The 144,179-nt window shown below is 40.2% G+C and overlaps 1 protein-coding gene across 2 annotated transcripts; it reads right to left on the bottom strand.

The window, feature by feature from the left end:
- Positions 1-47,221: 47,221 nt before the first annotated feature.
- Positions 47,222-119,639, bottom strand: TTC39B (tetratricopeptide repeat domain 39B). Of its 2 annotated transcripts, XM_086770780.1 has the most exons (19): positions 119,561-119,639; positions 96,806-96,840; positions 74,118-74,222; positions 71,841-71,972; positions 71,200-71,276; positions 70,012-70,079; positions 68,089-68,153; positions 67,821-67,926; positions 66,345-66,410; positions 64,632-64,740; positions 63,711-63,778; positions 63,564-63,623; positions 63,079-63,240; positions 61,902-61,993; positions 61,479-61,599; positions 59,287-59,398; positions 55,697-55,814; positions 52,182-52,298; positions 47,222-51,124 (listed from the first exon to the last, which is right to left on the bottom strand). In XM_086770780.1, the coding sequence occupies exons 1-19, from the start codon at positions 119,603-119,605 to the stop codon at positions 51,028-51,030; spliced, it is 1,755 nt and encodes a 584-aa protein (XP_086626906.1). In that variant the 5' UTR covers positions 119,606-119,639; the 3' UTR covers positions 47,222-51,027. The 2 variants fall into 2 exon arrangements, with proteins under 2 accessions (XP_086626906.1, XP_086626907.1); XM_086770781.1 differs by lacking the exons at positions 74,118-74,222; positions 96,806-96,840; positions 119,561-119,639 and adding an exon at positions 72,526-72,630.
- Positions 119,640-144,179: the final 24,540 nt, after the last annotated feature.

Genomic DNA, 144,179 nt, shown 5'->3' on the forward strand with positions numbered 1-144,179 from the left:
TTCTCAAAATTCTTCATAGCTTCGTCTGGACCCTCAGGTGTTGCAAAGGAACAGTGAACGGACATCTTTAAGGACTTCAACATCTCTGCAGCCCCTCCAGTTCTTGGCCTGAATACACCTAAAGCGCATCACCACTTCTAAATTTTCATTAAATTATGCAGCCGTAAGGATCAGCATACATACTGCAAATCACAAAAAAAAAAAAATTCTTCATAGCCATTACTTTTCTTTTCAGATATGCGAGAGGGATTAGGCATAGATGGCCACACAGCAGCAGAACCCTCTCTCCATGCCCTCCAGAGTGGCCTCACTGCAGGACACATGACCACTGGGGCTGTGTGACTGTGTGATTGTCAGAGGCGGCATGTCCCTTGTTGGATCAGGATAGTAGAGGTGTATAACAACGGGGTAGGAAGAGAGACTCCGGCTACCACTGTTCTTGCAGAGCATCTTCTCAATGTTAAAAGGCACGCTTACGTGTTGAAGCTTCATCACAGGATTTCAGTTCTAGAAACTGGGGTTATAAATATTTCTACTTGTGCTTCCCGCATCTATAAAGGTATTGATTCTTCCCATTTCCCTTCAAGCTGCTGCTGTACACCGCTTATCTAAGGTAAAAATATAGAGACTGGGTTTTTCAAATCTTCAGATAGCATAGTAGAAAATGATTGGCAGCAGCTAAGACAACCATCAGCATTTCTAGCTTTTGAGAGTTGGGACAGTCTGTGTGGGGACACAGGAAGAACCCTTTTCTGTCCCTTCCTGAGAAAAACAGTGTGCTCATGGAGGTCACAGACATCTTGAGCACCACAGAATTTAATGAATTTGGCACAACTGGAGACAGGAACTTAATGAAGGCACTGGAGGAACAGCAATGTCCCCATAATAGAGGAAATAATTAGATCCCAGCTTGTGAAGAGCTGGACTGTTCTTTAATGTACCTAACAATGCTTAGAAAAGGCAAATTTTTTTCACATCAAGAAGGCAGGAAAGAAAGAGTAAAGACTACGTGTTCAAAATGTAGTCAGACACCACAGGCTGAAAAAACCCAAGCTACATGAAGGACTGCTGCATGCTGGCAGTTTGCCCACTCCTTGTAACAATGCTCACAACTAGGCTTCAAAATGTGTGTTCCAAATGCCCACGTTTGCCCTCCCTTTCTCCCAAGTCTGTTTTTCCTGCTTCAATCATTACAGAAAAAAAACGCAGACCATGTGGCCCCATTAGTGCAGATAGGGAAAAGGCTTTTAGGAATACTACATTATTGCCACTAAAATAATATCAGTGCACTCAGAAAAAAAGTTCCTTAGTTGTTTTAATTGAGATGAATCAAAGTGAACTTAATGAGGCCTGAAAATTTTTACCCAGAGTCTTTGAAAACTGAGCCTTCTGGGGGGCAGTGCCTTTATTTTTGCTTACATGCATTTAGACCACAGATGGGACAAGTTGATTTTCATCTCAGTTAATGCTTCTAAAGTTTCGCTGACTTTCCTTGTTTAGTTCACACTGCCACTGACTATGAAAGATCTACCAAAAAAAAGTTTTCCAAACAATATAATACATTTTATTGCAATTTCTGCAGAAAGAATTATGCTTCATGGAAGCATAATTAAGTAGGACTAACACATAACTGATACCACTCCTAACCTCAACCAGTAGCTCCAGTAAACCTATGTATTTTAAAATACCGAAATAATTTTCTGCTTATTCTTGCACATGCTGCACACAGCATCCAGACTGAAAATGACAAATGGTGATCTTCATAAAGAGTTTCCCTTCCTTCTGAAGTCTACATTTTTACTTACAGCAATGTTTTAATAAGTATGACTACATATTCTGAAACCATTGCATTCCCTAACTGTATGGAAGGTATGCTGAAGTCTTTAAGCACAGGATGGTGCTTTAATCTGCTATAATCCTCTAAAAAGATTATTTTCTGAAGAATTTTCGTATCTGGGCATTTGGCCAAGGTATTAAGATGAGAATTTAATTACAGAACATTGAAAGAGCCTTCTGAGATGTAAGAAAAGAAATCCCACTTGTATGCATCTTGTGAGGGCTTGGGGAAAGGTAGGAAGGTGTGTTATTTTAGTTATAACAGATCTAATCTTCGCTTTTGATGAATGAAATTATCACTGGAAAACTGAAGTTCAGACTTCTGCAGAAAATCCACACTGCACATGTGAGTATTCATGTGATCTTTCTACTCTAGCACCAAAGCCCAGTTGTGGCCCAAGCAGTGTTCGCTGTTGTCTGGGCAGATACAGACTTAAGGATGGGAAGTATGCAGAAAGGTGAGAGAGAATGGGCAGCCTGGGAGGTTTGAAAGATAAAGCCAAAAAGAGAAGAAGAGGAGTGCAGAATGAGGACTACATTAGAAAAGCAGAACCTGAAACCCAGACTCGGTGTATGGCCTGCAGCTCTATCTCGTACAGCCGAAGGCACACCTTTATTTTGGTATTCTTACTAAATAACATGGTGTTAAGCTACGATCTGTTGAGGCCAAATAAATACTTCCCCAGCCTGACACAGATGTACAGATTTTATAAGAAACTACACAAGTAATGCAATTAAGTCAGGTCAGTGGAAGCAAGGAATGATTCTGCTGTTTAGAGCAGCTCTTAGTATGATGGTAGATAATACGAGGAGAAGGAGAAATTTCTCAAGCAAGAACTTCTGAAAGCCTGAGAAAGAGTCTTAAATAAGTGTTTTGAGTTGTGTTGACTTCAAGATCTTCCATCTCTAGAAAAGGAAATTGTAAAACAGACACACAACACCTGGACAAGTTACCAAGAGACAGACATTTCTAAAATATCAGCATGCAGTCACAACTATAGCTGGTAACATTTATATTTTTTTTAAATAAAGCTAATTCTTCCTTCTCTTCCTCTTTCATTGCTTTTTTTCAAGTCTTTGTTTTTCCAAGTCTTTAAATGACTATATGTAGCTCCATTTCAGTCTCTCCTGGAAGTGCATAGTTTTTATTCTCAGTGCCTTGAGCCATTCCTAGATTTCTACTTTGTAACTTTAAGCGGGAATAATGAACTGAGGCATTACACTAACACTCACTGAGAGCTGCAGTGGCATCCATTTGTCCCCCCACCTCCCAGTAGCTTGTGACCACTCTTGTGCAGAGATCACTGGCCCTGAAGCAGAGTCAGCAGAGGATGTGGCCTTGGCGCTTCTCAGCAACTTCAGCACAAGAACTGAGCTAGCCACCAGCCTGTTTTCAGGATGCAGCCAAAACAGCTGAAACCAGCATGATTTGAACTTTTATTCAAAGCAGGCAGCTCTAGTCTAATCCACAAAAACAAGGCTTTGATCTGACATCATTAAAATATTTACCAAAAAAAAAAAAAGAAGGCTATATTGTGAGCATATGCAGAATTTTCCAATAGTTGATTGTTGGTTCATTTCCAGAAGGATTTGCTCTTTAGCTATCCAGACAAAAGACAGTGCCCAGTGAAATGGAAGTTCTGCATAATTGAACTTTTTGAAGGTTTTGAGGAAAGAGAATCCTGTCCTCTACAGAGGTCAGAATTGACAACTCTTGCTTCCTAACAGTTTAGCCTATCATCACCCATAGCAACATCATTGGATATCTAAGGAGATTTCAAAAACTGAAAAAAAAAGACATTTTGTTAAATACTCTTTTGACTTTTACTATCACAAAGGTATAAATGAAGGTTAAAAAAAAGATATAAAGCCTTTTAATGTCACAAAGGTGTATGTTGCCCTTAAAATTGTTTGGGAAGAGCAGAAATTTAAACATGCATCATAGGATCACCATTATAAAGTGTACCAAGCTCCTCTTCACTAATATTCAAAGTCTGAACCAAGACAAGTGTCGTGGTTTTGTTTAGTAGGGGGGGGCCTAAGGTGGTAGCTTCTGTAGGAAACTGTTAGAAGTCGCTCCCCTTTGTTCAGGGGACTTGGCCAGGCCTGGGGCGGACCCACTGCTGGCCAAGGCCGAGCCGATTGGTAGCAGAATGTCCCGTGATAATGCCTCTGCGATAACGTATTTAAGAATGGGAAAACAGAAAAAAAAGAGAGAGAAGAGAAGATGTGAAGAAGCTGAGCGGGGGCAGAGGTGCAGAGGGGGAGGCGCAGGCCTCATGGGCCTTGCAGGCCTCACCCTCTGGCCTCTCGCCAGGCAGCCGACTGGGCCCGACTCAGCCCGGCCCAGCTACAAGAAGTGGAAAGGAGATGAGAAGTGAATAAGATGTAAAAAAAGATCCTGAGAGACATCTACCAGCCTGTTGTGAGGAACGGCTGCAGACACCAAGGTCAGTTCAGAAGGAGGGGGAGGAGTAATGCGGCTCCTGGCCAAGATTCCCCTGCAGCCTGTGGTGACGACCATGGTGGAGCAGGTTGTCCCCCTGCAGCCCATGGAGGTCCACGGAGGAGCAGAGATCCACTTGGAGCCCATGAAGGACCCCGTACCGGGGGAGGTGGATGCCTGAAGGCAGCTGTGGCCCGTGGAGGGCCCGCTGGGACAGCTGTTCTGGAGGGACTGCACCCGTGGAAGAGATGACCCACGCCAGAGCAGTTCCACGAAGGACTGTGGCCCGTGGGAGGGACCCCACGATGGAGAAGGGGAGGAATGTGAGGAGTTCTTCCCCCGACCATGAAGCAGCGGTGTGAAACAACATATGATGAACTGACTGCAACCCCCATTCCCTCTTCCCCCCTGTGCTGCTCAGAGGGGGGAAGGTAGTAGAGATAATGTTAAGCTTGGGAAGAGGGAGGGGTGGAGGGAGGTTATCTTGTTCTCTGTCTCATTATCCTGCTGTTTGTAGTAATAAATGAATAGTTTTTCCCAAGTCGAGTCTGTTTTGCCCGTGACGGTAACTTTAAGGATTTCTCCCTGTCCTTATCTCAAACCTCGAGCCGTTTTTCCTTATATTTTCTCTCCCTGTTCTCTTGGAGGGTGGGGGGAGTGAGAGAGACACTGCGTAGTCTGGTCCTGATCAGGGCTGAACTACGACAACAAGCCATAAGCCTCACCGGTGAAATCTACTGAACTATTCAGTCTTGCAGTAAGTAGCTTTATTAAAACAAACCAAAGCAGACAACAACAAAAACCCTATTAAGAGCCTAGGCAAAACGTGTAGTTTGATACTTTTAAATCACAGACTCAGGTAACGTATGTAATTACACTGAAGGAAATTACACAGGCAGTATTAAAGGGCTCTTACCTGTGGTGATGGACATGATCTTGGCTCATGGTCTTTATAACATACTGAATTTCACTGCTTTGAGGCTCTTGTATTCTGCTAATTGCTCTTTCATCCTAAGAAAAGATAGAAAGAATGGTTTCTAAAAAAAAAAAGTAATTGAAGTAAATGAGGTTGAAAGCATAACCCAAGAGAATTTTACCCTTTTTTTCCGTTTTTTTTTTTTTTTAAAAAAAAAAACCCTCTTTTCTATATTTCCATGTATAGAGATTTCAGCCTGGCTACTGTGTTGAGGGGAGGGGGAGATATGCTCATGAATGAGGAGATTTCCCACTTGGAGCCATTTAAATGGGAACTAAGTTTACAGGAAAAGCCTTCCAAACATTACTCAGGCATCCTTCTCTTACTGACTGTTTAGACCAAATGCAGGCATCTGTGGTGTAAGTTTCCCTAGCATTGACTTCAGAAAGAAGTAGCACTGGTGAGTCCCGTTGTTGGAAAACACTTTATACACTGTGTATGTCCTGGAAGAGGCCAGGTCATGGCTGCTAGGGCAGCACTCCACTCGTGCAAACCAGCATCGGTCAGACTGCATTGACCCCAAACCATGTGGCCATACACTACTACAGTGGGAGCCTCCAGACCTTGACTTGGGTGCACAGGGAGCTGAAGCCCAGTGCTAAATATGAACATGGTAGGAGCTGGCTGGGACCTCAGGGAGCTGGAGGCTGAGAAGCAGGCTGCCAGCAGGAGCCCCAGCCTTAGCAGACCTGGCCTCTGTGAATGTCTGCAAACAGCTCTCCTTCCTCAGGCACAACCTGGGTTGGTCTGGCTTCCGAATATGAGAGGAAACCAGTTTCCTGTGAACTGATAAGTATGACTGGGGCGAGGGAGGAGGATGAGGAAACAGCTGTCAGTGCATGTTTCTTTCCTTTTACCAAGCCTGCTCCCTTCATAGCCTGCAGCCCTACTATAGCACTTTTACAGGGAATTAAGGTGTTGGCTAAACCTCCTCCTTCAAACACTCAACTCAGACGCACAAGCAGGCACACAGAGTTTTGCTTGTGGCTGAAGAAGACAATGATTTACATATGCTGTTACCATGTTGTGCATCTGGTCTGAAAAACATAATGTATAACTGTGTGGCACGTAGAACAAAAAAAAACTATTGCAGGGAGAGGGGGGTCATTAATACACACAAGGGAAGCAACAGTAACCTGGTAATTACTGTACATTAGCAAACTTTTAACAGTTTCAGTATTTTTAGCAAAAATGCATCCTTTACAGCCTTGATCACTCTACACTGTATCTCCTCAACATAGCTGACTTCCTCCCCAAAAGGGGGCTTGCAAAGCAGAGAACTGCTTAGCCAAATTTTTCTATCCTTCAGGAAACCGCAGCCGATTACGTTTATAAGCCTCATCTAAAGTTTAAGGGCAAGTTCTTAACCAGATCTTGATGATCAATGTAAACTAAATGTCTACTTTAGTATTCAATATAAGCTAAAGTTCTATAGAAAATCCTTCTCACTTCCCTCACCTGCCTTTCCCTTTTTATCCAACACTATGTGGGATAATGACCAACAAGGTAACAGACAAAAGAAATTGTCTCTCTGAGTGAAAATGATAATTTTTTTTTTTAATCTTTAGTACTGTGCCTTTATTTCCAAACTTGGGTTGGCTTACATGCAGGACAGCTGAAACTCTCAACTGGAATGTTATAAACACGGATGCAGGTAAGCTGCAAAACTGCAGACTTTTGGCCAGGTTTGGTGTGGAAGACCATCTCCACTAAAGACAATGAGAACTGTGACTGCAGTATTAGTGATTTTACCATTTAGGACTAGGCTTTGCCCATTAGGATTCATAGATTTTGATTGAAACAGAGGAGACAATCATACCAAACAGATGAAAGATCCTTTAGCTGTGTTTTTTTTTTAAACCTGTGTATAAACCAAAAGCCTCAACAGAAACACATTTTAAACTTCTATTTACAGAGTTTTTATTTTGAGTAGCCCAAACAGGTTGTACCAATAACAGAAAGTTAGTGTATTTCAAGCAAAAAGGAGAGAAAGTCTCACTGAAGTTATAATAAGAAAAATTCTTGACTGAAACTGATGCCTTGTCTCTTCTGTACTACGATGTTCAGCCCATGTTTTCTCATTCCCAGTCTTCACACAAGTCATAAATGGATTCCTCTGGAGTCTTATTTCTATCAATTCTGAACCATCTCATGACAATTTTTAGCACCTTCCTCTTCACAGGAGTCTCACACAGGGAATCTCTCTCAGTCTTGTCAGTACCAGACAGGGCCATGAAAATCCCATATACAGCAATGTGCAGTCCTGCAGTTGGATGTCATAGAATCATAGAATCATAGAATCACATGGTTGGATGGGACCTATAAGATCATCTAGTCCAACCGTCTTCCCACTACCACTGCTGCCACAGCTACTAAACCATATCTTGTAGCTCCTCATCAAGCCGCCTCTTGAACACTGCCAGGGACAGCAACTCCACCACCTCCCTGGGCAGGCCATTCCAGTGTCTGACCACTCTTTGGGAGAAAAAGGTTTTCCTCACGTCCAATCTAAACCTCCTCTGGTACAACTTGTGGCCATTTCCTCGGGTCCTGCTTGTTGCCTGGGAGAAGAGGCCAAACCCCTGCTCATCACAACCTGCCTTCAGGAAGCTATAGAGTGCAGTGAGATCTCCCCTGAGCCTCCTCTTCTCCAGACTAAACAATCCCAACTCTTTCAGCCGCTCCTCATAAGACTTGTGCTCCAGACCCCTCACCAGCTTTGTTGCCCTTCTCTGGACACGTTCCAGGGCTTCAATGTCTTTCTTGTAGTGAGGGGCCCAAAACTGAACACAATACTCAAGGTGCAGCCTCACCAGCGCCAAATACAGGGGGATGATTACCTCCCTGCTCCTGCTGGCCACACTATTTCTAATGCAGGCCAGGATGCCGTTGTCCCTCTTGGCCACCTGGGCACACTGTCGGCTCATGTTCAGCTGAGCATCAACCAACACCCCCAGGTCCCTTTCCTCTTCACAGTCCTCCAGCCACTCAGCTCCGAGCCTATAGCGCTGCATGGGGTTATTGCGGCCAAAGTGCAGGACCCGACACTTGGCCTTGTTGAACCTTATCCCATTCAGCTGTGCCCAGCGGTCCAGCCTATCCAGATCCCTCTGAAGGGCCTCCCTACCCTCAGGCAGATCAACACCACCACCCAACTTGGTGTCATCTGCAAACTTACTGAGGGTACACTCAATCCCCTCGTCTAGGTCATCAATAAAGATATTGAACAAGATGGGCCCAAGTACCGACCCCTGGGGGACACCACTTGTAACAGGCTGCCAGCTGGACTTGACTCCATTAACCACCACCCGCTGGGCACAGCTCCCTAGCCAGTTCTTTATCCAAAGAAGGGTATACCTACCCAGTCCACGGGCAGCCAGTTTCCCTAGGAGAATACTGTGAGAAATACTGTCATCATAAGGTACTCTGATTTGCAGAGGTGCTGAGCATCTGGCATCTTCAAACTGCTGATGCTAGGTGTTAAGGGTTTCAGGTGCCAATGTCACACCAACAGAGACGTGACAACAAGATGAGAGTGAGTATTCTAACCCTCAGTACATTTGAAAAGGTCTACTGGCAATGTGCATTGGAATGAAAATATTTCTGTACAGAAAACTTAGTTACCTTCATTTTAAACACTAGTCGAACAGCTGCCTATCCTGCGGGCCAAGTATCCAACCTGTAGTCCTGCAATGAGTTACTGTTGTTGAGGCAGGTCTTTGCACTCACATGGAGCCTCATTGAAACAAATGGTGGAACACTGGCACAGGTTGCCCAGAGAGGTGGTGGATGCCCCATTCCTGGAAACATTCAAGGCCAGGCTGGACTGGGCTCTGAGCAACCTGATCTAGTTGAAGACATCCCTGTTTTTTGCAGGGGGGTTGGACTAGATGACCTTTAGAGGTCCCTTCCAGCCCAAACTGTTCTATGATTCTATGATTCTAAATCTAGTTCTGCCCATTCCAGGTTTATCAGAGCATCCAAGCCTCATAATTTATCGACAATTCAGTAGAAACATTACTAGCAGTACCTTGTTTTGCAAGCAAAGCAGAAACCCTACCAGTGCCACAAGCCCTGCCAAATTAGTTGTTAATTGCATTTAAAAATTAGGTGCAACTGCACAGTACTGTCAAGAAGAAATGCCTACTGTCATTTTGCACCACATGTTGAGGGATCCCCGCTGTGCTATCCAGCTTTCAGGCAGGACCCAACAACACAACGGTGTTCCCATTGCTCTCTCATTTTGCTAGGCTGAACTCAGGCAGGCAAGAACTAGAAAGCAGAAAGGTCATCCCTTTCTGAGTCTGTTTTCCAACAGATGGTTACGATCAGCTTTTACTGGTAAGCACAAATGAACAGTGATGTTTAAATTCTTAGCATCCTCTAGATAACATCTCGTGTAAACAGAAGTAAATTGCATATAAGAAATAGCTTTAAATTTATTTAAAGGGACCACCTCTATTTCAGTATTCCTCTCTGAAACTGAGAACATGACTTCTCGAGAATCCACAGTTCAAGGGGCCCCAAGTTTGCATCCTGCTGGATTAACCAAACCCCTTCTTGCTAAGAGCACTGCCAGATGCTGGAGATGACAGGATGTGGAGCGTGTGTGTCACCCTCCATAAACAGAGGAACTGCCAGAGTAACTATTCCTGCTGGCTTTGCACAATGTATTTTTATTTTATAATACGAAAAATTTCTCTTCACTCCCTGTAGCAAATGTATTCATAAGATTAGGAGGCCTATGTTACCATCCATATGACTAATTAGCATGCTATTCTTAGCCTTGCTAAAACAAGATATTAGTATACTGAAAAGTGTGTTTCTGAAAGATGAGGGGGTGGGAGAAGCAGGACAGGAAAGTTCCCTAAAAAACCAAACTGTTGATAAGTGCAAGTGTCAACAGAGTTGACATCTGCTCCATCATTTACAGTTTAACAGCAAAGAAAAAAAAAAGTATTGTTTAGGAAATTAAATTTAACATTACTTACTGCAAAGAAACACATTTCTTTCACTAAAGTGGCTTCATAACTCTTTGCTGGTTATGCTGCTGAAGCATTTGCTTGCTTTGGAAGAAGTTTACCCCTTCCCCATATGAAAAATATTTCCCATAATTTTTGTCATAAGCAGAGGGAGCTCAGGGGTCAGGGGCCAGCTCAGAGTATTTTTTTGCAGGAATGCCAAAGTAGTACTTTGTTAGCTTGCACTTTTGTTTTCCCTGCTTCTTTGTTCTTGTCCTTCAACTCCCATTTCTTACAGAGGAATGTGAAAAAAAAAAAAAGAAAAAGAATAGGAAGTTAATTTTTTTAAAAATTTCCTTTAAAGTATTCTGTGAAGATATACGTGTACAAGAGAGACAGAAACTGGGGATGAAAGAGGTGTACTGCAGCAGAATCTCTTTTTCCTCTTTGGTCAGAACATCAGCTCTTGGCTGCTACAAATTGCTTTTAGGTATACAGGGAACTGGCAAAATTATTTTCTCACCACAGTCAAGAAACAGAAAACCTAGGCAAAAGAGGTATTAAAAACAAACTTTTGGAAAATTTTCAGGTTTTTTTTTTTAGCTTTTGTTAACAGCTTTTCTTTTATTTATTTGTAGTAATGGTTTGGCTAACACTGAAATGTCTTTCTGTCAATCAAAGAATGCATGCTGACAACACACATGGGAGCCCTCTCGTGGGCCAGGAAATCCTTCACCAAAGCAAGCACAGGGCAGAGCAACTACTCCTGATGCTTCTTAAGAAAGAAAACAAGCAAAGAGACTCTTAAAAACAGAGAGGTGGGCTGAGAAGAAGAGCTCAGCTCTTTTTGAAAGCCGGGAAAGCTGAAAAATAAATTAAAAAGCTGATTTGAAAACTCTTTTGTGGGTTGTATTTCAGCACACCACAAAACAATGTAATAATGATAGTATCAAAGCTTTTGTTTCTGATGCAAAACAATTTAATGTTTACTGCTCAGATTTCACTGCATGAACTCCTTTCAGTGCATGGCTGCTTATGAATACATAAAAACTCACTTGACTGGAAGATGTTTGTTTTGGAGCAGGAGGAATGCAGGTTGATAAAGTGACATGTTCATAATCCTCCTTTGTACTCCGGAGCACTGGATGGATCTTTTCTGCCATGGAATAGGAAGGACAGTTCTATTAATTCAGCACAGATGCATACTATCCTCTTGACAAGAAAGCACTTGTTAATAGGATATCCAGTTAATGTTTCACGTAGACTAATCATCTGAACCGTATTCTGCCTTTAAACAAACGTTCAACAAAGAACCTTCATGGTTTTGTCTCCTTTTTCAACATCAGTAGTAGATTTTTTCCTCAGAGTTGAAAGAGTCACCAGATTCAGTTCGTTATTTCTACAGTAGCCCTGGAGGTTAGAGCAAAATAAGCAGAGGGACAAACCTAATTGTAGGCAGAAAAGCACATATATTTCACTTGCAGCAATGCTTTTTATCCTTGCATTTTTCTGAATCAGTTTCCTGTGACTGAAACATTAAGTTCCTGTTGTACAAAAAAAGTCCTCCCAGACAGCTAGTGGAGTATAGTTACAGTGTGTCCCAAATTACTCTGAAGTCACAGCTAACCATGAAAAATCAGGCACGTCACCCTTAGATCATATCTTAATAGATTTTGAATGTTTTAGTGAAAAATATCAGTTTCAGTTTTCTCAGCGTGACTGAACGTGCAGGTTCCCAAAGCATCCAGCATATAACTTCCCTCCGTCATTTTTAGCACGCTGCTCCTTCACCATTTTCTGCAAAGGTAGATGAAAAAGCATGCATTCAGAAACAGTGGTAAAGAAACAGTGTTAGGACCTCTGGTGTACCTCTCAGCATACAGAGGCTTAGGAAAGTAAAAAAAAAGAAAAAAATCCTGTGTTTATTCTGACAGGTGCTTAAGCCCCCAAGATAGCTAGAGAACACATCAAGTAAAGGCTGCATTAATCATTTCCAGTGCATTGCACTTTATAAGTTTTGCCCTGGATAAGAATTTAAGTGCTTCAAAAAATTCCATGTTCCTTAGGGCTTAACATTATTCATTCTGAGCTTTGTGCACAGAATAAAGTTAAAATAAGGCTCAACAGGTAAAGTTGAGTAAAGTAAGCCACATTCTGTGCTCTCAGGTAGACATTAAGCAGACAGCATTAGCTTTATCTTTAATCCTGCATTAATGAAATACTGAAAGGAAGGACAAGCCAACAGTGATTAAAATAACTACAGGTAAATATTTGGCAGACTTACAGAGTACAATTAGGGACACATGTGTGTTAATACAAAACAAATATCTGTGTAAACTGTTATTTATTAAAAGTAAGCCACAGGTAACAGAGATAAAGCTGCAACCTAAGAGTTGCCAGAAGCTGCTATTCAATAGGTACTGGATGCCAATGCACATGCTATGCAATACACAGTTAGATCATGTCAGTGCTTAGACACTCTCAGCAAGAGGATTCTTAGCCTCCTTCAGCCTACGTGGATGATTGTGTCTCTTCTCAAACCTCTCTCGCGGTTAAACAGGAGTTGGGTGTAATGGCTAGTGGGTTCTCTCTAAATCCGCTACTATCTCCCTTCTGAAACATTAGCATCTTTAGCATGCACACATAAGGATTATTTTTTTAGTCTTAGGACTTTGCTTCCATGGAAATATCAGAGGCTCCTACCAGTCACAGGTCCAAGTCATGGAGTTCAGATCTGAGTGTGGGCTTGGAGAAAGGCAAAGTTACTGGAGAAATGCAAAGTTCCTCAGGTTTACCACCCAGCAGCCTCTGACCTACAGGCACAGCTTCAGAAGGGCAGCAGAACAGGGAATTAGTTTTCTGCTCTTCTCTCCCTTGGGAGCTTCATATCAATTCCAGAGGCAGCAACAGCTGCTTTCCATGCCAATGGAGAAATCCATTCACATGCAAAGATTTGTTTTTTATCTCCATGCATCACATTTTTAGTCCACTAAAGCTTAAAAGGAGGAGGAAAGAAAAGCAAACACAAGGGCCATGTTCTGCCATCAAAAGCTGCTAAGCTACTTTGCTCTTGTGGCGTCTCATTGTCTTCAGTGGGTCGCGTGTTCAAGGGTTTTATGTAGTACTACATGCAGCTTTTGTCAAATGGTTACAGAAAGTTTCTGCTTGTACTGAAATGCAATTTTATTATTTTTTAAACAAAATAGTTGGGATGTTGACAGAGAGTTTTAGTAGCCTTGTTCATTCTAACCTAGAATTACCTTCTTCTAAAGTGGACAATAACAAATACTATCCATTCAAATACTAAAATTCAGCACTGTTAAAAAATTTGACAAAGGCTTCTCATTAATAACAAAAAATCCTGAGTAAGCACCCTACTACATTCTAGATTTAATGATTCTGAAAGTCATTAAATAAGTCCTGTGAACTGATGCATTTCATTTCTCTTTCCCAGACTTAGAAAAAACAAAACATTAAGAACACTGCAGAGTGAACCCAATATAGTAGTAGTAAATTGTCTTAAAGGGCTGTCTTCTCTTCCCCATTCAGATATATATACTCAGGAGATTTCAAGCATGGACTGCTCAAGAGCACATCAGGTTCACATCGCTGCCCACGGCTTGTCTGGTGCAGTGGTAAAGCAATTTGTTCTGTGTCAGTAACAGCATTCATGGCATTGTACTGATAAGGGGGCCTAGAATGTGATTTATTCATAGAGCAGCTGAAGATGAAATTCCAGCTGTGTTACATTCTCTTCATTAAAATAGCTGTAAGTTACAGCCAGATCCCTGCAATAGGCAGGGAGATACTGAAAAGATGAAAAATTAAAATGTCTCCAGAGCCATAGCACCTCACAAGCTGCAGGGCGCTTGGCAGTTGGCTTGGCTTGGCTAATGGTCTTCCATGTGACAAGGAACATATGGCTTTCACAGTTAAAAATGTTCTCAAAAGAGTATGTCAGAGAAGGGAACATTAAACCTCAGGCAGCTTCATTTGGTGAAGGGCAAAGGGTGGCAAGGGCAATATCTTACCTGGCAACAGCTAAGAAAACACCAGAATTTCTTACTGGATCTGGCAGCTAAAAATTACAGCTAATAGAAAAAAAAATGTTATTGTAGTGGGCCATACGCTCCCATCGATGGAGAAATTCTTCCAGGGTGACATAGCTGACAGAAAGAAAAAAAAAAAACACCACCCCCACAAAGTACCCTTTGGTGGGTTTCCACACCTCCCCAGCCTGTTGAATCTGGGAAAAAAGAACTCCAGAATGTACAATCGTTGTCTGTTTAGAAGTAGGACTTGGCCACATTGCTCTCAACTGTCTATGTTGACAACTGTGCAAACAGGCTGGGGTAGGAACCATTCTCCACTTCCTATCTAATGTTAAAGAGAGAACCAGCACAGGCAATAAGAGAGTTTTAGTTCAAATGCAAATGTCAACGCTAAGGAAACAGACCACTGCAATATAACTCCATACCAGTGTCTGAGCATACTGAAAATTGCCCTCTTTAGTGTTTTTTTTTTCTCAGAGAAACAGATCAACCAGAGCTAAAACAATGCACTTGACCTAAAGTCATAACCAGAAATGGCTAAGACAGAGTGGATAGAGCTCACCACCCTAACAGATCTTTACTCCAACTTAGGTAACATTGAAAATTTCAAACTCAGTGGCTAAAATCCATCAAAGGATTCAGCAAAAGACAAGAAGGTCCTCTTTCAGGCTTACCCTTCCATAAATATTGCTAGCAGATGTGCCTATCACATACCCCTTCATACAAACTCAAAGTTCGGTTTGATCAGTAATGTTTTACACAATGAAATAACTAATCACATACCAACACAGATCCTAATAAAACCAGTTTGCTCTAGACGTACATCTGAGAAGAAAGGTCAGCCCTTAGCATCTTCAGAGCCAGGGGTCCGCAAGCAAAGCTGGCAGATGGGGAATTTGCGGCAAGACCAGGTAGTTATGCTGTGGCGCTCCTTGCCACAGGGCGATATGGACCATAATGTTTTATATAGATTGAAGGGGAGTCCATCCAGGTTAATGGAGAAGAAATTCACTGAGCTACATGCAGTAGTATACAGGAAGTACACAGAAACCACTTCTGGCTCAGCAGGTTGTGAATGGGAAAGGCCAAAGGCTTGGACAGCGTGGAGAGCAGGAAGGGGAACAAAAAGGCTGAAATGTCGTGTAGTCGTCTCTCTGTTTCTACCTTCTTTCCTCAGCATTCACTTTTGACATTGTGGAAGATGGGGCCTTGAATGGAGTCCCTGCACAGATCCAATGCAAATTCATTATATTTTTGCAGTCTTTTGGAAAACATGGTGTTAAAATGAAAATGAGCAGAAAAAGTATTTCCCCATAAAGCCATTAATAACAGTTCCCTTTTTTTATTAGTGCCAGTGTTTACTGTTTTGTAGAAACAGCAGCTTTAGCCAATGCCTTTTCTAAGTAAATCTTTTATTTTTTGTGTGGACATTTTACATCTGTAGATAGCAAAAAAAAAAAAACCCATACAAATAAAACCCAAAGTCGCATAAACATATCATTGTCCAGTTGCAGTAAATTTTCATCACAGTATGCCTTCTCTACTCTCTGAAATTAATAGATTTTTTTTAAAACAGAAAAAAACCCAATTCAAATAAATTGCAGCTGGATTACTTAAAACAGAAAATATAGCTGCTCTTGGCAGTCTTCATCTGATCACCCTCATTCTCAATTTGTTTTTAGAAAGAAACAACAGTTTCTTTCTCCATTTCTTGTTAATCTGCTTGCCTTCATTCTCCAGGTCCTATTTAGGTGATCATAAGAAAAAACAAACTGATAGACAAAAATCACAGCTAAAAGATAACTACAGAAAGTTATGCTTTTACATACCAGCCAGAGTACCATGTATTTTCTCTGCCAATCATGTGACCTCTTTTAGGACATGTACGTCTGCCAGAGCCATGGACATTAGACTAATGCTTCTGCAAGACATGAAGGATGCAGGAAGCAACTGTAAGAGAATATTCCTGGCATGTCAACCACACCACACTCTTGGTCTGTGTTTTGTGGATAGATTCAGACTTTGCTGTAAACAGAGCTCAGTACTAGTTAAGGGTGATGTTTTTCCTATAATAGATTCAAACAACTCTGATTTTTGTAATAAGAAGAAATGTTATTGCCTTAAATATTTCTGAACTTTTCCAGATGGGTATCACAGACCAGGCTGTGAATAACAGTGCAGAAATATCTCCAAAAGTCCAGTCTGAGGCTTGCTCAGAGGCAACCAAGAAATTACCACTGAAAATCCTGTTCTTCTGGAAATTTATGTGTGAAAACTCCCTTATGAAGAAGATAATGTCACATTATCTTCTTAAGTCATCAGTACATAGTGGAAGTATCTGCCATAAAATGGGCACCCATTTGTGACAGACCTTGAAATTGATGTGTTTTACTTGGCTTGTAGATACCATGAATTTTGATAGGCCAAATAACAATTTCTGCAAAAGTTTCTCTGTTGGAAGGCTAAACTGCACTATGCAGCATGGACTTCATCAGCTGAGGAACAAATCCGAACAAGATCACAGTGTAGATGCAGCACTTGTTAGAGGCATGTGGTGAACAAAGTGAGAACTCCCACAGAGAGAGCAGCAATTCCCACCTAACACTGGAATTGAGAAAATGTGTGAGAAAATAACATGTACAAGCTCTAATGAAAGAACAATATCAACAAGACCTCCTCCTCCTCTCTGCGGACCAAAAGGCATTTTATCAGCTAACCAGCAAGGCCTCCAGACAGTGGGATCTGAGGGAGTGAAAGCTGCAAGATGATGTTGCCAGTCTTCCTGCACAACTGAGCTGTGACTGCTTAATAGAAAATGCGATTCTGACAAGCAGAAACTGAAGACTGATGGGTGAACAGGATAAACCCTAGCTAAATACAGGGCTTGGAGGCTGTAAATTTTGTCTTTCATGTCAGATCCCAGGAACTGTTAAGGCAACACAATGGCAGGAGGTCACAAAACTATAAGCAGTCAAACTTTACAAAGTCATTACCTTGCATTTTAACTGTGGCAACTGGTGCATCTTTTTTTCTCCATGGCAAATTTAGAGTAAAATATACTGGCCAAAATCAGGAAGATTAATAATATGGAAACATTTTCTCTCACCAAGGTGCACAGGTTAAAAGCTCCAACAAAGACCTTGTTTATCAAGTGTTAATTTGTGAAACTGCAATTGTGAAGTTCTTTCTTGCAATAACTTCCCAGAACTGAAAGTGAAGCAAGGTCAATCAAATGGGTACCGTATTGCACCAACACAAGTTTTGCAATTTCTCCTGGAAAAAAAAAGATCTTTACAAGTCTGCCTTTTAAGTAGTGACCCCTAATATACCTCTTGTTATAAACATAACATTGACTCTGTTCCTCAGGTGTTTCCATGAATAACTGTATGTATTTTGAAGAAGAACTAATTATAAAATAATTATAACAAGTAGTCTAAATAATCCTAAGAAAAGACACAAGAACTGATGGAGAGAAGTCCCACGAAGGTGAATACCAAAGAATGCAACTCAGCAGTGGAAAACTGAGGGTTTTTTACAGAATGTGTGTTGAACAAGGCTGTTCCAGAGAAATTAAAAACAGTTGTTAGAACAGCTCTTTCCAATGAAGAAATTACTGGCATTCATGAGAATATAAGCATATTTAGTTACATTCTTTCTAAACCAATATAGGATTCCTGATTCCTCTGCAGATTTTCTGCAAAGTATCTTTTTAAGGTCTTTGGAGGAGATAATTCAATAATCAAATCCCTCAGGAACCTAAAAATATTCTTTGCCAGACTTCCAGCTTATAAATGACTGACCAGGTGCCTTATGAATCGTTTCATTACCTGAAAGATGCATCTCTATTACAAATGGATGAAGAGCAGCCAATTGAGCCATGAATAATAACTACAAAGCACAAGAGAAATTACAACCAAACTAGTAATAAGCTGCTTGTAATGACGCTTTCGTGCTTTACATTCCAACAACATAGCCAGATCAGATATCCAAGTGAGAGTGGAAACAGGATGGTGAAATCCCAGGAATGCCACAGCAAAGGACAGGTGGCATACTAAATTTTCATATGGAAAATTGGCAATCAGTTGATTGCTACTCCAAATCTGCAGAGATTGCACAGCTAATAGGAAAACTGAAGGATGAAGATTATTCATTAAAAAAAAAGAAGCATAATAAGCCAAACAGAACATGTCAAAGCTTCTGAAAGACTTCTAAAATAAGAGTATTACTTTGACATATATTCAAAGCAACAGCACAGCTGGTGAAAGGCAGTCACAGGTGAAGGCTTGTGAGAGTAGTAACCTCAATTAATTCTCTCAGTAACACATACTGCAAAGAGGACACTCAAAATACCTGGGATATCACTAAGTCATATATGAAAATACTCAGTATTTGCGTCATAGCCAACATTCAGGTAACAGATGGGGCCACACCAGAGCAGGCCATTGCAATTGACCACTGTGCACCCTCTCCACCCTGACTGTGGGTTTCTAATCCTGCTGCTGCCCCAGGCCTCTCCTCGACACCAAGGCACACTTGGTGCCACACTGGGGTTCTGGTGCCAAAAAGATCACAGCGCAGCAGCAAGATGAACTCACCCAGTTTCAGAATTTAAATCTGTAAGCAGATGGAGTATTAAGCCTGAGCTGAGGTCTCTGCCAGTTAAGTGCTATCAAGACCTTCTTCCAGCCAGCTTTCATTTATGAAGTCTCACTGGCTTTTAGGGGGCGCTGATGACTAAGGGCTTGTACTTTAAATTGGGTTGCTCAGCTCCCTGTGTGCTCTTGTGCTAGATGTTTGATTAAAAAAACATGGCCAGAATTAACTGTTAAAGAGCATGCCTTTGTAAAGTGGTTTTGTGGTTCATGAAAGATATGGAACATACAGGGGAACACACAGAACAGGACTTTGAAACATTTTCTGTAAGACTTAAAGTTATAAAGGCCCAATTTTTTTCTTTTTTTTCTAATGAATTTGCACATACATTGTGCTGAAACAAAACAATTTACAGGCAGTGAAGAAACTTTGCTAAGGATTTTAGCTAAGTGTATAGGCTGTCTCTCTATTTTATGGTAGATACTCCATTCCCCTCACCACATCTGTGAGGGATTATAGCAGCGTTGAGCTCTGACTGAATCTGGAAAGCTGTGTTTTTTGTTGGGCATGGCTCTGAAAGGTTACAGAGCATGTAAATACTACACTGCATGTAGAAGCTGAAAACCCAAGGGCAGCCTGGCTTTGCTAAGCTGGTTAGGTTCAGTCTGGGCTTCTGAGCCCTCTTTTCACTGTAACTGCCCTGTACTCTGCTGTGTGGTGCAGGAATGACTAGAGAGTAGTCATGTCAAGCTGGCTGGTCAGTCCCAGCTCATCTCGTTCCTTCTTGTCCCTCAGCTTCTCCATCTGTGAAATGGGAAGACTAGTATTTTTTACAGCAGTGCTTCACCATCTATAGAAGAAAGAGCAAGCCGTGAAAACTAGGACCTTGCTATCAGCACAGGTTCTTGTAAAGCTCAGTGGTTATCTTTGTCACTAGTTGTGTGTTTTCATCCAGAACTAATGAGAGGGAGGTAGATTTAGATTAGATATTAGGAAAAAAAATTTTACAATGAGAGTTGTAGAGCACTGGAACAGGTTGCCCAGAGAGGTGGTGGATGCCCCATCCCTAGAAACATTCAAGGCCAGGTTGGATGAGGCTCTAAGCGACCCGATCTAGTCGGGCATGTCCCTGCTCCTTGCAGGCAGGTTGGACTAGATGACCTTTGAAGGTCCCTTCCAACCCTAACCATTCTATGATTCTATGATTCTATGAAACTGAGGACATGGAAGAAAGAACATCAGATGAGTCTGCAGTTCATTTTTACTTTGTAAGCAAGTACATTTTCTTACAAAGGTACAGCAGTTCTTTGCCACACTTTCGGCTGATGACTGACTGGCCAGCTGCCTTGAAAATAGTTTCTGCAAGTTAGTGAGACATGGTAATCGACAAGGGGGTCACTTTTTAGAAAATAAGAGTGTAGTTCATTGCACATATCCTTTCATATGGCACATTCCTGTCACTACTGTCCTCTCTTTTAGTCTAAAAATATTTATTGGGGAAGTAAAAAGGTAAAGTTAATCTCCTTGGACTCCCACACCAAGCTTTGATCAGCTGTGTTATCATGCCTCAGGATACCAAAGACAAGGTTTCCAAGTTTCTAGCACTCAAGAATGGCAGTAGAATTAGTCTTGTGAAAGAGGAGAACAAAAATGTGTTTCAATAGAACAGCATTTGGGTTCATTTTTGCAAACGCATATTTCCTTGAAAGGTTTGGAGATTAGAAGGTGTTAGAGAGATTTCCTAGATGAAAGGGAAACATCCAAATCTGAGAGTGGGTGGTGCACATCTGGGATAACCGTATAGAAGCAAATGTCAAAACCACAAGAATGTGAAACTGAGGATTAAAAGCCTGTGAAATGGACACACTGACTGCGGCACGAATCTGAAAGCTGTTCCATGGTCATGACTATCCCTGAAGTGGGGATAAAGTGAAAGGTTTTTGCAGGGCTAAGCCGTTTACACACACTCTGGGAATATTAGAGCATTCAGTCCACACAGTTAATTCCACTGAAAGGCTGCAAGGCTTTGACACATGCAAGTACAGAGCTCTTTTTTTCTATTGCACTAATATCAAGAATTTAAGGCACATTAAAAGTTAGGAAATAAGATATTGCATATAAATTCACATACTACAAAAATGAAGGAACATAATCTGGTTTTATTACTAAAAAGCCATTAATTTCATGTACATACCAAAGGAGAATGACTTAAAGAGCAATGTAGTGATGTAACTCATCAGAAAAAGCCATACTGAAGCAGAAAGAAAATACATTTTGAAGATGAGTCAGAATAATCAGTACCTTGTGGGACTGAAGCCCAAGGAATTATACAAAGTTAAAATCACAACAGTGAACCAAAGAATACAGCAAAGTATTTTAAAACATCTGGAGCCGAGGAGATGGTGCACATCTGACATTCCAGATGCTCCAGAAAAACACATCAGGCAATTTTATGAGAGTTCTGCAAAGAGTGTATTTTAGCTTTTTTCTACTCCTGAGACTAGGATCCTCTTACAAAGCAGATACATCAGTGTTGCTATCAGATATTTTACAGTCCCCAAGGGCTGAAACAGAATGGTCAGGGGGCAAGGATTAGAAGAGGGACAAGTAAAAGCTGAAAAAGCACGTAGCAATTTAGTAGTCAAATCAGAGAAAGACAATGGAAGTTCCCTCAATATTTTTCACCACATTTCAATTTGTTTGTTAACTAGGGAAGGCAATGATATGTGATTGTATTAATCAATGAGCTTTTGGAGAATGAAGGGATAATTAAAAATTAAAGCAGGGAAGTGTTTTGTGCATAAGATTGGCATTATTAATTATGCAGACACAATTGTGTGAAAAAACCCTATGAAACAGGTGCTCAGGCAAGACTGTAGACTCTGCTCAGAAGCTGCTGGCATTGAGGAAAAGCCAATAGCACTGCTGGAGAGCCTTGAAACTGAGGGACATGGTTACATTCAATGCAGCAAAAAGGACAACTGGTGAAGACATGAAATAAAAAGTACAGCAGCGTGGTTAGGGTGAGAGGGGACAAGACGGCAACACTTACAGATGCCAACATGGCCAAAGACAAAACTAGAGTGATCATGATGGTCGTGAAGGAGACATGAATGATATCTGAGGTCCAGTCAGTACTTTGATATGCTGTGGAGCAAAAAAAAAAAGAATGCCAAGGACAAAAAAGCATGAAGTCAGACGCCCTCTCCAGTCTAGCAAGACAAAACATGACAGATTTCTGGGAGCAAAACTGATCTGTCAGAGCAAGTAGAGCCCATGATACAATGGTTTATTTACATGTCTCACTTCACTAACCAACAAGCCACAGACATGCATTGGAAAGGAAAGAAGTGGCTGTTGCTCCTCCTGCCTTTGAGCCACCACTTCTTTTACATAGCTACCAACTTCAGGGGAAGCAAGACAGCTGTGACTTGTACATAGCATTTCAATTTTAGGGTCAGAAACAGAAACCGGAAGATCAAACACAGCAGACAAAGGCTGCAAGATAAGTTGTCAAAGGGAGCAATTAGATGGGAAGAGTGGGGAGCTTTTCTGAAATTGGTTCAGTAGTTTAGAGGGGAGTTCTCAGCAAAGCAGCGTGAGCACGCACTTTCCGCCTCACTGATGCCAAGAGTCAGAGATGTGATCAGAAGGGGTGAAACACCCACTCATTATTACCACAAGGATGGAAAAATTACATGGAGGAAAGAATGATACTATCAAGAATAATTTCAGGAACCTGAGGAGGTATCTAAGTACATAAACCATCTAGGTAATTTTCTACAGATTCCCTTTCTAGTGCATTGAAGGGAGGAACAAATTATTAGAAAAAAAAAAACTAATTCTGGAGGTACAACAGGGGAAAAGAGGATGAGTTAAAGGGTGGGAGCCCACCTTCCTAGGACAATCTTCTTTAGGCGGTCATTCTTGTTACTCTATTACCATAGAGCAAATTGGAAACTGGTCTGTCCTAAGACAATTACTTCACAGCACAAGGGCTTTTTTGCATTCTATATTGGGCAAATTTTTATGAAGGTTTTACACCATGAAAAGAAGAAGAAAGTAACATTTTTTTTGAGAGGAATCAGTGGCTTTGAATAATATACTAGTTCAGTCTGATTTTAATGATGAGCATTTAGGACAGGAGTAGATTTCTAGATGTGGGTATATTTGAAGGAAACCAAGAGAATACGTCTTTAATTCATGTAAAATATTTCAACTAATAACAGGACAGATGGATTACATTTATCCCCACTTAGAGACACACAGGAGTAAAAAGGTCAGCACCGTCTTACTCAAGTTCTAGCAGTGCATAATAGAGAGGTGGAAGACTTCTGTCTCCGATCATCTGTTTTCTAACGTCCAGATTCTTTTGTATCTAGGGTTTTTATTCCAATCCCTAGAATCCCTGCACTTTACTGAATACTAAGCTTTGCACCTGTAAAACAAGCAAGATGGAAAAAATTGGTAGGCAAGACCTATGGATTGGATGGACAGTATCTAAAAATACCAGTGCACCACTTCCGATCTCTGGGAAAAAGCTTCTATGGCTCTTGCCAGAAGCTGCCTTTCATTGGAGAAATGAGATTCTGTGTTCCAGCATCCTCTGCCTCGCTTCCTGAGAACTGACATAAAACTGTGCAGATCATCCAGGGAAAGAGCTACCACAGCTGCTGTTCTTCTAGTGCACCAGAACAACCAAGGGAAATAATCCAAAAATAGTTATGACTCTTACTAGTTAATTTGCATGGTATTTTGTATAGATGCTTATTCTGTAGTGTTTCTTACAGTATGAAGAAAGGGTGAAGAAGACTGGAGAAGGAAACATGAGGAGCAACAGAGAGATTTTAATGTAAGATTTGAAAAGAACTAGAGAGCTTCAGTAGCCAGGAGGACAGTTCAGTTGAAACGATTGTTGCAGATGTTAGGCTTACTTTTAATGATACTGAATTTAGATAAAGAACAAAGCCCCTCTATTCCACAGCAAGCAAGTGCTCTCTGGGAACGTTTCTGTCTGTGAAGGAGAGATTGCTTGCTCATTAGCAAGAAGGAAGCATGTTTGTGGGTGAGGGGAGCTTGAAACCAGTCATACTGGTAAAGTACTGTGGTCTGAACTGGAATTTGCCCTTCTGAGCAGTCATGATGACTACCTGTGCATACAGGGGCAGGTCGTTTCATTACTCTGTGCCTCTGTTTATTTGCACTGCCAACCATGAGGTCCTGAAACAATAATAACAGTTGCTTTAAAATACGACATCTGCTTTTTGAGCTGGAGGGCCCAATCCCACCATGTTTATATAAACTGAGGAAAACATATTGGCTTTCTGTGGGAGATCTCTGTTAATCCTCTCCTCATCCTTGGATCAGGTCTTTGCTTTGCACCTCCCACCCTACTTTGCATTTCATCATCCTCCTGCCTTCATCTTCAGTAAATCTGTTAACATAATCGTGAAGTGTAATTATTTTCACAACACAATAGCCTCTTTCCTAACTCCTCATTTCTGCTATCCTTCTACTCTTGCTCTGCATGTTCCCCATATAACCTTGAGCCTGTCTGAACTTGCATTTGTCTTAATCTTGTTATCCCCTAAGGTTTAAGGTGAGATTTCCTCTCAATACTCTGGCCTTGTTGTATCCTCCTCTTTTTTTACCACATGCTCTCTGCATGCACCCATGTTCTCCTTTTTTCACCTATACCCCCAAATTGTGATGTGCCAGCCATATTTGCTGGGGAAAAAACTGGCTCCTAACAAAGCAGAGGAAAACAGTAGGAGCTCATAGCCTTCCTGAGTAGGCATAGATATCTTTATCTTAGTCCTGTTGTGGCTAAAGTGGGAGACTAAGACTCATTTCAGTAAGTAAAAACAGACAAGGCAAGTCCAGTGTAGCACTGGGAGAAAAATGTGGCTCTCCTAATCAGTAAGAGGGGTGTAAAGCACAGCAATGGAGAGAAGTTTTTGAATTATGATCCTTGAGGTCTGCCTCTGGCTGTCCTTGTAAGAAGAAAGAAAAATGTTGAGCTTTGTAACTTACCAGCTGACGGGAAAATGGAGAGCAAAGATGGTGCCTGCATATCATGGTTTGTCATGTCTGCAAGCATCTGGGATGCCAAACCAGAAGGGAGACTGTGTCCTTTCAGGGTGATCCCTGAACAGGATCCTTCCACAGCCAGCTGTGGAAGAAGAAAGGAGAAAGGGAACCATCTCACTCTGACTGGCTAATGCAGTCAGTTTGCCAGGCAAAATGAAACAGATACTTAAAGGCATGAGGAAATTGGACATCAAAGCCAGTGAGTTGCAAAAAAATGTTAGGGATGAAATTCAGGGAAGGGTGGAAGCAGATTAAGGTGTGTATGCTGAGCTGAGTGCAGAGAAAGAAGCTGGTAAGGAGGCACATCCATTGTGGAGCTCATGCTGAGGAAAATCTTGTCCCTTAGGAATCCAAGCGGTGTCTTGGGAAATAGAAGCATCGTATGGACGGTAGGAGATGGTGGGTATAGTGGGAGGGAGCTTAATGAACATAGCTTAAAATATTTGCCTGCGGGTTTAGCTGAAATATACTTACCTGAACATTGATGTCCAACCAAAACTGCTTGGTTTCTTTCCCTCTCCACTCCTTGCTGGCACAAGCCTCGACCTGGCCCAGGGTCCCTCCGAGACAGTTGAGCCAAGGCCTGTGCTGCCTGGCAGGGCCGAGGGCTACCCAGGCTCAGCCACCATCACCGCCTGTGCCCAGACCAGGCTGCCCATGTGGGTATTGCTGGCCGGGAGCCAGGGCAGGTGCCCAGTGCGGAGACTGCAGCCTCGGCTCCTCGTGGCGTAGCACCGCGGCTGCTGGCGTCATTAGCCCACCCAAGCTGCACCAGCGCTGGAGACCCAGAACCCCTGCCATAAGCAAATATCTGGCTCCAGGGGTTTAAGTCTGCCTCCTCTCACATTGAAGTTGTTTGAGGAACCTTAAAAGTCTAAAAAATGTCAGAGAAAGTAAAAATCCTCTTGGAAGATTATTTTTGTTAAAAGTGGTGTAGTTTCTTCTTGCCTTTCCTTTAGAGAGGATGAATTTTTCTCCATGTGCTACCCCAAGACAGGCAAACAGCCAGTCAGAGGCCAGCTCAGACATCTTTGTGTGGTAACGCAGCCTGGACACCTGTGATCTCTAGCAGCACATATACCATGAGCTTTTAAGAAGTAACCGATTAATGAGTGCATCTTCAGAAAAAAAGGCTTTTAAATATTCCTAAAGGGGCAACACAGTGTCAAAAACATCTCACAATAAACTACACAATAAAAATTTTGAAAACCCAATATGGGTAAATACTTGAGGAAAGTGCAAAGTCCCACTGAGGGACCTTTCATGGGGATATATGGTACCAATGTAAAGGAAAAGAAAACCATAATCTCCTCTACTGGCCAAGACAACCAGTACTTCACAAGGGGCTGACTCATCTGGGCCTCCCATCCCCTGCTGCGCAGGCTTTGGGTTGACTTTTACAGTTAATGTCAACAGCGCGGCTCCTCCACCTCCCCAGCCTGTGCCTGTCGGTGGAACAAATTGAAGCAATCCACACTGCCCTCGTAGGTCAGGATCGCCTTCCTTTGAATCCTGCCCTGGCTAACCCAGCTCATTTGCCAAATGCAAGAAAGTCTGAGAGAAATAGATGGGTGTTTGCTGATGTCCTCTGCAATCTGATGGGCTCCCTCCTGGAGAAAGGAGGATCTCAGCCTGGGCTCCACAGGGGCTGAAGACAAAAATTGCAGGTAGCAGTGCAGTGGAGACTTTCTCTGCCTCTTTGTGGCCACATGGTTTGGGGTGCGTGACATCACAGGCAGTAGAAAAATACTGTAATCCACAATGAGGCTGTGTGATGTTTCTGGATTTTGGCACATGTGTTTTTTCAGAACAGGTAGTCAGGTTAAAAGTACATGTTGTGTTTGTCACATGTGGCTCAGCCTGTGTGGGGAAAATGCAGAGTCCACTAAAATCCACTCCACTTTGCGCCTTTCCTGAAGCTGCATCCCAAATTGTCATTTGTGATTTTCATTGCCTATAACTCTTTACAGTCCTACTGTGATCACCATTTCTGACCTGTATGCCTGGAAATGTTAGAAACAGAACCTGTTAAAGGCAATATCTGTCTTTTCAGTGGAATTATGAAGAATCGAATTATTTACAAATTCATGTTTTGTCACAAAAAGGGAAAATGTGTGTAAAACTACTTCCATTGTTTGACTATCCACTTGGCCTCAAGCTTGCATCTGCTACGCTATTTTATTAGTACATCATTGCAAAAGAGAAAAGACATTAAGCAGATGCAATTGAAATCGGGCTTTGTCTTTTCTTTTAACTGTCATTTTCTCTAATTTTTTATTTACTTATCAAGTCACTTTGGCTTCAAATTGTTCAAAAATATCTAGGATTTGCAATTCCTCCTGGGGATCAGTGATCTGTGTGCATTAAAAAAACTTCTGGAGCAAGACTTGACTCTGGTGTCAGAATGGACAAATGAATTCCTTGCTGACAGGGATCTTTGCGGGATACAACAGTTAAGCAAGGTTGACAAGAATCTTTTCTGAGAGTAAGTGTGAACTCTAACCCGCACTGTCAGCTGTAGCTTTTTCTTGGGATAGCTCACAGGTAGTGATTGCTCTGCTGCGGGGGACGTTACCTGTGAGCTGAAGTTGAGTGCTGGTGGGAGGAAATGTAGTGGTTATCATACCATGATTATTCATTGTTAATTGTGGCAATGTAAAAAAACAAATGTTAAGGTCTAATACCAGCTGTAATTTTGGTGCAATTAAGGTGTCAACACCAGCAAACTGGATAAAATAAGTAAGAAGAGAGTCAAGCTAGGAAAAAGAAATAATGAAGATCACTTGGCCAAGGAGAGCACATTTCACGTTTCTAACTTCTGTCAGCAAAACTTGCTTGTTAGCTTTTTAAAAGCATTGGTTTGGAGGCAGTGGATAGCATAGTAGTCCCACTATCCCCTCACCCTCTTCTTGATGTGCAGCATGAGGGGAATGAAATGGAAAAGATGAAAATAAAAGGCAAAATATTAGTTTCTCCTGCAGTCCTACAAATAAATGAGGGAGAAAAGTCAGCTTACTAAGGTCACTATTGCTACAGTTTCTTTTCAAAAAGCAACCTGTCCTGCTAGCCCTGCAGTTTTGCATAGCACAGCTGAGATGGAAACATAGCTGAAGTTGAAGAATTTTCTTGCTTTTCTGGGCAGAATCATGAATTTTCCAGGAGCTGCATTGAGGGAATGCATTTGAAGACTGTGGACAAATTCTGAGTTTGCAGTGCCCACGAGGTGGCATCTCTCACACTGCTATGCAAAGTACAATGGAAGTTACATAGAGCTTTTTTTCTGAAAGACTCTGAAATCCTCCTGTCAGGCAGGGAATTTTACTGCTACTGAATGCCTGTCTGTGAGATGAAGGTAAACTGCCGATAACTTCTTGTGATTTTTAGCTCATTAGTTCCACCAGTAAGTACATACAGGCATGGCAGGGACAGCAAATCCTGCATGAAAACAAGTGAAAAGACAGAAAAATGAATTTGTTCTGATTAATCTGAAATGCAGAGAAGATTAAAATGAGAAGCTGCACGGTCTAGTCTGTCTTATTCCATCACTAGGGCATTCCCATGAGGACTGTTTTCATAATTGCACCTTCTCTGTCCTCTCTCTTCTGGTAAGAGTCAGACCAACCTACTACAGCCTCTTACGCTTTAAACTGTTTTCTTAATGACCTTGTGCATCAGACATCCTTCCAAATGCCTCTCGAGACATCAGTTCCTCTGTAAAGCCCACTGATGTATAGTAGAAATGCCGCCGGTCCGTGAGTGAAAAGAAAACCTGCTGGGATCCCAAGGCAGATCTTGCTCTCTGTACCGCTCAGCTACTTAATCTGCATCACTACTTCAAATTAGATTATACAGTTGCTGAAACACAGGAGTGATTTTAGTTATATGCTGGAGGGACCTCTTAAGTTTCTTGAAGGTAACACTTGTTTCTATGGTATGAAAAATGCCAAGTGCTCTCCTCACACTTAATAAAGGTCCTAAACAAATGGTAGCACCAGAGGGTATTTATTATACAGAAAGAAATGGCAGTGCTTTTTCTTATTTTACCTGACGATTGTTCTGTGGTATGAACAAACCAGGCCTGTGTTTCATGGATGGAATTGATGTGAGGTGTTTCTTTTTTAAATAGCAAAACGGGCATTTCCCCTGTTGTTTACTCAACAATCTCAAAGAGCATTGCACACAGAAAGTAAATATACCATTGCAGCAGCTATAGCCTTTTCGCAGGTCAGCCCAGAAAAGAAAATTATTGAATTAGGAGCAATAATGGCTCCTTTTTGCAATTGAAAGAAAACAAATATTGTTTGGATGAGGTCCAAGCAAAGCTTTCACAAACGCACCCTATTTTAGTTGATGCATAAAGGCCTGCAAAAAAAAATCCAGCCAGCTACAGCTTGTGAAGTTTGCCACCTACTGAGGAAGCACAAAACAGCAACTCCAGAAAAAGGAAAAAAAAAATAGTGCTGAAGCTGTTATATGATATAGCCGTATTCACTCTTAGCGACTATGGCTTTTGGACACCTCTAGACAGCTGACAATGGATCAGTCAAACAACAGAAATTCTTCTGCTCCTCCTCCCTTATATACAAAGCCTTAGAGAGAGGGTTTTATCCTGAGTCAGTTCTAGATTTCATCTTACAAAGACAGAAATTACTGGAAAAAAAACCAGACTCCCAGATTCTGCAGGGAACCTATTATTTCCTAGAGATCCAAGGTGTTAGGATGCCCTAAGTCAAAAACTGCTAGGTAATAAAAACTCAGACTGTAGCCATTTCTAAAATTATATTCGTAATTTGTATTCAACCCAAAGGCCTATAAGAAGTACTGTTAAGAAACTAAGAGTCTGTCTTTATAACAGGATGCATATGAGAAATACTACCTGTTAAAGTTCAGAAATGTCTGTTACAGTTTAGAAAACTTCTCAGTATGCTTTTGTGTGAAATACATGGCATGTACACAGCCTCAGCGCAAGGTGTAGAATCCTAGACAGGTCATGGAGACATCACCAACCATGGGAGGGCTGGTTTCCTTTCAAATTAACATGGGTAAAATATGTATAAAACTGAAAAAGACATTAAAACCTTTAATGGAGCCACCAAAAAAAATAAAACCTCAGAATGTAAAAGCGTAACAAGACATAGAGCCCAGTCTGGTATTCCTTCACATCTGATCATCAGTGTATCCATAGAGCCTCCTCAAAATAATACTCCCCATCTGCAGATGTGATTGCTGCCTGGGACAGCAGAGAGCAGTAGCTCCACAGTGAAGCAAAGCTTTGGAGCAGAAATCATCAGCCCTGGCTGCTCCTCAGTGGGCATTCATCTGAATTTGGAAAGCCTAAGGACCGTCGGAGCTACCAGGGACATCTTTCACCAAAAGCAATCACACCACATCTCTAGCAGATGAGTACCTCTGTCTGAGCATATGGCAGTGGCCCCATGGCCATCTGAGGGGAAGGATGATCAGACTCCAAGTCAACTGTACTCCCCTGCTGCAATAAACTTCTCTGTGTTAGTGCCTGCACTGCAACTACAGAGCAAGCACTAATGAGGCAGAAGAAGCATTCTCCAAGCAGCCAGAAATTCATAATTCTAAGATTGACGTTGTTATATGAAATTATGCCTAAGTGGAATAAGTATTCATTTATTTTAAATAGATGTTTAAATAACATATATGCATGCATACATATTTATATCTATGTATGTATCTGCATGAACGTGTATATGTATAAACCACAGCAACTGATACCATATAAATACATGTTAATATAGAGATGTACATTAAATATATGTACAACAAAGATGCGGTGCAATGACCCAGATTCTAGTAACTGGGTAATGTCATTCAAAAACATAACCTCTGACAGAAATGGTTCTGCAGACTACCACCCGCATGGACATATATACAAGTATATTGCACCTTACATAGACAGAAAATCTGAGTTTGACTGGCACAACTGAAAAACCAGAAACGTTTATTGGCAATAAATCATGATTATTACTGCAAGGCACTGAGAATAGCATACTCTGCTCTACTTGAATTACCGCACACACAGTGTACTTTTAGCACTGCCCAAAGGCACCGAGTTGGTGTCCACTGCTGTGAACTGCTGTGTCAGCACTGTCAAGAGTCCCCACATCAGCACTCATCAAGGCAGTGCAGAGCCCGCGGGGCCAGCAGTGCCAGGTGCCAGGCAGCTCTGACACATGCAAGGCGGGTGTGCTCTGCTTCCCAGAGCGGCAGTGGAAAACTGCGATCACTGCTCTTCCAGTACACAGGTTGAGAGAGGGACTGGCTGAGCGAGTGGCTTCCTTTTTCAGGAGGTAAACTGAATGCCCTGCTAAGATATTCCTGGTCAGTCAAATTGTAACGCTACAGCAAAGGTGCTATACTCACTTTATGTTGTGATTGAGAGAGCAATGGCTTCCAGCAAACTTGTCCTGAGAAAATCCTGTAACGTTGGCCCCTAATCTAATAGTAATTACTTTTAGAATTATTGTAGTCAATGCAAGATAATGAAATAAATTTGTACACTCTACACTTCTTTGGCTTTCTTCCTGGTGGGCTAAATTAAGTTAAGAGAAAACATTTTGTTTCTAAAGTACATTAACAAACTTCATTTACAATTGGAAGTAATTTGTCTTAGAATGTCCCACAAAACCAGCTGTGTACCTATCTGGTCCTGGTGCTTTATTATCTAATATTTCTTGCGGGTCTTCTTTATTTCTTCCACATCACACAGTTCTGTTAACTCTCTTGGCTCTCGTGCAAGGCAGCAAGCACAGCAAGGCTCTGGAAATAAGGAGATGTAGCCTTTCTGGTTCTCCTGTGTTCCCCTCCACAGTCACTGCACACAGAGCCATTCTCTCAGTACCCTCTCTTTCATATTTCTTTCTCATTGTGAGCACCTCCCTGGTAAGAAAATGACAGATTTTCAAAGTTTTGCAACACTTGCAACACTTGCTCTACCTGTGGGTAGAGCAGGACATCAGTGCATCGGGACCCTAAGCCCAGTGTCAGCATCAGGCTCAATGTCTACCTGCCCACCTCAGTTCTGCTCCTGCTCTGCTCCAAAAATGGACACAGGCTCAAAGAGCCTGTGCTCTTCTGGGGAAACTGCATGAGAGCCAAATAAGGAATGCACAAGACAGTCTGAGAAGTCTGAAAACAATTAAACTCCATATGTCTCAATCAGTCCCTCTGATGTAATTTCAGATACATCACCCTAAATGTCCAAATAAGTTTGTCCAGACCCATATGGCAGCTCTGTACTTTGGATGTGCTAGATACTGTGTTTACAGTGCTACAGATCTTTGTGTCAAAGTGTCCTCTCAGCTGGTATTTTGGCTGTCCCCCATGTCATGTCCTTGTGCATCTGCAGCCAACAGAGATGCACATGTCCTTGTGCATCTGCAGCCAACAAGGCAACGACCAGTATACAGCTGTGGAACCACGAAGCCATGACACCAGTTTTTAAAGATGTTTTAGCTCCATGATACTGATAGGATTTTCACTATGCCTTCAGTCTCTAGAACTTGATTTCTGCTTTTGAGACTGCTGTTTCCTCTGTGAATACCGTTTCTCTATAACCTGCAGTTGTCCTCATTCAGTCCTCCAACTGCTTCTCCAGTGACCACAACATTGTCCTCAGTAACACTGCATGCATTTCTCAGCTTCTGCTAATCTTGTTAGGGCTACAACCATTGCTTTCATATACTGAGAAATAACTCCCACAGCATCTTGTATTCCAAAGTTCAATTAGCTCTTGTAAAGAGCAACCCCCTTTTTTTTTCTCTGCAATTTCAGAATCCTTCTTTGTTGTTTGTGTGGATAAGGGTGAGGATAGACTCTCCCTGGGGAGCAGTGTCTTTCCCTTCTGAAAAGTGCTGATCTGGTCATTTACATTTCTTATTTGGGATAAGGGTAGTAATGGGATGAACCTAGAAGAGGGAAAGAAAAAGCAAATGTGAGAGGCTGTTAACTATGTGATTGGTGTTATTCCAGAGTCCCTGCCCAGGAGCTACTGCTTAGCACTGCAGTTTGGGGCAGCACAATAAGCTTGCAGCTTCGACTGTACTCATGTCACCCTTTTCCCTGCCATGGTCAGGGAGATTGGGGTGTTTTCCCTGGTGTTGGTGAGGGACCCCAGGCAAGGGACCAGCTGTTGGGTACCACCTGGCATTGCCTCTTCCCCAGCATCCTGCAGCAGAAGCATGACTGATGGCTCTTCCAGGAGCTTATTCAGGTTTTGTCTGATTGGTCAGAAAACTGTTCTAAAGCCCCTTTGGATCAAAATATATCCTTCCTTTTAGAATTTTTGTTCATGTGTTTTCTTCTCTCTGACCAATAATGATACACTGCTTTTATAAAGTTTAAAAGAAACTTTCAATAGACTGATTTTTGAAGTTACCGTCCCATGCAAGGTCTAACCTTCAGCAAAGATGCAACCAGCCACCCTCCCATGATAGGAGACAAATCAATCTTCCTGGCCCCTGATTTCTTTCTGGTGACTGGGCAGAAGATAGAGGAGTTTCAATACTAAGATCAAGCATAATTACTAATCAGCCCAATTTCAACGTTTGCACCTGTCACTAGAAAAGTGCCATGTCACCCACATGCCCTACCAGGAATGCTCTCTCACATGTTAACAATAATACTTGCTGTGCGGATTTTTTTTAAGTTGGAAAGTCTAAAGCTGTAATTTTCTTTACATTATCTACCCCATTTAATTTACGTGTTCAATAAGTGTAGGGTGTCATCCATACTGTCTGTATGAAGAATGCCTGCAGCATGTTAAGATGTCTGGAAATGTATGGAAGAGGCTCAAGGCCTTGTTTTTGCACACCCAGTGAGTGTGCTTACGAATTTCACATGAATGGCAGTAAACATCCTGATCACGCCCAGTTCCTCCTGCAAAGCTTGAGCAGGGGTCAGCAGGAAGGGCCATTGTGTCCTTGCTGGTCCTGACCACTCTTTGGGACTGGTACACCCTCAGGCTCTGCTGTTGGATGTCCCTGTTCTGCACACAGAGGTAGGGGACTGTGACTAGGTTATTCTCTCTGGTGGTGGTTCAACAGAAAAGCTGGCTTTCTCTGCTGACCCCCTGGCTGGTTCTGGCCATTCTTTGCCTCAGCAGGCTCAAAATGTCATTTTTGCTACTGCTGTCTCAGTTTAAATGCTCAGAGTGCAAGAGAGGCGGCTAACGCGATGCCTGCTGGCTGAACAACTCATCTCCAGCTGGGTGCCAACACTGCGGTTCAGACCTGAAAAGACTGCAGGCCTGAGGTGCTCTGCTTATTGGAAAGCCTCACCAGAGAAATGACTTGGGTAGCTCCTCCACTTCTCCAGCAGATGTGATGGTGATTGCCCAGCTGCAAGAAGGCTCGCTCCACACTACCTGTGTGCAGCCACCTTCCTGGGAGACCAAGCCCAAGGTCTGGTGAGCCTGAGGTCTCCTGCAAATTTGGTCTCATGACCAAAAGCAGGTCTGTGACAGAGAACATAGAGTTCTTGGGTTTTTTTTTCTTTAGCAGGAGGAGAAGAGAGAAGCTACCTGGGTCTTGCTAAGGGTGGGCAATGGATGTACAGGAGGGAGGCAGGAAATTATGTTTGGGCAAGACCACTACCCGATACCATCCCTCCTAGCTTCTTCCAGATATGAACCCTGGGATGGTCCAGGCCCACAGAAGGCATTGGTCCAAAAGGGAGAGCGAAGTCTACTAGTTATGAAGGGCCTATTGTTCACCACAGAGGTTAGACAAGGTACCTACAGAATAAGATTGAGGAAACAAAACTTTGTTCTGTAACTACTATTTTCCTGCCAGAAACTTCTGTCCCGTGTGCTTTCTGCTCAGATTGAATTGCATAGTGCACAAACCCCTACCTCCAAGCCTCAAAAGAAATGATTTTAAGTGTCACGTATTCAGGGTCAGCTCTCACTAAGATGTCTTCACTTTGTAACTATGTAAGAAACAGTGAACACTCTTCCCCACTGCTGGAAGTCTTATCCTATTTTGTTTAGAACTAATCCCTTTCCTGAGTCTATGAGAGCCAATTTCACTGGTTTTGAAGGAACCCAAATGCATATATCCGAGACTGAAATTTTACCCTTAAAACGCTCAGACAGGGTATCATGATTGTTACCAAACAGCTGTTTTCATAGCTGCTCTGACACAAATCAAGCAATGTAAAATGCAGATTCACCAGTATACTGCTCGTACTCCTAACAGTTCATCTTACTGCTTTGAACTGCTGTGATGGAAGAAAGCAGCAAGGAGTCTCGCATAAGCCAAGTGCACATCAGCTTTCATCATGAGAACAAAGCACAGCCTGTTCTCAGGTGTCCAGCCTCTAGGTTTTGTAATCATGTTCTCCTCGTCTAACACTTTCTAACAACATTGCAATTTACCAAAATGTAGCTTGTGCAAGCTACTAACAACATGAACTGAAAGGAAGTAATATAGCTTAAATTAGCTGAATTTCCAGAACATCAGCAACAAAAAAAAAAAAAGTCATGCTGCAACAAAACAATCCATTTTCTTTCAAGCAAAATAAGGACTTCAATGCCCTTCCATCTGGCTTTCTTCAAAAGCTTATCCTTTGACAAATCAGGCAATTTCTGAGTTAAGAGACTGAACAGACCTTTCAAAAACCCTGAAGTATAAACAAACTTTAGCTCAGATAATCAGGTTCTGTTCAGCTGTCAGCTAGTTTTGTATCATAAAATGTTCTCCTGATTATTTTCCAACATCCAGAAACTGGCATTTCAGAGCAGCTGTGGCTTCATATTTCTTAACTGGAACTGTCCCACAAGGCCTTCTGAACTTGTTCTGAGAAGACAGTTTCATCCAGGCTCCATAACAGAAATGTTCATAGCCCCTTTATGGCTCACAGAAACGTTACATGAAGTGAAGACTTTGATTTCTTGAACCATTTCTAGTTTGTTTATGCTTTAAAAATCTCAGCCTTTTCTGGGTGAAACTGCCTCCGATGTCAGCAGTTGCCAGCTCACCTGGAAGACCAGTTCTCCAGAAAGATTTGAGAGATGTTGGGAGGTTTTTGGGGTTTGTTTTTTAAAAACTCTATTGTTTAAGCTAAACTGATCTAAACAAGCTTTTGCTGATAGTATATCATTTTCTAGTGCCTGAGGTATGTGGTAATAGCCAACATGAGGTGCCTCAAAAATGTTAGGATGATGCTAGTGGGAGAAAGAAAAAAAACATCTCAAGAAACCCTGCTAAATGGCACAGAAGCATGTTGTGAAGCTCCAGAAGATGCTGCTGTGGCACTGGAAACTCCTGGTTTTGTTATCCCAAATCTGAGTTCTTTTACCTGGTGTGCAGTACACCAATCTTACGCATAGAGCAGAGGTATTTATTTATTTCATTTCTGCGCAGAGATGGGTGCTAGGTGGTAAATTCACAAAGCTAGCACACCTGGTTACCATTGCATTATATATTTATACAATTCAGAGCAACAGTTCTGCCTTTGGGTCACACCTACCTAACTACAATTGGTTAGTTCTTTTCTTAAATTAGTTTAAAGATACAATACTTCTTAAATTTACTACGCATGCTCAGCGAGTTGGGGGTCTTTAGCTGAGGAAGGGGTGACTTTAGCACTAGAGCTGTGTTTCATACTATAACGAGAGAGTTCCCTTGGAGGACTTTAATTAGTTGGATTTTGTTGACCACTCACAGCCTTTATCAATGTTATGCACCTGCAAGGATGTACTTGTTCAACGGTGGTTAGACAACCATGCTGCATTTCATTAGACTCGGGGACTGGGAGCAAGGTAGTAGGATTCAAGGTAGAGGTCAAAGAAAGTGTGACATCGTCCTGTTCTTAGAACACAGCTTGATATTTAGCTAAGCTATTCAGGGAAATCCAGTAGTGTCCTTTATTTTCAAGGAGAGACAATATACTGTTTTTTCATGCTTCAGATCCCTCCTTATCTGTTTGGGTGGCCTGCTTTCCTTGAGCCTATCTTGGTGTTTCTTTGTTCTGGCAGATTTACAGCATCACCCTGCTCTTTTCAGGGCCATGTCTGCCATGTTACTCTTTGCTTATCTTGGTTCTCCTTTTCGCATGCAGACCCTTGCTTACTTCATACACCTCAGACAGTCATTCAGCGTTCATACATCATTGCACCTTCTGGGGCAAGATGTTTCCTTTTTTATCAGTCTCTCAGCTTCTCTTCAAGGGTATAATCATTTGCAGGGTATGCATTGTTTATAAAAAGTAACTTGGCTTGCTCAAGCCAGATTCTGTTTCACAAGTTATTCATTGTCCTTGCCTAACGGAACACTTAAAAAAAAACCTCATTCATGTAAATTTCATTAAAGTTTCATTCATATATATGAATTTCTTCACAAGATGTTGCAAGATACTTCTAAAGCCTCTTCAGCAATGTAAACCACACAAGGGTTTTACAGTGTTACAGTAGTAGCTGGCCATAGGACACCAATTAGTACGATCAGATAGTCAAGTCACAGCAAGAACACTGGAATCTATATGGAGGCACTGGGTGGATAATGGTGGATTATTCAGCATGTAAAGTAGGAGTTGCAATGTAAAATCTTTCCTGTGAGAGCCAGCAAGGCTATGGCCCCAGCCTGCTGCCATGCAATTGGGTAGCAGCTGCCAATATTTAGCAGGAGAACAGGACAGTTTAAATGGTACTTCAGCGTTCACCCACAAAGAGCTGGGAGAAAGAGCCAACAGCTACATTTATTGAAGCAACTTATTTTCTGAGAAAATATGTTTTTAACTATAGAATCATAGAATCATAGAATCACAGAATCATAGAATGGTTAGGGTTGGAAGGGACCTTCAAAGGTCATCTAGTCCAACCCCCCTGCAAGGAGCAGGGACATCCCCGACTAGATCAGGTTGCTCAGAGCCTCATCCAGCCTGGCCTTGAACGTTTCCAGGGATGGGGCCTCCACCACCTTTCCGGGCAACCTGTTCCAGTGTTCTATAACTCGCATCGTAAAAAATTTTTTCCTAATTTCTAATCTAAATCTACCCCCCTCTATTTTAAAACCATTACCTCTCGTCCTATTGCAACAGGCCCTACTAAACAGCCTCTCCCCATCTTTCTTGTAGGCCCCCTTGAGGTACTGGAAGACCGCTATCAGGTCTCCCCGGAGCCTCCTCTTCTGCAGGCTGAACAGCCCCAACTCTCTCAGCCTGTCCTCATAAGAGAGGTGCTCCAGCCCTTTTATCATCTTTGTGGCCCTCCTCTGGACCTTCTCCAACTGGTCCACGTCCTTCTTGTGTTGGGGGCTCCAGAACTGGACACAGTACTCCAGGTGGGGTCTCACCAGGGCAGAGTAGAGGGGGAGAATCATCTCCCTTGACCTGCTGGCCACACTCCTCTTGATGCAGCCCAGGATGCGGTTGGCCTTCTGGGCCGCAAAGGCGCATTGCATGCTCATGTTAAGCTTCTCATCCACCAGCACTTCCAAGTCCTTCTCCTCAGGGCTGCTCTCAATCCATTCCCCGCCCAGCCTGTATTTGTGCCTGGGATTGCCATGACCCAGGTGCAGGACCTTGCACTTGGCCTGGTTGAACTTCATGAGGTTGGCATGGGCCCACCTCTCCAGCCTGTCAAGGTCCCTCTGGATGGCATCCCTCCCTTCCAGCGTGTCGACGGCACCACACAACTTGGTGTCGTCGGCGAACTTGCTGAGGGTGCACTCTATCCCACTGTCCATGTCGCCGACAAAGATGTTGAACAGGGCCGGGCCCAGCACGGACCCCTGAGGGATGCCACTTGTGACCGGTCTCCACATGGATACTGAGCCGTTGACCACCACTCTCTGAGTGCGGCCATCCAGCCAACTCCTTATCCACCGAGTGGTCTGTCCATCAAACCCATGTCTCTCTAGTTTAGAGAGAAGGATGTCATGCGGGACAGTGTCAAAAGCTTTGCACAAGTCCAGGTAGATGATGTCAGTTGCTCGTCCCTTGTCCACCGGTGACCGATGCCGTCACCCCGTCATGGAAGGCCACCAAATTGGTCAGGCACGATCTGCCCTTGGTGAAGCCATGTTGGCTGTCACCAACCACCTCCTTGCTCTCCATGTGCCTTAGCATGGTTTCCAGGAGAATCTGCTCCATGACCTTGCCAGGCACACAGGTGAGGCTGACCGGCCTGTAGTTACCTGGGTCTTCCTTATTCCCCTTTTTAAAAATGGGGGTTATGTTCCCTCTCTTCCAGTCATCGGGGACCTCACCAGACCGCCACGACTTCTCAAATACGATAGCCAGTGGCTTGGCAACTTCATCTGCCAGTTCCCTCAGGACCCGCGGATGGATCTCATCAGGTCCCATGGACTTGTGCACCTTTAGGTTCCTCAGATGATCCCGAACCTGCTCTTCGAGTACAATGGGCGGTTCTTCATTCTCGCAGTCCCTGCTTGCACCTTCTACAGCTTGGGTGTGGGACAGGAACTCTTGTTGGTGAAGACTGAGGCAAAAAAGTCATTGAGAACCTCAGCCTTCTCCATGTCCTGGGTAACCAGGACACGAGTTCCCTTCTGGAGCGGGCCTACATTTTCCTTGGACTTTCTTTTGTCCCCTACATACCTATAAAAGCTCTTCTTGTTGCATTTTATATCCCTGGCCAGATTCAGTTCTGCCAGGGCTTTGGCCTTCCTTACCTTATCCCTGGCCACTCGCGCAGCCTCTTTGTAGTCCTCCCAGGCTACCTGTCCCCGCTTCCACCCTCTATAGGCTTCCTTTTTTACTTTCAGTTGGTCCAGGAGCTCCTTGCTCATCCACGCCAGCCTCCTGGCCTTTTTGCCCGACTTGTTTTTCATCGGGATGCACTTCTGCTGAGCTTGGAGGAGGTGCTCCTTGAATATAGACCAACTTTCCTGGGCCCCTCTTCCCTCCAGGGCCGCCTCCCATGGCACTTGGCCCATCCGGTCCCTGAAGAGGCCGAAGTCCACCTTCCTGAAGTCTAGGGCAGAGAGCTTGCCATGCAGTTTCCTTGCTGCCCTGTGGATCTTGAATTCCACCATGTCATGGTCGCTGCAGCCAAGGCTGTCCTTTAGTTTCACATCCCCCACCAACCCCTCCCTGTTGGTGAGCACAAGGTCGAGCATGGCACCCCTCCTTGTCGGCTCCATAATCATTAGCAACTTCTACCTAGCCTCGCTGTATTGCAGCAGTAAAAGGGATTAACAAAGGCTAATATTACTCCTATTAACTTCTCACTCAAAAGTGGATTGGAATGTATTGGAATATAGTTTTTTTTTTCTTTTTTGTATTTGTGAAAACTCATTGAACAGACTTCCACATATAAACATAGAAAGATGTATTATTTGACCTGTCCCTAGCTAAAACAGTATTTAAGTGCTCCATTCATGCAAGTTGCCTTAACTGCATGTTTATGACAACCTGAGGCCAGTATGCAAGTTATGAAATGCACAATGTGGGTGTGCTGGGGGAACAAGACAACAGAATAGGATGTTGGAGACACGCTCGGTTTATGGATGAACATGCGTCACTCTTCAGGTGGTAGATCAGGTCTTCTACCCATCTCTCATTATTGCTTCTGGTTCAGTACAAATATGACATGGCAGACTGGCAGAAATCAAGTAGTCCAGCCCCACTCGGTCTCTTAATAGAAATCATTGGCTCCTTCAATAGTGTCATAGAAACCCATGCCAGCTAAAAAATTGCCCCCAATCACTTATTTCAGTGTTACAATTTAACTGCATGCTTTAAATTGGTTAAAACAATGTTTTCCTATTCCAAGTCAAATCCAGCTTCAGACTTAAGATTTTCCTTGGAGGTCCTATCATCTCTCCCAGGAAATAATCCTCTGTTAACGTAATGTACTTATTCAGATCTCGTGACTGAAAGTTTGAGTTAAAAACTGTGCATGTAAACAGATAGTTCATTAAAGTCTAGTGGATTTAATCATTGCTAAAGATTTTAATCTATTGGCAGAGCTGTCACATCTATGCTGGAAAACAATCTTGTAATTTAAGAAGTTTCAAATGAAAGAGCTAGACTTCTTATGAAAACACCACAAGCTAAAATTAAAACTTAGAACAAGATTAGATGAATGTGCACACATGTTCTTCACAAAAACCTTCAAATTCACAAGGCCATAAGTTACTTCAAGACATCCAGATTTCCTCTTGCCAAGACTCGTCAATTCTATGTCTCTCTCTAGGGCTACCTGTTCAGGGAAACTTTTTTTTTTTTTTGGAAATGCACTGCATTTTAAAACAATCCTGAGGAGTAGGGCCTCAGGAGCGTAATCCTTGAGGCTCCAAACAACTCAAAGAATTGCACAGAAAAAAAAATTAAATATGATTTTTCATGCTGCCTATCAAGTAGCAATTAATTCTGCTCCTTATCAGTGTTTTCTTTATGGTTTTGTTTGAAGAGATCTTGCAAGATAAGACTTTCACATCGCCATTGCACTACTACACCTCGTTTTTATAGTGACTGTTGTTACAAAATTGATCCATTGAATTGATCCAAGAGGCTCTCTTGGAAAGAAATATGTACTTTATTATGTAGCTAATTATTTATTGGATTGGAAAATATATTTCAGAAGTTGAAATTCCGTTAAATTATTCCATACCACAAATGGGCTAACATATGTGAGCTTTCATTAAATGAATAGCAATGAAGAATGGCATTTTCCCATTTGATTGCATGACTTCAGAAATCCCAAAGATACCAATGCAGTAATTTTTCACTTACAAAATGTAACCAGAACATGACGCTAGCTTACTTGGCTCTTTTTCTTCTTTCCTTAAAAGAGGGCAACTTGTTCAATTAGCAGAACCATTATTACCCAACAGCATACAGTATAGCAGTTGCAGATTCGAGTTTTCAGGCAAGACTTGTTTATTTTCTTCTGCTCAAGCTATTAAAATCTTATTCTGAAGAAAAACAGCCATAGTATATTCTGTAAGTTGTTTCACGTTCACTAGATGCTAAAACATATGGATTGTCATTGGCCTCCAGAGCGTATTGCATTTTAAGTAGCATTCTGTTTAACTGTTCATCTTATAAAGAGACCCTGAACTCCCCAAAATGCATTCCACTTTCAGCCCTCTTCCTTTTCTTTCAGCTCACAAGAATATGATTTAAAGCAGCTACCACTTCAAAGATTCATTATGCAACAGACACAATGATTACTTGTATTATTGATTGGAATAAATTAAATAAATTTGTTCCGTGAAATATCGACAGTCTAGTAAAATTCATGTCAAATACAGAAGCATTTTTCATTTAGGTTGTGAAAAGAGTTTGATCTTGAACTTTATGTGTATTATACACAAAACAAGTATAAACTTTTCTTTCAATTTGTCTGCTATCCAAGTACATAGAACAATTAATAGTAGGTGAAAAAATATCTAAATTTTCTCATTGCCAAAATCACAGGAAGTTTTGAATGTTCCTATGTAAAAACTAATGCAAGCTTATTTGAAACAATTATATTCATGTGACTGTAGAGTTTGAAAAGAGATTTAAGGCAAGCATCTTGTCAAAGCCTGAGCATGCACATTATAAACCATACAAAAATTTAAAGTACAGCTGGATTCCTTTGTAGAATATTGCTTAACTAGGTTCATCAAAGCATGCAATACAGAACCTCTTTTAAAAGAAAGATAAAACATCGAATCAAGGTGGATGGGGTGTTTTGGATGGAAGTTTTATACCTATACCTTAGCATATTTAGACAAGATGCTTTGTTGGGACATAAGCTCTACTCCCTCGAGTAAAATTGTATTAAAAATAAAACCATGCTTAAATTCATACTGCCCTCTTTTCTGCATCAAGTTTAATTCTGAAGATCTCCTAATGCTCTGAAACAAGTTAAGCCTAACATAAGCTATATAAGTAGCATTAACCCAATTTTATATATCCCTCCACCCTTATTTTAGATACTGTAGTAACAGCGGGTCATTTAAGCATGTCAAAAAAAAAAGTTATCCTAATATAGCCTTACATCCATTTTACAATACGAAAATTAAGCTTTGAGATCCACATTTACATGATCAAGTATATAAGGATATTAACCTCTTAAGCGGGATTTCAGTAAAGCCTTAAGAGTTTTCCCACGTAGTGGCATGTCATCAACACTGAGTGTTATTCATCCTATGGCTTCAGATGAGGTAGGTATTGAACCTGGTCCACTCAGCGTGGCTGCTTTAACTACAATTTTTATGGTACAAAAGCATGGCACAGACAACAGACAACTCCTGCTGCTAACGGGAGTAGGGACCGGATGGGCCAAGTGCCATGGGAGGCGGCCCTGGAGGGAAGAGGGGCCCAGGAAAGTTGGTCTATATTCAAGGAGCACCTCCTCCAAGCTCAGCAGAAGTGCATCCCGATGAAAAACAAGTCGGGCAAAAAGGCCAGGAGGCCGGCGTGGATGAGCAAGGAGCTCCTGGACCAACTGAAAGTAAAAAAGGAAGCCTATAGAGGGTGGAAGCGGGGACAGGTAGCCTGGGAGGACTACAAAGAGGCTGCGCGAGTGGCCGGGGATAAGGTAAGGAAGGCCAAAGCCCTGGCAGAACTGAATCTGGCCAGGGATATAAAATGTAACCGGAAGAGCTTTTATAGGTACGTAGGGGACAAAAGAAAGTCCAGGGAAAATGTAGGCCCGCTCCAGAAGGGAACTCGTGTCCTGGTTACCCAGGACATGGAGAAGGCTGAGGTTCTCAATGACTTTTTTGCCTCAGTCTTCACCAACAAGAGTTCCTGTCCCACCACCCAAGCTGTAGAAGGTGCAAGCAGGGACTGCGAGAATGAAGAACCGCCCATTGTACTCGGAGAGCAGGTTCGGGATCATCTGAGGAACCTAAAGGTGCACAAGTCCATGGGACCTGATGAGATCCATCCGCGGGTCCTGAGGGAACTGGCGGATGAAGTTGCCAAGACACTGGCTATCGTATTTGAGAAGTCGTGGCGGTCTGGTGAGGTCCCCGATGACTGGAAGAGAGGGAACATACCCCCCATTTTTAAAAAGGGGAATAAGGAAGACCCAGGTAACTACAGGCCGGTCAGCCTCACCTGTGTGCCTGGCAAGGTCATGGAGCAGATTCTCCTGGAAACCATGCTAAGGCACATGGAGAGCAAGGAGGTGGTTGGTGACAGCCAACATGGCTTCACCAAGGGCAGATTGTGCCTGACCAATTTGGTGGCCTTCCATGACGGGGTGACGGCATCGGTCACCGGTGGACAAGGGACGAGCAACTGACATCATCTACCTGGACTTGTGCAAAGCTTTTGACACTGTCCCGCATGATATCCTTCTCCTTCTCTCTAAACTAGAGAGACATGGGTTTGATGGACAGACCACTCGGTGGATAAGGAGTTGGCTGGATGACCACACTCAGAGAGTGGTGGTCAACAGCTCAGTATCCATGTGGAGACCGGTCACGAGTGGCATCCCTCAGGGGTCCGTGCTGGGCCCGGCCCTGTTCAACATCTTTGTCGGCGACATGGACAGTGGGATAGAGTGCACCCTCAGCAAGTTTGCCAACGACACCAAGTTGTGTGGTGCCGTCGACACGCTGGAAGGGAGGGATGCCATCCAGAGGGACCTTGACAGGCTGGAGAGGTGGGCCCATGCCAACCTCATGAAGTTCAACCAGGCCAAGTGCAAGGTCCTGCACCTGGGTCATGGCAACCCCAGGCACAAATACAGGCTGGGCGGGGAATGGACTGAGAGCAGCCCTGAGGAGAAGGACTTGGGAGTGCTGGCGGATGAGAAGCTTAACATGAGCATGCAATGCGCCTTTGCGGCCCAGAAGGCCAACCGCATCCTGGGCTGCATCAAGAGGAGCGTGGCCAGCAGGTCGAGGGAGGTGATTCTCCCCCTCTACTCTGCCCTGGTGAGACCCCACCTGGAGTACTGTGTCCAGTTCTGCAGCCCCCAACACAAGAAGGACATGGACCAGTTGGAGAAGGTCCAGAGGAGGGCCACAAAGATGATAAAAGGGCTGGAGCACCTCTCTTATGAGGACAGGCTGAGAGAGTTGGGGCTGTTCAGCCTGCAGAAGAGGAGGCTCTGGGGAGACCTGATAGCGGTCTTCCAGTACCTCAAGGGGGCCTACAAGAAAGATGGGGAGAGGCTGTTTAGTAGGGCCTGTTGCAATAGGACGAGAGGTAATGGTTTTAAAATAGAGGGGGGTAGATTTAGATAAGAAATTAGGAAAAAATTTTTTACAATGCGAGTTATAGAACACTGGAACAGGTTGCCCAGAAAGGTGGTGGAGGAAACGTTCAAGGCCAGGTTGGATGAGGCTCTGAGCAACCTGATCTAGTCAGGGATGTCCCTGCTCCTTGCAGGGGGGTTGAACTAGATGACCTTTGAAGGTCCCTTCCAACCCTAACCATTCTATGATTCTATGATTCTAATGCATTTAAAGAAGTTAACTCTTTAAATAGGTGACTATATCTAGGAAGGTATTCCTGTCTGTGATTGCTGGCTTACATATGCTTCCCCATAGACTGGAACTGCATGATTATTCTTCTACAGAAAAGAGAGTATCTAATTTTGCATTCATTAAGTATTCAATTTGCTACAGTAACCATAGGCTCTGATTTTTTCGAGAGGCTACTCTTCTAGAAACTGCAAAGTTCAGAGCCACAATGCTTAAATTTCTTTATGAAGCTGTCCTACAGGATTTATTAAAAAAAAAAAAAAAAAAGTAAATGACAAGACCAGATTTAAAACAAACAAAAAGCCCCACAACCACCCAAACTGAGCTAAGGTCCCAGCACCACAGATGCATTTCCCACGGCTGGAATACAGGAAGTCCAAGTGTTGAGCTCATCAGATGACTATAGCTTGGACTTAAAAATGTAACATAACTTCTGCCAAAGGCTTGCATAAATGCAGATGTAGTTCCTGGTTTTGTGGTCATATCTTTCTTCAGTGTTTCTTCTTGACCTTCTTCTATTCACTGTACTTCCTTTATTCAATACTGTGCAAGCACTCTAGCTACAAAGGTTTTACTCTGGACTATAGCATGTCTAATAATTGAGAGTAAATTAGCGTCTTACAGACAGCAACAATTATACAGGAGCTCCTGCATTTTTTTTGCCTTTGTGTGAGCTAAGTTATCGGCTATCCCTGTTCTTATGATAACCATAATCACTATTCTTATGATTCAAACCATGGTAATTAAGTCAACCTATTTGCTGGGAAGCATCAGATAAAATTTCATGCAACTATGGAAACATTTAATAATGCCACATTAAAAAAATAACTTCGAACATTTACTTTTCTGAATGTTATTAAAACCAAGATCTGCACACATGTAAAAAGATCATTTTCTCCCTGTTTTCAATGTTGGGAATTTTAAAAGAATTCTAGGAGTACATTATGTATAGTTCTCACTGAATTTAATCATAGAATCATTAAGGTTGGAAGGGAACTTCAAAGGTCATCTAGTTCAACCCCCCTGCAAGGAGCAGGGACATCTCCAACTAGATCAGGTTGCTCAGGGCCCTGTCCAACCTGGCCTTGAATGCTTCCAGGCATGGGGCACCCACCACCTCTCTGGGCAACCTGTTCCAGTGTTCTACCACCCTCATTGTAAAATTTTTTTTCCTAATTTCTAATCTAAATCTACCTCCCTCTATTTTAAAACCATTACCCCTAGTCCTGTCACAACAGGCCCTGCTGAAGAGTTTCTCCCCATCTTTCCTGTAGGCCCCCTTTAGGTTCTGGAAGGCCTATATTAATGACAGAACTAATAAGAGCTTAAGTTAATTATTAACCACTCCTGTATTTTATACTATTTAAAGGCCTTATTTGATGTCTGATGAGAAATTAAGATTAAAGTAGTTTATTTTATATTTATTATCTACGTTTCAAAAGATCCTTTATTCTCTTCTAGATCTTGATAGCTTTATACAACCTCACAGTCTAGAGAAGTTGTACAAAATAGCTATATGCCCAAGACAGCATGTTTAAACTTGAGATCAAGCCATTTTTGTTGACACTATTTTGACAAATCTCAACTGAAGATTCTTTATGCACAACTAGGATACAGTGCCAAATTCAGCACTCAGTCGTACAAGCATAAAATGTGATTTATTCCTCTGAAGTGAGAATCCGTTCCAGTGCATCACAATGAATATTTCTACATGCTCTTAAAACCAGAACATACTTCATTATCCCTCATCCTCCATTACTCTGACCTTGGTTTTACTCAAGTACCAGATATGAACATGTGCAAACTTCAGTAGTTTAGAATCAAATAAACCGCACCACCAGTGCAAATATAAACTGTCCTCGTTGAACTATACAGCATAAGAATATACAGAAACAAAAGGATATTAAACATTAAGATCAGTAATAAAATAATTGCAAAGTTTAAGTTGGATTTGTTACAAGAAATTACTTCTTTTATACGTTAGTTGGCAAGGTGTTTTAGAAACATAGCAGGGTCTGATTACTGTAAATTCTTCTGGCTGTACGGTGCTAAATACAGCTGCTATCCATGTGTATTAGAACAGATAGAAAACAATCTTTAATCAGTTTTCTTTTAACATTTATTTTCTTTCAATTTTTGTTTTAAAATGGTGAGCTAAGTCTTAGAAACCGTAATACAACAGTCTTTCACCAACAGACTAAACATTCAAATGATATGCACTCAAGTTTTTTGTAGTATTTTCTAAGTAGACAATTCTTAATCAAAGAGAAGCTTTGTCTTATAACCAGGCTACTTTATTATTCCTCAACTTAAAAAAATATACATCTATTATCAGAAAGATCAAAATGACCTTTTGTCAGAACTACGTAAGTTTAGCTTTGCTTGCTTAAACTAAGGACTTAGCTTTGCTTTTGCATATATTATAATTCCTACTATTATCAACAGAGGTGTTATATATATGTGTATATATATTATAATTCCTACTATTATCAATAGAGGTTATAGCATCATAGGTAAATGCTCAATTTCAAAGGTTCACCACATTATTACAAATTCCCATGAGACATGAGCAAGTGAGGTGAAGATTATAAAGAGCAGTAAGACTAAATCAGAGTTGTATTTAAGGCCCAGTACAGTATACAGCAGGTAAAAAAAAAAAAAAAGCAGCCATAGACTTTTCATCCAGACTCTTAGCCACAGATCACTTAGACATAATGTACTAAATAATACTGCATCAACGACACATTGTGTCGGAGAGACATGCGCTTCTTCTGCAGTATTTGGAAGACAAAGCATCTCTACAGCTCTGCTGAGACCTACCTTAAATGAAGTGTTACAGATCACTCTCCCGCATTTATATTTCCACTATTAACAAGTTGGAAAAAAAAATCTAGAATAAAGCTAAGCTTCTTGATCAATCAGACTTTCTAACAAACAAGTCAGGAACAGCAGCATAGAAAAGGAGACAAGGTGTCAAAAGTACTTATGCTGGGGACCTCAGGGCATCAAAACATTACAGAGGGTATTGCAAATCTGTGTTGACATGTCTGTTCTCCTCATGAGTGCAAAAGGGTTGATATCAAAAAAGACAGAGTGTAACATACACAGGGCATTAATATTGACTTTGGAAGGCTGAACTGAAGAAAACAAAGTTCTTTTTCATGTTCTCTGCAGTTGGTATTCATTATCCATGAAGAGTGTGCACTGCTACATGACACTTTGTACTAAACTTTCAAAAAATCAGCTTCTAAGGAAGCTCATTGTTTACTTTTTGTTAATTTGGATTTCTAGCCCAAATCACATATAAATACTAACCGTAAGACTTTCCACAAAAACAGGAGATCAGAGACTACTTCATGCCCCATCCTGAGAGTCTGTAGTCCCAGTTCTAAGTCTTCTGTAGAGTGAATTACTATTTGAAACACAAATTATAAAAATGTTACCAGCAACTGTTTCACCATCCTTCACGAGAAAATGAAGTAGTCCCATTTGATTGCTACAATCCAATAATCAGATTAAACCAAAATAATCCTAAACTGAACATGTAAACACCCAAAGAGTTATTAAAAATATTGTCTAAAAACATAATGTACATAATTTCTTTTTTGCTGCCTACAGCTTATAATCAGATATGTACAAATGGGCAAGTCATTAGAGAAGTCAGTTGGTAGCATATACTAGTCTCCGTTGACAGAGAGACAAATATCTTTTGTACTTCAGCTGCAATGAATAGAATGTATTTCAAAATAAGCACGCTGCATTTTATCAGCGATTCAGTGTCTCAGGTGTCTAACATCCAAACCTACATGTGTATAATTTTACACAGTAATTTAGTTATGTTCTTAAAATAGGCACAAATCCAAACCAGTGAAGATAACAGACTTTGGATCAGGTTTCCACTTTGAAATGACCCATTATGTTTATTTAGCTAATATTTTTAAAGTCTTACTTCACCTGTAAGTATGCCACTGTATTACAGATTTATAAGCAATTAAACGGCTCAGTTATTTATAAAGTCATAGAAGAAAGCTGTGCTCTCAGTCATCTGAGAATATTAACTATAGCATTTATGTTATATTGATTGTTTAATTAGAAACTTTCAGTTACTCATTTACTGAAGACACATTTTTCACCTATTCCTTTTGCTCTGTTTTTTCTTGGCTGGCAGTTACAGGCAGAGAAGCAAATACAGGGGCACAGTTACTATGCATTTACTGTGCAGAAGTAAATCTACTGGCACTAATAAAATGTGAAAATGGGCAATTTTTGCAATTATTAGTGAAAGAACTTATTGGGTGTATACTTAAATAAAAATCAATTATTTTCTTATTTTTAAGAATAGACAGCTAGCAGAATCTTCATATACAATGAACTGGGACAATCAATTTGATCCCACTGTTCATATATTAAAGTGAAAAAATAATCACATGCACTTGTAAATGTATCTCAATTTTACTATACATTTTTGGTAGAAAGTAGAAAGTTGCTATTAGAATATGCACATATTCTTTAAACTTGAGTTTAACTTTAAACTCCAAGTTTAAAAGTATATTTGCTTTTTGATGCACAATCAACTTCCATTAATGGGAATTATTCTCATTACTAAGCAAATAAATACATTCTGCAGATTTTAATTTATTTTGGTTGTAATCTAAGAACAGCGAATACCAACAAAGGTGTTAGTGTTCAAATATTAAAAGACTGCTTCAAAAAAAAAAAAAAAATTTCTTTCTCCAGATCCATGACAGGGAAGATATGAAAAAATCAGCTTCAGTTGTGCCAAGAAGTATTTGGGGTAGATATCAGGAAAAATTTCCTAGTCTTTTCCCACTGGGAAAGATATCCTGTGTAAATTACAAAATCTCTCTCAGTGCAAGTTTATTTTCAGAAAACCAGGTCAAACAAGTCTGTCAGGAATGACACAAGACTGTTCATTCTGCTTTAGGGCAAGAATACAGAATACATGATGTCTTAACGTCCCCAGTAGACTTGCTTTTCTATGACTGAAAAGTATCCCAAGTAACCACTTCTTCTGAGTGAAACAGACCTGCAAAGACATTATACCTGTAGCCCTGCTTAACTTTATCTGACAGTGTAAAAATATTGCACTTCAGACAGGTTCATTTTTGTTCCCAAAATAAAATTAAGTCAAAGATTATTATTTTTTTTTCCTCTGGAACAAAAATTTCAGAATATGGTACACAAAATGTGGGCAAGGTTATCTGCAGACATTGCATTTTTTAGTTCTAGAGGCAAAAAGGTCTCAAGTATACTGCAGAAAATCAAACCTTCAAAAAATGCAGAAATTATGATCAGTTCCACTGCATAACCAGTATCTGTTTTCATATAAAAAAATAAAGTGTTTGCATTAAACTTTATTGCACCATCAACTTTTTTTTTTTAATATCCCCCATTCAAGTCAAACATTAAATTATTTTTATCAAACAAAATATAAGGTCTTCTTTAAAGTATCAAGTAGATATACTACATGTGCTAAACAGAAAAAAAGAACAGTCTAAAGGAATGACATACATCAAATCAGAGATGACAGAAAACAATCATTAGGTTGCTTCTTTTCCATGGCTAAAAAAAAGATTGCAAAAAGATTGTGTAGGCTGTTGTATGCAGGAAAAGCATCCCTCCTCATTTAGGGTGTTGAAGCAGGCGACACTTTCAAGCTGTCAAGTGCTGCATGAATTCTGAAGTGCAACCTGGACTCCATAGAGTATTCTTTGTAGTTGTTTCTGCAAAAAATAAAGTCATTTTGAGAAAAACATTTTTGGCCTGGATTGTTTTTACTTCATACATGCACTGAAGTACCAAGTTACTAGCCTTCAAGGAAACAAAGTTTCTACAAGTCACTTCCTCTTCAAGGAAACAAAGGTTAATACACATATGAGTTACAAGACATTTAAAGCTACATCCACAAATTGAGCAGAGACTTATACCAGTACTAACAATTAAACGAAATGTCCTGATAAACAAAATCCATGTCCTTTCACTTATTTTGTTCTTTTCAACAGCCCTCTCAATTACTGATATTTGCTGTGAAAAGACTAGCTAGAAGACTACAGAAGAGAAAGGCTGTTAGCTGAAAGTGTATGTTCAGCTTAAAAAAAAACCCCTCAGTTGGAGTAGTAAACAGGGAAAATGCATTATCTAATCCAAACAAAAAAGAAAAAAAACTATGTTTTTAAGACAGGTTTTAGGAGATTATTCCTAACATACATTTAAAACTACTAGTATACTTTTCTGCATCCATAAGGGGAAAATCCTACTCCATACTACAAGCTACAGATGAAGTCAACATGCTGGTCTACAGTAAATTTATTTCTCTACTGCTCTTCTGTGACAGGATGTGAAAGGAAAAAGAGAGGTGGTCAGAAGTGTACTGGCTTTTAACCTACTCCCACTAACACCTTTACTGCAGCAGACGTAAGCCCGTCTAGCTGCTCTCTGGGGCAGAGGTGATGTAGATCCTTTCTTTGGACCTTCCAGCTTCATCCCACGCATGCAGTGGAGGCTCAGCATCTCTGAAGCCTAAGTGAAAAGGATACATTTTCCCTTCATATTGTGTCTTGTTTCATACTGTCTGCTCCATTGTGTGAAGGACAGTTTCTTGAAACGGTAAAATTCAACTACATTGGATAACTTCTCCAAGTCAAGAACACAGATTTGTAATTACTTGTATTTTGCAAAGAGGTTGGCAGGAAGAAAAAACACATGCCTTCATTGCTGAAATTACTCAGTTATTCTCAACCTACAGGCTTATACAAATTTAGAAAAACAAAATCCACTTACTTTGCAGTTTCTATGTATCGTATTGCTTTTTCTCTCTCATTCTGTTGTTTGTAAAGAAGACCCAACTCATACAGGGTGAACGGCACCAAATAACTATCATATTTTATTTGCTTCTCACTAGAAAAACAGAAAAATAGAGAAGTGGTTACTTACATTCTCTCCTCAAGTGACCAGTTGTCTTTAAAGTGCAATCACTACCTGTAAAAGCACATGGCCAGAGAAAACACTCTGGAACCTTTTTATTGGTTAATTCTGTGCATTTTAATTATACTTAAAAAGACTGGACATAAAATACTGCCAACATGACCTTCTAGAAGCAAGAACTTATTCATTCTGATTTCTTATGTGTATTGTGGTATGTTACACAAGCTACCACAAACACAATTCCAGGACTGGAACCCTATTATGTGACTTACAACTCAAAAAAAAGTCAGCCATGCAAAAAGATTATTTGAGATAAAAACAACGTTCATTGGGTTAGGCAGTATAATACAAATACTTCTTTCCTACACACAGAATTGAGATCCCCCCTTACTCTAGCTTGCCTGAACAAATCAGCACAGAGAAATAAGAAAATTCAACTTTTCCTTAATTCAAGAAACTCTCAGAATCATTGTGGCTGGAAGGCACTTCTGGAGATCATTTAGTCCAATCTACTCAAAGCAAGGTCAATGGTAGCAACTTGTCCAGGACTGTGTTCACTCAGGTTTCAAATATCTCCAAGGATGGAGAGCCCAGTGTCTCTCTGGGCAGCCTGTGCCCATTATCAAGACCAACTTGATAATAAAAAAAAACAGTTTTCTCCTTACAGTTAAACAGTATTTCCTCTAGGCTTGTGCCTATTACTTCTTGTTCTGTCATTGGGCACCACAGCTGTCTTTTTTTTTTAAAAAAAAAAAAAACAAAACAACAAACCAAACCACAAAAAAAACAACAAAAAACCCAAACCAAAACAAGAAAAACCCACCACCAAAAAAAAAAAAAACCCAAAGAAAAACCAAATACACTCCCCTCAGGTAACCCTTTCAAGTCTTCTCTTCTCCAGGCTGAACACTCCCAGCTCTCTCTGCTTCTTCTTACAATCTTTTAATCATCTTTATGACCCTTTCTTAGGCTTGCTCCAGTATGTCCATGTCCTTCTTGTACCAGTGAGTCCAGGACTAGACACAGTGCTCCAGATGTGGCCTCACCAGTACAGACAGGGGAGGAAAGATCACCACCTTTGGTTTTCTGATGACACTCCTCCTAACACAACTCAGGACACTGTTGATCACCTTTGTTGCAAAAGCACATTGCTGGCTCACAGTCAGCTTGGGGTTGACCACGATACGCCGGATTGCCAGTGCATCTTTCGACAAGCTGCTCTCCAGCCAATCAGCCCCTAGTCTGTACTGAGGTTATTCCTCCTCAGGGATAGGGATTGGCACTTCCCTTCGTTGAACTTCATGAGGTTGCTGTCAGCCCATTTCTCCAGCCTGTCTAGGTTACTCTGGATGTCAGCACACTCAACCACTCTTCACACTTTGTATCACCTGGCCATTTGCTGAAGTTGCATTCTGCCCCATCATTCAGGTCCCTAATGATGATGTTAAAACCTATTAGCCCTAGCATCGAACTCTGCAGTATTCTACTGGTGACTGACCTCCAGCTAACTTCATGCTGCTGATTACATCCTTCTGAAGCCAGCAGTCCAGCCAGTTTTCAACCCACCTCACTGCCTACTTATCTAGTTGAGACTTCATCAGTTTGTCTCTGATGGTATTGTGGAAGACAGTGTCAAAAACCTTTCTAAACTCAAGATACAGAACATCCACTATTGTCCCCTCATCTACTGAGCCCGTCATCTCATTGCAGAAGACTAAGAATGGTTAAGCATGATTTCCCCTTCATAAATCCATGCTGACTACTCGTGATCACCTTCAAGCATCTGGAAATGATTTCCAGAATTATTTACTCCACCTTCCCAGGGACTGATGAGAATGAAGACAGGAGTGACATTTGCTTTCTTCCAATCCTCAGGAACTTCCCCTAATTGCCATGACCTTTCAAAAACAATGGAGTGTTACAATGACACTAGTCAGCTCCCTCAGCTCTCATGGTTATATGCCAGTGTCCCAAGTACTTAGGTACATTCAGTTGCCATGGACATATGTGTGTCTAGTATGTTGACACTTCTCCTAACTAAACCCTCCTCCATCAAGGGTAATTCCTGCACATTCCAGGCTTTGCCACACAGTGGAAGGATCTGGAATTCCTGAAGGCTGATCTTTCCACTGCAGAACGAAGTGAGGAAGACATCTCATAGCTGGCCTTTCCTGTGTCTTTTACAATGAACTTTTTGATTCTTATCTGGATAAAATAACATCAATCAATACTGCAGAATTAAAAAGTTCTCAACAAGCACTGCAAAAGCTCTAAACATTTTGAGAGTAACACTTCTAAACAGGCACCTCATTCACCAAGACAAGCCTTGATGCACAGAAACCGTGTCTTAAAGCAGGGAGACGGCTTATGTCATAAACAGTCTTAATGTACTGTAGCAGCCCAAGAAATGTGGAGAGTAAAGTTGACCAGAATGTAGATATTTAATTTACCAGAAAATTTCTCCTCTTCCCCATGCAAAACATTTGCTTTATGAAGAAGCAGTGTTCAAAGATTTTTGAGATGTCTCCGCTCTAAAAGCCTCCAGTGTGTCAACTGCCTTTGGAGCAAGATTTTCAGAAACAGCATTCCTTTAACTTATAACCAATCAAAACCCCCTGCCCTGTGACTTGCAAAGTGCTTGGCTAAACTCAGCTGGGATCTTAGAAATGGCAAGAGAAGAGGAGATGGCAAGAAAGTGCTAAGAAGCAATAGAGTTATACATAACATTCTCTTAAAATATAATTTTTTCTAAATTATTTATTAGGAAAATGGCACGTGTAAAAACTGCTTTTTCAGCCTAATTACTCTAAAAACTCTAAAAAAGTTTAGAACTACAATCAATACATGACTCAATGTTATATAAAGAAAAGTTATTACAGTAGATATGAATCTGACACCTAAAGTATTTGATAAATCCATAACATGGGACACTCAAGCTTTCAACTGAAACAAGTAACAATAGCAATAAGTTCTTATCTACATAAGGAAGCATTAACCAATGAAGTACTAAATCCTGAAGAAAACTCAGGACATCCATGTGAATTATCTTTACTTATATTGATAGTTCTGCCAATACAGGAACACTAATTCCAAATGTGTTGGGATAAATGCATTGCCTTTCAGTTTGATTTATTTGATCTAAACCATCACATTTATATAAAGCTACGTAATGTTAAATTGCTATAGAAAAATACTAGCAAAGTTTTGTGGTTCTCCAACTATCGTCAGGGGTATTTTAATTCCAGCTCCTTAACAGCATGCTGAACTGTAATTATTCAAGATTCGAACATGATGGCCTCTAAATGAGTATCAGAAATTTCACCCAAAGCTACAAAACATAAAGGTAACGGGTCTGTTTACGTCATATTTACCTTTGAATTACTTTACTGAAACACAGTTCAGCTTGCATGAGTCTTCCCAAGTGTTTCAGGCACAGACCCTTCAGTAACTGCAACATGCAGGCATCATCCATATAGTATTCACTGCGAGCTACAAGTAAAAGCAAAATACATCAAACAATTTGAAAACAACATAAGAAGGAAAATTAGATTTTACATAGGGAATATGTAAAATGGAATAGACTCAGAATCTTGCTTCTCAGATTTTATACCTCGAAACATACATAAACTGCAGCTACAATTTTAAATAATGTCTACTAAAGAAGACGCATGCATAACATCTATATCTTTCTCTTTAAAGATACAGGCTAAGAAGAAATTGAAACATCCAAATATTCCTCGATCTTCTGTATCTGGAAGTCAGTACAAAGCAGGCATAAAATGGCATCAGTTAAAGATTTCTGTACTTGTAATATCTAAAAGATGAAGCAAAATCTACAGTGAGACTGAAACCTCCTTTGCACTCTATCTTAACAGCTTCTCCTGTTGCAGAGCACTGGCATACTTCCAGTAGTACCAGTAACGTGAAATGCACAAGAACACACCAAGACTCTATCCTGCAGAACTTTTAGGAAGCATTATTTGGCAGTACAAATTCAAGAAGCCATGTTTATCAGTATTCTCATAATTTCTAACAATTGAGAAGTTTTACTAGCAGTGTATATAACATTTGGAAAATTGAAGAAACTTTCACGTTCAATAGAACTAAAAATACTAGATGAAAGAGCTTTTGTTAAGTAGTTTAGAAATACATCCTTAACGAGTGTGGTCCTTTTTTGTTGCTTTGGTTTATAGCATTTTCTGGGTGCAGGGAAAGAAAAGAAAGGAAAGAAAACACATATGGATAGACAGATGGCAGCACATACATTAACAGTTCTGAAAGCAAAACACCCTCCCTTCAGATCATGTTGTTTACAACTAATTACCAGCTCTCTAAGGTCAGGTTAATTTTTTTTCTTAATGGTCTGCCAAGAAAATCCTACGTAAACTATTCTGAAACATGCAAGACTAAACCATCTTAGAATTCAGTGAAGTGTTTTGCCACTACATTCAGGCTTATTTCAGTCTGTGTTTAAACCCAGAAAGTCTCAACAGATAACAACTGACAGGCTGCGCTTTTAGTGACAGGTATAAGTGCAGTCGGGGAGTATTTCGCATTCCCTCTAGCCTGTTTTGCTAGGCTAAGGTACTGGATTCATGGGATTGTCTCCTAAAGGACTCATTCATTGATATTACTGGGGCAAGCACCGATGTCAGTAAAAGCTTGCCAGTCTTTAACAACTTCAACTAGTATCTCCCTGGTATTTCCCTCAGGAAGAAAAGCTATTGTGCCAAAACACTGACAGTAAATGACAGTAAAGGCACCGGCCAGTTTAACACAGACAACTTTGCAATAGATGTGGGAGAACCATCTTCCCGCAGTCCTCTATATCAGATGAAATATCATAATCAGGATTATAAAACACACAAGAAATTAATTTTTCTTGAAGTTACAAATGCCTTGTTTTTATTTTGGAGATGGCAGAACTGTGGAAAAATAAGATTTCCAGAGATCTGGGGAGGGGGACACGTAGAGGGGTGTGGGTAGTCATTTCTAATGCCTTTCATCTTTTCCTTCTACTATCTCTACTTTAAGCTCTATGCAACAGAAAACCACTTTCAATCCCTGACAGATTCCATGCTGTGCCTCTTCAGTCGAAACGAATGAAGTATCAACAGCTCTCTCTAAGAAGTCTCAATCCCTAAATGACCTTTGTGTATAATTAACACACTTTTTTACAGCACCTTAGCAGTCCTTTAAAGCTACCTAGTACTGACAGCTGTCTCTTAAAATAATACTGTATCCTTACCACACTCTGCTAATAGCCTTAATCACTTTCTTTGGGTCTCAGTTCAGCAGCAATTTTGGTAATCAAAGTCTTTATCTTGTGTCTGAGTCCGTATCTTTAAAAGCAAACCAGGCTCACAAATGCAAAGTCCAGAAAAAAAACTACATTTGACTGCAGTTATTATTAAAAAAATACAGAAAGTATAGAAAGCAAATATGCTTCCAGAGTACATCCTATTTTGTAAACTGCATATTTCCATAACAAAAGCATACTGGTTTTATTTCTGTTTCTTTTATTTTGGTACCTTGTGCATCTCTGCTTCAGAATTTGACAGGAAATTTGGAAATTTACTTCACTGTTACAACCGAGTAGCACCTAGAGTACAAGCCTCTGCAAGATACAGCACCAGATTCCCAACAGCTTCTGCCAGAACCCTGCACATGCAAGTCATGAGAACATGACTTTATTTGCAGATGTCTTGTATATTACTACATTTTGGTTTTAATACAACAACAAAAAAAAAAAATAAAAGGAAAAACACTCAAGATTTAAGAGGCACACTACTGATTCTGCAGAAATGTGAATAGAATAAAAAAATAATTGAAGGAACTCAATTCAGTCTTGGCCTTGCAAGTTCCTCTGATTTTGCTTATTATAGCATCTAGATTCTACCACTATGTATTACTTGTATGTTCTTGTATAATGTCCAATGCATCACCTCAGTTTACATGTAAATCATAATTAGATGTACTTTTACATTTCATAATTAATATTTTCATAATGTAGCAAAAGTTAGTTTTGCTAAATTGTTAAGTGTGATTAATATCTGCATTCAACAGAAAGTATTTTTAGTGAATTACCATTAAAAAAAGTTTCATGTGCAAAAAGATAGTACTTATTCATTCTAGAAAAACACAAAAGAAGTCTACCAAGATGACAGCAGCCAGCTGATAAAACTTGATAAATCCAGGTACTTCTCCAGTAAACCTGTTGTAATAATGGAACTTAAGTTCCTTTAGGAATAAGTTATGGATCAATTCTCCAAACGTTACCCTGAACACCCATGCTTCAAATACATTAAGATCTAAAACTATTGTCAAAGTTTATTTCTTAAAACTATGTTTTACTTTAGAATAGGCAAACACATTTTCTTTTGCCAGAAAGTAAAAAAACCAAGCAGACTCATGCACACTACTTTATTATTTCCTTTATACTTAGTCATACACTGCTCAGTTTATGTCCTCTGTAGTAAAGTTAAAGTGTAGTGTAAATTGGTCTAGAAAAAATATTTTTCAGACATTTAAGAAATAATAGATTACACTCCAAGAATGCTCTCAGAGACTAGAATGTCTTAAGATTCAGTTAAGTGCTGCAACTAATAATCTCATATCCTTGGGTTTTCTATATTGTTAAGTGTGATTAAAATCTGGGTTCAACAGAAATTATCTTTAGTGAATTACCATTAAAAAAAGTTTCATGTGCGAAAATATAATATTTATTCATTCTAGAAAAACACAAAAGAAGTCTACCAAGAATTTCTGTAGCATCAACCAAGCTGAATGAAGAACATATTGAAGAACCACTGCTTTCATGTGGCTCCAAAACTTCTATACGCAGTTTTAATAGCACACTGCTCGAGTCTACACTTAACTGACAGAACATTAGTAGATAGAAACAAAGAAAAATGTCAGCATTTTTACTAGCTTATTAATTCCATCTTAACTGATCACTTACTAGTTTCTTTTTCTAGAGTAGTTTCTTCTTTTTCAATTGTTACTAGTAAGTTTTCAGTGAGGTCTGTTCTTTTGCCCACAACTGCAAAGCCATTCCAGACATACATCATTTCCTAACAAAAAAAAAAAAAAAAAAAAATCAAGACAAGCTCATGGAATTTCATAAATATTTAACCAAAGAGCATCCCTTGGAAGGCTGTTATGGAACATTTTGAGTACATAAAAATACTGCCTACAAAAACTTGTTCTAAACAATACGAAAGGTTTCAAAGCCAAAACACTCACTGTTGAGATGTTCAAGAAGAAAAGTATCTGTACAACTTCAAATAACCACCCACGATGAGGACAGGATGTTCTGTCAGTTACATGCAACTTTACAAAGACAATCACATTTGCCTTAATAATCATTTAATTAAAGGGAGGCAAAACAACACTGAATGTCCATGGGCAAAGTTAACCTGGGTTTCTAAGTTTTAAATGGTTTCACACCTTTTAAATTGATTTTATAATGTATTTTTATAGATCTTTAAAAACAAAACTGAATAGATTTTTTTTCATGTGATAGTTTACCATCACCCACATAACACATCAGCAAAACTCATTATTTTAGGTTCAACTTGTGGCCTCTGCCATACAAATTAAAGAAGTAGCTGAAAGTAGTTACTTTCTACAGGATTACAGATAAATTTGTGTGTATTTGTGGGTGTATGCATGTATATACAGGATACCTCTATATGCATGCACCCAAACACACACTTGTGCGTGTGTTTATCTATAGATGCTGTAATAGATAGGCTGTTACCTTCCCTATGGAGCAGCATAAGAAGCAGATAAAACTTTCTGGGTAAAAATGTGGTTCCAGTACTCATATCCAACACAAGCTTCCAATATAATTCCTACAAAATCTTATTTAAAAAAAAAAAAAATCAAGGCAAACTTTGGCAGAAAGCTTCCCAGAGGCTTCAGTACAATAGTAAGCAATACGCTTGTTTCGATGCATTAAATATGATCGCATTGTAACATATAAAAAGAATGAGAGAATACACATATAGATGCTAACCAACATGAAACTTTGCAGAGATCTTTACTCAATCATCACAAACAGAAGAGTAACATTTGTTCTACTGTATTTGAATTCTAATTACACATCTGAAATATGAAGCCTGACATAATTCTGAAGCTGATATAATAAACTGTTGAAGTATTTCTGTTTATATTCATGCTGTAACTATGTAGGTTTTCAGAGGGACAAAAAAACCTCTTCTATCAAAGTCTGAAACAGTCTTATTGGCACTATAAACTGCATTAGGCTAGATTAGTTTCCATTCTGTAGTCCAGTCTAATTTACATTTACTGCCGTAACACCATACACGATGGTGTTTTTGCTTAACTCAAGATAGAAAAATTCTTACTAGTACTGTGCTGTACAAGCCCAGGACAACTTTATTACTTAGGTCTTTATGCATAACTGAGCACACAATGAATTTAAAAAATGATGGATTAATTTTCTTTGGACTCCTATTTCTAGATCAGTGGGCTTTAAGGTAAGAAATTCTTTCTCAAATTATGTTTTTCATCTTCAGTTGTTGCCAAATTTTCTATGTACAAAAATTTTAGCATACAAATACGTAAAGTATCATTGCTGTGCACACATGAACAGACTGTGCAGTACTAATCCCTCTGAAGTTAAAAGCATGGGAAATTAGAAAAGCATTAGTAAACTTCTGTACATTTCACTCAGACTCAATATAAGTAAAAAAAAACCCACCACTCTTCACTAGAAGAACAGGAAGTGCTGGAGTACTCCTTCCTAAAGAGTCTGGAGGATAAGGACTGAAATTCTGCCAGTCTAAAGAACATAAGCACATACGCTAGAAACTCGTGCAGATTTCTAGCTGAAATGTGACTTTCAGCTTCACATGGCAACAGCAATCATTCTCTGTACATTTGAATTTTCACATGAAAAATCTGATGCTGGTTTTGGACTGCTTATAGTTGGTAGCATGATCCAGCCCCAGTACCTTTCACAAAAAAACCCATTGCCAGCATGCCGTAATTCTTAAAAAAAAAAAACCAAAACAAAACTAAAAAAATGCAGACACATACCACCAGATAGTGTTATTTACCTGTATAATGAGTTATACTTATTTATTTTCTATACGAAAAGGACAAAAAAAAAGCAAGCATAAATACCAAGGCAGGTAATATCAGCTTCACTGGTTGAGAACTCGCATAGCGTCGAGCTTTCCTTACTGCAAACTTCTCAGTTGGGATGGATTTTCCCGCAATTCTCTGTTTCAGACCATCCACTTGCCTACAAGGAGGGAGAACGGAAAATAGAAGTTGCTTTATATAATTTTTATTTCATCTTATTTCATTTAATAAGATTTGCTGTTCTCCTCTGAAGTATAACGTCTTAAATTGCTTCATGCCACTTAGACTGCAGTTTTAGGATGCATATTTGCTGATAAAAGCAGTATTTTAAATGTCCTGATGCTAAAAGCAAAGAGAAAAAACTGAGAAGTTGACCATTATAAGTGGGAAGTAATCACACCAAAGATAAAGTCAGAAATTTTTATATGGGAGAAAGCAACTACTTACTTTATAAATGTTTACCTGAATAAAGATATAATGTCCTCACCAGTCCTTTTCAAATCATCCTCTGGAAGCATACATAGAATCGCTGCCTTCTGGTATACATATATTGCCTATTTCAAAAAGAAACAGCAACCTATTAGCACATCTATTTTGCTGTGTTTAGTCAATACACTAAGGACTCAAATTTCTCACTCCACTTGCTGCAGCAAAGTGTTTCTAGTCACTCTCAGGCAGGTGGAACTATAGAAATCTAGCATTTCCTTTGTCACATAATTTATGGTATAATTTTATTTTCAACATATTTATTAATATTCTAAATAAGTTAGTCAGAATGCTAAAAGTGTCTCCTGCAAAGAAAAGGACAATTTATTACAGAAACCACTGATAAAGAGATGAGGTTAAATGACACAACTATTTTAAAGTTCATTAATGTTACTATATGATCTGCTACACGTAGCGACATGCCTGAAAAAACAGAAGAAAATATCTGAGTACTGATTCAAGGAAAGTTCAATAACTGGACTTTGCAGAGAAAAAAACCTCATCCATAATTCTATTCAAGACTTTCGCACTTCATGTTGAATATACTATTCTCTTCCTCCTTTGTCAAGAATTGGATGTATCTCCTTTTCCACCAAGTCTAATAAAACAGTAATCTAGAAAGGAATAGACAAAAAATGATATACTAAAAATTATCTGCACATTGCACTTGGTTCATACTTTGAGAAACATTTTTACAAGGAAAAAGCAGATAACCCAACTTTTCTTGTGAGACTGCCTCCAGCAGCCTTCTCATTTCATGTTGCAAAGCATCTGCTGAGTAGGCCAGCTCTTGTCTGTTTATTAATTAACTAACAAACACAGTTCCTTCAGCCAAGTTTTATTAGTGAGTGTTAGAACTTGACTTGAAATGAAAGTTAACAGTTTTCCTCTCCCTCTTCTTTCTTGCAGCTCTGGTAAGTACTCTGTTTTAAGAGGGGCTGAAGTGTTGTTAGTTACAGCTCTGGTGCTTCAGAATGTGAATTAAAAAGTGCTCCTTAACCACTCAGTTAAAATTACCATTTTGGTGCCATTGTGCCTTTTCTTACAGGTTTCAAAAGAAAGCAAAAATTACATTTATTGTGAAAATTGAAATGCAAACTTAACCATGGAGAGGCTCCTGGTATACCATAATAATGTCCACCCGCCCATTTACCTTAGACCACCTGCTCTCTTTGCTGAGCAGGTCTGCATACCGATATGCTTGAAGCCAGTTCTGCTGGAAGGTGTAGCACCACATCAGTTCCCAGTAACAGAGATGATGAATCTGTTTCCACTCTTGCTGGGCTGCTATGCATTCTTGGAACCTCAACTGTGCCTATGAGGCAGTTAAGTAAGAATGATGAAAATCGGCTCAATTACAGCTCCACAAGATAGCCATGTCTAACTATGGAGCTCCACTTGGGTGCTAGGAAATTCCTTCCTAGCACCCAAGTGGAGAACACTTGACTATGAGATAAACCTGCCTTTCAGTCTCACTTACAGAGAGCGTGCTGGAATCAATATTGACAGTGAATATGAACAGGGATAAGAGCATAATTACCAGTCCAACTAAAATAAGTTACTTAAATGAAACATATACTTTTTACCCAAGTTGAGCACTAAACAAACAAAAATTTTAAAGAGAAAAAACTGATGTACCTTTTCAAAATTTCCTTTCAGTGCATCTATTCTGGCAGCATAAAACAGAATAATGGAACCCTTAAAAGGAGATGAGAAAAACACCCACTTAGTATTTTAAGCTTAGGTAAGTACCTTGCTATTACAGAATTTATTGAGAATACACACATTTGGAAATTTCTGGAGGTAGGGTTCAAGGAGACTCTCTGCTTCCTGAAGGTTGCCTTCCCCTGTACCTAGAAAACATAACAAACCAGCCTCAATGTACTTTAAAAAAAAAAAAAGGTTCATAGTTTTTTTTTTCAAAATTACGTTATAGCTTGAATAGATTAATGGATGACTGCTTTTATGCAAAAGTAGGATTATTTCATTATATTGTGTTCCTATAAAAATGAATTATTGTCCTGAAGGTTCTAAGTGCTTTTAGATAGTAAATATCTGTAAGTAGAATAGAATATATGAATATTCTTTAAACTGTTCAATTATAGATCATGGTTAGATTTTTAAATCCCTTTAATTGCTTTAGCAAGTTAGGAAAACATTCCTCAGCTGCCTCCTTTCCTAATTTTGATCTCAGTAATGAAGTACAGGTGGTACTGAAAGAAATGAAGTTCTCCTTAATTTCCTGATGAGCCTGAGGGACAAAGACTATAATACTTCCAAACTAGAGAACCTGAAAATATATGTCAAAGATGTATACAGAATTAATGGTGACTTTTAGCCCTATGTGGCAAAAGCAGTTAATTCTCTACATATTTGAACTTCCAAGTAAATTGTTTGGGAGTACAGACTTCTTTCTGGAGATAGTTTTCACCATAACTGACATTAATTTATGGACAAGGACTTGTCTGAACTTGAAAGTGTTTAGTGATATTTTGCTGTTGCACGTTGAGACAGCCCTGCAAATGGAACGAGATGTTGGTATAATGGTATTACCCTCACCGCTTCTGCAGACACAGCTTTGTCAGTAAGATACATTAATTTCAGATCGTAATTGGCCACAGTTTTAAAATCCAGTTTAAAAAAAAAAAAATCACAATATCTATCATAACGTGTAGCATGACTGAACAGCTACACAGTGGGTCTCACCAAGGATTAAGGAGACGTAAGTATGATAAACCAACAGGGTGAAAGTACACAGAATGGCCCTCAAACTGCTGCCAGATGCGCCTTCCCGTAGTTGACAGAGGCCCAACTCCTAAGAAACATCACAAATACATGCAGAATTAACTATCAGTATACAGAGTTACTATTAATAGTTTCTGGCTCCCCCAAATCCATTTTCCTTTCAGATATAAGCATTTCTTAATTCAGCACTTTGTTATCTCAGATCCAACACAACCTTCTACCTAAATAGTTCTGCCACAGCAGATAGCACTCAGCAAGGAGAAGATTAAGCTAATACTGAATAAAATTACCCATGATTTTCAGTGCTCTGGTGAAATGTGAACACCACACAGACCATGCAGACACACAGGCCTACATCCCTTCCCCACTATTTTCTGGCTATGAGCCTTTCAATGTAAAGCCTTTAAATCTATGTTCGGGGAGACCCTCTCTCAGCTATTCTAGTGCTACTTGTCGGTAAGAGCCTGATTATCCTCAATTATGTTCCACCAGTCCAAAACAAGTCATCAGTTGTTCTGAGGTTCTAATCAAAATAGGAGCTCTGCTGACACGTCATCTTCTAGACATTGTTTCCAGAAGCTACAATGGAATTTGCGTGCACTGAGAAGAGGAATACAGATTCATGGAGACTAACTCAGCTCTTGACATAGCAAATTTCTTCCCATCCTTTCCAGATTAGGTCCACTACATGACAGATTGATCACTTGGGGGATTGCTGAGAGAAGCTCATAGCTTCCCTGCTCAACAGCAGTGACTCTTCAGAAACATACCAGATTTTAAACAGTTTCGTCTCAAAATAAATATTAGTTTGAGTTTTATTGCGTAGCACCATACCGAAAAATGTGGTGACACTTCAAAATTGTTTGTTCTTTTCTGTTTCAGTCAGGGCTAAAATGTGTATTATGGAAGAACTTCAGCATGAACCAAGTCTTTCACAGGAAAAAACAAAATGAACAGGTCTCTACTGAAGTCTAATTTTACATAAGCAGAATCATATTAGTGGACAAACTAACAGCAATAAGACCATATGGTGACTTTTTGTCTCACTTATAATTTGAAGTTTAGTTATGTGTAATTCTGTGGGTTGCTTTGTTTGGTGTGTTGAGTTTAGGGGTTTTTTTATTTATTACGGATAGCAAAAATAGTTTTAAAGGACTGTAAGACACTTATAAAACAATGCTAGGTTTACAAAAATGAGACTATGATCACAAATACTTTCCTCATCCATGAGAAAAAGATGTGCCAAGATTCCACAATGACATAGGATGTTCAGAAATTCCTTGTCCCAAAGAAATGGGCTGAGATTGTGGGTTAGAAAAATGTAGAACTCCTCCCTTAGTTACTGTTATGAGGAACATTAATTCTGACTATATGTGCTAGAAAAGAAAGCTGATATCCTCTCCTTAAGGATCAGCAAAAGGAAATGAAATTGCAATTTTAAAATCCTCTCCGAAGCAGACTGGTCACTTCCCATGGTTGTTCAAGATCAGCATATCATCACATGTGCTTTTATGCCTGCATCATCTAGCTCACTTTTCATCTTTCTAACAATACTAAAATACTGATAAACAATATAGATCATTATACTTTTAGTGTGAAATATATTATATTAAATCCATGCAGTCTTTATCTGAGAAAAGACTAATTTAAATAAATAAATATCAGATCTAATACCCTATTGCCAGAAAATCCAATAAATTCTAGAAGCCGGAGGATCCTTCCTGGTAAAAGCGACAGCATCTGAAATACATTTTGAACAAAAACAAGATAAATAAAAACTTACATACATTTTAAATACATTTTTTTTAAAAGTAAAGCCACTATAAACTTGAGCCAAAAATGCCAGCTACTACGTTAAATGCCATTATACATTAATGAAAAAGTAAAACACAGGAGAACTCAAAAATAGACATTCATGATCAACGATCTGCAATCAGTCTGCAGCTTCAGGGAAACTCAGACTTTTGATGATTATCCAGCATGGAAACAGCAAGACAGAGTCCAGCTGTGCTTCTTCAGATAACAACAGATTTTTTCTGTCTGCAGCTGACCAGATTTGTTTCAAAATTGTGGGTCATTTGGAACAAAACTGTTATCTATTTTGGTAGTACTTACAATCTACAATTGTAATCTTTCTTTACTCCCAATCAAATGACGCAATGATATCACAAAAGTTCTACTTGTTCCCACTGTGGGAGCACTGAATTAGCAGTCCAGCAATTTGTTTTAAAATTCTAGCTATTGTTATCGTCTTCTAGCCCTCTATTACATGGACATTTTGTTCTGCTTGTAACTGCATTCTCCGCATCCTACACAACAGAAAACTTATAAAGGTCACAACCACTTTTTCAACAAGCACTACAGGAAGGTCTATTTGGAGGTCACTGTCTGAAAGCTACGGTCACCCTGACACACTCTACCCAGCAGAGACTTTTTCTGAAGGAGAATTCCTGAAGAATGGGAAAGGTCAGAGCACTTATGAACACAGACATCTACCAGACTCTTGGGTTTTGAAGACTGACAGGTGCAGATAGACCTGGGTTCTTCTGACCATACTCAGAACTGGCCAGCTCCAGTCTGGAATGATACTGAAATTAACATACCAGCAGAAATCAACTCTCACTGTTGCCATGACAGATGTGAAAAGGCAACTGCACTAAATTGCAAAGAAAACCCCTAGTGAATGTACTCAGTTTTCTTTTGCACAAACTCAGTAAACTACTGCTCATTGTTCCGATTTTGTAATTATCTATGCCACTCTACAGTATGCCACTGAAGCAAAAGAATGGTATACATGGGAGGAGTGTTAGAATAAAAGCAGTTACTCCAGGTATCCTGTAATCAACAGCATAAGTATCTTAAAAATTCCTGCTACACACAGGTGGCTGTAGCTGCTTTTCCTCTTAACAAATATATACATAAATTAGTTCAAGAGAATTAAATACAATCCAGAATAAATTAGTAGAAAGATCCTAGAAGGCATGCATGCAAAATGCCACTCCTGTTTTCATATTGCATAAAACCTTCAAAGCCTGTATCTTTATTTTACAAATGTCTAATTTTTAAAACATTATTACAGTACTATATCTGCAAAGAAAGAATCCTACAGATTTATCCCAACGGTCCTTCTGTACTCTGAAAAAGTCATACCAAGTTGAATGCTCCGATTCCAAGTTTTACTCCTCCTTCAAACTGGTAATAGGTTTCATTTTTGCTTTTGTTCCCCTGAGTCATCTGTAGTACCTGATGACATTCTCTTTTGATGCAAGAAAAAAAAAGGGAGGGAAGGGGAAACATGACTTAGAAATTATATGAAGTATAATCATTATGATTGCTATAAAATATATTTTTTGGAGGCATTAATGCAACTGCACTTGCTTATACCAACATCAAATCTAAGTGTTTTCTAATGGCTTACTTGTATATTTGGTAACTTGTCCTAATTTTGAGGCCACCTTTGATAAAGTTGATCATATTTTCATCCTGGAAGAAAAAAAAATAATTGTACAAAAATGTGCACTCAGCTATTACATGTAACACATACATAAACATCTTCCAGTTACATTTAAGTTTGTTTATAATTTAATGGTCATTGCAAATGGTAAAAATGTCAAAGAGCTACTTTTAACAGCATATCCGATGCATATAAATGAAATAAGAAAGCTCTCCACCAGATGGTGCTGTAGGAACTTCTAAGAAAGTTTCGAAATACCGATTCAGACATACACAAGTGATTCCAGGACCTGGCAGGAGACAAACCAAACAATCCCCTAAACAGATGAATTCCTATTGCTGATCAATAGTAACCACGTGCACTACCCAACAGAGGTGCATATTAACTTCTAGAAAAATCAAACTAAAGCAATAATGTACTATCCATCAAAAATAAACTCCTGAAAAGCACCATGGTTAACAGTTCAACAGGACAGAATTTTTTCTCTTAGAATTCACACAGAAGGTGAACATGTGCAGGCATTTCAGAAATGGACATTAAAATACTCGGAGACAGCACAAAAAAACCCCACTCTCTGAATCATTAACAGAAGAAAATTCTGGCTTCTATAAAAGGGTCACCATTTTAAAGACCTCAATTGTTTTGTCTGCAAGATTGAACACCCATATGCCAAGGGTTTTAGTACAAGCATTCTTGCTGTCTCTTTCTGAACGGTTACGTTTTCATTATCAACACCCTCAGAAGAATCAAGGTCACTCAAGTATAAAAAAGACGGGGCATGACAGCAAGCAGCAGAGAAGGATATTATAGTCAACAGCAACAGATCTCTGACATGATGGATGGTAAGGTGCTGTTTTAGACAAACAATAGCTCTACATTTTTTTTTCATTTCATACGGTCATAAACTCACCTCCTTCAATGACTGTTTAAAAATTCTTTTCACACTTAAAAAAAACCCCACCCACAAAACAAAAGAAGGTTGCTTCCATTTGGTTAGTAAAGGATATGGCCAGTTACAGAAAAGACTAGCATTCCATTAATAACATTTCCTGACACTTCTGATGAAAGTACTGTATTAAGTGGTTTATAAAGCTCTGTAAAATTAAGTGTTTAGGTCCATCTCATCTTAATATCTTTGTGCCTTGGTTCTTTCTCCTACTTTATATCTGAAGGGATTATCTAGAATACATTCATTAAACATTTGTGAAACACTTACATACATTAAAAAAAGTATGACTAACAACTTCTGATTTCAGGAATCAAATTTCAAATTGAATCTGGAAACACTGTAGTACAAGTTCCTGAACCACAAGCTAAACAAGAAGCATTAGGCAGTATTAAACAACAGATCTTCCTGTGAACTAATTGTTACCTCAGCAACACTAAGGCATGCTCATTTTATAATCACTCATTACTGTATTGTTCTTGACACCACATCAAAGACTGATACTGAACTGGAGACAAGTGCACATCAGCTGAAGTTTTGTTAGTCAGGAAACATTCTATCATTTTCATGCAAAAAAAAAAAAGACTTGCACTTTCAAGCAAGACATTTCCTCATACTCTAATTTTTAAACAAGTGCTGGACACTGTTAGATGTGATGCAAGCCATTTAAACATACTCTCTGTGTAAGACTTCAATATACCTTAGGGTTTTGTTTCCTGCGTATCAGTAACATCTTTAGTTATTCATATAAACAAAAGAAAGGATTTTGCTGGGTAGCACAGCATTTACCATACTTTCAATCACCATCATGAAATAACATTGACTAGGGTAAAGCTTAGGGGTTTAAAGGCTGTATCTATTGTGGGAATGACGTTTTACAAGTACTAATGTGTTTCCATTAAACTGCTACACACAGATACAAAATAAACAATTTACTTTACCTGTACGAAGGTGAGAGCTGCTTTCTGTAGTAAGCATTCAGCATAGCAGATTTCAGCATGCATTTCCTCTATATAAGAAAGAAAAGTTATTTACTGTCAGCACACTGTTGGCAAAGTTGTCAATATTCTCTTCTTGAAATTAATGGAACAAATAAAATGCTGCCAAGAAAAGAAAAAAAGGCAAGATTCTGATGTTGCTGTTTTGACAACTGCTGAATAATAGCTGTAACACAAAAATCCCAACAGAAGTAGTAATTGGGAAGCTAGCTAAACATACTCTTCTATTTCACCTCTCCTCAGACAAAAACCTTGATCTTGCCAGAGCTGACTTTAGCCTGGGGCAAAAGCTACTTGTCACTCTGGTGGATGATCTCCTGTACTTTCCATTGATCCTAAGCTTAAATATCAACTTACAGCAACTAGTTCTTCTAACCCTCCTTGCACGTCTTAGAAAAACTTTCACAGATGAATAGTAACACTCACCAGGGCTCAGGCTTTTCCTAAGTCCAGTAAGACAGTATGAACAGGTTTTCACCAAGTCATGCTCAACAAACTGAAACCCCCGGGCAGACTTTCTGACCTCATGCAGCACTACAGTACATTTGACTTAACACACCTGACACGAGTTACTCTGCACCCATGCTGCAAGACCAGCCAACATGCACAAGGCTGTTGTATGCACAGTGCACACACGGTGAGTTTGATGTGGCCCGTATCAAAGAGGATTCTTTTGTGTCAGGTTAGAAAAAATGCATACTTAATTCTGCACAAATCAGAAACAGGAGATCACAATTTTCAGAGCCATGAACAATGTACTGATAGCATTTTCCAAACAGACAAGCACAAAACTTGTTAATATATTCAGATTCCAATGCAACTAATGACAAGGACTTACTCCAAAGCATCAATGATTCTTAAACTTTCGGGAGCTGTCTTAAGTTAAAAAAAAAAACAAACAGAAATCTCTCTTCAGTCCTACAATACGTTGTGAAAGGCACTCCCTTCTTAATTCATGCATGTTCAGAGCCAAAAAAAACTTAGGCTAAATCCTCCATTTTGAGAAGCTTAGCATTCAAATTTAAAAAACCAAAACACTATACAGGCAGTTAATTATATTAGTATATGTTGGTAGGATGTTTTTGAACTTTTAAAAACTTTGTTATTTTAAGTGCACTATAAACCACTTACCTTCACTCAACTGATCCACTGACTGTTTAGAAACTAAGTTGGACAAGGATTCCACCACTGTGCTTCTTTTCCTGAATCTAGATCAGTTGTACATGGAAGAAAAGAAACCCATATAGCATAAGCAACATTTCACCACAAACTTGAACTTAATTATTTATAATTCGTAAGCATTTCCAACCACAATTTATAAACATTCTTAGTAAAAGCGGTGATTTGCCATTAGCTGCAATTCTTTGAGTAGTCTAATCATAGCCACTGGTACGCATCCAGGCTTCTGAGCTCCAAAATATGGAGCTTTTACACTGTTGATCCCCATGGAAAACAAAAAGACACAGGTTGAAATAGCTCAGGCAGTTCAGTTGTGTAGTCTCAGCTTACATGTAGGGCTACATAACCAACCACCCATTTAACTAACTTCAGAGGCTGTATCTGCCCAGACATCCGACGAGTCTTTTGTTTCTGCAATGCTAGGAAAGATACCCTTACTAATAGTAATTGGATAGTAATACTTAACTCCACATTTCCATATTTAGATCACTACCATACTGACAATAGCCAGCTTTGATACGGATAACTGGGCTATCTTACATAGAACACTTAGTGGATTAAGTACCTCATAAACGTATGTTGCTTGGGCTTACCTTTGGCAGGTTTGCAAAGCTTCCTTCATTGTAGAGATTCCTGTCTGTATATCCTGCTGTTCAAAGGTCATAGCAGCTTGCATAACTAAAATAGTACTGTACCCAAGGGCATGGTACATACTATCTTTAGACCTAGGGCAAACACAAAAATATTGTGCATTTAAGTAAAACTTTAAATTACAATACAAAACTGAATGCTGAGACACTTGCATTAACTTGTGAAAAGACAGAAGAATAAAGTAAAGCAGGAAAGTAACGGACATGAGAACATAACCTAGCAAGTATCATCTTGCTACATGTCTGCTTCCACAGGATACTGCCGCAGTAAATTCCAGAAAACATCCAAACTGGGTTACAAAAATGTTTGCATTTAATTATATCACATTTATAGTCCACTGGTATATCTATTTAATTTAGCTAATTAAGCTTTGACATAAATTCTTGTTCATTTGCTTTCACTTAATGTGAGAAGTAAGGACATCCTTCTAACATTACTACTTGATCCAAAGATACAAAAATTTGCATTTGTATCACAGAAAATCCAGTGCACACATGTTCAGTCCCACATAAAAGCCTACATTGAACCAGCCTGGCTTTTACAACATAATTACGTAACTAGGAAAAAAAAAGAAAAAAAAAAAAGTTGTTGGAAAGTAGCTGCTGGAGGTCATACACTCAAACGTACCAGGTGCAGCAGCACTATTGCCAATGTTATGTCAGGTGAACTCAGGTTCTGCCTAATCCAGTTCCAAGAGGTTCAAGAAAGTGTAGACTGCATACTCCTCTGGCAGCCTCTCTGGTACTGTACCATCAGTGTACTTTTGCCTAATGTCCAGTCTGAACCTCCTAAGCCTCAACTTGTGGTGATTGCTTCCTGTTTTACCATCTGCCACTACGGAGAAGGACATCTCTGTCTTTGCAGCTTCCCCTCAATAGCTCCAGACTGCTATTAGATTAATCCCCAAGCCTCCTTTTCACCAAACTAAAACAAACCTAGCTCTCATAATCTTAATAAGTCACATGTTCTAGTCTTCCTCTCCAGCTTCCTCAACTTTTTTCTTTCCCCTAAATCAAGCAGCCACCCACCAAATGTAGTTTTGAAGACAGGAAATTTTATCAGAGTCAAGGAAGATAGACCCTTGGGCTAAGCATTTATTTCTTAAATATATCATCACTTTCCTTAGAATTTTTACATCATCTAAGGATTTAAGTTTAACTTTCATTAAAAGGCTAGTTTTAAATGAAACAATTGGGCTTTTATTTTTTCAAAAGTGGCTTGTTTCCTTGCTAACCTAGGTCCTACTTTGCAAACTAGCTGAATATCCTACATAATAAGCTTTGAGTCTATTAGCGTCTATTAGCTGCCAGGGGCTCAAAGTATCAAAATGACGGAATTTATTTTTTTTTCTTTGTAGCAAGGATCAACTAAAACAAATATTTCACTGTACAAAAAGCCGCTACTGTATGAAACAAAACTTTTTTTTTTGTTTTACAACACAAAATGAAATGTATTTAAGAAATACAAAAATCATTTGGGTAATATGTATGTATTTAGTAATACACGCATAGACAATCCTTGCATGTAGAACTTAGTATTGTGCAATACTATCCAAAATAGTTTAAGCATACACAAGTGTAGGTGGGCCTTCTCAAAGCATTGCTCTATTACAAATAACACTGCACAATGCTCAGAGAGGAGCACTTGGGTGTAAGCATAGCTAATTTGAAAAGGCGTTATTCCTGCCTACTCCCTCTACACTTAAGCACTCCATACTACTACAGGTAAACACTTGATAGCTGTGTCATCCTCCTAAGGTTTCATTTAATAATGTACTTCCACCTCTCCATACTATCAACCTAAACACCACCAACTCTCATTCTTAATCCAGTCTTACTATCACCAAGCTGCAGTGCAAGAACTCTACCTTGCTCTACTAACACAAGCTATAGATCCCTCTCACTGACAGATCCCTGAACAGACAGAAGAACAACAGTGCAGGGGATTCAGATCCCAGTCTAAAGAACAGCTACCCAAATTGCCACCCCAGGCAATCACAGGTAAGCTAGGTTTACCTGACAAACCTTTCAGCATTTTTTCGCTCCCTACACCTGCACCGCCATGCTTTTCTTCTCTCAAATATACTGAGAAATGCTTTTGGAGAAAAGGGAACAAACAAAAACTACTATCTTCAGAGGCCTTAAAATAATGTTCAGCTATCAGACAGTATACTTTACACCACCTGTATATAGTAACTTCAGCAAATAACAGGACCTCACCATGGACGAAGTAGTTCCAGGGCTTCAGAAAACTTATTGTTTAGAAATAAGTTCAGTGCCATTGAACATTCTTCTAGAGAACACTTGAGATCCATCTTGGATGCCCTAAAAAAAAGATTTTTAGTTTAGTCAAACCGGAAATACAAACAGAAAACTAAAATATTTTTTCCTTATATAAACACACAAGGTCTTTTATAGCAATTTTGTAACTCATTTTTAAAATCTACCTTTACAAAAACAAGTAAAACACTTTATCCATACTACAAGGGTGTGCCCTCTTTGCTTATTTAAGTGATGTTTATGGCTTTGACCTGCTTTTTTTACTAGTCAATATTTCATTTTTACTGCTACTTACATAGCATACGCAAAACTTATCACTGTAGCCAAGCTCTCAATTCCCCGTATCAGCATAAATTCAGTTACAGATCCCTATTCAGATCTAAATCTCAGGAAAGACAATAAAAGAATATTTTCATTCAAGAAAGCAGTAAATAGATGCCCACCTTGCAAACAGCTGTGCCAAAAATAATCCAGCCAGAAGTCTGCGGCTATGTCAAAAGCTTTTGTTCTTTCTAACTCACTTCAAGTAAAACCACTTGCACTTGCTTAAGAGGAAGCCATCTAACAAAACCACGACCTCAGTCAGTTTTGTCTAAAAGACTCAGGAGCACTCACAAATTGCTCCATGGGCACAACTGGTGACAAACTGGACATTCATGCTAGTGCCGAGCAGCTAGAAGCTACACAGCCTTTAATGGACACAGCTGGATCTGGAAAAGATAATCTGTCTATAGCTTTAAAACAACAGGTTTAGGCCCTATAATGGGCTTTATCCAAGTAAGGTTAAGCAGTGGCAAGCAACAGATCACGTCAATGAGATGAATAATTAAACGCTGACTACAAGAGAAGAACACTGAAGGAGGAACTTAAGAAAGAAGAGAAATGACAGAGAAGTGCAGCAGCTCTAAATCTGACAGTAACACACATACACAAAAAAAAAAACAAACCAAGAAAAAGAAAGACATGAAAATATGACTGGACAGCTTTTTACACAGATCATCAACTTCCTCTACCCTCCTCCTCTCTCCATTACCCAAAAGCTTTAAAAACATTGGTTCCTGTTTTCGTACACCTTCTGGAGCAGAAAATTGGGATAAGTCTAGACGACATCCCAAAACTCTTTTTCAGCTTTATTTTCTGTCATTTTTAGTGGTGGTACTTGAAAAATTCACCTTCTGTAGAGAAATAAAACCTTTAACTCAATACTTAGCAATTACTAGATATTTATTATTGAATATACCAAGAGGCAAATCCTGCACTTGATAATAGAGTAGTGAAGTGCCCAACAGACAAAATCCAGCAGTTTTACCATCTGACTGTTACTAACAATTTTAAATACAATTTAAATACCCGGGGATTCAACTTGATTATTATGTAAACAATTTTAAGATTTATGTAATTTCATTTAGCAAAACCTTATCTTTCTTAAAAGCAGAAGTACTTGCAGCTCTGCTTCAACCATTACCATTAGCCAGTCCTTAGGCTTTCATGTCCTTCGGCTGCGTGCACACTGCAGGAATGGTCATATTCTCAATACAACCTACAGCTCTGATCTCCAGCTGTCCAACAAAAGTACCACAGTCACACCAGCAGCGAAGGAGCACCATGGCAATCCAGTCAACCAGAACAACTTTTAACAGCAAAGCTGCTGCGTCTTTTTCCATAGGGTATAGGCACAGGTACCAAAATCTTTATTACCCTGTACTGATTAGTACTGTACGGCTACTGGAGAGCAAATCTACTACATTTGTGTCCTCTTCAGGGCTGGCCTATGTCACCAATGACGTACTGTCCTGTTGCCGCTATCAGTTTATGTTGTCTAATTTAAATACTCTTAAACTAGGTTTCTAAATTGCCTTCTAATTTTCTTAAAAGTATTTCAGGGGTGCTACTATACAGCAAGTTTAGTTACACATGCCCTTATAACAAATAAAAATCCTTTAGATAGACTAATAGCAGTACCTTTTCCTGTATGGAGACAAAAAAAAAAAGTCAGCACTTTGTTGTTATTTATGTACCACTCGTTATACCCTAGACTGCACTGGAAAATATAAAACATAAAGGTACAATTTATAACTCTGACTACACTAGCTAATCTCATTTAACCTGTTATCTAGATATTCATTTTTCACACAGCAGGGCCATTAATTATGGGAATATAGTATGGTCTTTTATTTTTATTCAGAAAGTTTTCTATTGTGTATTTAAATATAAATGCACCAGTTTTATTATAAACCTTAGCTCTGAGACTACTTTAACTGAAGTGTTACAATTGAAGCGTAAAAAAACTAGAGTTGGGTTTGCTTTTTTTTTTCCCCATTTTCAAAGTCCTTAATTGCTTAGTATATAAGCCTGTGTGATTCACCTTTGCAAGAGAGTTGATGATCAAGGCTACTCAATGACAGAAGTATATCTGAGTAAATACATAGGTTTATTTTTCAAATTTGCCCCACTACACATACTACATCAGAAGTTTCTGAAACACGCGTCTCAATGAAAAATTGAGAAAGCGAAAAAAAAGAGTAGTAGCATTGTTCCAAGATGGTTACAAAATGAAACACCATTTTCACTATGAACTCAACAAGATCATGCACAATTTTTTGTTTCCCTTTTTAATACAGTTTGCTTAATCTCTTTCATTTTTTACTTTCTCCTCTTTCTCTCAAATACTCCAATTAATCCTTTCCACTTGGCTCCTCCTTGATAAGGGGAAAAGTGGTATATGAATTTTTATCAGAAAGCAGCAATTTACTGTAGGTTACATAGGGTTTAATAAGTTTCTTCTTCATGCTTCAGTGGACACAGCTTTTTATCATTATGATGCTACTTGCACTGAAATTAACAGAGGACTTTGCACTTTTCAGGTCTAACTTGAACAATCTTTGAAAAAACAGAACATCAGATATTAAACTGTAAATGCAAATCATCACTTCATGCTCATGTCTTGCATGGATTTACAGGACAAAACTTAAATTGCCTTACAATTCTAACACAGAAACACGTTCCACCATTCTTCCTGAAAAATGAACCTACAGACAAAGGAAGCCACGTAGGACACACAGAATATCTCTATCTCCTCACACTGCAAGTTCACACCTTCTAAACCTCAATTTAATGGAGAGAAAAAAAAAAATCACCTCAATTTATCAAAGCCAACCACAAACTCATTTAATATTTTGCACATTCTGGCTCCTAAATCCATAAAACAATATAACCTGGCTGAGCATTTAGTTTGGATACCTGCCAAAGCTGCAGCCCATAACACCTCTTCATAATCCCAAAGTAAAGTTCTTTCCAGAGACTGGGTCAAGAGAACAGACTCTAGACCACAAAGCACCCCACCTATTTGGCAGGAGAACGGACCTAGCACTTCACACTAAATCTGCTCAATTGGTTAAAGGTTTCCTATTAACTACAATCATCAGAAATAAGTATTCTTAAAATCCCACTTCCTACTCAGTAAAGCAGAATTTAAATGTATATCAAAACAAATATGAAGAAAGTAATTGTATTTTAGTGCATTCAGGCTCTGAATATGTAAATAAATTTGTCCAAATTAAAATATTTATACAACCAGTAGAGAAATTTACACATTTACATGCCCTCCTCAAATGTCTCAAATAGTATGCCCTCCAAAGAACAGTGGTAAGAAACAACCACAACAAAAAAAACCCCTCATTAATACTGACTGGAAGTTTTGTAAAACATTCAATTTTATTAGCTAATTCTATGAACACCATCTGCTAACATATCATTTTCAAAAAAAAAAAATCAATAGCTAGATTTAGAGGCTGGTTTGCTCTCTAGTATGCAAGCAGGGACCTGAATTAGTTCCTCAATACCAAGTCATCACCAGCGCTGTGCGTTCCCATACTTCTATACCATCATTTCATATATTATTCATAGGAAACTATGTTTCACTCAGTACACACCTGGTTAAATTACACATTACATTTGTTCTGCCTTTCCCACTAGGAAAAACAGCTAGTTGCTTTCAAATCATTTCTGAAGAAAAGGAAGAAAAAAAAAAAAGGAGGGGATTTTATTTTTTAAATACTAAATTTGTAGTGATTGCCTTAAAAAAAATAATCCAGTAATCAAAGTTAAAGTCTACCAGATCACAAGAATGAGTTTTTACTCCCTCATACTTGCACACCACAACTATTTTGTGACTGCCACTGCCCTGCTCCAGGTATCTTCCAATACAAATCCCAGTGGCCACAGGAAGAGTGTGAGGGGAATTTTCAAGACTGCAAAGGACAAATAGCCCTTCTGGTCCTCTCCTCTCACAGCATGTTTGCTAACTTTGAGGTGGGCCAAGAACTCTGAAGTATTGGAAGAGAACAACCCAACACAAAGTGATGTCCTGCTACATAGAGTATGGAGGAACTACAAACGGTCACCTGAAGTAAGCGAGAGAAGAGAACCACAAGTGAGAGACTTATAATCACATAGTTCATAAACGAATCTGAGGGAAGGTGGGTCATTCATAACAGCAGGTCATTTAACAATTGATCTCTACTTCATTCAGGTAGTTGTAAAATACTTGGGTTCAGCCTAGAAAGAAAGTTTCCTACCAGTAACAGCAAATAAATAAAGTATTACAGTACCCTACCACTGTACCATTTTTCTGAATGCCAGGCTCAAGATGTAAGGCAAATGTCCTATTTCTACTGCTTCACTAGGCCTCATCTCAGTGACAAGAGACATATTTTCTGTATTTATGTCCTAAAATCTGCACACTTCCTACACTGCAACCAGCAACTGACAGGACTTCGTTTGGAAGGAAAATCTAATCTTTAGTTTGTATAACATAGTCATGGACGTCCTGGCTTTCTAGCTGTTACCAGAGAGGACCATTAGTCGTCAGGCTCCCATCTGCCATCATACCACCAACTCTATCATCACTAGGGATGGTATATATCAATATCTGTAAAATGATTCCACAAACAATGCTCCTTAAAAAAAAACGGAGCCCTGGCACCCTGTCAGAACTAACTTTTCCTACTAAATGTGTAAGCAGCACATCTCTCCAGCACGCTGCTGTCATGTTCTTTTCCTGTGTTACCAACTAGTTCCCGCTCTGCTGCCCTTATGTGTGACCAAAGCCTGCAGACAACGCAAACAGTGTTCCTCCTGTCAATGCATTTACTGTTCCTTGTATCAAGCAAGCGTATGAAATTATTCTGCCACTTTGGGTATAAAATCTGGGAAGCCAGTTTTTTCACACTCTTACTTCTGACAAGCGAATCATATCCTCTACCAAAGAGTCTCATTCCTGTTTAATTACTCTTCACATATATTTTATACTGTTTTCCTACATCCTGCAGCAGAGGAACATAACCAGAAGGAATCGCTCCAACTCAGATTCACAACTTGGTATCAGAACAGTCAGAAGAAAGGAGGATACTGACTCAGAAGCAACTTGGCTATCTTCTCTGGCATTTCTATGCAGAGGCTCAAAAAAAGCACATTTCCTCCTCTCCTCCCAAAACATCACAAACCAATTTCTACAGCAAGTTAGCAGACTGATGAACAGTCCAGTGAGCAACGCTGACTCACACTCTCTGACTCAGGTTGTTCTTCTAACTCTGTTTTATTTTGGCAATCTCATCTTCTTCCCTACCTCCACATTCAGCTTCCTAGAACTGATAGAAAGTTAACACATTTTATCACCTCAAATGAGCATATGCTTTAATTTATCCTAGAGTAGACTAAATTAACACTACTGTGAAATTATACGGATTTTACATCCAGTGAATACAGTTCACTTCTAAATGAAAAGAGGGAAAGAAAAATGTGCTATATTGGGTGTTAAACAAAGATAACAGTGCCACACTACTAGGAGAGTAAAACACTACTGTGTTACTGTCTAGGTACTTTAAGGATACTATGTATTTCAAAAAGGTATTTAAGTTATCTTCTTACTAGGATTTCAAACTTCTTTTATGAAAAAAAGAATAAGTGTTTTGAATTCCAGCAATAGCTTATGTATCTTCGCCTTGGTGCTGGCCAATACAGTGGGGATATACTGTCCATAAAGTTATTAGCAGCTTTAAGTAGTTTCTTCTAATCAGCTACTTGAAGCTGTGTTAGAAACAAAGAAAACAAAGAATAAGAACACTGACTTGAAAACACTGAGATGTATTGGAACTATTAGGATGACAATCCTCAGGATGTACACTGAGCAAGAGCATTAGAAATTTAAAATGTCAAAACAGATTACAGCTTATGAAGTCACTTCCCTTTTTTTTCTCTACAGATTAATTAAAAAGGGAGCATAAGTACTAGCCTAAAGGAAATTAAAGAAGTCATTGCTCTAGTATTTAAAAGGAAGTTATCTAAACATGTACTAAGTCAGGCAATAACACCTATCTGTCCACACCAGGGCTCAGTGTAAGAGCAATCCTGAAAGTTGGTTATATAGCTGAAGTCAAGGATTAACCGGGTACCTGCTGCTGTCTCTGCATCTGCGAGAGATTTAGTCAGCTTTTAATACAATCACCTCTGGTGCAATGATCTTTCTTTTCTTGAAAGGGAATTCAGGAGGCAGAAACACAACAATTGCAGAAGAGTTTACCTTTATTCTAACTATATTTTCCCCATTTTAAATCATATATTTAGGACTGAGTTCCACATCACTTTATTAACATTAGCTGGCCTTAAATGTTCAAGTAGTACTTGGCACAAATAAAGACGGCAGAATTCAGGTTTTGAACTTCTAAAACCATTTGTTGGCTCTTTACAACACAGCCAAACTAATTAGTCTCATCTGATAAACAAAATTTAATTGCCAGCGACTTGGTTTTGTACAGCTACTGCTCTCACTAACACAAGTCTCACTGGGCTACAGTTACTGAAAAGATTTGAAGCTATTAGTGGGAGCAAAGTAAAATTTCTTGAGGAAAAAAAAACCAGACAAAACAAGAAATGTGAAACAAGAAATATGAAACTAGCAGCAACAATTTAGTTTTAAGATACTCATGTTAATATGCACATCTGACACAAACAAAAAGAGAGAAAATAAGATCTTCTAAAAATTGGGAGGTATACAGAGAGGATGCTATTTTGATCGTAAGGATCAAGAAAATAAGACGCATTATATCTAAGAGAACACTTTCTCAGGAAATAAATACTTCAGAAAAAAAGTGATCCTTAAGACTGAAGAAAGCTTCATCAGAAGAAGAATCTTATAAAGGCATTTGTTTGCTTAAATTCAAATGACAACCATTCTGGGTGTCAGCCGTAGTATCAACAGGTAGGGCAACAAGAAACTACCACCTGTAACACTTGTATTGAGTAACATATATGCAGGCATCTGATAGAGTATTTACTACCTAATTAATGATTAGAAAATAGCATTAAAGTGTATTGTTCTCAGGCAGTTCTTGTCCTCTGCAGGAAGATGGTAAATCAAATGGTCCTAATATACTGCCAAAATTTGGTACTCACTGTTGCTATTCAAAATGTTTCTATAGTTTCTGAGGTAGATCTTTCCCTTCGTAGTAGTATCTACAATTAGAAAACTCATTATTTAACTGTTTATCTGATCTTCTACCACGTCAAAAAGAGCAACTATCTTGTCATGCATCTTAAATAGCCAAGACATGACTTCTTAATGGTCAATAGCAGCCGATCCTCACGAGAATCTACTCAATAGCTCCATTTTCTTGGCTAGGAGGCTCAGGGCATTTTTGAACGCCGCTCTACTTTAAGTGTACCAATCCTGTGTAACGTCCAAGAACAATGGTGACTATGATGTTTCTTAGCTGATGGGATTCCTCTTCCCCTCCCTTACCGAGGGGACTACTGTGAAAGTACATCCTGCTTCTTCCACACCTGTGGCACTGAGCTCTATGCTGATGTGTACTGCCATGAATGCTTAGCATAAAATAAACTCAAGCCTCTAACTGAGCCCTGGGGGGCTGGAACCCACTATCTCTCTGGAAGACTTCCTCCAAGCCAAGATCAAAAGCTGTACTCAAACTACAATGTCAAAGGTCACAGTTTACAGCTCACAAAGATATCATTAAATCATCACTTCATGTTCACATCCTGCACGGCTTTACAGGCCAAAATGTACTTGATGTACTCTTGGCTGGTCTTACTATTTAGCAAAGATCCAAAACATCTTAAAACTGCCACCATGACATCAACAATCACTTGTTAAAACACAAATGACTCAGACACTTTGCATTACTGCAGCATGAAGGCTTTCTGTCCCTGGCATCCTTCTTTCTGCTGACTTTTTAATTTTGAACTATGCCTCAGATTAACAGTGTGCCACTAGAAGGATACTTCCATTCTTCGTCTTGCAACATTCAACAGCCGTGCCTTAAGAATGAGGAAACTGTTAACGAACAGCTTATTCGCTTTTGATCCCTGCCAGTTATTTTCTATTCAAGCAAAGAAAATCCTGTAGTGATCCAATTCTACTCTCTCTTCAGTCTCGGTGAAGCAAAGCTCAGCCAACCTTTAGTATGATAAAGACACTTTCTTTCTGCATAGCCCTATAAAATAACAATACAAACCCCAGAATTATTTTACCCTTCACCAACAAATGCTAATTCTTCTTGTGATTCAACACTTCGCCTCTGGCAGATTCCTCTGCTAAGCTTCAAGAAAAAGCAAACTAGTGTCTCTGTCCATGGGTAACCGGTAAGAAACATCTTTACTTTCTCTGTTTAAGGAAACACCACTAAACTATAATTCTTAGCACCTATTTAATGTTTGTCCAAATAGATGGTGCTCTCCTATCTCTGTGAAATGTCTCCAGAATAGGTCATCTCCTTACGAACATTTTTGAACATTTATGTCCTTGAAAAAATATCTATTGCAGGACTGCATTTGGCCTTCTTTTTTTATGTGCAGCTGCTAGGACATTTCCCATTAAGAGTAACATGCATTCATGTGTAAACAGAAAGCTTTTTTTCAAACCATTTTAACCATTTCATTTAAAACTCAGACTTCAATGCCACTTATAATCACACAACAGGAAAATCTTATGCCATAAGATGAGAAATTTGAAATTATTTCCAACTTACTTAAATCACCTTCTATCTTAGGCTATTATCAACTTTAATATAGATAGCAAATGCTAACTTTTTACCTGTACAGTAAATCCACTAGTCATAGTTTATCTCCACAGCGAATTCTGCATTCATTATGGACACATCCCTTTTTATGAGAAACATGAATTTTAGATACATAAAATTGTGTAGTTTACATACTCAATAGAAGTGTTTTCAGCTTACAGGAAGCATTGAAAAAAAAATTCATGTTGATGCAAGACAGGCTTGATAAAATAGTTCCTTTGAAGGCGTAGTGTTTTCACTGTTTCAGAACTTCATCAACACATGCTGTAGTCTGTGTGCTAAACATTCATTTAAGGAAACCCAACTGGCAGCAAAACTATCCAGTGCTATGCTAGCCAAATTTGCAAACAGGCAGAAATTACTCTAAAAGCGTACTCATTCAGCAACAGGTAGTTTTTTAAAAACAAACAAACAAAAAGAATTTAAAAACCCACTAACACACAACAGCCACACATTCCTCTAAAAATGGCAATTTAGTTTCAATGATACTAGTTTACGCAGCTTGCTATTTTGGCAAAACACACTTTTTTCACTTTTTCCTCCCCTGGGACTTTCTTGCATGCTGTATCACATTCTACAGCAAACAGCGTTGCTCTTACCCGAGCCCCTCCTGGGTACTAGCTTTCACCTGAATTTTGGAGACACCTACCCACCTACAGAACTGGTAACAGCAGGGGATGGAAATGCCACGCTATGGGACAATTCAGTTCAGTGAGGCTGCACCTTCCTCCTCAACGCTACCGGATTATGAGACAGTAGCCTTTAGCCAGTTATTTGCAAATCTGTATCAATGAATCCTCGGATTTTTGTTGAGATACCAAGGGATTTGTATATACTACCGTTTGCACGATCGAGCAATCTCACCACAAGGGCATTTTCCTTTTCTTTAACCGTATTGAAGTTTTTGTTTGGTTGTTTGGCGGGGGGTTGTTTATGTTTGGTTTTTTGATATTTGTCCTTTTTTAATTAAATTTTTTCTTCTCCCTTATCTTACAGCTGTGGCAGAAATGCTGATGCAGAGACAAAAGAAGAAACAGTAGCTAGCTGATATTATGCACCTGTACACGTAATAAAGAGAAAGCATCAAAAACTGTATTTTTCAAAAAGGAACAGCTGTAGAAAAGGAGTTGGAGCTCTCAGAAAGAGACAGTAAGAAAGGAAGAGGTAACTGAATGAGGAAAAAAAAAAAAAAAAAAAAAGAGGTAGTTGCCCCTATTGAAAAATCAACAATTATTAAAATGCTATCATGAAAATAAACTGAGAATGACTTCACAGTTTCTATCTCTACCTCAGCATTGTCAAAAAAAGTTAAAACAGACAGCTTTTCAAAGACTACTGGAATTTCACTAAGGGACTATTTCAACTGATCAATTGATTGTACCTTACCAGACACATAATCTACCGACAAGGCAGACAAAGCTCTGTTCCTCAGAGATCAGAGGCTGGTGGGTGGGGCGGACCCACTGGATTTTAGGAGAAGTGTTTGCCCTCTCTTCCTTTTTAGAAAAGCAAGTTCTAACTTTAGCTTTTCTAAACTCCACAGATACATACATATTTAGCTACAGGAGACAACTGTTTTATTTTAGGAATTACTACTGCTCACAGTAGTAGAAATATTTGCAATACTGTCTTATGAATGAAATGCATTAAAAACACAACAAAAACTTTACATACAAACAAAAACTCCTCAAAAGTCTCATCTGACCTTAAAACATAAGTGTCAGACCACCATCTGTAAGAAGACCGGCAACATTTCTTTGCTTTACATTCTGTATGCAAGTCTTACTTGTGATCTCAGACTTTGAAGGCACGCACAGGACTATCTTCGTTCTAGCTAAAAAGCAGCTGAGCACCTGCAGTTGCTGCTTTATGAGAATCTGGTAATGCAATACAAGAAAGGGATCAAAAGCTTTTACTTCCAAACATCTACTTTATGTCCATGACTGAGGAGGCAGGGAGGGGTGATGAGATAAAGGAACTTTCCTGATGGTCTGTCTTACTAAAAACATGGAATTTGCTTATCTATATATCATCTACATATTTATTATCAATGCAGTTTCTGAACGCTACAAGAAAATACTGATTTCTGTATCCTCTATGGCAATCCAATAAAGCAACCGAATAAGCACAAAGGAAGCAAAGCAAGACAAAGCTGATCATCTGCGGGAGTCTCAGGTGCCACAGGAAACAGTGCCACATAAAAACCCATTGTACCGGCTGATCAGCACCCACCGCAGCCCACATCACAGCCCACCTCCCTGAAAAACACAGAAGATAAGCTATGTTTCTAGCCTTTTTTTTTTTTTTTTTTTTTTTGAAAGAAAAGAAACATGAGCATTCACAAATGTTTCCATTTTGGACTGACCATTAATCAGATCCAGTGAGTGAACTAACTCATTGCAAGTCAGGTGTTTTTACAGCCCCAGGGGAAAAAGAAACACCAGCAGCTTTATCTGACACTAAGTTCTTTATGTTCAACAGCGAAATGCACTGCACATGCACAGTAAGCAAGACACAAATTTTCCATCATTCATCAGCCATGTTGTGGGAGCAAGACACACGGCAACCACCTGGGTTACTGTTTACCCACCTGAACATGTGCATACAGGTTATCTGATCTCTAAAAATTATGGTGAAATAATTCTATTTAAGTGCATCAAGCTACTCCAGCAGGAATTTGACAAAGCATTGCAAAATACATGCAATCCCAAAAACAGTCAGCAAAACAATCAGATCACAGGTATTTTATACGTGACCACAGTTTGACAGAGGGGAAAGAAAAAAAACAAAGCAGTGTCAGCGCCAGTCTGCAGGTAGGAGAAAAATCTGCTTCACACTGTTCTGCTGGACACTAATGGAAAAGCACAATACTATAAAAGGTTTTTATCAGATTTATTAATAGAACTCAGTGGTTCAACAGTATTTTTAGATGTATGTTTTAATATGAAATCTCTGCAAGTAAACTTAGAATTTACTATGTTTGAACATCAGACTAATAGTTTATATCAAATAAACCAGCTAAGGCTGGTTTCCCTTAGAAAGTAGGTCTCAGTGAGACATGCTGACAAGAAAATAGGTTGAAAAGGATCCTCCTGAAAGAGTTAGCATACAAAAATAATAATGACAGCTTACTGACAGTTTTACATGAAACTAATAAAAATTCCACTTATCTTGCTATGGAAAACACAAGAAATAAATCATGCAGCAAGTAGGACACCAGATGAGGCCAGATGTTTATGGGACTAACACTGCGTCACACAAATATTGGCTCAGATTCAGAGACAATTAGGACAGTGTGATCCTAGTAAGACACTCTTCCTAAACTTCAAACGAATTTACTGGAATTTATTACAGAGCAAACAGCTGATGTTGGAGACCTTAGATTACTAAAATCTCTAAAAGCATACTGTATTATACTTAACATTTTGAAAGCACAGAACTAAGTCCCATGAAATAAATTATTTATATTTAAGTCAAAAATTATATAACCTTAAATGGTTAAAATGGCACAGCTACCAAGAGCAGAAGATATACTTTATAAATGGAGAAAATAACTACAAGTCTGACATTCTCCTTAAATTACCACATTTTAAAAAAACAGCTTCCCAAAATACACACCTTGCAGCGTTCTACAACCTACAGCAGCCGAGCTGATTAAGCACTGACATCAGCAGAGAAGCTTCTGCTCTCTAAAAGCATTGTTCACCACTGCAAAGTGCAGAGGAAAAAGAATTATTTCATAAATCCACTGTGAATATATCATTTTTCCCTCCTCTCCAAGGAAATCCACCTAAACAATTTTTGTAGTTTATGTTTTCAACATGCCTGCCAAAGTAAATTTTCACAGATAAAACCCCACAAATCTGACTACCACATTCATTATTTCAGGGAATAGTAGGCAGAGATAATATACTTACAGGATTAATTCAGTTAACTTCAGATATGTAAATACAGTCCTTGTGCAAAAATAAGGGCTGCTTCTCTCACTCTGTTCCTTTTCCACTGCACACACACACAAAAAAAAAAAAAAAAACCACTGAAGAAAAGCATAAAGAGAAAACCAATTCTGTTTTATTTCTTAACGTCCATGAGGTTTCATTAATGAGTTATCAAGCAAAAAGAATGAAAGGATAAAAGTTCACAAGCCAGGGGCTGGCATCACCGGCACTTTCCATAGCTGAATTCAAAAGAAATGTCAGTTGGAGTGGCAGCAGCTACAGTCAATGCTGGAAGCTGATGCCTCTGCAGGAAGAGAATGCTGGGAGATTTTCCCAATCTGTGCTGCAGCCCAATTCTAATCCATCACTCCTAACTGCAAGGAGAAAATGGAGACATGAGGAACGCAAAGTGATTTATATTTTAAAGGCAAAAAGAAAGTTACCTCAGTATTCTCTGAATAATTAAAAAAAAAAAGCTGCTACAGTTAAAGTCAGAAAAGGAAAAGTATACCAATGCAACTGCAGTAAAAATAGATCAAATGTACAAGAGTTGGTAGCAAGCAGCACTGAAGAAAACTAACTAGCTCATGTTTGATTTTCATTATTTCACAGCACTCAAACAAATCAACACAATTTTTTTTATTAACCCTTTCATAGCTTTCCCCCAGAAATCCAAATTTTTAGCTAGAGTCCCACGACCAAAATAAATCAATAGCATAGAGGAGCAGCTAATAAGCAGTTATCTTCATTAATATCAGCAGCAATAGGAAAAAGAAGCAGTCAGAAGCTAAACAGCTGCAACAGAGAGAGTTTCATTCCCTTGGTCTAATCTCTCCAGATGAGATATGGTAAAGCTCAGCACATGGGAGCTAAGTGGGAGAAAATTAAACTATGTCCTCCATCATTACCTTCAAAAAGTATTCTATAAAGCTGTACCATACAGTTGTACCAAAGCTGTACCAGTATACTATAAAAAGTATACTTCCCACTGTACCACCTGGGCTAACAGTACCTATTCCTAGCGATGTTTACTGTCATGAACCGAGATTTTACTCACAAAAATGCCTCAAAGCAAGTCTTAAAACATCACGCAGGAAGCTACACATTTGCATTTACTCATTTCAGATTAGTGCTAAGTAATAAAAACAGTAATACTTCAAACCAATCTATTTAAATAATTTATTTTTGAAAATACAAATAAGAAAGCAACATACTAGGGAAGACTTGCACGGTATTCCTAAAACACTTGAGAAAACCAAGAGCTATGACCACATAAGACAGGCTTTGCAGGACAGCTGTAACTTATGGACAACAGCACCTTTAAAATCAGGGTGTTTCTACTCTCTCCCTGAAGTTGTGTCTGGTAGTGTTAAAGATCAATGAGTTTGGAGATACACGCAAGTTCTCCATCACGTGACTTCGAAACAGTGCTTATCTGTATCGTCATCGTCACTTCGTATATTAACATTATTTGGAGAGTTGTAGTGGGTTTAAGTGCCAGGATTTCTCTCATCTTGATGGCACATGAAAGATAAACCAGCTTTGAACCAAGGTTGAGCACTCACATAAAAAGTTGCACAACTGCAAACAGCATTATGCAGTCTTTATTAAAGCGCAAGATAAACATCAATTTCCTGAAAGAAATGTAAAGAACGAAAACACAGATGTGAGCAGTAGAGCATGCATTCCAGCACAACATCAAGATTCCAACATGGTAATTCATAGACTGCAGAAGTCTCCATGATCCCCCACCCCAAAAATACTATTCAAGTTTACAGCTACAGGTGTTAATTTATTTTTCATGGAAGAACACACCACAAGCAGCATCCCAGGTAGCAAAGCTAGATTAAGACAAACTTCTTTTGGCGAACACTGGATCACAGAAAAACAAGTTGTGGTCTCTCTCTGTGCACCAGCCTTTCAGCGAAGGTTTGCAAGAGAGTAGCACGGTCTGCAAGAGATGCAGAGTTTCAGGCAGTTCTGTACAGAATGTGTCTGAGATGTTCTGTTTGGCGTTTTTGTTTTTATTTTTTTTCCTCCTCCCTCTCCTGTTTTATCCCCTCCTTGCATTCTAAGAAGCTATGCACACGGGTAGAACGGCACATTTCAAAGTCAACAGAAGATACCAGTATAAAAACTTGCACAATGTGGCCCTCTACTCAAATACAAACACATAAAGAAGTCTTACACCAGAGGCAAAAGGTGTAGTTGCAATAAATACAGAAGAGTTACGAATGACATAACTATTGCCCGCTCAAAACTCCTCAAATTTAAACAAGAATGATTTTGGGTAGAGAAAGATTAGCAATATTAAGCTCACTGCTGCTGCTCCAAATCTTGAGACTGACAATATGAACTGGATACAAAAATTACCTTTACTGAACTTTTTTTTTTCCTCCTTGACCTTAAGGACTAAACATAAGAAAATAAAACTCAGATCACTTAAATCATCACAGCTGTTTCTCACCATCTTAAGACAATGTCAGAACTTGAGTTCAAACTTATGGAGACAAGCACTGTTCTTCAAGTTTTTGGATACCTGAATTAAAATTTGAATTTAAGGCCATTTCTTCAGCTGTTCAATTTCATTCACTGACAAAATACACACATGGGCAGGTATAACTGAAATCTTAACTACACTTCTGAGATTACAAGGATAACCTGCTCTAACTTCCTTAAACACTTCTGGCCCTTAATCTATCACCCCAGTAATACCACATAGAGCTGCTTTGGTAGGATCAAGGATTAACAGTATCCAGCTTTCGGTAGGAAAAAGAAATGCAAAAGAGGAGTGATAATATAGGAATAAAATATGCCTCTTTCTGCTAAAATTGATAAAAGAAAAAGATTGATAAAGAAAATCCTAAGAATTCCATTAGTCATCAAAAATAATCTGTCTGCTTTTCTACAGAATTCTAGCTTCCACCTTTTCAGTATTTCATTTTTTAAATGTGTTTAAATGACATCTCACTATCTTCCCACTGATGCCACAACTTGAGGTCTGGTGTCAGAAATTTCTATACAAATAGCTCAACACGAAGACCTCCTCTGTATATTAACTGATCACAGCATACTTCTGTGACATATACAGTCAGGCATACTTCTATATTTCTTTCCAAAGACAACTACAAAGCATCTTCTACAAACATACCCTGTCAGCTAGCATAATACAGTTACTCTAAATGTTGTTATTCATCCGCTTAAACCTCTGATAATGGAGTGGCAATTGAAAACACCGGTACCATGGAAAAGCATAATAACTTGATGGTAACTTATTCCTGTCATATACAGATGACATTTTAAGGAACAGTAAGTAAAATGAGACGGGAGGAAATGCAAATACAATTAAAATTGCACACAAGTTCCTAAACAAATTAAGAACTTCAGAGGATAAAACATACACAGAAATCAAAATAGCAGTGACAAGGTCAGTACCTGCTAGGCATAATATGATGATGGTTAAAAACTGCGAGAACTCAAACGTCTTTTGATATTCTTCTTGTAAAGGCAAAGAAGAGATGATTTACACAATTATACTCTGGCAACATAAAACATAGATCCCTGCATTCCATAAGAAAAATTTGTGAATAATTTCAGGAAACATTAAGGTGGCAGAAATATATAGGAAAAAAATCGTCAATAGAAGTTGAGAATTATCTTGTTCAGTAAGATTGAAATTAAAGTTCACAGTTTTTCCACACTAAGATTCAGGTACTGATTAACTGTTTTTAACAAGAAATAAACAAAAGAACAAAAGACATGTAGATCTGTTCCATCCATGTTATGTTTTAGAACGTGCAGATGCGTGGTAGGTAACAGCATTAGGTTACCTTGTGAAATAGATTTGCCCAAAACTTAAAGTAAGCAGATACTCCAGTGGAAACACTGGGAAATATTTGGTAAAAAGTAGCTTACTATCACAAAACATCGTAGTAGAGGCTTGAATTTGCAAAACAAAAAGAACCATTTGTCTCCAGCTACTCGGTTCCTTTTACGACAGAATGTGCCAATTTGAAATCAGCACTGAGTTAACACAACCACGTAATAGCAAATTTACTTTCACGTATATTCCACATATCCTCTTCGTAAGGTTGAAGATGCTATATCAAAAGTTATCGCCCAGCCAGTACTTTCAAAACTTAGTAACTCTGGAGGAGAAGATACTAGGTGAAACGCTACTGCTTGCTTTAAGCAAAATGGCAGACTAACCTACTGTAATAGCCTTTCTCTGGCTTTAGCACCAGTAAGTAAAGAACTGCATTTACAGGTAGAACTAAATTTAATGGCTCCTCCACACTTCTAAAAAACAAGTATTTTGGGCTCACTACAAAAACTGTTCTGGAGTTGTGGTGTATATCCACAGTAGCCACCACGAGCAGAAGATCACAAAAGAGTCTCGATAAAGAATCTAATCCATTTAGACAACTGGAGCAAAGACTGATTTCCTCCTGGACCTGTCCTCAGATACGACAGCCAGCATTAGAGATTTAGAGAAGGATTTTAACCTATTAAGATAACTCATTGCCCTTTCAACATCTAACCTGCACAACCTGGTATCCAATAGTTACACAGTAATATTTAGGGAATAAAGGCAGTTAAAGCCAAGTCACATGAGCAAAACCATTTGCTAGCATTTACTGGAGCAATATACAAAGTAGTGTTACTCTATACATATATCACACGAAGAATTACAGAGTGCTGTACAAAATACTATGAAGACATGGTTCTCACACATTCTTTCTGAATTACCTAAACTAACAAGTTCATCTGACAGAATTTGAACCAGCTCTGATCTCGTAATTAAACATCAACAGTCTTTGTAGACACAACTCTATTAAAAAGGTCCATTTTAAGTTAAATTCAACTGGATACAACCGAACTGCAATAAGTCACTCAAACCAACGCCAGGCAAACCACCACAAAGCTGTAACAATGCTACTTTCTTATCTGAAATAAAATAGATCAAAATATTGATACACAGGAAAATCTTAAGATTAATGTTACCAAGGGCAAAATAAAAAAAAATTTGATACAGCTTCCCAGAAGGTTGAGCCTGTGGTAACTCATTGTTTCAATGTAGTAATGTTTCCAAATTTCTACTACTGTATCATTAATAGAAAAAAAAACACCATTAATTCTAGACAGGCAAAGGTCAGAAATAACCATTGTGACACTACATTTGGGAAAGGCTTTCCCTCAGGCAAACTCCCAGCACCACTTGAAAACTACAACCAAATAGTTTCAAGAACGGTAAGACTGAAGACTTCCACAACAAGTGCCAAGATTTTTTCAGTTCCTTAGGTACTTTTTTTTAATATATGTACCTTCTGAAGAATTTGAGAAAGGAGTCTAACCAAGGAAAGAATCCTGCCCAGATACAAAAGAATACACCCATTTCTATATAATTTCCATAAATGCATAGTAGCTAATTGTCTAAACCCAGAACAAGTCATCAGCAACAAGTATTCTAGCTGAGATTATCCTACTCTTACAGCTCAAATACTCACAAACGGAACTGCCTCTCCAGGAACTGCATTTTCAAAGGAAATGATATACACCGTTATTCCGACTGTTCACTCATGTCCCCATGCTCTTCATATTTTAACCTACCGGCCAGTTTCAACGGCCAATTCAATGGCCTATTCAGCCAAATTTGTCAGAGAAACAGTGGACTCTAGAGACAGTAAAAATCAATACCTACATAGTGCAGAAATACCTGAACAGGTACCTACTGAGGGAAAGGTTATAGTATAACGCTTAATTTTCTGTTTTGCTGGTGTTGTGGTTTAGCCCTAGTCAGTAGAGAGTACCACACAGCTGCTCACTCATCCTCCCTTTCCTCACTAGGATGGTGGCGAGAACTGGGAAGAAAAGAAAACTCATGGGTTGAGATAAAGACAGTTTACTAGAAGAGTAAAGGAAGACGATAATACTAACAATATCTAGGGATAGTAAAATATGCAAAAAGAACGATGCACAATTTCTCACCACCCGACGTCCTGATGTCCAATACAGGCCATTCTCAGCAGTGATCCCAAACAGAACCGAAAAACTATCCCAAGCAGCAAGCAAAGGAGTGAAAGAGCTGCCTCCCAGCCAGCCAACCCCACTTATATACTGAACATGAGGTCTATGGTATGGAATACTCTCTTTGGCCAGTTTGAGTCAACTGTACCAGCTATACCTCTCCTACCTTCTTGCATCTGCACATTAGCAAAACCTGGGAAGCTGAGAAAAGTCCTTGGTCTCTTTAGCAACAACTAATAACATCAGTGTATTATCAGTATTCTTCATATACTAAATCTCACACTAAATCCAAACCACAGCAGGTACTGAAAAGAAAATTAGCTCCATCCCAGCTGAAACCAGGACAGTTGGCCTAGTGAAAAGTCAAGCTACCTGTTGATCATCCAGGAGTAAGGAGGACATAGGTGCAGCTAGGGGAAAGGAGAGGTAAGTAGGTCATTAGGACATGTGCAGGGAAAGCTTGAGTCATCTGGTGGGGGAAGGTGTAGGTTCATAAGACAGTAATCTCTATGAAACGAAGCTCAATTAGTTCAGTGTTCATGGCACATTCTTCTAAACAGCTGCAGTGCACACAGGGGATCCAGAAGAAAATACTGACAGAAATACTGAAAAACTTACTGTAGCCATTAATAATCAAATTATATTGATTATAAAAAGAAGATAACATTGTAAGTCATTCATGCTTCTGAGAATCTTCGAAAGCTTTCTCAGTAAGAAATTTCCTTTTTCCTCTGCTATCCACATTGGTTAAGAATTTACAGATCTTTTATAAAGTTGACTAACCAAAATTTACCACAACCTCCCTATCTGAAAAATATTTAATGAAAGCTAGTCAAGGCCAGTAACATTGTATGAAAGTAACAAAGGCCCTCCCATATCACAAGATTTTATAGCCCTGTGATACAGATACATGCCAAATCCCATTTTCCCTTCATAGTACAACAATGGGAAAAAAAAAATTTAAGAAGCTAAACTGAAAAAATCATCATAGTTTGGAAGAATGGTGCTGTTCAGACTCATATTCCTAACATCTTCTGCCAGTTAACGGCAGCCAGATAATTCAAATTGGACAAGATGTGGATCAAAACCACTAAAACAGAGCTCCAAGTTTTTCTTCCAAAGAGGAAGACAGACACACAATCAAAAAACCTACAGGATTTCATAGCAATTTCTGACTCTGTATATTGTAAAAGTTGGAACAATAGTAGAGACATTAGCAAAAGGCACAGAAAACTAGAAATAATTTTCCCTTGAATACTACTAGTGCCTTTATTCATACTGTAAGTCAGACTAAAAAATATAGTACTCAAATACATACTCAAAACAAGAAAGCATTCAGAGTCTGATGCAGAAACTCACGCACTTGTTCTTTGCTTTATACATCCTGCTGGTTTTGAGACTCTTAATGCTTTCTTCCTTTGGATTAACTAATATTGAACCATACTGCATACTTTTGCAGTATTACTTAGATGGTCATCTGTTTTGGGCATTACTGCCAGGCATGCCCAAGAAGGATGTGTGGACTTATTTATGAGTCTGAACATTCAACATAACATCAAAGCAAGCAGCATTTTAGTAGACACAGCACCGTCCTGACAACTACAGAAAGTGAAATCCTCTTCTTGACTGGTTTGGTAGCCTGCCACTGAAGAAGGTACAGGTTAATCCATAAATTATTTCAAGGTTAAAGCTGCTGTCTTATATTCACATTACTCAGCTAACCAAATAAATAGGAGACAGATTCCATTAAGGGCATTTAGCACACACTGCATGTCTCATGACAGGTCAATGTCATGTAGGCTGCTAACAGGTGACAGATACTGCATTTTCCATCTCTGCAAGTTTTACTACATTTAGTACAGCCTATTTTAACATACGCAATCATCAGTTCAAATCTTGCAGCCTATTTCAGAGTCTTTTTAAACACCATTCTCATGGATCTCATGTAATGCAAGTTGGGGATTTTTTTTATGTAGCATTTCCACAAACTAAAACAGTACTTGGGACGCAACAAAGAATTTGTGCATTTATTTTCTACATGAAAAAATGAAACAATCAGATTCATTATAACCACATTATATTTTAGAAAAATTAGGAAGATCTCAGAGAATGCAGTTAACTTACAATGTGTTTTCTCCTATGCTTGTGCAGGACCACCTACAAAAGAACTGTAGGTAGTCCTATGTTATGGAAACAGGCTGAACTGAAGGTTGTGAAATCTGAACAAACGGGATGTTAGTTTTAGAATACACATATACCAGAATCAGTCAGCTATATAATAGCATAGGTGTAGTATTTTTGGCCAGTGGATGAGGACAGCAACCACACCAAAAACTGTTCAACTAGAGACATTAAGTAACAACACAATTTTTGTCCCACTAATACTCTCCATTATCCCACATTTACTCTTCTACATAATGATTATTACAGACAGAAGCAACATCAGCCACAAAAAACTAATATCAGTCTAATTTCTGCATCGCTATAAAAAGCGTCTCTGTAACAGCTATGAGCACAGAAGAGAGACTCAGAAAGAACAAATCAAAGCTCTGCATGCCAATAAACAACATGCATGCCCAGCTCAGATATCAATAAAAACAACAAAAGAACCTTCTCATAGAAGGAATGAGTGTTGGATAGATACTCTCATAAAGTAAACATTATAGAGTCACTTTCTTCCCTCTCCTGAGCGAAGCAAGGACCAGAGAGAGAAGTTATCTAATCATATAGCAACTGCTAGGGAGTCAAAGGAAGAAAAAGTAATCATTAATGTAAAAAATTCTCAACATGAATTTATCAGAATCTCACTTCTTTCCTTCCAATCTCAAAAGCTATATGTTTAATTTTTCAGCTACAGTTGTACAAAGACAGCAGACCTTACCACTCTAGGTAATATACAAACAGAGGGCCTGCCAAATATGTAAAAAATAATTTGCCAAGGCCATGGAAATTTTGGCAATTAAATTCAGTCCAAAGCTACTGCTAGAAGCATGTTAGCTATCTGAGGGCATCACTAAAGGTGTCCTTCTCACGTGCGTTGTGGTACAAAAATGCAGTAAAATCCTGCAAAAAAACTAAAACTACTTATGAACAGCATCAACTGCTGCACGAAAACTAATGCCAGAGAAGGGACTGTATCTCACTTCATTAGGGGAAAACATCTGTGCAGCAGTACATTACAAGGTATAGCAATTTCCATTTCAAAGTCCTACTTAGATGGTCTTACATAATGTGTGATCCGAAGTTTTAACACTAATGCTGAGCTGTTACTTTTTCACCATGCAGAAATGTCAAGAGCCATCAGTATGTAACTAGAAGTTACTAACTTTGCTACTTTTAATTGTTTACAACTTTCATATTTGTTGACAAATACTTCATCACATATACCAACTTAATTAAACTTCCATTTCCCAGCTCTTGGGGACCTTAACTGTTCTGGGAAAACATTAATGTTGTCACTGCATATAAAATGGCACGTCCCTGGAATGGTGTGTATTTATACAGCAATGAAATACAGCATAGTTTTAATAAAAACATAGTTTTAAAAAAAAAAAAACCAACTACTTACACAGGGATGTTTTCAAAAGCATCTTCAAAATTTTCCTGCAAAAGAAAAAAAAACCAAACTGTTTCAATCAAGTGCACATGTGTTTTGGAACCATTACCAGATAGCACTTAATTCTGCAACATCCAGTAGTAATCAATCAGAATATTCACAGTGTACTGGTTTTTTTGTCATGCTTTCAGCGCAAATCATTACCCAGATACATTTCCTATGGGCCTACTACATCAGACTACAGTTAAGTTAAACCAAAGACCTCCTATTTTTCAGACTCCCAAACTTCCACTGTGTAAGTCACAGAAGGCAATACAGACTTGGACTCAGGAGTTTGTGCAGCACATCTGAGGTATCCCTGATGCAGTAGCTGACTAGCATATCTACACATTAAAATAAAAACGAAGTGTTCTAAGCATACAGCTGATATGCGGCTTGGACAGAGTATATATACTAGGTCCAGGATGCATTATAGATAGCATGCATATACAGCCAGCTCACACACTAGTAGCAGTGACGCGAATAGCTTTGTCAAGACATTCAGAGGACGTCTCTTTCCACCTAGATTCAAACCTCTTTCCACCTAGGTTTAAATTTCAAATTAAAATAAAGGAAGAGATGCACAAATGTAACAATGGTCAGAATGTCTCAGGTCAAGGGTCACCTATTTCTGTATCCAGTTTCCAAAACTGATCTGTAGAAGCGTGTAACACAGACAACAGCACAAACAGCCCTCCCATCTACATCCTTCTCTCCACACCACACTTTCCAGCCTTTCGTAACTCAGGAACAGAGATTTCCAGGCTTTTATGCGGTTTGTCCATCTGGTGATTTTCATGAGATCTCTGTTCCAAGTACTGGCTCAGTCCCCACCTTGATCCCATGTAGACTTCTTTTTATTTATGAGATCATAAGCTTAGTAAGGAATTTCACAAGTCTGCCATCCATTTTGTGCAAAATAATCATTCCTACTTGTACCTGGCTCTTATTATCTTTAACTGTCCCTAGCTTTTGAATTGAAAGACAGTGAAGAACCAATCCCTACTTGCTCTTTCCTTGACACCCACGACTTTGAAAGCCTTTGTTATATTATTCAAATCACCCCTTTTCCAAGCCAAAGACTTTACTCCTTGAACAGAAACTATTTCCTGCTTATGACTATCATTTCTGCTTTTTCCATCAGAAAAACTGGAAGCCCAATGGAACAGATTGTTTCAATTTTTAACACGTCCCAGGAATAACACTGACTTGGTGTGCAAAGGAGCAAGAAAAATCTCACGCAGCATTCTCAGTGTATGTAACTACCAATGACACAAGCACTACAGTGCTTGCATCAAACTTTTCAAAAAAAAGTTTTTAAACCAAAATCAACACTAATAAAAGAAACTAGTTAAGTGCCTTGCTAAAATACCAACTGCAGCTTACTTCAAGGCTGTTCACTCAGTTAAATCGATGCACACACCTGGAATGTTGTCAGACTCATTGGCAGTGAGGTGGAGGATTAGTGTTTTAGTGGTATTTACCTTAAGCATGATAATATAAGATTGAAGCTAACACTCAGTAACACTTTAGAAGACAAATCTATGCTCATGATTTTTGCTTTTCTTAGCAAACTCACCAGAAAGTGCAGCTGATAAATAATCACTGTAGTGATGCATTAGATTCTGGTTTTCTGCCACAGGACATATTCAGCAATATACTATGTGAATGTGAGTGTGATCCACCCTTCAGAAAATGTTACTTTATTTGTACTTTGAACTGAGGAAAAATTTCCATGCAGAAGAAAAAACAGTTACAAAAGGATGATACTTTCATCATCCTTCACAGATATAACACATTACTACATCCGTTTTTAACTACTACAATTGCATGTTCTTTATTGCCTGCAGCTGCCACTGCCAAGGAGTTACATGAATGTATTTAAAGAAGTGTTTTTAACAGACTGCCCAAATACTCTCTCTCAAGCTAAATTAACCAGCTGACAACACTACAGTAGGCAGAAGATGACCTACTGTTAAGAATACAGTGAGCAACTTAGAAGAAGCTGATAAAATGAAGCCTGATCTGAGGAAAGCTGACTTTCGAAAAGCTGAACAGAAACCAACAGGAACAAACATCCTGAACAGACACACCCTGTTACCCATGTCTCACCCAGACAGACAGAAGTCATCAGTCTTCTAAGAAAGTGCTTCTCTGAAGACTGTTTGCCTCCTTGAGCTACTTCTAGACACAAGAGAAACTCAGCAAAATCAGTAAACAAAACACAACACACTGACAGCTTTTTGAACACACCTCCATTTTTCCTGTGAGAACAAACTTGACAAACAAAAGTCAAGGTACTTTTAACTGTTGGGTACTTACAAAGAACAGCAACAACCAGAAGTTTACACCAAGATGTAAAAATAACTGTGACATGAACCTCTTGCCTGCTTTTTCAAACCTTACAGCAGATTCTTTGTACAAGAAGAAAGGGAAAGCTACCACAGAAACACAGAATACCAGGCTGGAAGGGACCTCAAGGATCATCTGGTCCAACTTCTCACAGCAAAAGCATGCTCTAGACAAGATGGCCCACCACCCTGTCCAGCTGAATCTTAGAAGTGCCCAATGTTGGGGAATCCACCACTTCCCTGGGTAGATTATTCCAAAGGCTGACTGTTATCATTGTGAGAAATTTTCCTCTTGTGTTCAATTGGAACCTCCCCAGGAGTAACTTGTACCCATTAGCCCTCCTCTTTTCCATGTGACTCCTTGTAAAAAGGGAGTCTCCATCTTCTTTGTAGCCACCCTTTAAATACTGGAACAAGGTGATAAAGTGTCTCCTAAGCCTTCTTTTCTCAAGGCTGAACAAATCCAGTTCTCTCAGCATTTCCTCATGTGGCAGGCTTTCCAGTCCTTTCACCACTTTGTGGTCCTTCTCTGGACCTTCTCCAGTCTGTCCACAACTTTTTTTCTGCAGTGGGGACCAAAACTGCTCACAGTATTCCAGGTGTGGCCTGACAAGCGCTGAGTAGAGTGGGATAATGACCTCTTTAACTCTGCTGGTGATGCCCTTGTTGACCCAACCCAGCATCCTGTTGGCTTCCTTTGCCACAGCAGCACACCGTTCATGCCTATAGAGCTTCTCATTCACCTGGACCCCCAGGTCCCTTTCCACAAAGATAATTCATGCTCCGTCTAGATAAGGGTCTCCCTCTGCATGGCTCTTAATGAATTTTGTTGCCTGCTATTCACACTGGTCAAAGGCATGGCTAAACACTTAGAAGATGAAGTACAACCTTGATACTTTTTCCCCCTCATACCAAGGCATAGGGCATAATCACAGCCTTTCAAGAAACTCCTCAAGGCAGCTAAAAACAACATTGCTGCAGGTGACTACTTCTATGTTAAAAAAGAAAAAAAAACACATGCCGTGCTTTTCCATTCTCACTGTACAGGTATTAGAAAGCATTCAATTTGACATCTTGTTCTTATTTCCTTAACTGTCTCACACAAGTTTACAGTTGGCTGAACAGACTCCCACAGACTCCCTATATACAGAAGAAAGCTGAAGGCACTGAAAGAGAAGCATAACCATTTTCTACTCCAGTCCACACCTATTACAAAAAAAAAAAAAAAAAAATTGTCACCCTAAAGTTTAAGGAAAAGACTGCAATTGAAGTACCCAGAACAACTCCTCCCAGATCAAGTTCTGGGATTCATCATGCTCCTACCGAGATATAAAAGGTTTCAGAAGTACTCAGAACATAATCACTTTTCTTGAGTAGTCTGTTAAAATTACTTGTAAATTAAGCCTATTCTATTTAAGAAGACAAAAAAAAAGAGTAAAGTGCTACATAAAATACGGAGCATCTTGAAAACTTCAAGCTCTGTATAACAGACATACATGTATAGGTATGCATATAACACATATTATGTCAATTAAAAAAAAAATCAAGTGATTGATAAAGTTTATTCACTCCTCAGAGTACAGAAGTAGTCTAAAAATATGAACAAACACATTCTTGCACATTTGGCTAAAGCCTAGTAAAGTTTCCATCTTCAACTGCTCATCCCAACACGGCAACTTCCAGCTGATACAGCTGAAATGCCACAACCAACTTCCAGAGGTGCTTGTTCATTTCAGCCTACACCAAAGTAGATTACTTAATTCAAACTCAAGAGTTTTACTTGGCACCGATGACAGGCTGCACACAAATTCCTAAAGTCGTGTGCAACTAAATCAGCCATACTTGTGACCTCTACACTTCAGTTCTGTTAGCATAGGAATACAGTTTCCTTATTTACATGGCTGGAGGCACTTGACAGAGGTAACGCAGTCCTTCATTTGTTTCCTTCACTTGACCCAGGGCCCGTCCTGCAGAAAGTCCCAAAGGTCCCACTCCAGTATGTCCTTGTTATAACAAGCACATACATCCAGCAGAAATCTCCAGGAAATCCAAACTGTAGTTAAATCCACAAAAAGGGCAACATAGCTTTTTTTCCGATATTCTACTCAGAAGAAGAAATACATTAACATTTAAGTCAGTACTAGGATAAAGTTTAACAACCATGACTATCAGTACCTAGTGATGGCCAGTGCTGTAATCCACAGATTTTTATTGCACCTTCTTCAAAGAACATGTCAACTCAAGAACTTAAAACACATGAATGTAAATAAAACTGCCACTAGATGGCATGACAAAAACTGACTCAGACTTCCTCAAATTCGGCAAAAAAGCTGGCCCAAGATTTGAAGAGACAAAGCTGTCTCAAAATTATTTTTCTTAACTACATCATCATCATCTTTTTCTTCTGGGCAATTATTGTACTATTTCACATCTTGTTGATGTATCATTTTCAAGATGGTTTAAAAATAATTACATTTACACAACTTAGAAGTAATAATATTTTGCGAATACAAGTCAAAGTCAGAGATGTAAATGGACACAGCATATTAATGCAGAAAAACTGACCAGAGTTCCTGTACTCTTCAGCAATGACAGAAGAAAACATTTGTAGCAGACAAAAAAAAAAACCAAACCAAACAAAAAATAAAAATAAAACAAGCCACACACCACATCCCCAAAACAAAACAGGAGTTGGAAGGCAGAACTCAGCTTTACCAGAAATTCAGTTAACTAAAGAGTTGCTGAACAGTTAGCAATCCAAACAAACTTCAGTATCATTTAGCTCAAAAACTAAATGTCAGTACCCACAAGAGCAAAGATTTCTCCTTTACAGTCTGGAAAGCAGTGGCCTTTTGACATAACTGGTCACGTCAAAGTTACCAGAAGACATATGAAAATTGAGTCTTAAAAAAGCCACCCTCCTTATTTTATTTTTTTTTTAGAGAACAAATTTTGTAATGAAAGCAACTGCCACTATTAAGTGCAACTAATCAACATGCTGTAAAAGGTGGAAAATTCCTACTTTGCCTTCAGCTGCATGCAAGCCAGACAATTCTTAAACAGCACACCAGCCACACTGTGTAAATCAGGGCAGGACTGAGAATGAACGTCAACAGAGGAATTACATTCAGTGATGTCAGGCGTCATGGGTCGGACTGGTTACATACCAGAGGGGTCAACAAGGTGAAGGCTTTTCTGGACCTCCTTCTAAAGATGGGGCACAAAGTGGTCACACTTTAGTAAACTGACATCAGTCTCACTTGTTCTGAACACAAATGGCATAGCTTGTGCTGTTTTATACAACACCTCTCCCTCATGACTGAGGAGTGGAAATAAGCAGATTCAGTTACACACTCAGCAAGTAAAAGATCACAATATACTTCACTTTAATTGACATGTAAATGGCTGCTGTCAACAGTTATTCATGTTCAGACTCGCATCCAACATTTTGCACATAAAACCAAGAGTACAGTTCCAGTTAAAGTTGGCTGAATACCAAGCTGGCTTCCCTTACTGTTTGCACTGGCACCTTCCTTCTGTCTGACCTGCAGTTGTTTTTGCACAAAGAGCACTTCTAAGACGTAGAGGAACAGAGTAGCAGTACAGAACTTCATTGCTGCAATAAAGCTTTTTTCTTAATTTCTAAATTAGTTGTCCATCTTTCCTGTCTGTCTCACACACACCCACTCTCAGGTACCCCTGAGTCCAAAGAAGTATTGTGTAGGTTTACACTTGTTTGTGAATGGCACCAGGAAGTAAAAAAAGACACAAACAAAAAGCCAGACAACAAAACAAACAAGCCACACACTCAATTGGGAGTTCCTAGTATAGTACAGATGCAAAGTATGCTCCTCATCAAAAATCTCTGCAGAGATTGTGTATGTCACAATTCTTGATCAATTTCATTGGACAAAACGAATTGCAAAGCAATCCTAAACTGAAAGGCAAATACAAACAGATGCACCTTCCCTGGATACATCCTCCTTTTCCTACTGCAGGAAGAGTGATTTGAGAAGAATGCAAAGGCAACAAAAGAGACTGAGAAGGCAGAGAAAATACACAACCCTTCTTCTCAAAACAGACACTACACAGGAGAAGACACTGTAAGCTTATCCTCTCTATCCGTAACAAAGATTATTCAATCAAACTAATTATTCTCACAGAGGACATGTATCTGAGTCTTGCAATAATTTTATGTTAAGCTTTTCCAAAAATTTCATTGTCATCAATCATTTAACAGAAATTACATAAAACCCCATTAAAATCAAAAGGAACTTTAGTGTGCTATTTATTTTGTCAATAAAGTTGGCTAGAATCTTCTTACATCTTTCTAGACCTAATTCTTCTTAAACATAGAACCAAAGAATATTTTGGGTTGGAAGGGACCTTCAAAGGTCTTCTAGTCCAAGCCTCCTGAAAGGAGCAGGGAACTATAACAATACCCAGTAAGTACCAGGTATGTCTGTATTTTCCAAGACCCTGGACACAGCATGGATGAGATACCACTGTTTAAAGACAAAGCTGGTAAAGACTTTTCTACTTCGAGTCTGCTGGGGATTAAAATAAATCTACTTATAGAATGTTAGAATTAGTTGTGTGATTGCTTAGAGGTAAGCCAAATTAGAATCAAGTGTGGTTGAATTGTAACTTGCTTAACAGCTTAGCTTGAGTAGGCCTTGTTTAAAACCTAGCGTAAGTGAATTTTAAACAAACGTTAGCATGGATGGTGATGCAGAGGAGGTAACAAATGAGTATGCGACATCCTCATTTACAAGTTAAGGGGAACAAAAAACATGACTTAAAGGAAATGAAGACCTTCAAATGGGGTCACAGACAATGAACAAAGATCTTGATAGCTGTGGACCTTGCAGGGGCTAAACCCAAGACAGGATACAACGAAATTAGAACCAGCTGCAAACTTTGAAGCTAAGGAGATGGTCTGTCTAGGATCCAATGAGGAGGGAGAAGATCCCAGCCCAGAAATATCATTGGATTAACTGTCACATGGACAGCGCATGAAGAGCACACAGGGAGTGGCAACTTAGATTGTGAAAGGTCTAATTGCCCAGGGGTTTCCTTGTTGCGGGTCCCTCACAGGAAGGGCTCAGCTCGAGTTGTAATAAACAGACTCTGTGGCAGCAGCTAGGGTCTGAACTCTTCACCACAGCTGGGGCTAAATCTGGATCCAGCTGCACGTAGGCTTCTTCTTGGGAAGTAGTTTAGAAAGCAAGAGGGTCCACTCTGAATGCCATGACTTGGCGCAAGGGTCTCCCCAGACTCTCCTTTAACACAGTCACCTGGATTAGTAATAAACATTTAGCAAACTTCTATCAGCTTCCAAATAGACTAGCTATTTTTTGTCATTAAGTAAAAGAGTTTTCTACTAAACACAAGAGGTTTCAGAGATACAAGCTGAGGGTACTTTCAGACACTAACTGAAAGTAAGACATTAGGCAGAGCATCAGAAACAGAGCAAGGGTTTACTCTCTTAACTTGCTGGTACACAGCCAAAGTACAAGTAATTTGAAAGTCACTAGCCTCCCTGTGACTCAGTAAAAAAGCTTGGTCTTATCAATTCTGACCAAGTTAATATTTCACAGCTAGGGACATTTCATCCATTCTAGTTCAGATCTGAGCGTCTCTCAACAAGTTTAACTTTCCATGACTGCCTAGCCTTCACAGAACCTTCAGTTCAGTCTAGACAAAGGATCACTAGACAGTCTGCTGCTAACAAAATGGTATCCTTTCAAGAGATACAATTCTAGTGCATAAGGAGGTAAGATGCCCACTTGAATTCATTTGAGTCAACACAACCTACCAAATAAAATAAAAGTTACAGTGAAGAGGAAAGAAAAACATGCTTGGAAGATCAATTTGACAAACACTGGACAACACATCTGGGCTCTTTTTGGAGCTGGAGAATCCCAATTCTTTTCCTCTTACAAAGGCAGATCTGTTCAGCAGTCTTACCTAACCTTCCCACCTTCATTCCCATATCTCAGTGTTCTTGATGCGGACAATGACACAAAACCCAATAGTTTTCATCTAGGCTGCCTTATATATCATGTTACAGTGAGACACTCAAAATAAAATTAAAAAAAAAAAAAAAAAGAAAACCACATAGTAGAATTGGAAGCAACAACAACCAGGGTAGCAAGGTCTCTAATCCACTACTGAAAAAGTTTTTCAGTTTGCTGACTGAAAACAATTCTTCATCAGTTGGCAAAGCAGCAAGGAGTGAATGAGAAAGAAAACAAGTCCCTTAAGTAACTTGTTCCATACAAACATCCTTAAATAGGAAACAGTATACAGTTAACTTTATCCACTTCCTGTTTCCACATTAGATACGTTGCCACCACGGCCATTGATCAAACCATCTGGCAAAAGCAGTTACTTTATGGCAAGTAAAAATATTTTCCACTGCTGTTTCTTTCATTATTTGAATGCTACAACTTCTATTTTTGCCCTGCTCAACTTCCGCATTAGTAAGTGTAAGTATTTCCTACTAAACCAAGTTTCCAAAAATCTGAAATCCTTAGACATAAAGAACAGGTTTATTCAGAACCAAAGACAAAGAAATTATCCCTCCCCCAATCAGATATGTACTTTTTAATGGGAGTGCTGTTAGCTGCAACTGAACTGAGGTGTTGACCCAGCTGAGCAACAACAGAGAGAGCAAAAAAATACAACCAACCAGTACTCAAGAAAGTGGGTTAAAGAAGTGGGAAGTAAAAAAAAGAAAGCATTGAGAAGACAGTAAACACAAATATCTAATGTTGAAATGGATTATAAATCAAGACCATTTCACAGGTTTTAATCCACCAGTCAAAATGTGGTAGGAGAGAGAAGTAAGAATAGCTCTACCCTTCAAGCAATGTGGAAATGTGCCTATTCCTTGGCAGGCAAGGCTTAATCTAAGAATAAACAACTGTGGGAAGTCAGAAAAACTCTGCAAACTGCGTCAAAAAAAAAAAAAATCTTTTCTATGGTTTTGTAAAAGCCACAAATCAACTTGAGAGTTATCCTGAACCAAAGACCGTCTTTCCGAAATACCTAGCTGTCATAACAAAGAATTGGTCACTGATTTTTTTCCCAATTCCAGTGCTCCAAAGAGCACTGTGTGATCAGCATAAGGCAGTGCTGTTGCCAGAGCATTCACGTACTTCAGAGACAAGTTATTTTACTGTTGCTTGGTATTTGGTACAACTGGAAGCATAAGACTCAAATAATTTCTTTTTAAATAATAATAATAAATTTGCAGTTTTATCTTAGTACCGTGACACACCAATAACACACCTGAACAGAATGTGAGGTCTCTGAAGCACAACATCAGCTATGCTTGTACCATGAAGAGAAAGTCACCTATGAAAGTGAAGCAAGAGGAGGAACAGTGCTCTCCATCAATTTGTCATTAGATAAAATTTTAAAAGTGTATCAGAATTACTAATATGTTCTCACCATTACAAGAGTTAGCATCCAGCTCTGTCAGTCCCAGCCATAAGAAGTTTGTCATTGTTTGGTGGTGTCTTTTCAGAAAAAAAAAAAAAACTACGCTAAAAAAAAGGTTTGCAGTTGAGACTTAAATGCATTTACCAAATTTCCAAGCCCTTCTCCAGTAAAGATGTCTTGTTAGCATACAAGAGTTTCCAAGCTTTGATGAGGTCTCTAATTCCACAATTCAGTTAATGTTAAGCATGGGTAGCTTTCAGCATGAAGCAGCAGAACTTCAGTTTCAGTCTCTCTGTCCTCACTCCACAACATAGAACCATAGGATAGTTTGGGTTGGAAGGGACCTTTAAAGGTCATCTAGTGCAATGCCCCTGCAAGGAGCAGGGACATCTCCAACCAGATCAGGTTGCTCAGAGCCTCATCCAACCTGACCTTGAGCGTCTCTAGGGATGGGGCATCCACCACCTCTCTAGGCAACCTGTTCTCTCACCACTCTCACAGTAAAAAAAAAAATTCTTCCTTCTGTCTAGTCCAAATCCACCCTCTTTTAGTTTAAAACCATTACTCCTTGAAGACAAAAACCAAAACAAAACAAAACCAAACCACACAAATTGAAAATCAGTCTTGACTGAGCATAAGAAAGAAGCAGACACTGTGGAGTCCACTTCCCAGTAAAGCAAAAAGGGTAAAATACAAAGAGCTAAGAGGAAGAGCACATTACTAGGCAATTTCAAATAAGGGTGCTCGATGCTCCCTGCTTGCATACATTTCTAAAGCTACCAAGAAAAATCCTAATTATGTAACAGGTTCACTGTACACTTACTACCTACTTACCTACACCATGCAAAAGCATCACGTCTCACGAATTACAGTTCCCCTAGAACGCTTACCAATTACAATGTAATCAACAATCCTAAATAAGGCTCATTACAGAGGCACCACTTTGGAACTGCTGATATTAATACTTTTCAGCAATGACTCCACGCTGGGGAAAAAAAAAAAAACAAACATGTTTACTTCATTTTAAAGATGATTCAGTATCAGTTTTGCCTATAACTAATCAAAAAAAAAAAAAGGAAAACATGAAAGGAAAACATTAATATTAGAATCTTTGATATTAACCTCTCCCTGCCTCCCTCAGGTTAAATAACCCTCTTGACTACACAGCTGGTTACTTTTTTGCACAGAACACAACAGCAGTTGCTGCATATTTAGCCCCACAAAGTTCTACTTTATAGTGAAAAGCAATACAAGTTATTTTCCTTAACTGGTTCATTTCCTCTAAAAGAAGGTCTTGCTGCAGTAACGGTAATTCCAACAACCCTATTTACGATAATGATGTTCTCATTATAGAACTTGAAAGTCTCTATGGATATCTTCCGATCCACCAGCAGTTCCAATTGTAATAACAAAACAGCAGAGCTTTAGAAGCCAACAGTATCTACAGTTAGAAGTGTCTGTAATACAGGATTAAAGCAATGACTTTTATCCAGAGCACAGCTTGTTCCCTCAGAGCAAAACAGATGCAGGCCATCCTCCACCTCTGCTAGAAAGAATCATTTTTTTTCATTAATAGAAAAGCATCCTCTTAAGGACACAGCAACTTAACTTCATTACTAGTATAAAATTAACTGATTATTAGCTGATTTACATGTGTTCTAGAGAGCTTGTTGTCTTTCCATCAGAAAGAAAGTGAGACAGACAAACACCTACCACAGAAACAGTGTCCCATTCACACCAAGTGTCACACTAAATTACACTAAGCAGAATCAGATCTTGACTTAACCAGGCAGTAAGCTAAAGTCCTAGTTCTTCCTAGGCTTATTACAGGCAAGCACAAACAGAACACATTCTCATCTGAAGTTATGAAGATAATCCCTACCAAAAAAAAAAACCAACAACAACAACAAAAAAATCACATCACAAGTAACATGTGCCTTCAAATTTCATTAACATAAAGTAAGAGTTAACCTATTAATGCCCCCCCTTAAGTTCTGTTAATATGTCAAGTGTCTATGGCTTTCCTTCTTCAGTCAAGACTCCCTCTACTTTAATTCTTCATCCAGTCCATCCCCAGGCGGAGCGCGGTATTTCCACAGGCACTGCAGGACAGCTGCAGGACGCAGAAGACAGACAAGGAATAGCCTACACAGGTGCACTGACAGCAGCACGCATTTCTCATACAGAACTCACAACACTTACTTACACATTGAAGCCTGTCAGAAAGATGCAGCTCTCCCCGCAACATGCACACTCCCCGCACAGCTTACTGATGTCATGAGGAATTTATAGCCTTTGGAAGTCCTAGCTGGAGGGTAGTAACAAGGACAGAGTAAATACACAGTTGTTACCAGATTCGTCACTTCTGCCCAAAGGGTCACTTTACCACAAATGTAAGGTTACAGTATGTCAATGCCTCTAGCCAAACTGCTCACGCACGCACACTCCCTCCTCCTCCTCTGGAGAGGGTTAGGGCCTCTTTTAGCGCTTTGCATTGCGTACTCACAGGCAATCGGAGCACTGGTTCCTTTACACCATGCCCACACTGCAGCAAGTGTCAGGTGAACCGGCCGTCACAACTCACGTCGCCACACAAAAGGAAATCCCACATGACCCCATGGTCCAATCTAAAGCACTCAACCTCTGCACACCACTTCCTCCCGTCAGCACCCAGAGACTCAAAACCAGAAAAGCCCAATCTGTTACACAGGGTGTGGACTACTACTTTTAACTATAGAAGGAGAAGTATCAGCCAGACAATTATTCCAGGCTGACAGAGAACTATTTATGTCACAACTGATCTCTGCCCATTGCTGGTATGCGTATCCATTTCCGCTATAGCCCACGGTCATCATAGCCTAGGAAGTTTTTATTAATTTGTGGGGGCTGCAGGAAAATTTTTTTAAATCTCACAGCAACTTTTTAATTATGTCTTCAGACCATGCAAAAAACACTTACCAAAGGGTGAGATTTCGAAGTAAGAAAGATACATTTTAATAGTTGCAGAAATTGGCCTAAATTGTAAGTTCATTAGTTTCCAGAACTCACCTACCTCATCTAAATAGACCAGCTGCTACTGCAAGGTATGATCTACACAGATAAAAAACAAAAATCATAAGAAGTTTACCTTCCCAGCACAAAACTGCATGCTCTGTTGCCCCTAGAGTACAGACCAAAGCTAATATAAACACAGAAGTCCAAACACACAACTCTGTGTTTGACTTCAGTCAAGGACATGCTTCATCCCAAGCATCCCAAGTCATGCTTCAGAGGGAACTGAGAAGGCAAGCCCTGCACCCTGAGTCGCCATCAAAAGCTGCAACCTCAGCTACCCCTTCTTGCACTTCACCTGTCCTTGTAACAGCAGAGGACTTCCACAAACACAAAGCAACGCGCACCAGGAAAGTTATATGGGTTAAAAAAAAACCCAAAAACCAAAACCAACCCAAAACATTACAATACTGGAAAAGTTATCTCTTTCAGGGATGTCAGGTGAGTTCCCTTCTTTGCTTCATTGGAGGGACACGCACACACACTGACAGGAATGCAAGGCAACTGCACAAATCCCATTGGACAGGATGGGCTGCTTTTTGTAGAGAAACTAGCTAAAACGAACCATAAACTACACCCCATGTTTGCAACTTTTAAACCATTCAGAGAAAGCACACAAGCCCCTTACTACCACCCAATTTCCAGTCCTTTTTCCCACAATATTTTTTTTTGCTACTCCTTCTGTTGTGCCAGTGCAGTTACCCTTGATGACACACCTGTAAGCTCAACTATTTCACTGATTCAGCCCCAAAAGCAAGGCACTACAGACATAGAGCTGTACAGTCTCTGCAGTAACTATCTGCATCCTTTCCCTCAGGGACATGAACATCCTCCTCCTCACTCAGGTACATCGCTACTTAAAGCTGCAAGCTCACTTTTTGACTACTCCAATGTACAAACTCGCAAAAAGCACTAATTCAAAAGACAATCAAAAGGAGTCCTCCACAGTGGAACTCTGAACTGCAGAAGGGGAGAATAAATAGAGGGTCTGACTTCCAGGAGGACCCTCCTGTCTGGGACGTGATTTGTGACATTGGCATGACTCTATACTTCTGTTTCCAGTTTACAAAGAAGTAGAAAGTTTGGACAACTTGCATGTCCTTCACACTTCCGCCCTGAACATATCACTTAATTGCCTCAAATAGAAGATTAGAAATCCCACCATTCAAATAAGTGAAATGGACATCCAAACAGCCCACCACAGTAACTTTTTTTTTCACTTGCACCTTAACACTTCTTTGGTGTTCCCTTACTGAGAAATATGTTCACTCTGAAACTGAACTATACAAGCTGTGCCATGCTTCTACTCAGCATTATTTGAATTTACATAGTTCACATTTAGCAGAAGTCACAGGACTTCTGGTGAAGTGTCAGACTAGCCATTCCATCTTCTAGAAGTGACTGGCCATGAGCTACCCTGTATTTTCCACTGATAGAGGGAGCTATAGCCATATACAGCTCTTTAATCCAAATTACATTAAAAGACACAGACACTGAGCTGCCGTTGAATCTCTGTTTCCCAAGGTTTTAAAGAGACTTTGCTTGAGCTCAGTAGAACGCAGCTTAACAGAGCCAGCTACTTCAGTGGTGTCAAGTAGCAGTACACAGGCAGATATGTTTAACTGGATTTTCCAGAGTTGCACATGTTTTTCATGCTAAGATTCTCCATCTGGACAAGGCACAGATTTAGATACTCTTTAATACTACATTTATGCCACTGAGTCTTACCTTAAAGTTCTTCCTCTGATCCAAGTTACACACTTAAATTTAGCTAAACTGCTTTGTCTCTAAAATTTAGTTCCTATGCTTTTCACTCTTCCCTTAACAAAGAACATAATAATTAACGTAATTCATGTATGATAAAGATGTAAGGATACAGTAATTAGATTAAAATGGATCAAACACCCCCATCTCCCTTTCTCCCTCAATACAGTTATTACGATTACTTTTCAAAATATTTTTCTGTCTGGGAAGGCCTAACATACTGTACTTTGTAAAGTATTCAGTTACGCTACAATTTATTAAAAAAGAAATCAAGAAGCACTTAAGCCTCACATCATGTGCTATGACTCTTTTCAAAGTCACTATTTGTAACTGTTTTCACAACAAATTACTGTCTCCTCAAACTAAAGTGGGAAAGTTTTGCAGAGAATGTGGAATACTTCAGTTTTTGAAATGATTTTTCAGCAGCTTCTAGCCAGGTGAGCTACAAGAACCCTAAAAATCTGCATCAGCTTGCTTCATCTAAAAGGCCTCTTTACAAAAGCCACAACTGATAATTCTACATCTCTGCAGTATTCTCAGCAGCAAGGTCAGGTTTTGCCACAGGAGTTCAGAGTAGCCATTTAACAGTGAACTACTATTCATACTTTTTTCAAAAAAAGAAAAGAAAATGTTAAATGAAAAAAAAAAGTAATTTGCTCCAGTCCTGGAAACTTACTAAGTTTGCAGAAAAGGAAAAAAAAACCAAACAACCCATGACTTGGAGAGCAAGTTTAGCCAGCTGCCCCACTGGATTGGGAATCAACTGTCCTAAGGAAGAGAACTCAGACAAAACATCATCTTTCTAGTCCATTCTTTCTTGGTAACAACAAAAGCCAGTGTGACATATTCTACTTTTACAATCACACTTCCCTCAACTAAAGCTAACAGGAATATTTCTTCTTTCTTCTGGCCACCTATTACTAGTTACAGCCAAGTATTACTACCCACCTACTCAACACTGCGCTTCTTAGAACGAGTACTGCCAATAGGTGCCAGACACAGAAATCACTGCCTTCAGAAACAGGTTTCCTCCACACCTCTCTCTATTTTGATGACAGACAGTCCTTGTACATCCTCCAATAAGCAGAACTGTAGGATTTCTGGAGAGCAAGAGTGCTCGTGATGCTGGCTCCTAGGGACAAGAAGAAACCAAAGCAGTGCTGCACACCCAAACACTGGCTTGCAAAGTTTATTTACGACTCTATTGCACAGTGAATGCGTAAGAGAGGTGGAACAAAAACATGATACACTCACTGCATCATAACAAAAAATATCACTGCTACTAAGGTCTGAGATATTAGATTGTCTTGCCTTACTACATGGTAACAGAGTTGCTTCTTTACTGCAGAATGAGATGACAGGCAAGTCTTCACTTGCTCGATAAGAAAATCTTGCTTTTAGCAACTGGTGTTTGGGGATAAGCACACAGGTCTGTGACACTTACTAATGACTTAGTTGAAATATTTTTTTTTCCAACTTGAGAGGGCTTAGAAAGCAGGAGAATAAATTTTTAGCACTCACACATAAATTCTCACATTTCTGGCCATCCAAGCAGACACCTGACCACCTACAGCACAAGGGACTTGGACATACCCAGGCTCTAACCAGAAAGCACATCAACAGCAGCACCCATCGACCTCTGAAAGACGGTTCTCAGGTCTTCAGTTGCACCATTTTCCTCTCTTTTCCTCCACTGAGAGCAGCGATCCACCATTTCTGCTCCCTCAAGTTGAGCATTGTTTCTATTAATCCAGAAGAAACAGCAAGTGTTAAAATTACTGCCCACCAGATGGATGTGGTCTGCCCGGCTGTACTCCTGTCAGACTGTCCCCAGCAGCTATTTACCTTATCTCCACCATCTGCACTGGTGCCACACAGGAAGAGAAAGCCCTGTTACTTATTTGAAACTTTCCTTGCTATTGCAAGTCCTTTTGGTTGGGTAGGGCACAGGAGACTTACTTAACAAGACAGGAGGCATAAGATTGTACATGCTTACCACCCACTCTCATATTGAGTCATCCCACTCCATGATGGTACGTAACGTGTGGTCTGCCAAAAAGCAATTAAGTTCCTTCTCTCTTTCAACATGCAACCTCTGTGCCAAGAGAGGGCCCAAACAAGAACCTTTATCCAAGCCAAGTCATTGGCCTCCAGCAGTTCCAGCACACCCATCAGGTCTAGAGTTTCTTCCAAGCATACTGGCAATAAAATGTCAAAGGAACAACATAGATCTGTGGAACCAAACATGCTTCCGCAAAGTCGTATTTCTCACACAGATTTACTGGAACTACAAGAAGTAATCTATCTCCCTTTAAGTTTACATATAAAGTAGAACTGTCTTTCCGTATGGCGGATGGCAAGCTTTTAGCCACAATCACCAAGACAGCAGTACCCATAACGACAGTAACTTCCACTGCTCTAAGTAAAGGCTTCATTAAAAGACACTACATGCTGCTTTCCACAACAGAACAGCAGCAGTTCAATATACAAAGAAAAAATAAAACCTTAAAAAAAAGTTGACTCTTCCTTTTTGTTCTAATTTTTTTCCATCCACAGCCAAAATATCACCACCCCACCTTCCTCAAAAAAAAAAAAAAAAAACCACAGAAAAGAGAAGGCAAGTTATTACAGACAAACAGATTCACTTCATAGGTATTTCGCTCTCACAGAAGTTTACCTGTCAGCTCTGCCTCCCGAACAGGCACCTGGTGCTTTCCACAGTAAGCCCACTTTTTCCCATATCCCATGTATCTTTTATCCCTCACCCTTAGGAAGAACAGCACACTGATTAACCAAAGTGAACATTAAATAAGAAAGTTTAATTGGAACACATTAGATACACTTCCTTTTCCCCTCCCGGAAACCAACAAAGACTTAAGCCACACTTTTTTTTTTAATCTACCCAGCTTTCAAACTCAGTCACAGTCAACCAAGGGGCTCAAGCAGATGAATGAAGCAAGCTCTAGGAAGCCAAAAAAAAACCCCCAAAAACCAGAAAACCAAAACATGTGAACAATAAAAATAAGTCATCGCAGAACAATATAGGTAGTATAAAACTGGAGTACATATCCTTACCTTGAATAGGTGGTCACAAGGAAAAATACTACTTCTGAGCAGGCATATTGACAGGTAAAACAAAGTTTTACCTGAAATAAAGAACCTCAGAAGCAGAGACAGCTATCTAATTTTATTTAATAAAGAAGAAATGACTAGTCATGCTTAGTTTTCCCATGGTTCTTTTCTCATCTGTGCTGCTGGTATAGCTTGCCCCTCATCTTAGATGCAGATGTGCTCTGACAGCAGGAGAAGTCAAAACAGGAACAGGAAAAACAGATGAGCTATGTGCTAAAGCACAAGCCTTTGGAATCAGCTGACAAAAGGAGTTCAAATTTTACATTCTTCAGTTGAGTAAGATCTACTTCTCAAACAGACAAAACCATACAAATCAGATTGGGATGTTTTAAAAACAATCGTCCTTCATGAGAGGAAATGCCCTCGCTAACACTTCCCAACTCCACATCGTCAACACATTCCTCACTTTTTAAGGTGCAAAAGGCACTACAGTGGCTTGTTCCACCTTCTCAAAGTCTCCGGGGGAGTGCAGGTACCACCATTTCTCACCACTGAGACTGTTCTTCCAGGCTGGAATTATGAAACAAAATTGGTGAAGAGTCCTCAGTGTAAACATGAGAGAGAGAACAGCCAATGCTGCACAGTTCTATAATTTATTCTAAATTTCTAATTTATTCTAATTTATTTATTCTAAAATTCTAATTTATTCTACAGTTTATTATTAACTTCTGGGCCTTGCGGCCCAGAAGGCCAACCGCATCCTGGGCTGCATCAAGAGGAGTGTGGCCAGCAGGTCGAGGGAGGTGATTCTCCCCCTCTACTCTGCCCTGGTGAGACCCCACCTGGAGTACTGTGTCCAGTTCTGGAGCCCCCAACACAAGAAGGACGTGGACCAGTTGGAGAAGGTCCAGAGGAGGGCCACGAAGATGATAAAAGGGCTGGAGCACCTCTCCTATGAGGACAGGCTGAGAGAGTTGGGGCTGTTCAGCCTGGAGAAGAGGAGGCTCTGGGGAGACCTGATAGCCCTCTTCCAGTACCTCAAGGGGGCCTACAAGAAAGATGGGGAGAGGCTGTTCAGTAGAGCCTGTTGCGATAGGACAAGGAGTAATGGTTTTAAAATAGAGGCGGGTAGATTTGGATTGGAAATTAGGAAAAGATTTTTTACGATGCGAGTTATAGAACACTGGAACAGGTTGCCCAGAAAGGTGGTGGAGGCCCCATCCCTGGAAACGTTCAAGGCCAGGCTGGATGAGGCTCTGAGCAACCTGACCTAGTCAGGGATGTCCCTGCTCCTTACAGGGGGGCTGGACTAGATGACCTTTGAAGGTCCCTTCCAACCCTAACCATTCTATGATTCTATTAAGCTACTGGTGGAAATAGGCAACCACTAGCAAGTTCTTTGATCATAAGTGCAGCAGCTACTGCAGCAGTGAATGAAAAGCTTCAGTACTCAAACAGAGTACTAACCAGCTTTTTAGTTAAAGATGATGCTGGTTTCATGTTGAAATTAGCTCTGAAGATAAACTGTCCAGGCTGACAAAGTGTTTGTCCCTGCTTGGGCAGTTCAAGAGAGTATGGCATGCATCATCAGACCTTCATTACCTAAATTTTCCTTAATAGGTTAGTTTAGAGCTTAATTGGCCAAGTTGTCCTTAATACAAGCCTTAGAGTTAACGACAGCAAGGGCACCAAATCACTTTCAGATCTGCATACAATCCTTAGTCTGGCTGACTGTGGCCAAACAAGGCATTCTTTTAGCATCTAGATACTTCTTGATCATGATCCTTTTGGTGTGGCCACAACCCTCACGTGCACATAGGCCAAGGTTGGGTTTGTTTTGTTTTTTTAATGGATAGGGAATCCCCAAGTAACCAATTAAGCTGGCTTTAAGACTTTGAAAAACCAGGGCAGCACAGAGTGAACTTAATGGGAAGCAGATCTGGCCCACTATTTTAAGTAATCTTTAGACAGTGGCGGGGGGAGAAGGCTTAAAGTTTTTGCTTGAAGACTGCAGTGGCTGGGAGCGCTATTTTGCCCTTAAAGTTAAGCGTATCTGTCCTAGATTTGCAACCTGTTCCAAAAGAATACTAATATGAGCACTTTTAGTAGGCAAATATAGCGCCATATAGTGTTTAAGCGTCAATGGCACAGCACATTCTGAGTTCACCAGTGGGCACATCACAGGCATCTTTCACTCTGATCATGTAGCATCCAGGAAACTGCTTCCTAGCAGAGGATGACAACACATACTCTAACACCTGGGAAGTAACTCTGCACAGGAAAATCTCTATTTTAATAACCATTTGTTTTCCCAGATGAGCATACTATCTCATTAATACAGCCTCTTAGGCTCAGGTCTGCAATTTGTATTGGTGTTTTGTTTTTTTTTTTTTTAAGAAAACCCACAACCCAGACTACCACACTTGCATTAGCTTGGGAAAAAAACAAAGACTTATTTACACTTCATACCATTTCCTTGCTGTGCCCACTGGAAAGCTACAGCTGCAGGACAATGAGGCATAAATCAGCAAAAATGAATATCGATAAACATGGTAACTAGAACTCCCTTGAGCTGCAAGAAGCATAAGGAAAACAACAAATTTTATTTGTCAGGGACTACAGCAGGGGACAGCTACCTGCTACCTTAAGCTTGGACTTTAGAAGCAGGTCAGTGTCCTGTTAAGTAGGAAACGACTTCAAGGTTTAGTTTAAGATACCTTTCTTCAAAGCTTCAGGGATCAAGAAGTGGTCACAAGTCCCGGCGAATCAAAATTCTATGCTAAAAGCTACATTCACATAGTACAAAGCACATACACGTAAATCAAAAAGCAGAGTTCCCATATGCCACATTCCATGCAAACAACATTATGTAGATGCATGCAGCTCTTAAGAACAAAGCTAATAGTAACGTTCCCCAATTTCCGTTTCCCAACATAATCGCTGCAAATATGTTAAAAAAAAAAAGCTAAAGACATTTTAAAACCACTAACTCGTGCATAAAGTGCTGAAATCACATCTGACTTACTAGCAAAGAGACTGCGGTAAACCTGTAGGCAAAGGCAGCCTACAGTGGTCTAGACAACTTCCGTTACAAAAGCAGTGACTTTCCCCAAGATCCAGCCACTGTCTGCCCTCCCTTCCTGAACTCTGGGATCTCACCAGGAAAAATCCAACCACTTGCTCCATTACCAGTTCTGGCCTGTTTCAACTTTAGAGAATCAAGTACAAGCCTCTGCAAAGAGCATAAGGTCTTTCCCGCTCATCTGGAGAAAGCGTTGCACTTTCTGCAGACTACTGCTCAAATAAAGCCTCTTTCAGGTGCTTTTATGCCTACCTGTCCATTTGTTTGCATGGCAGCTTCTTTTCCTCTCATAAAGCATCAACACGTAACAGCAAACTCAGTGAAAAATACTCTTTCCTATTGTTCACATAGGGCAGATGGGCTACAACTAAGTTGCTAAATACTCATTTTAACAATTGTGAATTCCAACTACTTGCTTGCTCAGAACAGCAAGAGTTTGTTAATAACTTGTTTTCACCGGTAGCACCCCTTATACCAGAAACAAAACTCAGCTCCACAGAGATCACTCTACGATTTTGCAGTGAGTCACTCCAGTATACGACGAGATTTAAGCATTCTGCATCCTCTTCATGTTATGCTTCCATGCTATAACGTTAGGAAGCAGCAGACTATTATATATCTCCACCTTCCAAACGAGAAAAAGAACAAGCTGATTTTTATCATCTCTTCCAAGAACAGCTTCTGCAACTGCAAAATACAAAGCATGAGGATTCCACTGAACTACACAGGATACCAAGTCCCACATACACATTTGTCAGTTGCCCTGCTGTATGAAACATTGCCTCACCTCACCAAACGGTCACTCGCTACACACCTGTTTTCGAAATTCATCCTGGCAAGTTTGTTTTTTTTTTTTAAAAAAGCCAACAACAACAAAGCAGCCTCAAAAAAAAATATCCCAACTCTTACATAATCATATGATTCATAAGTTTTCCTCGGTAAAGTCTGGCCAGAGGCATGCCTCACAAATCACTTTCTGAGGAAGCTGCTGAATGCACGCAATGCTAAAATTGTTCATTTCAGACTGTAAGGTCAGAAATCAAGTCAATACCCCTTCATGTGCATGCCAGGATTGTGATCTACCGTGTTTAAAAGCACCCTTCAGCTAAAACTGCCTCTGTTTTGCAGCATCCTTCTCAAAAGCCAGCCCAGGAGACCCCTTACCATCACCAGCTTTCTGAAAGGTGCTGTCAACCCATTCTGCCTTTGCGTATTTCTGGACTGAGACAAGACAAAAAAAAAAAAAAAACCCTAAAAGTTCAGGTGATCATTTTAAGGGATTTGGGCTGTTCAAAGGACCTTTAACAAAACAACATGGGAAATTACAAACCCGGGTCTATAACGCATCCTGCGCTGACGACAGCTCTGCCCAATTTCCCCTCCCAGACACGACAGCTGCCCGGCCCGCCTCTAGAAGACCCCAGGCACACGGGGCCCAGGAAGGAGGATCCCCCACCCTCCCAGACCACCTGGGCACCCACGCTTTTCGTGCGACCCATCCCGGCCAGGCAGCAAAACCGGCGCTGCGCGGGGGATGCGCGGGGGTCGCGCTGCCCGCGGGGAGGTGGGGGGCCGGGAGCGCGCACCGGCAGAGCGGCGCGGCCAACTCGCACGGAGCAGCGGCGGAGCGCGGCGCTCACGCGGAGCGGCGATTACAGGAAAAAAACAAAAACAAAAACAAAAACAAAAAAAACACCAAATATGGGGGTGCGGGGAGGGGGCTGCCCGCGGCCACGCCGCCGGGACAACTTTCTCCAACTCTCGGCCGCTCCGCGCCCCGCCGGCGGCCAGGCCAGCCCCCGGAGGAGGCGACGGCTGCCCGCCCGGCCCCAGCGAGGGGCAGGTGGGCGGCCGGGATGCCGGTGGACCCGGGCCCAGGCGCGCCGCCGCCGCGGCGGCAGGGGACAACCGCCCGCCGCCCGCGCGGCCAGAGCCCTCTCGCCTCCTCGCTCCGGTTACCTCCTCGCCGCCGCTCTCCTCCGTGCCGTTTCCTACGCTCGCCATGTTCCGGCTCAGCTACTCGCCGCGCCGGGATGACTGCGGCCGCCGCACCCCGTCCCGCTCCCCACCGCCCGGCGGCGGTCCCCGGTCCCCGCCCCCCGCACTTCCCGGCCGCCCCTGCTCGGCCCGGCCCCGCCGCCTGGCCCCCCCCCGCCTCCCCCGCCACCTCCCGCCTCGCCCGTGCGGGGCCGCGCTCGCCACCTCTTCCCCGCCCCGGCCCGGCCGCCGCACAACTCCGGTGGCCGCGCCCCCTGATTTGCATGCCAGGCCCCGCCCCCGCCCGTCGCGCCCGGTGGCTCGCGGGGGGATCGGGCTGCCCGTTGTCTCTTAGCGCCCGGTCCCGGCGTCTCCGAACGAGCCCCGGCGCTGCCCGACGGCCGTGGCGGCAGCGGGGAGCCCCCTGGCACGGTCCCGGGCCCTCGGGCCAGTCGGAGGGTGAGGCCAGCCGGCTCGGCCCCCGGGGCAAGCGGTGCATCGTCCCAAACTGAGGCTGAGGACTCCTTCCCTCCACGAGGCCCTGCTGCGTCCTGCCGTCCCGTATCACCGCCACCAGCTACGCCGGCCAAGTGCAGAGAAGCCTCGTTCAGTCGCTCCTGCTCAGTCCCCCCTGCAGCCCCCTCGGTTGCCAGATGCTGCCCAGCACCTGAAACAGTGCTGCTGGATGGGTGCTCCTGTGCTGGGCACTGACCTGCCGCCGGGCCCTGCTGCGGAGGAAGGAAAGCTTGGGCTGAGCTGCTGAGTTTGCTTTGGAGCCTGTCCGAAAGCACCTCAGCACTGCACGCAAGCTAAGGTCCGTGGTCAGTCTGCCCCAGGTATTAACTACCAGGAGAAACTTGCAGATGGAATCCTTCAGTGCCCTGCGGCCAGGCGCTGTGGAAGAGCTGCTTCATCATCGATGCTGACTGCCACTTGGGAAGAAAGTTTGCAAAGCAGCCAGCTCTCTGAGAAGGACTGTCAGATTCCCCTACCCTGCCTTGTCCTGTTGTTATTTCACAGTACCGTAATGTTCTTTGCTAGAAATCTACCATCTTCCACTCTTCCCTGTTCTGCCAGCTGAGGTCAAGTTCTACTAAAAAGTAGTTAGCATGACACCCATTTCCACTTCCTATCAGTTTCTTCTCTGTCACAGCCCCTGTTAAAAAAAAAAATAGACGTAGTTTTGATGTACTAGCTTTGATTAGAACTAAAGACATATATAGAGAGAAAGAGAACTGAACATACTCAGCTAACCGGGAGGTAGACACAGTCTAAGAGCTTTTTGCAAGATGTGGGATTACAGTCTATAGATAAGCAAGGTGGTTCAGTCTAAGAAGAGCCAGAAGTACAGACTTTCAGTGTAGGCTAGGAACTTAAGTGTCCCCATTAGTCTTATGTAGACTACTACTGTATCTGCTCTGCTATTTTCACTCAGCTGAGCTAAGTAAAAGCGGGAGGAGAACTTAAGTTGAACATGTTCGTCTGGCCTGCAGGATTGCACTCTTCTCAGTCAAGGTGTTACAGACATACTGTTCTCCCATACGCCTATTGCACTCACGTATGTTTCTTCACTGGCAACTTGTCGGATGATACTCCAGTGATATTAATATACTTCTCCAGATCTGATCTGAAGCACATGAAACATACCAGTAGTGCAAAAGCAGTAGACAGGCCCATACATGCTTTGTGTTTGACTCACAGCACAGTCATGTCAGCCCACACAGCTCCACCTGAAACTTATGTTACCATTACATCAGAATTTTATACTGTTCACGAGAATTATACAAGTTATCATCCTCTGTTGAAGACATGGCTCCCTTTCTATTTTTCATCTCCAAAGGCAATTCCTTTGAGATGCTGTTTTGCTTAAAGCAGCAGACTACCTCCAATTCCAAATGAGTTTTCAACCAGTATTATTCTCTAACAGAATACTGTGGGCTACATAACATAGGAGTAGGACAGCTAACACGTAAGGTCTCCAAGTTCTAGAAACACGGTCCTTGAAGATGACAACCAGTTACACCATTCTGTAGGAGCCCCACACCGAGGCAGTTTTGCACTGCCAGTGCTAGCTAGAGAGAGTAAAAACTCAGCCTGGTCCCTGATGTTCTTGTAGAAACTGTTAAGGGACTATAGCACCAGTGCTTTTAGAGTTAGGGTGGGGAAATCACACCTATGTGCAGAGTTTGTAGTCACGAGTAGTTACTCTGTGCATAGAAGATATAACTGCATGAATCAGAGGTTCAGTTAATACACTTGGCAAGTTCAAGACCAAAATCTAGTTCAAAACCACTTTGTCGTGATTAGTTCTTGATAGGTTTCATTTATACTGTTGTATTCTTTCCTCCCCACCAAGTCCTTTAGCTCACTTATATTCTTTTGGGCAGATTTAAGGCTGTATGTATCAGTGACCTTTCTCTGTCCAGAATAAAGATGCTTGCTAAAATAATCATGGTAGAAATAACTACATCATCTCATTCCTGACCCATGCTAAGGCATGAAAATTGCTACTGAAGTCTGAGTACAGGCTCTGTGAATGGCAGAGCCATTACTGAGTTTTGCTTGGTCTTTGACAGGCTGCCACAGGTCACACTCCCACTTAAGTCATTGTAATAATTGTCAAAACAGCATCTCAAAGCAACCTCCACCCTCGATTGGCTTTAATAAGTTTAATCATTCTTCCTTTTCTACCTTGAAATTTCAGCTTTAAAGAAAAGCTTTGCAAATTCCTCTTACAGTTTTCCATTTTTAAAAAAACTAAACAAAACAAAAAACCACAACTTCTGAAGGAATACGGAGAAGATTTAGTAGGTCTTAATCCTCTGAGAAGAGAAGCTTGCTGCAGTTCCCAGCCAGCTCTAGTTTCTATCCATTTGAAGGTAGGTATCTTTGCAGCAAGAATTAGGAAGATTATGAGCTGATTACTAACCGTTCAGAGAGCATTCAGAGAGCATTCTAGTGGACACGTTGAAAGGATTTTGCTGAGCTCTGATGGAGGAGGCAAGACCTTGAGAGACCGTTCCCCTCTGGCTGGTAAAGCTGTATAGAATGCTCACCCAGGAAAAGCTTGCCTACATTTTTCTCCATCTCCAGAACCACCATCTGCATGCTGCTGTGTTAACACTACCTGGATATTTGATAGCTGTGCTAGTGTTTCCTTCTGCAGTATAGCTATTCACTGGGAATTTGCCTCATTGTAAGAATTCATGGGACAATGAGGAAAAAGACTTTTTTTTTTTTTTTAACTTCTGTAATCAAATACGGATCGGACAAGGATGAAAAGTCCTACTCTGCCCCTCATGATCAGATAATATAGAAGAATAGAATCAACTTCAGTAGTAACATCCGGTAATGATATAGTTTTCTCAAGGACTAGAAAACTGTCCTTGAGAAAAAACCCACTGTAAAAGAAGCCTAAGAATTTGTCCTAGCATTCCTGCAGGTACTTTCCAGTAAGGTTAGACTGTCTCAGACTCACCCAAAAGAAGAACTGTAGATAACAATCATTAAACAATGAGCAGATTCCCTCATGGAGATAGGGCAACTGAGCAAGATAGAAACCAAGTCCCACCTAGACCCAGAAGTACTGTTTCATAAAGTACCTATTAGAACAATGAGTAAGTACTGTGAGCTGTACAGACAGCATGTGAATCTACGCACATAAATACACTGTTAAAGATTTGCTGAGGGTGTATCACCACATTTCAGGAATATCTTTTAAGATCGAGAGTCTGAATTTTCTTACTGCTGCACTGAGTCAGAAGCCAGCTATGCAAAAAAAAATAAAAAAAAAATTTGCAGTAACTTAGCTGAGATACTAATTTACAAAAAACCCATAAAGAAGCAAGATATAACAGCCAAGCAAGAAAAATTGTTGAGGGGGTATTTTCTTACGGATTACCACAGCCATGCCTTAACCTCTAGGCAATTAATTTTTTTTTTAGCCAGCATTAATTTTGCCAATTAAGATTAAGCAATGCCTCTTCCTGACAGGGAACATATCAAAATATTGTTTCTTCACACAATCTGAGCTTGTCTGTGCCTCTCAAACAGTATTTCAGAAATTACTATAGCAACAGCAGTAACCTCTTTAGTATTAAAACACATGAGAGTGCATTGATCCATACATATAGTTCTTTGAGAAGGCTAAGACTGATTATAAGAATATTTTCTTGTCAACTGCTCCCTTTCTGTGGACACACACACAGTCCTTTACCCCTATCCAGCCCTGCAACAAGACTCGGGTTTTACCTCAGTCTCTAGAAGGACTATTAACTCTCGGTCCCAGCACTTATTTTCCCACACCCAGCTGTAAGGAGAGCTTAGCAAGCTGCAGAGCAACCCACCTAGTAAAGTAAATGCAACAGTTAAAGTCACTAAAAAAGAAAAGTCGGTGTCCTCAAAATACATTCTCTGGCCTCAGGCTCCAACAAAAGGGCGTAAGGAACTGAACCAAGCACACCAACATACACTTTTTCTGAAAGATATAAAAGAAAGCAGCCTCTCCAAGACACTTCTTGGCATGCATAGAGGCAGTACTGTGGCACAGAGTGTTCACGTACTGCAGAGACTACAGATACAGACATCAAATCAAGCTTAAAGTACTGGGCTGTTATAGTTAGGAGTGAATATTTTCTACCCTCCATAAGCTGCTTAATCTAAATCCTGTTTCTTAGACCTCTCAAGAACTTTATTTGGAAGTGAAGAACTTAGGCGATATTCCTTTGACAAATATATTGATGTCGTATTTTTATTTAAATACTTAGAATTTCACCTTCTGTTAGGCACTCTTAGAGAGCTAGAGTGGTTTCAAACTCCCAGGTCATGTTTCTGTACTTGAAAATGGTAGCTACCATGAAGCAGAGCCACCATTTCTTTCAGTCATTTCCCTTCATACACCACATTACCACAAAATATTGTAGTAGTGAAAAGACACGCAGAACTGCTAGTTCATGTGCCCGAGACTAGAAAAGGGGTGATTAGACAGTTACCAGACATTTCTGCATAAACAGGATCTTGAACAATATCCATAAGAAATCTTCCTTTACTTAGGGAAGCCCTGCCTCTTTCCGAAAGCCAGGGAGAGGACAATAGTGAACTTTGGACAAGGTGCCATGGTTTACCTCAGTTACCATGTGATGTGTTTCTGTGTACCTAAGACAGGTTGTGTAAGTGTTCCTCGGTGCAAGCATAATGCAATTAATGCACCTAGCTTGCAGTCAGCCTCTAGTGCTTTTACCAGTTTATCTACACAGACATTCCTCGCATACTAGTTTCTAGCAACACTTCTGCAGCTGCCACCTCTAACTTATGGGCTATATTTGGATTATTTTGTGTATGCCCTTATCACTTTCTTAAGGGAGAGCCATGAAAGATGTTGCTCAGAATGACTACTTAAATTTTTTAGCCCTAGAAAAGGGCGTACCCCCCACCCCCAACACTTAAATACCACACCTTTCCTGGTCCAGGTGGAGTCAAGCTGTTCATAGGCTGACACACTTTAAACTGGATGTACCCACAGCCGGTGCACAACTTTTCACAACAGTGTAGTAAGGTAAGTCACAGAATACTTCAGGTTGGAAGTGACCTCAGGAGGTCACCTGATCCACCCACTGCTGAAAGTACAGCCAGGCTCAAGGTTAGATCAGGTTGCTTACACTGCATTGTACACGTGCCCTAACAGAGAACACCACGTAAATACAGACCTCCAAGGAAAACATCACAGCATTGGGTCAGACTCAATAGGAAGATACATCAGGAAATCCCTAAGCTGTGCAGAGTAAAGAACAGCAATAAACAAAACAAAACAAAACAACTAAACAAAAGACAACAGCAAAACACCACAACATTTATTATCTCTTAAGAGGTTTAAAAGTCACTCAATTTTCTGTGATTCTAGACAAAAAAGCCAGAGACCTACCCGCTTCACTACATTTGGAAGCACAGGTAGGCATTTCATCATCCGAAATCCTTCTCCTCATCATATCTTTACTGACCAGCATTCTCTCTTCTCAACATGCGTATCCCATCCCATCCCACTCTCTGACATTACATGACATTCCATTCTCTTTTCTGCCTCAAAAAAAAAAGAGGGGAGTGTGAGGGAGGAGAGGAAGTTCCCTTTTTTGGTTTGGGTTTTTTTTTTTTAATTCTGTTTATCTCCTCCTCTACTCATTCATCCAACCAAGAACATTTTCCAGCAGGTATTTAAGGGGTCCAACCTATAACTCCTTCCATAGGCCAGACTGTTAACCCTTTCCTGCCCTACAGCAGATGGTACATTTATTTATCTTGGTATGCTATGTTTTATCTCTTTGCAATTTTCTTCTCTTCTCTCCTTTACAGCTAAGCACTTTCCTGCTATTTCAGCAAGATATTCTCCGTACTTACCCTGGTCTTATCTCTAAGCTTCTTCCTGTTTATCATTACATTTAATCTTACTTATTTTCATTGGAAATATTTTGATGTTCCTTCTCCCAGCCTCTTGTCAAAGTGCATGCTTCAGAGAATTATAGAGTAATAAAGGCGAGAAGTGACCTCTGCAACTGTTCTTATTCAACCCTCCATTTTTTTAAAGATACAAAAACACACACTAAGTTATGGTGTTTGTTTAGAAAATAAAATACATAATGTGTCATCACTCCCCCTGATACTAGCATGATGCTTGATATTTGTGTAGCATAATCTGAAGGACTGATCACCTCTTCTTGCGGAATGTCTTGTTAAATAAACCCTTAAGGGTGTTGGTGCATTGCTGCCATTTAATAGGGTTAATTTTTAATTGGGTCCTTTTTCCCTTTGAAACCTTTGGTCCTATCAACAGTCTAAACTGTGTTTTGTCGTATGGTACTTCTGTTAGCTTCAAGAAATGGAGCAGTTTACTTGTAAATCCTCTAGTAACTAAAGCCAATGGCACCTTTGAAATTGTATTGTTTATGTAGCTGAATCCATTCCATGTGCTTTTTCTTCACATACTGTACTATTGGTACCAGAAAAAGCAAAAGAAAAAGGTCTAACTTCATCTTACAGAAATTTTCTTTGCCTTACTAACAAAAGCTTTTCAAGTTATGTTTGCCAGAAAATATGTTACATCTTTTGTCTGTTGTTATTTCTTTCTCTGCACTGAAAACAACATGTTCTGGATTGAACTGTCTGAACAGATGGTTGTTATGTGTCCAAGTCATCAGGCAATGAAAATGCCTGAATGCAACCCCTTCCTCCTCCCCACCAAAAAAAAAATCCCCCAAACCAACCCAAAATGTCACATATACATAACAATGTTCTTGTTCCAACAAGGAAACAGGAATTGTATCTCTGAGTGAGGATCCTGTGACTTAACGATAGCACAGCAGTTTATAATTGCTAAATTGTACCCAAAGGCCTTCCGTCTACATTGTAGGAAAATAAATGTTTTTCTTAATTTATTTATTTATTTGTATTTTTACTCCTCTTAACTGATGTAATATCCATATTAAAGGTACTTTTTCTAAAAAAACAAAGACCTGCAAAACAGACATGAGTGTGCTTCCTTCCTCTTGTCACATAGGCTGCCGTGTTCAAGTGAGATTTTGCTGCAGATTGGGTAGGGACCGTTTCTCTGCTTTGCAGCTAAATGCATAGATTTAGCTGAGAAAAGGCTAAGATGTCTCATCTAGGGACATAAACTTTGTTCAGTACATCATGGCCTTTGGCCAGTATATTAATAAGAGCTCCTGAAGCTTCAATTTAACTCTTCTGGCTCCAAAATTCCACATTATCCAATGGAGAGAATGACACATGTTAAGAATATCATGAGATGTTGTACTCTTCTACTAATATTTATTAGAATGAACAGTATTCATTAATAGCTTAAGTGCAAATACTGTAGGATTCAAATACTTTCTGTTTCTAGAGTTTAATTTTAACTGTATTGATGATTGAATTAGATCATTCAAGCCACCTGTCATTTAAGAAGTCCTAAAAATGCAAGGCTTAGATAACCGATTTCTTTAAAGTGCTTTTATTTACTTTATCAGTTAAAATTTAATAAACAGATGTAGAGCATGGACCATATAGATAAAGCCAAACTTGCCTTGTCCACACTTTACGCTGGTTGTGTCTGATCTAGCTTTTAATTAAAAGCCCAGGAGGCATGTTAGTAAGATGCTGTGCCCAAAAAATAAGCTCCCTTCCAGATTGGTGTGCAGCAGTTTTCAAATGTTCCTCCGTTAATGTTGAAAATATGCATTCTGTATCAAAATCTTTGCATAGTACTTTGCGGCAGCTCACTTGGCCAATCATTTGGCAGACCATCTGAAAGAACTGAGAAACAAACTACTTCAAAATAGGATCTGAGGATGAGGGGATTTGTGGAGGACTACGCAGAAAAAGCATCTGGTGAATTTACAGTCTTTTTGTAGCTAATTTTGGGCTTCCTACAGCTCTAAATGAGCTGTAGGAAGCTCTCCTGCAGCTATGCTCTTTGTAAAAATACTTGTTTTAGCTTTATGCTGACTGTAGGCCACAGGCAGACCCTGATGGGGAAATCAGTGTATTAAGCATGTGCATTTGCCTTGATTTGATCCAGTTATAAAACCAGTAAAAATTCTCCTGGACGGATGGAATTCAGATGGAAGCTTCTGTTTGCAACAAAGAGAAATTCTCTGAAGTAATTCTGGCTTGATTAATAACCTCAGCACTGTGTGGCACAAGTCCAGGAGATGTCAAAACTTCAAATAAAGGGTAGATATTTCCCGCATAATCATTTCTTTTACTGGCCATGTATACTCAAAAGAAAATTTCTGTTCATGCACAATTGAAATACCAAACATATTGAAGAGCATGTAGTCAGGGACTGCTAAACTGCATACAAGCTGTGAAGAAAATGTTTTCTGAACGCTCTGAATTTGGTTTACAGAAAGATACAAGGAGAAGCTTTCATCTGCAAAACAGGTAGGCTGGGGCACATGGGTATTCTGACAAAAAACTTGATGACTATGTCCTTGTACAAGTCATAGAATAGTTTGGGTTGAAAGGGACCATTAAAGGCCATCTAGTCCAACCCCCGTGCAAGGAGCAGGGACATCTTCAGATAGATCAGGTTGCTCAGAGCCCCGTCCAACCTGGCATTGGATGTTTCCAGGGATGGGGCATCAACCAGGATGTCATACCAAGATAGGAGATCCTTTGGGGGACAAGGCGATTTGGTATTCTTCTCAGTTATAAAGTGAAAGAAAATTAAGGCTCTTATGGTTCAAGAGGCAGGTCAGAATTTTCATAATATTTACAGTTTCCATACAAACACACAAAACTATTTTAATTGAACAAGGACATTTTCTAAGAGGATAGATCACATTAGTTTTTTTTTGTGATGCAGCAGAATGTAATTAGTGAATAGACAAGAAAATATTTTGCCTGTTTCTAGCTTCTATATTGGTTAGCTAAAATTGTTTTTAAAATCATTTTTTTTTACTGAAGAATGTAATAACCGTTAATAAGAAGAAACAATATTTTCCAGTTTCATATGAGCTGTTCCAGTCTCATTTCCCACTTTTAAAAGTCTTGATTTTACTTTTGGATTTTCAAAAATCAGCACATCCTCAGTGTGCTCACTCAGAGAAACACTTGAGCATCATGCGACTCAACTAGGTTGGGCCTTTTCAGCTCCAGCATGTGAAGCAGCAACTCCATTCTTAGAACGTGGGTGCATGAACAAGATACCACAAAATGTGAATGCACAGTGAGTTAGCTGCTATACAGGACCACCATCCGAATACTCTCACCTGTGAAGACTGTAGGGCAGTCTGTCTGTCTATCTATCCTGTGGTCTTGAATCTGCCCCAGATTTATGGCATACTTGCTTTATTTAACCAGGCCCTTCAGGTAATTTCTAAGCATCTCTCCTATTTCATAAGGTTCATAAAACTTTACTTTCAATGCACTTAGGGGAGAAGAAACGGTTAAGGCTTCAGCAGAGCAGTTGTATTGTATCAGTTTAAGGAAATCACACAGGAAGCCTGTGGCAAAGCCGGCAACAGACTCAAGTGCTGTCCATATCCTTCGTCTTGCAAATCCTGTCAGTCAATGCCTGGAGGTCATGAAAGACATCATAAAAAAAGGGGAAAGACGGACTGACAGCAATCATTTCCATGCTCCGCATACATTTCCAAACACTGGTCACAGAGCTGTGTTTCACTCAGGCTCCTCAGCAGCAAATGCCTTAGCTTCCTCCCTGGCAGCAGCAATTCCCATTCTCGCCCTCCTGGCAGCGGGAGTGGTTGTGCAGAGACTGGGAGTGCAGGATAATCCCAGAACTGCTTCAGAAGCTGCAAGCGGCCTTCAATTCTATGATGCAAGGATATGCTGGGATTTCCTCATCTTTGCAACAACCATGGAAGCTCCTTCCATGTTGAGCCAGTTTACCTTTGTGAGATGCGGGCACCGTGTATTTTATGAACAGAGATATACATGTGGGGATTTCCTTGTCCTGGCCATCATAAAGCGGTAAGAACAGCCGTGCTTTACATCTTCCCCAGGTGTGTTCCTGTTTATTACCTGTGTCCTGTCAATGTGAGTGCGCTCTTTAATAACATCTTCTGAAAAACATCAAGTCCTAATTTGACCTGAACTCCATTATTTGCCAATGAGTGACATTTATGGGAAACCTGGGTTTTAAGTCTTTTTGCATAATCACATTCAAAAACATATATGTAGTCTAGCAGAAACATCATTGGGTTACAAAATAAATTTTGTGGCTATTCCTGGCTCTGGTGCTGGTCAGAAAGACAGTTTGCCAACAGTCTGAAGTCAAATAACATGCAGAAATGTAGAGTTCCCAAATGCCAAACTGTGGTGCTCTCAACACCCCACACACATTGGAGAAATTCATGGCTTTGGCTTTTTCTGATTTACATTTTGACTGGTTATTGAATGTGCACTGGTTATCTGAATATGCAGCCGCTGCTAGAGGACCAGGAAGAGTTTGAGACATCTAATAAACACTCCTTTACTAATGAAAACAATAATCTAATAATCTTTTCAACTACCAATAACACAAAGGCATCTTTGAAGCAGTAACTCAGAGAAATGCTAGATTGCTTAGACCTCAAAAACAAAAAAAAAATTGTGCAGACACATCTAGATGGAGACATTCTGAGGCTGGAGTAGATAGAGAGTGAAAGAGAAAAAAAAAGCAAAGCTTTGGGTTTTGATACTGTTTACAGACTAAAGCATGTGGGCGATCTCTTACTGTAAACACAGATGGCTGTGAGCCCCAATAGGTCATGCTGAGAAGCCAAGCATATATTTGTGGGCTTCCTATTTCCCACTGAAGCAACGATTACTCAGCAGAAAGGTACATATTTGTAGTTCTTAAAATAAAATCTTTTGGATTAGACAGTTTTGAATTAAAATACATTGCAGATGCATCAAGTTGAAGCTTAAAAATGGTGTGTCTGATCATGTTTTGTTTACTGAATGCAAACAAGGGCTGCAGATTATGTTTCAACATTTTACAGATGGAATAGGAAATGTAATGCCATGGCACATGTGCTCACAAGATTTTATGCCTGCTTGAGCCAGTGTGCAAGGTAACCAATCATGGAAAATAAGATAGAGCACTGGAAAATAAGATAGAGCACCTCCTCCAAACACAGGAGCAATGCATCCCAACATGCAAAGACACAGACGGAGAAGAAGGACAAGACAGAAGTTAGAAAACTACTCTTGAGCTTGAGTAATTAGTTCTAATGCCTGCCCTGGTGCATACTGACTGGATGACACTATGTTGGCTACCTAGTCTTTCCATGCCACAGTCCTGTAATATGGAGTGACAAGACTGGCTTGCATCAGCAGGGTGTCATTAGGACTGGCATTCTTATAGATATTTGCATAACCCTGTGAGACCATGTAATTACCGAGAATATATATACACTACCTGCCTATAATGGATCTGTGTACAGATTACCCAGCCTACAAAGGTCAATAGCTTATCTCCAGATTAATCTTGGCTTATAACTACATATTCCTCTCACTGCGAGCTGTGGGATCGGAGGTGAGGAGAACCACAGTGACTGTCTTCTTCTATCCCCAGTCTCTCCCGGCGTCAGTCAAACCATAGCAGTAGCACTAGTAGCTAATAGTAACCAAAAGGAGTCTTGTCTCCTAGGGAGCAGCAGTAGTCCTTAAACCTGTGTCCCCATACCATAAACCCCTAGGACAGCTGAGCTGGCACCAATTCATTTACTTTGTAGGAGTCACCCCATGCACTGGCAACACAAAATAAGGAGCCATCATCTAAGGTTTTTGCAGTGCAAAGCTGTTCTGTTCCATAACAGGAAACAAAGGAGGGTATAGGGAAGCAGTTGAGTAGACAGTGGTAGTTTAGTTGTTCCTTCCCCCTGTATCGCTGGATTGGCCCATGGCTCAGAGGAGGATGTGGAGAGCATCATCAGTTAAGAATGGTGGGATGGCTTCTATGACTGGAGTGTTGGAATGCAGGGATAGAGGCTCTTTAGGAAGGACAGGCAGAGGACGTGAGGAGGGGGTGTCGCCTTCTATGTTAATGACTAGCTGAAGTGCGTGGAGCTCTGCCTTGGGGATGGATGAGGAGCTGACAGAGAGCTTATGGGTCAGGATTAAAGGGAGGACAGGGACAGGTGACGTTATAGTGGGGGTCTGTTACAGGCCACCTAACCAGGAAGACCGAGAGGATGAAGGCCTCTATAGACAGATAGGAGTGGCCTCAGAGTCACAAGCCCCGGTCCTCATGGAAGACTTCAACCATCTCAATATCTGTTGGAGGGACAACACAGCAGGACACATTCCAGAAGGTTTCTGGAATGCATTGATGATAACATCCTTCTGCAAGTGTCAGAGAAACCAATGAGGAGAGGTGCTATGCTGGACCTTGTTCTCACCAACAGGGAGGGGCTGGTGGGGAATGTGGAGCTCAAGGGCAGCCTTGGCTGCAGTGACCATGAAATGGTGGAGTCCAAATCCTTAGGGCAGCGAGGACAGTGCACAGCAAGCTCTCTACCCTGGACTTCAGGAGAGCAGACTTTGGCCTTTTCAGGGATCTGCTGTGCAGAGTACCATGGGATAAAGCTCTGGAGGGAAGAGGGGCCCAAGAAAGCTGGTTAATATTCAAGGAGCACCTCCTCCAAACACAGAAGCAATGCATCCCAACAAAGAGCAAGTCAGGCAAAAACACCAGGAGGCCTGCATGGATGAACAAGGAGCTCCTGGACCAACTAAAAAACAAACAGGAAGCCTGCAGAGGGTGGAAGCAAGGACAGGTAGCCTGGGAGGAACAGAGAGAAACTGTCTGAGCAGGCAGGGATCAGGTTAGGAAAGCCAAAGCCCTGATATAATTAAATCTGGCCAAGGATGTCAAGGACAACAAGAAAAGCTTCTTTAAGTATATGGAGGATAAAAAGAAGACCAGGGAGAGTGTAGGCCATCTCTGGAGGGAAACAGGAGACCTGGTTACCCAGGACATGGAGAAAGCTGAGACACTCAACATATTTTTGCCTCAGTCTTTATGGACAAGTGCTCTAGCCAGACCACCCAAACTGCAGAAGGCAAAAGCAGGAACTGGGAGAATGAAGAACCGCCTACTGTGGCAGAAGATCAGGTTCAAGACCATCTAAGGAACCTGAAGGTGCACAAGTCGATGGGACTTGATCAGATGCATCCATGGGTACTGAGGGAACTGGTGGACAAAGTTGCTAAGCCACTGTCCATCATATTTGAGAAGTCGTGTCAGTTTGGTGAGGTTCCCACTGACTGGAAAAGGGGAAACATAACCTCCATTTTTAAAAAGGGAAATAAGGAATATTCAGGGAACTACAGGCCACCCAGTCTCACCTCTGTCCATACCTGGCAAGACCATGGAGCAAATCCTAGTGGAAACTATGCCAAGGTACATGGAAAATAAGGAGGTAATTGGTGACAGCCAACATGGCTTCATTAAGGGCAAATTGTGCCTGACTAATTTGGTGGCCTTCTATGATAGGATTAGAGTATTGGTGGATAAGGGATGACCAACTGACATCATCTCAGGCACAAATACAGGCTGGGCGGGGAATGGATTGAGAGCAGCCCTGAGGAGAAGGACTTGGGAGTGCTGGTGGATGAGAAGCTTAACATGAGCAGGCAATGTGCCCTTGCAGGCGAGAAGGCCAACCGCATCCTGGGCTGCATCAAGAGGAGCGTGGCCAGCAGGTCGAGGGAGGTGATTCTCCCCCTCTACTCTGCCCTGGTGAGACCCCACCTGGAGTACTGTGCCCAGTTCTGGAGCCCCCAGCACAAGAAGGACATGGATCAGTTGGAGAAGGTCCAGAGGAGGGCCACAAAGATGATAAAAGGGCTGGAGCACCTCTCTTATGAGGACAGGCTGAGAGAGTTGGGGCTGTTCAGCCTGGAGAAGAGGAGGCTCCAGGGAGTCCTGATAGCGGTCTTCCAGTACCTCAAGGGGGCCTACAAGAAAGATGGGGAGAGGCTGTTCAGTAGAGCCTGTTGGCAAGTTTGCCAACAACACCAAGCTGTGTGGTGCAGCTGGAGGTTACTTATGCCATCCAGAAGGATGTTGACAGGCTGGAGAGCTGGGCCTGTGCAAACCTCATGAAGTTCAACAAGGCTGAGTGCAAGGTCCTGCACATGGGTCGAGGCAATCCCAAGCACAAAAACAGGCTGGGCAGAGAATGGATTGAGAGCAGCCCTGAGAACGACTTGGAGGTGTTCGTTGATGAGAAGCTCAACATGAGCCGGCAATGTGCACTTGCAGCCCAAAAAGCCAACTGCATCTTGGGCTGCATCAAAAGAAGTGTGATCAGAAGATTGAGGGAGGTGATTCTCTCCTCCTACTTTGCTCTTCTGAGACCTCACCTGTAGTACTGTAGCCCCCAGCATAAGAAGGACGTGGACCTATTGGAGCGAGTCCAGAGCAGGGCCACAAAGATGATCAGAGGGCTGGAACACCTCTCCTACAAGGACAGGCTGATAGAGTTGGGGCTGTTCAGCCTGGAGAAGAGAAGGCTCCAGGGAGACCTTGTTGCAGCCTTTCAATACCTAAAGGGTGCCTACAAGAAAACTGGAGAAGGAGGACTTTTGACAAGGGCATGTAGTAATAGGACATGGGGTAACAGCTTTAAACTGCAAGAAGGTAGGTGTAGATTAGACATATAGATTAGACATAAGGAAGAAACTCTTTACTGTGAGGTTGGTGAGGCACTGGAAGAGGTTTCCCAAAGAAGTTGTGGATGCTTCATCCCTGGAAGTGTTCAAGACCAGGTTGGATGGGGCTTTGAGCAGCCTGGTCTAGTGGAAGATGTCCCTGCCCATGGCAGGGGCGTCAGAACTAGATGATCTTTAAAGTTCCTTCCAACCCAAACCATTCCATAATTCTATAATTGTATGATTTTATTAAGAAGTCCCATGTGACACAGAGCCAGGCTCAGCCAACTGCTATACAGAGGGCACATTTCCTCTGGGAATGTGGACAGCAGACATGCTGGCAGCCACAGAAGAGACAACACAAATGTATCCAGGGAGAACAGTATTTTGAGGACCAAATCAGAGCCATTCTCTGAGGGCACAAACCATCTGCAACTATGCTCCCCATCATAATGTTCTGCTTAATACGAGTGTCCAGTTATATATAGTAATTCTCAGAAAATTCAGATCAGCTGAAAGTGTCCATTTAACAGAACATGATTTAATACCACAACATTAATAGATACTACTTAAATTGTATTAGCTGTAGAAGATCTCATAAATTTAAGCATCACATAAGTTTGCAAAATGCCATTTGTAAGAAATTGAAACAACTTTTTAATGCAGCATTTAAATCTCCAAAATATTCTCTGACTCCTAGAAAGCTTACCTGCACAATCAGTGAAAAGAGGGGCACAGAGGATGCTCTCCTTGAATTCTTTGCTATGCTCTTGAGGCCTAATAGTGACCGAAAACTGCAGTGCCCCTCCTCATGCATTCCTCCTATCTTCCTTTCATTGACACTAGTGCTGATCTGATCACACAGTAAGATCAGCTCTTTGTTCCAGGTGAAAAGAATGCAACAACAACAGCAACAAAACCCAGAAGAGGAAAAAAAAAAAAAAAAAAAAGCAGTTTTCAAATGGTTCATGTGAACTGCCATTTAAGGTTGCCAGTAAATGCTTATTTCTTTCAATACTGGAAAGTCAGTCTCTAAGATTTAGGTGAGTGCCCGAACGCCCTATAGAGAAGACTATAGAGGTATTAAGCAGTCTTTTTCAAAAAGGTTTGAGAGATTTATTTACTCACAGATGTGATACTGTTCTGTGGTTAGCTGTGAGTTTGCTACATCTGTGTAATCAGTTAATGAATGCTCTGTGTGCTTGAAAGCTTGTAATCTTTTTCCAGCCGTACCATCTGGTCTCACAAAAGACATGATTTCTTCCAACGAATGCAGCATAGCTTCCAGGGTGCAAATGAATTATCACAACTTCCCTTTTTCCTTTGACCTAGTCTAAATCTCTTCTGCTAGAAAGATTATTTCATCTTTTGTCTGACATCCTTTATTTTAACAGGCTTTAGGCAACACTTCCTTCTTATTTTCAAATTGAAATACTATATGCCTGTAAAGTAAGGCTAAAACTGTATGAACCTTAGGCAGTACAGATTTCAGCTACTGAATACTAGCTTTTTCCTTACTGAGAGTTATTGTTGCAAGCTAAAAATCAAAAATTCAGCCTGAACATGCACCCATGTGAAAAACTGCCAGGCTGTCCCTATTTTGGAATGTCTAAATCTAGACCGCATTAGCAATTGGTGAATAATCACTAGTAATTATCATCCCTGGCATTCAACATATTTGTTCAGAGGAATAGCTTCCAGTTTCTGACGGTAGCGTACCTCCCTGAATCGTGCCTACACAATAAGAAATATGCATGATTTTTGTCAGTCTTGTCACTATCAGCTGAGCTTTATTTCATAAATGGGAGATTAATCTGTTGGCAACAGAGTGGGAAGCCTATGATGAAGGAGGTTACTCTATATTTTGTTCTGAAGACATCAAGGTTTGCTTTTATTCTGTTATAGAGTGGCAAGTTGCAAATTAATTTGCTTGGCAGCATGAATAATCTATCTGCCTCATACAGTTGATATTTTTACTAATGAAGTGGTGTGTAGCTTTCATGCCACACCATAAGGAGATGAAGTGACTTAATCTCTCTAGTAACTTGGACCATAGCAAGATACGAAGATGATGACTAGAATTCCAGAGAAAGCCATAGATGAGGCTATACACATTGGCAGCTGAAGAAAATCACAGTTTTTCAAGACTTGTTTTTATGCGTGTGGTTTTTCAGCCACAAAGTGTAAAAAAAACACTCAGTGGGATTTTTTAAACCAATTTATGTAAAAAAAAAAGTAGAATAATAGCCATGGAAAATCACATGCTCTTGGTTCCATGCAATAACACTAGAACTTAGAGGAAGCTATGTGGGTCCATTGGGAATCATCACTCAGATCTGAGATTTTTCTGTCTATGATTGTCTGGATACTACAAAATACTGAAAAGGCCTCTGAGCCTCTTGTCCTGAGTCCACTTGCCTGTACTCAGAATCGGAGGTCAGAAGCTCTCAGCAGAACACAATATGATGGAGACTGGTGTGCTCCCTGCCCTATCAACATAGTTTCACTCTTCACAGTGCTCACCTTTAACCTAAAGGTCTTTGCAAAAACCTCGAAAGATTAGCATTAGCACTCAGAGAGTGGTGGTTAACAGCTCGATGTCCATGTGGAGACCGGTCACGAGTGGCGTCCCTCAAGGGTCCGTGTTGTGCCTGGCCCTATTCAACATCTTTGTCGGCGACATGGACAGTGGGATAGAGTGCACCCTCAGCAAGTTCGCTGACGACACCAGGCTGTGTGGTGCCGTCGACAAGCTGGAAGGGAGGGATGCCATCCAGAGGGACCTTGACAGGCTGGAGAGGTGGGCCCATGCCAACCTCATGAAGTTCAACCAGGCCAAGTGCAAGGTCCTGCACCTGGGTCATGGCAATCCCAGGCACAAATACAGGCTGGGCGGGGAATGGATTGAGAGCAGCCCTGAGGAGAAGGACTTGGGAGTGCTGGTGGATGAGAAGCTTAACATGAGCAGGCAATGTGCCCTTGCGGGCCAGAAGGCCAACTGCATCCTGGGCTGCATCAAGAGGAGCGTGGCCAGCAGGTCGAGGGAGGTGATTCTCCCCCTCTACTCTGCCCTGGTGAGACCCCACCTGGAGTACTGTGTCCAGTTCTGGAGCCCCCAACACAAGAAGGACGTGGACCAGTTGGAGAAGGTCCAGAGGAGGGCCACAAAGATGATAAAAGGGCTGGAGCACCTCTCTTATGAGGACAGGCTGAGAGAGTTGGGGCTGTTCAGCCTGGAGAAGAGGAGGCTCCGGGGAGACCTGATAGCGGTCTTCCAGTACCTCAAGGGGGCCTACAAGAAAGATGGGGAGAGGCTTTTCAGTAGAGCCTGTTGCGATAGGACAAGGAGTAATGGTTTTAAAATAGAGGGGGATAGACTTAGATTAGATATTAGGAAAGAAATTTTTACAGTGAGGGTTGTAGAACACTGGCACAGGTTGCCCGGAGAGGTCGTGGAAGGCCCATCCCTGGAAAAGTTCAAGGCCAGGCTGGATGAGGCTCTGAGCAACCTGATCTAGTTGAGGATGTCCCTGCTCCTTACAGGGTGGTTGGACTAGATGACCTTTGAAGGTCCCTTCCAACCCTAACCATTCTATGATTCTATGATTCTATGATTACTCTTTGTGCCAGATGAAATGGCAGTATACAGTAGAATGTTATTTGCCTATTGCTAGTGTTGCAACCTGTGCTATCCCTGCCTTTTCAGAAGATGAGTGATTGATTGATTGATTGAATTCCAAGCCCTCTGCTTTTATGCACCATTTACTGGTGAGATAGAAAGTACTTGACTTGTGGACAGCGCAGCTTAAAGGTAACATTTCTGTGTTAGAGTTTTGGATGCTCTATGGGATGGAAGACTCCATCGTATCTACTAAAGTATAAATTGTAAGATGTGCCCAACAGACAAATTAACCAGTGTCAAATATAAACTTCCAAAAACTCAGACGAAATATCCTACTATCTCCATCCTTTAGACACTCCAGAAACATTAATGAAAAAATTCATAGGCCAGTTAATCCCTGCAGTCTGACCTGGGGAGTACTAATGATGATGGAACATGTTTAGCGAGGGTGGGACTTTTCTGCACCTTTTTCTCTTAAAAAATAAAATAGCAGTGAGCAGAGTGCAATAAGGACACAAAAATAGCCACAGTATCTATTTAGCCTTGTATCCTGGCTCTGCCACTGTCAAAAAAACCCACAGGTTTGCAAAGAATATAAGAATATTGTGTAAGTATGTGTAATCCTTTCCCCAGTTCCAGTTCTTCAGCATGTATATAAGAATCCTTACCAGATTCTCCCATCAATTTGTCTGGATTTCTCTTTAATCTGTAGAAACCTTCAGCATCCACAACATTTTATGCAAGAAATTCCACAGCTTAACTGAAGAAGGAGGTTCTCCCAAAGCAGAACATGAGCTTTAGCCCTTCAGATTCAACTCTCACAAACGACTCAACGAGCAACTCAAGACAAATCAGACTTGCTGGGCTGGATATAAGGCACAAAGACCGTGAGTAGCACAACACAGAAAACAGCCTAAGAAGCCTGAAACACCTTTCTCTTTATGTCCCTTCAGGACCCAAGATGATAGATCTATGTATAGACAAACTGGCTTGCCCTCAGATTGACAGCTGGGAAACCTGTCACTGACATAACTGGAGAGACGGACAACCTCAGTGGAGTTCACGAAGCAAGAGTTTAACAATACACAAAAGGTGCTCTTACCTGAACCCGCCTGAAGCACAATTCTTCCAGTCAGCACTGTTACTTAAACAATGCTATTTTACTTCATAGTCTCCTCACTCATACCTCTTCAATGAATGATACTTATGGAAAGAAAACACAGCATTTATCCACTTCAGAAACAATTTTGCTGTAAGGGACCACCAGGCACACAGCAGGGATCAAAAGTGCTCCTCTGCAAAGCAAACTGAAAAATTCTCACACCCTGCTTTTTTTGGCAGATCTAGGCACTTGTGACCAAAAGGCTATCCAGTAAGTACTCCATTCACTGACGTTGGTGGGAGGAGAGCTAATGTACATGGGCAATCTCTGTCACTCAACTAAGGAATGCACCCCAGCAAAAGTGAACATATAATACTTATTTTCTCAAGATATGGCAACAGCCAGCTTTCCACAAAGAGGTTGTACAATCACTTGGTGTAACAGAAAGGCCTTACAGTAGCACAAAACTTGTTGCTAGACATAATATACGGAGACAGTACAAAGGGTAAGACGGGGACAAGACCCTTAGGTGCTATCATGAAGAATCATCATCCGGCAGGAATAGAGCTGCAATACGGAGGCACTCCTCAGTAGGACATCACTGCTGGCACCCTGGGCAGAACACTGTGTCACAGCTGTCTACTCAGCCAAACAACTGCAGCCATGTTAATCCTGTCCTCTTCCCTCTCTCCGTTCTGTGTACGTGGCAAAATGGGGCCCTTGCTCACGACCAAGAGAAAAAAAAAAAGAAATAATAGTTGATTTTCTGTCAGATGAAGAATATACCCTGAAGTACCAACAGGGGCTTCTACAGGTAGATTTGAGAGCCAGAAAACCAATAAACACAATATTGTCTATAGGCTATATCAATCTCTTTGAGTGGACACCTTGAGCATGAAATAATAACAAATTTATGATGTTACAGCCCTTCTGGAGTGGTGAGCATATGTCCTTCAGTTCATCCTCTTCTCACTTAAAAAGACAGCTGACAAACACTCATGTGTGTTTTCAAGTCAGTCTCTGTTCAGGGCCACTTCTTTCCTTTTCTTCCATTTTTTTTTTTTTAATGGTGCCACAGTGTATGGATCCAGAGCTGGTGATTGTAGCATAAAATGACTGTTTATAGCAATTACCCAACTGTCACATTGCAATACCTTTCTGAAGTAAAAATGTTTCATAGCTATAAGGAGTTAACTAACTCAAATTTCAAGGAAAGGTAGGTGAAATCTGGCTCCTTCGCTTTAGGTTTCACAACTAAGCTACAAGTATTCAAAATGATTTTTAGATAGATAGTCTTGTGTATTTCCAAGCCAGTGAAATTTACACTGATATCAAATGCATTTGGTTTTTCTTTGAAAGATATTAAAGAAAAAAAACAAGATTACTTATTTTTCCTGGAGAAGTAGAGAGCATTCCTATGACCAGCCCTCCAAGCCTATAAAATAGAAATTAAAAATTTGAGCAACGAATTATAGTGTTGTGCGACAAAGTTTCCTTCATAATCTATAAAGGAAAATTCTGAAACGGTAAGGACAGTTACACATCATGCAAATGAAAGATTCCCTACTGAATCTTCAGCCAAAGGGAGCTGATGGATAAGATGAAATATCTTGCAGAAGCTCAGCTACAGTCCTGCCTGGTGTCTCATAAAATCTTTGCATGCTTTAACTAGAAAATACTTCTACTAGGAGGGGAAAAGTGCCTGAAAGAAGTTTACAGTTTCTTAGGTCTTAGTACAATCACACTGGCAATTTACACTGGCAAAGTGCTAAGTAATTCTTTTGTAGCACTACCTACCACAGCACATCTGAGCCTTTTTTAATACTATTTCACCTTCTTACGTAAAGAGGTATGTAAAACTGTACCAGTAAACATTTTCGTAGTCTTTTGTTAGATATATGACATAGCTAGCCTGCTAAAAGGTTCCCATGCCATAGGAAACCTATAGTTTGGCCTTAGAAAGTGAAATCTTGTTAGCTGTCATTGAGAATCAGATCAAATTTTCTGAAAAGAAGACTTAAACTCCTGAATTTCTTGTGTATTTTTGAATTTATTTTTATGGCTATATCTAAGAAAAAAGCTTTAGGTGGTCCAGTATGTAGTTTGTAATGTGTTAAGAACCAAACTCCTCCTTGTTAATAGTTTCAGCTGAAGCTGAAATGTGACACAGTTTCATTATATAATTTCACAGCATCATTGGTCATACAACTGTATAAAGCATTTTGCAATAGCCCCCAGTCCACAGCTCTCTGTGGGATAAATAGCTTTTGGATCTAGATGATGAAAAAACCTTGGCAAAAATTTCTTGGAAGAAGAATGTATATGATCAAAGACGAGTGTGAACCTCAAAACCAGATCCCATCAAGGTAGACCAAGGACCTAATATATCCTACATCTTGATGTTATAATTCTTCAATTGTAATTGTCCCCACAGGCTGTATTATTCTGCTGATGCAAGAAGCAATTTATGTAACATCCTTTTCCATTTTCTAAAATGCTTTTCATCCATTGCCTGTGATAACATTCCTTCATAACTAAATCTGAAAACTCCATTAGTTTCACAGAAACTCAATTTTCACAAAAAGAAAATGAATAGTGTATCTGAAGAGGGTTTGATTCTTAGGCACGAGGGAATAAAACCAGAAGATTCTCTGGTGTGTAGGTAACATGCAAAAGCATCTTAAATTAATAGAATTCCTTGTCCTACAAAAATCACAGACATGTCATGTTTTCTAGCTGGAAATTTCACCAACGGAGTTTCAAGTCCAAATGGGATTTTCTGACGCATTCCTTTCCAACTTGTAACAAAAAGCAAACATGATCTAGTGCACATCCAAATCCAAGAATGATATTTATGATGAATCTCCAAAGAGGCTGCAAGTGAAAACACCACCCATGGTTTGCATTTTTGTATTGTTGAAGTGTTTCACTGTAGAAACCAGCTTTGAAATGAGAATGCCGGGAAATTACTGCTGGAGTAAAAGTTTGCTACAACTGCAGCAGCTTGAGTTCCTGACCAAAATTTTATTTATGGCTGTACTTGCTGATGACTGAAAATGACATGTAACATACTCTGCAACTGTAGATGCTGTCCGCTCTGTTAAACTACTGCTGCTTTGTGTCTGACTTTGTTTGTTCCTTATTCCAGTAATATAGCCAAATTCAGCTGTAAACACCAGAATGACTTGGGTCAGCAACACTAAGACTAGACCTCTGTTTGGTCTGGTTTGGATTGTGTGCATCTCTGTCATCATCCCTCCCTTAAGCTTGTCTTCCTCTTCCATTTTCAGCTCTTTTAATGGCAAGCAAGAACAAGCATTACAGGTAGATGGGAACCCTTCAGGGAAATAATTCTGAACGCTCAACATTCAGGAGATGAAAACATCCTGCATCCATTTGACTCTCACTCGGGTTATGTAAAAGCAATATTAACCCATTAAGTAGTTCAGAAATTACCAACCCCAGGATGTTTCCTTCCTTTTTTTTTTAAAATTGTTTCTGTGTACCCTGGGTAGTAGCAAAACAACATGCTGTACCCTGGCAAAACAACATCCTATCCTTGGGAAACCCTCTCACTTTTGGAGAGAGATGTAAAAATCGGTTTAACTTCTTGTTTTGGACAGAATTATATTTTAGTTACACAGGTTTCAAATTGCCTGCATGTTTTTTTATGCAATCTATTTATGTGCAGTGCCTTTATGAATGTATTACTGTGTATTAATATTTTACTTTATTGTAGAAGTAATAAAAGCTACTTTTTGTCTGACCTATAGCTACCTTTTAGGAATGGACCATTCCTGTTCAGGTGTAGTAGCGAAAGATGCTAGTGGCTGCCTTTGAGATCTTTGATGCAAAGATTGTCACACCCTCAGACCACTGTTCACTGGCACAAGGAATTTTGGAAGCAGTGACAGGCAGGACACTGCTAGGCCCTCCCATTCATTCCCACCCTTGGGGAACACCAGGCCGACTGTATCAATGCAATCTTGTGTGAAATCATACTACAAATGCCATGACTTTGCTTAGGCCAAGTTAAAAAAACTCTCCCCGGGAAGGACTGGGGGAGTATTTTCACCTGGGTTTGATCAGTGCTTTGGGTGCTGCCATCCAGAAGACAGCTGTGTCCTCAGAACAAAGGCCTGCAGTACAGGGCAAGGCCAAGAAAAACTGACAGCTGTTGAAGCCTCATCCCCTAAAATTATAGCTCTGGAACCTTTCTGTATCTCGGTAATTGCTGTGCTGAGACAGTCAGTGCTTAAAAACCAGTGACAATGTTCCCTATCTGCCCAGGTATAAAGGTACCATGGAGCTCAAGACTGAGGTAATGAACAAGGGTGGAGCCAATTCTAAAACGCTGAAAAAAAAATAATGCTCAACACCAGTTCTCCAAAGTTTTTTCAAGCTACCTACAAACATTGATTTTGTTAGAGTCGTGACACTCCTGTTGGAACATAACTGATGATTTTTCTGGGTTGAAGAAGAAGCCCAGGGTACTTTACATGACTTTTCTAAATTTAGTGATGTAAGCCAGGACCGAGAATAGCATAAAATCTGATTCATAAGCATTACCATGTCATTATATTAAGACTATGTCTGTTAGAGCAAGTACTATTTAATACTGCCATGACATGTGATTATTTTGACAAATATTTACATATTTCTGAGGCTGTGTGAATCAAGGGTATCTCTTGTGCTGAAAGACTAGTCTGGATTTAATTAATGTA

This window comes from Chlamydotis macqueenii, chromosome Z (genome assembly GCF_036417535.1).
Source record: "Chlamydotis macqueenii isolate bChlMac1 chromosome Z, bChlMac1.mat, whole genome shotgun sequence".
NCBI classification, from domain to species: domain Eukaryota; kingdom Metazoa; phylum Chordata; class Aves; order Otidiformes; family Otididae; genus Chlamydotis; species Chlamydotis macqueenii.

Bases quoted from the DNA above. Each gene is read 5' to 3' on its own strand.
- TTC39B (XM_086770780.1), bottom strand. From the start codon at position 119,605: ATGGCGAGCGTAGGAAACGGCACGGAGGAGAGCGGCGGCGAGGAG. The intron at 71,277-71,840 runs GTAAGCCCAAGC...CAACTGATCTAG, and splicing joins GCTTTGCAAACCTGCCAAAG to ATTCAGGAAAAGAAGCACAG. The intron at 66,411-67,820 runs GTATGACTTTTT...AATGTATTTCAG, and splicing joins GAATCGGAGCATTCAACTTG to ATGCTGTCGCTTTTACCAGG.